The sequence below is a fragment of the Molossus molossus genome, unplaced genomic scaffold (assembly GCF_014108415.1).
Source record: "Molossus molossus isolate mMolMol1 unplaced genomic scaffold, mMolMol1.p scaffold_m16_p_11, whole genome shotgun sequence".
Lineage (NCBI taxonomy): Eukaryota > Metazoa > Chordata > Mammalia > Chiroptera > Molossidae > Molossus > Molossus molossus.
Window position 1 is genome coordinate 1605688 of NW_023425346.1, and position 107770 is coordinate 1713457.

The window sequence follows — 107770 nt, forward strand, 5'->3', positions numbered from 1 at the left end:
ACCATGATTACACAGCCAGGATAGCCTGGCTTCCTGCACGCAGCTGGGAATCACTGTGCCTGTTCACCTAGTCCCAGAGGCCAGGGAGTGTAGCGATGAGTCACCTAACCCATTGCAACAGGAGACCCCACCTCCCCAGCCACAGGCAGGCTGAGACCTGGTTGCCAAGCAATAAGACAAAACACGTATAAACAAGCAGTCTCTTGCTATGATGGCTAGGCCTGCTTGTTGGGCTGCTGTTTTCCCCTGCTTCTCCCCTCCAGCCTCAGCATTCCCCCAGCTTCTTCAGGGCAGAGGGTGCGCTCTCCTCCTTGTGCTAGGAGCTTCCAGAGCAGAGTGACTGTGAGCCTGGCTCCTAGGCTGGGGGAGGTTCTGCCTGGTGAGGTCTGGGACAAGGCTGCGGGGCAAGGTGGGAGGTTCTGCAGGCCTTGTGGGCAGCAGCAGATGGCATGGGCTTTTTCCATTCAGGCTGGGGGCAGGCCTCTCTGAGTCAGAATCAGGAGCAAGGCTCTGCAGAAGAGTGCATTCCTGTTTCCTAGCACAGCAGGGCTTCTGCTGCCCTGGGTGCCCAGGTCTCTGCAGCAGCTCTCCTTGGCCCTGTGTGTCTCTTATTCCACCACAAAGTACCTGGCTACTCCATTCAGCTGCAGAACATCTCAGAGGGCAGCCCCCTGTGTAGGCCTCTTGCCTGCACACTTGCTCGGCTCATGCCAAAGACTGTGCACAGTGATATTATTGTAGGACTTTGTGTGGTCAGGCAGTGAACTTGGGACTGCTTATGTATCATCCCATTAATCCTCAAAATGACACTGTAATGTAGGTTTTTTTTTTTTAAATCTACTTCAATAGGCTTAATTTACAGGCAATAAAATTCACCAGTCTTAGGTGTACAACTTTATGAGTTTTGACAAAAGTCTAGCCTTAAAACCACCACCCCAATGTTCATGACATGGAACAGTTCCTATACCCGTGGAAGCTCCTGTCTGCCTCTCTGTGGGCAACCCTGTACCCGTGGGCCCTGGTCACATACTCTTACCTTTTCTAGACTCTCATACCTATGGAATCATATTTTATGTAGACTTTTCTCTGGCTTTTCAAATTCACTCATATTATCATTAATGTGTTGATTTCTTTGCTAACCAGCTGATGACTATTTGGGTTGTTTCCAGTTTGGGACGTGTATGAAAAAAAGCAGCTATGGACAGATGTGTACAAGTCTTTGTATGGATATGTTTTCGTTTCTCTTGAGGAAATACCTAGGAGCGCAGCTGCTGGTTCGTGAAATTGGTGTCATTGTCTCCATTTTATAGATGAAGGATGAAGCAGCTTGCCTGAGGTTACACCGCTTGGCGGACATTCGAGCCAAGTCTGATCTTTATGCCAGGGGGTCCCAGAGCGGACAGGTATTTTTTGATTTAAGAGTCCTTCTTTGGTTGGTCATTACTGTAGAAACATGTACATGGACAGAATTCAGCAGTATCAGGTGGAGCTCGTCTCGGGAGACTGACACTCAGCACCAGCTGCTGAGCAGAGCATGTGCCCAGGACATGTACCAGGACACAGGTCGCTCTCTGCGCACTCAGCAGGTGACTTCTGGAAGTCTGGGCAGCAGGGCTGGAGGGTTTTTGTTTCCTTTTGTAAAAGTGGTGTTTGCCAGGTTTTCCCCTTCAGGACCAGTACTTGGAGAGCAGAGATTTTGAAATTAAGTATCTAGTTCCCCATCAAGCTTTCACCCACTGGTCCCCCGTTGTCAATATCCTAACTTCACTATTCTTTCACATGTGTTAATTGGCATTCTTCCATTAGGAAGAGCGTTCTCGTTTATATCCGTATGCCTCATGGGTTCGTTTATTATATTAGATATCCATCTGGGATTATTTTATTATAGACTATTCACCATGGATTATTTTATTATATGATATCCATATTATTTTATTATATGAGTTAGCCATCACTGCTTTTTTTTTTTTTTTATCTTCACCCAAGGACATTTTTTTGCATTTATTTTCAGATAGAGTGGGAGGGAGAGAGGGAGAGAGAAGCATCGATGTGAGAGAGACACATCGACTGGTTGCCACCAGTACAACCCAATCAGGGCTGGAGACAAACTGCAACCGAGGTATGTGCCTGATCCGTGGGCCGACACTCTAACCACTGAGCCAAACTGGCCAGGGCCATCACTGCTTTAATAGCCAGTGTGTTGCAGATCTGGCCAGAAGCAGTCTCCTTCAGCTGTTGTATTCCTTTAACATGCCTCCATGGTTTCCAGAGCATTTCCTTCCTCTGTGGTGTGAGATGTTCCAGGCTCTGGTGCTTCTGCAGCAGCCCTGGTCCCTTTTACTGGGGAACAGAATTCAGAAACCAAGATTGGGGTGCCAGATGTACTCCTTGTTCCTGGGCCGTGTCCTGGCTTCCAGGCTTCTGCAGGCTACAGGGGTTTAAGGCGCGAAACAACCGAGACACCACCAGAGTCAAATTAAAGCCAAACAGAGAGCAAAGCTGGCCGGTGACTGATCCTCAGCTTTCGGAGACCAGCCCTGGGGCCTCCGAATGTTGTGGCGCAACAGAGTCAAAGAAAGAGCACTAGAGAATTGAAGTCCAAATAAGAGCCGTTCATTAGCCGGCCGAAGTCTGATTCCGAACACCCCTGTGACAGAGTCTTCGGAATTAGCCTGGATATGCTTTATTATATGCCTTTTATACCTTACAGAAAATAGGATTTTCTTGATATAATGCCCAGGGCCACACCAATGCTGTATAGAATTAGTTTGCCTTACGGATAACAGGAATGCTCAGGTACACCCAGGAACTCCCAGGTGCACCCAGGAACACCTAGGTGCACCCAAGAACACCCAGGAGCACCCAGGAATGCCCAGGTATTTCAAGGTACATTGGGTCATACTTAGCCCCGAGCTGCACAAACACAGTGCAAGCCTAATTCCTTGAGATTGTGGGGGAGGTCGAGTCTCTGACTCAAGACCTCCAGGCTCTGTGAACTCTGTCAGACACATGGCCGGCTCCCAACAATTTCTTGGTTCAGGGAGTATTCCAATCTACTGAGGTTATTTTAACTAAACAGGTTCAGCTAGAGGGCACACAGTGACTTTCCCAATCATCAATTATGGAGCAGCACAATAATTTACCAATCATCAATTCTGGGCTATAAACATGGCAGCACACTGGGAGTCCCCCTCTGAGACTGGCCTGAGCTGTCTGTAGGGGCTGAGGCATCAGCGGCATTGCTCCCTGACAGGATACTGAACTCTGCCCGGCTCAGCTTCAGGCAGACTGACCCATGATGAGGAAAGGACACTAATCCTTAAGACTGGACTTATAAGAACCGGCAGTGAAAGGTGCTAGCTGCACTGAGGGTAGGATGAGTCATAAGTATGAAAATGACTTAACTCTTCACTCTTCTCAGCTGGTATTAACTCCTTGATGGGGTTACTTGATGCTGAGGGGACTTAGGGGCCTGCAAGCCAGCTCTAGAGGGGATGGGAGGGCTTGAGAGAAGAAAGCCAATGGTTTCAAGGAAGGCAAGGCTTACCCTGGAGGAGAGAGCCCCAGGTACTCAGAGGGGCAGCTGGAGGGGCCAGACAGGGAGTGGCACCCTGGGGCCTGAGGCAGTCAGGGAGGAGCTGTGGGACCTGGCATTAGGGAAAAACCCAGACTTCAGGCACTAAGGAGGGCCAGACAGATGGACTCCCTTCAAGGCTGCTTCACGAGGTGTCCTGGGGCCTGGTGACAGACACCCCAGCCTTTCTCTGCCAAGTTCTTCTCATATACAGTGAGAATAATAATTCTGCTGACTTACTTTTCAGGATATTTGTGAAAACAAACAAAAGATGGTAAATTAAAGAGAGTGGAGAAGAGATAGAGCAAGAAGGAAAAAGAGGAACAGGAAGAGAATAGAGAGACAATATAAACAGGAGAGACAAGACACAGAAATCAGAAGTGAGGGTTTGACCAGCAGGGTGATGCTGTGGTGGTGGAGACCACCAGGAGGTCCCAAGCTAACAGCCAACTTCTAAAAACAACAGGTTATTAAAATAATAATAATAATAAACCAGGTTATTGCTAGCAATTTGATGTTTTAAAAGCGTATCTTTTAGTATAAAGTCTTAGAATGCACTAACTTATATAACCCATAGGATTTAAGTACTTTTGAATCCTTTTTCAAAATAGGAAATTATAACCAATGATAATCCATAATATCCCTTCTGCACTGTATCATGCAAGTGAGAAAATTAGCTAACACTGGGACAAGTGCTAAGGAAGGTGAAAGGGACAGTCATCGCATATAGTATCAACTTTGGTTAATAATAACGTATCAATATTGGTTCCCGAATTGTGACAAATGTACCATGCTAATTTAAGATATGAATAATAGGGGAAACCAGGTATGAGGTACATGGGAACTCTCTGTACTAGCTTCTCAATTTTTTTTTAATCCTCATCCTTCAGACGGAGTGGGAGGGAGAGGGAGGGAGAAAGGGAAAGAGAGAAAAATATCGATGTGAGAGGGAGACAACGAAGGTTGCCTCCTGAATGACCGACCAGGGCTGGGGATATATATGCCCTTGACCAGAATCGAACCTGCGACTCATTGGTCCGTGGGCTGATGCTCTAACCGCTGAGCAAAACTGGCCAAGGCAACTTCTCAATTTTTTTATAAATCTAAAACTTCTAAAATTAAAAGTTTATGAGAGAGGGAGAGGGAGAGCGAGAATGAATGAGAATGAATGGACCTTTCCCCTTTCCTGTGTGGGAGGTCATAGTGTTTGGAGTGGAGGTAGCCATCTTCTGAATGCAGAGGTGACAATTCACAACCCTAACCAACTTTAAAGCCATGTATTGGATTTTTGTTATTTGAGAAAGTAAAGTTCACCATTTAAGCCATTTTGGGACAGGTGTCTTATTCCTTGCAGCTGAATGCATCCCAACTGACACTCCATCACTTCCCTGGCCAGTACGGTTGTGTAGATCTTCATCTCTTAACCAAGCTCTTCTGCCACCTCCAACATCCTCTTCTTCCTACTCTGGTTGCTGTCTTCCTTCTCTGGCTTTACCCACTGCCTGTATCTCTTCCAATACCCAGAAGCCAGCAATTCTTGTCATTTCCAGGACTGGAAATATTCTCTCACACCTCAAGCTTGTGCACACTTAATTCCCTTTTCCTGGAATGTCCTTATTTCTCCCAGTAAATAACTACATCTGATTCAAGTTTCAGCTTACCATGTGTGGTACATCCCTGGAGAGCCTTGCCCACTGTTGAACATAGTCTGCATAACTGTGGATACTGTAAATAGAATAAGTTGTTCTCAATAATTACATTATGTTGTACAACACAGTTGACTTTAAGAACAGATTATCTGGGTGGGTCTAGTTTAATCATACGAATTCCTTAAAAGCAGCAAGTATTCTCTGGCTGGTAGTAAAAGAGGAAGTCAGAGATTCAGTGCAAGAAATGTCTGTAGGTGGCTTTGAAGAGGGTGGGCTCTAGAAGTCAACTCCTGACTACCTGCAAAAGAATGGGGACCTCAACCCTACAAACACAAGGAACAAATTCTGCCAATAACGAGAATATGGCTGGAAGCAGATCTTTCCCTGGGCCTCCAGGTGAGAGCACAGCCCAGCTGACGTCTTGATTTCTTGGTAACAAATGGAGAACTCAGCCGTGATGCCATGCAAACTTCTGATCTACAGAACTGTGAGCTGACAGACAGTTGTTTTAAGCCACCAAGTCTGTGGCAGTTCCTCAAGCAGCAATAGGAAACAAACAGCTGCCTCTTGATGTCTTCCCTGTTTTCCCAGGCACACCTGTGACATCATCCTCTCTACTTCTATAGCACCGCATACACATCCCTGCTACAGGGCAAGTCACAACCCATTTATTTACCAGTCTCCTCTCGTTGCCCATTCCGAGTTCCTGGGAGGTAGCAGGGACAACCACTTCATCCTTGCAATCCAGGCACAGAGCAGGAAGGTGAAAAATATTTGTTGATTGAAAGTTTCATCAAGAAAAAAAATTCCCAAGATCATTCATTTGTAACTATAGATACTAAAATAACTAAGGATGATGGACATTATGTCTAACAAAGAGGAAAAGCCACCAATATAAAGAGGGAATGAAAAAAAAAAAAGAGAGAATATACACATGGGGTGTTTCTAATGAACTAGTAGTGAATGAAGTCCCCAAATGTGGTACGCAAGGGAAGGAGTTAGCAGAGGTAGAAGGAAAACTCCATTTCTAGATTATTTAATAAACGAGTAATTACTGAATGCCTGCTATATGGGTCAGGCCAGGAACTGTGGAAAACAAGGTAGAAGTTTAATTCAAACCCCACCCTCCGATACTGAGATCCTTTCTGTGGTATCCCAGGCTTAGACTGTCCGAAGCCAAAGGAATCTTAAAAACCTTGATTTTATGTGTACATAACTTTAAAATTCCTCCACTTTAAAAATTTTTATTTTTACCAGAGGATTTTTTTCCATTTTGTTCAGTTAGAGTGAGAGGGAGGGAGGGAGGGAGAGAGAGAGAGAGAGAAACATAGACGTGAAAGGGACACATGCAGAGGCTGCCTGCCAACACCCAAACCAGGGCTGGGGGACAAACTGCAACCAAGTTACATGCCCTTAGTGGAACCAAACCCGGTCTCTCTGAACCGCGGGGGCTGATGCTCTCACCGCTGAGCCAAACCGGCCAGGGCTTTTTTTTTTTTTCAAAGAGAGTTAAAAAACATTTTTTATTGGTGTTAGAGTGAGAGGAAGGTAGAGGGAGAGAGAGATTGAAACATCGATTGGCTGCCTCCTGCATGCCCCCCACTGGGGACTGGCCCACAACCTGGGCATGTGCCCTGACCAGGAATCGATCAGGTGCCCTCTTGGTGCAGGGTCGACGCTCCACCACTGAGCCACACCGGGCAAAATTCCTCCACTCTTTAAACACTGGGAGAAAACTACTTTTCTATTTAGCTCTGTCATCTCGAGATCCTCCAGTATCCGTGTCTGTCCTTTGTGCTGGTTGCCTAATTCTCCGCCGAGCTCCCAGACCCTTCTTCAGCAGCTCAGTCCGACCGACATTTGGGCTGCTTCCACTGTGCCAAACACCTGCCAACCGACGTCCCTGTTCCTGCGCCTGGCACCTCTGCGACCGTGTCTGTGATGTTTCAGGAAGGAGACCTCGAGCTTCTGACACTCCCAGCACCCCTGCCCGGCGCGGCTCCACGGACGCCCGCGCCAGCTCCGCCGAGGCCGGCGGGAAGGGGTCCGCCACGCGCTGCGAAGAGGACGCTCCCGGAAGGTGCAGGGGGGTTTTAGGGCAGGAGGCCCGGAGGGAAGGGCGCCTTCCGGACCAGACAAGATGCAGGTCGGTCACATCAAGAGCACCTGCTGTGGGCGGCGGGAGGGTTCGCGGAGAGGTTCGGGTTTCAAGTCCGCGTAGCCCGGGGGTGGGCGCCACTCCCGTCCGCGGACCGCGATCTCCGCATCCCCACCCAGGACGGTGACGAGAACCGCACAGAACCACCTGACAACGTGGGCCGACCTCAAGGGCGGTGGTTCGCGGTTACACGTCAAGCCGGCAAAAATTTCTTAACTCTTTAGAAAAAAATTCTGAAAGAGATCCCAACGTTACGAGACCGGCGGCTTTTCGCCGGCAAACCGCTCGCCATCCATTCGGAGTCGGAAGCGGGATCTCCCGGTTCCATGACGCCCGGCCGGGACCCAGGACCCTCCGCGGGATTTGCTCCGGGTGCACGCGCCCGGGGATGCCGAAGACGCTAGCGGACGTAAGTGCGGCTGCGCGTGCGTAAACGTGCGCGCGCGCGCCGCGCTCCGGGCCGGAAGGGGCAGCCGCGAGCCCTGCCCAGCGCCGGGGCTAAGCCCGAGCGCGGCTGAGACTCCCCGCCCCCGGCGAGCGGCTAAGACGGGTGTGCGCAAGCGCGACTCGCTCCCCTCGGCCTCGGCTCGGCGCTCCCGGTCAGCGCGCGCCCGCGGCGGGTCGCTCCGGGCGGGAGGAGGGCTGCGTGCGCACGAGCAAGCCGGTCGTGACGTGGGCCGCGCTACGCCCGACGTCACGGGTCCGTGTGTAGTGGCGGCCGGGCTGCCCTCCGCCGCGGCGCCTGACTAGGGCGGTGTGGCCGCGGAGTGCGGCGTTCCGGGGGCGCTGGGTTCCTGCGGCGACAGCGAGGAAGACGACCCTGAGGTGCGGCACCCCGCGCCGAGGAGTCGACGCTCCCGCCCCTTCTCCGGCATCTGGCGGCGCCCGGCCCGCTGCTTCCTTCTTTCCTGCCCAGCTGCCGCGGGTCCCACCTCCCGCGACGGTCTGCGCTCCCTCCGCCGGGCTCGGCCCCGGCTCCATGTGAAGGAGGGACGGGCCCGGCCCCTCGGCCCGCGCCGGACTCCTCGCGCGCCCCTCCGGCCCCCAGGGCCCGCGGCCTCCCTCGGCCGGGGGGCGCGGTGACAGGCCGCGCGGGGCGGAGGGGCGGGATAAGCGGCCGGCGGAGGCCACTCTTCGGGCGTGCGGCTCTCGGTGTCCCGCGGAGCGGCCGGTAGGTGCGTGTGTGCGTGTGCGTGTGCGTGCGCACGGTCAGCAGGCTGCTGGGCTGTGGAGCTGCTGGGCACGTCCTCTGCAGGGGTTTTCTAAGGAGATTGCAGTCGGTCCCTGGAAGAAACAAAAGTGTTGCATGCAGCAAGCAGAGAAGTGCTCGCTTTGCGCTGCTGCGGGGCTGATTCCGCCGCCTCTCTGCGGAACGTTTAGCTAGCACTTACCTTTACTGTGCCCAGGGAGCCGTGTGCATGGTCTCACGTCGTCGTCTCGGCCCAGTGCGTGGGTAGGTGTTTCCCATTGCACAGATTAACAGGTCGAGGCTCCAGCCCCGGAATTCGACCAAGGTCATGCAGCTGATGATCTGGGAATCCTTGATTCGAATGTGATGACTCTTCTGTAGAACTGTATTTCTGCGTCTTGCAAAAATAAATATTTACGGAAAAGGAGAATAGCTGGAGTTTCTTCCTGGGAGTAAATTCTGAATATATAGGCAGATGTAGCTTATTTGTCCCTGTCATAGACTGATGTGTTTTGGTTCACCCTAGCCAAATCATTTTCTTGCCCCCGCCCCCCCCCCCCCATGCCTTGGCTGGTGTGGCTCAGTTGGTTGGAGCATCGGGCACCGAAGGGTCTCGGGTTCGATTCCCGGCCAGGGCACATGTTGGGCGCTTACCGGAGGCAACCAATCGATATTTCTCGCTCACATCGACTTTTCTGTCTCTCATTCACACTTCCTCTTTCTCTAAAATCAATAAAAAACATCCTCTGAAGATTTTTAAAAATGATTATTTTAAAAGGTGGCTCTGGCACCTTTATCTTTTTTGCAGTAGGACTGAAGAGAAAAAATGTCCCCTCTTATCAAAAAGAAGAAATATATTTGGCAAAACTGCATATTTCTTGAAAAGTTACAGTTTTAGTTGTGCAGTTTATTCTTGATGCATACAGGGAACTTGCAGTTGGGTTCTTCACTTGATATTATTGCAAAATTTGTTGCTGGATTATGTGGCAATGGCAACACACTTAGTAATTTGTGTAGTCTTATGCAATATTTCTGAGTTGTGTGTCAAAAATTTAAAGTGTAGAATATTGCAGAAAGTTATATTTTAATGGTGTGATTTTTTTCTTTCATTTGTGTGTAACCACCAATCAATTTTTATAAACTATCTACCAATTCTCATTTTAGCATTGGCCTGTATTATTTATTATGGTTAGTGAAAAAGCAGAGCCTTTATGTTTCTTTTTACAGAAGAAAATGTTGATAAATTTCTTTGAGTAATAGAAGCTTTATACATAGTTGCAAATGTTTAAGAAATCTATGCACAATTATAGTACTGTATAATTTTGAGCATATTACCAGGTTTAAGACAATTTGCAGTTGAATGGAATATCACATTACAGTTTATAAGTGGATGGTTCACGGATCGACTTGTTTGGTTAAAATATAAACATGTTGAGCTCTGTTGAATTAAGTTGAGTATGATACCATCAAGGAATGGTTTTCTAGTCATGCTCTCCATGCGTCTCTACTGAGAGAACTAGTAGTTAAAGGCTTATGTCAAATAATTGGATTACATTGTAGACTGAATCTTTCAAGCAGTGTTTTACTTGGAGCTTTCATTCCTAGTTAACCTTATTGCTACCAAAGGGGTATAAACTATATTTAACAGACGCTGTAAATGAAGACATGTTTGGTTCTTTACAGTTCCCACAGCTTTGGTTTCATGTTTTGTTTTGTTTGGGTTTTCCTTCCCGTTTAAAAATTGGTGCTCTCTGGCCTCCAACCCCTTTTATTATGAAACAGTTTTAGGCACACAGAAAATTGGTAATAGTGAACATCCATATGATGACCCTTTAGTGTCTCAACATTTGTAGACATCTTGCTGTATTTGCTTTATCTATAAATATGTGTGTATTATTTTTGACTGAACCATTTGAAACTAAGAAGTAGACATCATGATACTTCATGCCTAAAGATGTCAGCATGCATCTCCAAAAATAAGGACATTTTCTTACGTGTACAAAATACTGTTGTTATTAATTTTCTTAGTTACTATTATTGATAGTTAATAATTCCTTTATGTAATCTAATATTCATCCATATTTAAATCTCCCCATTTGTACTGAAAAGTCTTTTATGGCTTTTTCACTCAACCCCACCAAACCAGGATCCCAATAAAGGTTTATTCACTGCATTTGGTTGTTAACTCTCTGATCTCTTCTAATCTAGAACAGCCTCACCTACCCTCTTTTTAAAATATGAGTTTTTAAAGAGATAAAGCCAGTTGTCTTATAAAATAAATCACATTCTTGATTTGTCTGCCCCCCTCCCCCCCCCCTTCATGGTATCATGGAGAGTGTTCCTCTCTTCCCCCTTTATCAGCTGACTGTAAGCTGCTGGGGTGGGGGGAGGGGGGGCGGGGAGCCTTTTTTATGCCAAGGGCCATTTGGATATTTATCACATCATTGTCGAGCCATACAAAATTATCAACTTAAAAATTAGCCTGTGCCCTGGGCGGTTTGGCTCAGCAATTAGAGCTTCAGTTCGCAAACTGAAGAGTTGAGGGTTCGATTCTGGTCAAGGGCATGTACTTCGGTTGTAGTTCAGTCCCTGGTCCTGGTAAGGGTAAGAGTTGTGGGGGAGGCAACCACTTGATGTCTCTCTCTCACGTCAGTGTTTCTCTCTCTCTCACGTCAGTGTTTCTCTCTCTCTCTTTCCCCTTCCCTCCCACTTTATCTGAAGATAAATGGAAAAATATCCTCAGGTAAGGATTAAAAAAATGTCAGTCTGCTTATATTTGGTCAGACTAATGTGGTGATGAGGTGTGTGATGTTAGCTGGTATTGATTTCTCGGGCCTTATATATGGAGTGGGCCGGACTTTCCCCACCCCTGAACGAGTTGATTAGTTTCAAATTAAATAGTTTTGGGCAAGAATAACTACTAAGTGATGCTGTCTGCTTCATATTGCTTCTCATCAGGAGACATACACTATGGAGTCCTATTATTTGTAATGCTGAATTTTATCACTTGGCTCTGGGAGTAAGGTATTTTTTCTCCACTGCAATTAGGATGTCATCTGTAGCATGATAAATCAGCACTGAAGTGCTAGCCTCTTCTCTTTTAATCATTCACCTGATAGTTGTAGAACCTATTACTGATCCTTGCAAGGCTAACTTTTGAATTTCGGTGTTAACAATAGTTTGTTGGTCTATATAGATAGAAACAAAATAACAGGATTTTGTAAAATATCCAGCATAGCTATATGTATTAGCAGATTCTGATTTGTGTGAATTTTTAAGATTTCTAATTATGAATTTAAGGTGTTTCCTGTTATGCATAAATAAAAAAAAACTTGGCTTGAGAAAAGTGGGAAAAATTCAGTGCTGTTTTTTTTCCCTATATTCTCACACATGGAGTATGTTTCTTTTAAGTTTTTCTTAGCCAGTATTTGTTGCACAGGAATAGCCAGAAATATAATAAAGGAAAAGTGGATTTACTAAAAAACATTTTGAGAAAACTGCCCATTTTCTGGTGTCATGGAAGGAGCACTGGATTAAAAATAAGATCTAAATTGTTGTCCTAATTCCACCACTGTGTGAAGTTTAAGAATTATATGTGTTTTGTTTTTTTTTTATCTTCACTCTGTTCTCATTTAATAATGATTAACTTAGTAAACATGATCAGACTTATAATTATTAGAACTTCTAATAATGAAATATGTTTAGAGGTGAACATCATTTTAATTAAGCCAGATAGAAATAAATCAAATACATGTAATATAAAGTTGAATTTATTTCTGAACTAATTAACTGACATTTGGTAGGCGATTGTTTTAAAGAAAGGTTCATAATAGGATTAACTTATCTAACACATTCTCTCATTAACAATATGATTTCATTAATGAAACATGAAGTTTTTCCGCACATCTTTTGTAAATCAACATGAACTGTACATGTGGAAATAAAAAACTTTTTTTCTTATCCTCAAGTGTTATGTGAGGTATATCTCTATATCTACATACACACACAGTTACAAGAAATGTGTCTATATACTTTATCTTTTGTCTTGGATATCCCTGAGATTTGTTGTAAAATAGAGATAATAGTACCTAACTCATAGATTTTTATGAAGTTTAAATGAGATAATATGATTAGTATGTGCCTCGCATATAACAAGAGTTAAAAAAACATCAGTTATTGTAGAAATTTCTATAATCTCCACAAGTGTAAACCAAAATTAATTTTAGACTGTAATGAAAATAAAAAGCATGTATTTGACCAAAAGGATCTGCAGCCCATGATACAAATTCAAGTAGAAACCTAAATTGTGTTCCAGTGAAACACAGGGGAGGCTACCTTCTTTGTTGTTGCAATTTTTATTAATTTATTTTTGTCACAGATGTTTCTCCTTTTTCCCCCATTGACAACCTCCTCCCGATCTCCCCTCCCCCAGTATTGTTGTCTGTGTCCATTGGTTACACATACATATATACATGCATATAAATTCTTTGGTCTATCTCTTCCCTGGCCGCCCCCCCCCCCACACACACACACTGGCAAATAGCATTGATAATTGGTCAGGTTTGTTCATCTTAGGTGTGTGTTGTTCCATGTTACCTGCTATAGGTTTATTTAGTCCCTTGGTGGTACTCCTGAGGTTGGGCTATAGCTATTTGAGCAACTAGGGCCACCTACCTTTAAGGGGTTCCTCAGGCACTTGTTAAACCTGGAAGGTTTTTGAGGCAGATTTTGCCATGAGGCATTGAATTAGTGAGGCTTTATCGAGCCCTTTCAGCATTCTCCTGTAAATCTGTGTAATAAACAGTGTAAAAGGAGTTGAAAAATAGGGACAGGCATTAATTCTGCAAACATTAGGTAAATCAAGAGCAATTGGAAAAAGAGTCTAGTTAGCCTGTATCTTTTTTCCCCCTCATCTGAGGATATGTTTATTGATTTCAGAGAGAGAGAGAGAACGAACGAGTTGCCTCCCATACACTCTTGACTGAGAATTGAATCTGCATCTTTGGTATGTGCCCTGACCTGGAATCGAACCTGCAACCTTTTTGGTTCACAGGATGGCACTCCAACCAACTGAACCACCCAGCTTGGGCTAGCTTGTATTCTTTTTTTTTTTAATCCTCAACCGAGGACATTTTTCCATTTTTTGTACAGATAGAGTGGGAGGAAGGGAGAGAGAGTGAGAAACATCGATGTGAAGGGACACATTGAGTGGCTGCCACCCGCACGACCAACCAGGGCCGGGGACAAACTGCAACTGAAGTACGTGCCCTTAGCGGGAACCAAACCCGGGTCTCTCCGGACCGCAGGCTGACGCTCTAACCGCTGAGCCAAACTGGCCAGGGCTAGCTTGTATTCTTGATCCAGATATATATTCAAGCAATTTATAGCAAGAAAAGAGTTCAAATCATTCTAAATTAAAGGAGGTAGTGACTTGGTGTATCATTTCTATTCTTAGTGCAGCCATTACCTTGAGTCCTTTTTTTTTAATCCTCACCCGACAACATTTTTTTTTTTTTTTCATTTATCTTCAGATAGAGCGGGAGGGAGAGAGGGAGGAAGAGGGAGAAACATCGATGCAAGAGAGACACATCGACTGGTTGCCACCCACATGACCCCAACCAGGGCTGGGGACAAACTGCAACCTAGGTACGTGCCTTTAGTGGGAACTGAACCCGGTCTCTCTGGTCCACGGGCTGACGCTCTTAACTGCTGGCCAGGGCTACCTTGAGTCTTTATAGGGAATTTTAGACACCTGGTTATACAGAACAACAGCTTGACAATGAGGTACATTAAACAAATTGGGACTGCAGTGAGTAGTAGACTTTGCAATCCAGACTTTAAAATAACCCTTAGCCCAGTTGGGAGCTAACTGAAAAATATCAGAAAAATAAGCCCTAACCTAACTCATTATAAAGTGATATGTTCCATAAGAGTTTTTATGAGTTTAAGAAGCTTGATTGTTTTTAATTCTACTCGGAAGGAAATATTTATCCAGGTACAGCAAGGAGTATTATCTATGGCACAAAACTCCTCTTTGGGCTGCAAGCAAATAATCCAAGGCCACTCTGGTGGAGAACTGCTCAGGCCAGGAAGTCTGAAGATCTTTGAGCTCCGATGGCTCCAGCAGCTGAGTGGCTCTTCTGTTAATGGTTAGGTTTCCCATTATATCTAACTGAGCAGTGCAAAGCCAGTCCATTAGCCTACAGTTCTAATGAAGTGGTTGCTCTCATATCAATATCAGAATTCTACCTGCCGTCATCTTAGAATTATCAAAACCAGCTACGTCTGAGAAGGGTTGAAAGAAATGGGGCTGATGGAAACCAGGAGCTAAAAAAACCGTGTCTTTTTTTTTTTTTTAAACCTTGTGTTACGTGCTTTCAATTGATATTTAAAACTATACAACTGGATTTATTTGCTATATACATAAACTAATATTGGAATTAAAAAGTGCTGATATCTATAGAAACACTGGAATCATACTCAAATTTACAAAGAGACATAATAATTTGCTTATATAAAGGTTTGTGAAATTTGTAATGGTTAATAGAACAAAGTCCTTATAGTAATGATGTGTGATAGATTATGTCAGTTAGTGAACAGCCCAGATTTATAAGGGTGAATACCCATACTTTAAGAGGCAGAAAGGGAACAATTCAATTTCTCTTATCATTTTCACCCATTCTCATAAATCTGGTATTAGTTTCATTTCAGTATTTAGGCTAAGGTAGGCCAAAGGATCCAATGAATTGAATTTTCTAGGTTCCAGAATGTTTCTGGTTTGTACAAGAATTCTGTTTACCAGAAAGCCATGTCTCTGGTTGAAATAGTTTCTGGATCAACAATTAAGAAGTTAAGGCCAATTGTCAATGAAGACAGACTCTTTCCTAATTGTCAGATAACACCAGTTTGATCTTTTCTATCAAATTAAAATTTCTTAGTGAATAGGACCAGGCCTCGTTTCTTTCCTGTGTCCTCTGTAGCAACTACTGAAGTGTGGGCACATGAGCACCATTTGGTGGGTGGTAGCTGAAAGCATTGCTTTTCCCTTTGTGCCTCAAAAACCCAGCTCCATTCTACCATATGCTCACGTTGACTCCAGTAACACAATTTGTAGACGCCTTCACTTTAAAAATTACATTAAATGTTATCCGTACTGATAGTTAAAAAAAAAAAAATATATATATATATATATATATAAGGCTTATTCTCTGTTACATTACTGAAAATGCATTTCACTTGAAAACATTGGCATGAGGCAGAAGACAAGGAACTCACAAGGGAAGTAATCCTCAAAATACTGAACTATTCAATACATTCAGCCCTGAGAGTGAAGTTAGAAACTGCTGTTGAGATTGTTACTTCTATCTGAAAGAAATTTTATTGTATTTTAAATTACTTCTTTTCAGTTTAAAGTATTGGAAAAAAGACGGTACACATTCTGAAACACACATGAAGATTGCATATAGCAGTTTTTCTTGGCCATCCGTTTCCTGTTGCCATGTCGCTCTAACTCATCTCAGTTTAAGTACAGGTATTTTCCACCTGAATAACTGATCAGATATCAGTGTATGAGTTAAATTTTTTTCTAGCAAGATAAAATAAATAATTCGTATTAAAAACCTACCTTTCATAAACTAGCAGCACTTTATTCTACCAGGACATACAAATTTGGTTTTATGGACTCATCAGAACCAAAGGAAAACACATATGGGTCCAAAATGGTTCCCTGTACAAGGGAAATGCAAGGAGAAGTTCTTTAAAATAAGTCACAGAGCCTGGTCAAGCATTGACCCATGCACCAAGAGGTCCCCAGTTTGATTCCTGGTCAGGGCACATTCCCAGGTTGTGGGCCTGATCCCCAGTGAGGGGCATGCAGGAGGTGGCTAGTCTATGTTCTCTCTCATCAATGTTTCCATCTCTCTTCCCCTCTCTTTTTAAAATCAATCAATCAATCAATCAATCAATCAATCAATAAAATAAGTCACAGAGTCTCAATTAAGGCAGGTTTGTGTACTTCCTGATCTAGTCTTACAGTCCAGCTTCGCCACACGAGTTTTACAGAGCCAGAGGATGGGGAGGACAGGTGCAATGGGAATGCTGTGGTATTGGCCCACATTTGCATATCTTGTGTAGAATTTGTCTTGTAAAGTGAGTCTCTCAGTTTCTGTGGGGCTCTGCAGGTATTTTTCAAGCAGGAAATTCTTTTTCCAGGTATTTTAGTAACTGCTGAAGCTGTGGCCCTTCAACATGGGGACGCCTCTCAATGAGAATACATGCAAAACATCGCTATCTTTGCAAAGGGGGCAGGGCAGGTGGATTAAAACCCACTTTCCAAACCTTGGGTAAGCCAATAGTTTCATTTCTCCCTTTTGTAAAGAGAGTCACTTACGTTTGTTAACAATTAAATGGTTAACAAAGACTTTACAAGCAATTACAGAAATTTAAATGGTTAGAAGCAAAATTTAGCTCTTCTAAAATTAAGGAGATCTGGTTTACCCAAGCAATAAAAAACCTGATGATCCAGATCAAAAGAAATAATTTTAGTAAGACAAAAACCTTTTCTTTTATAGTTTCTTATTAAGAACATACCAATAGTACAGGAAAACTTAGCCATTTTAAGAGAGAAAGAACCAAACTTTTTTTTTTGTTTTTATTTACTTATTTTTAAATTATTTTTGTTATAGATGTTTCTCCTCCCCCCCCCACTGATTCACCCCTTCCACTCCCTCCCCACCCTGTCCCCAGCTTTGTTGTCCATGTCCATTGTCATACATACATGCATATAAGTTCTGTCGTTTATCCCCCCCTCCCTCTTCAGGGGATTGTCAGTCTGTACCCCACTTCCATGTCTCTGGGACTACCCCGTTCCCCAGACTGTTATGTACATTATATTCCACAAATAAGTGAGATCATGTTATTTGTTCTCTGCTTGGCTTGTTTTGCTTAGGATAATACTTTCCAGGTCCCTCCACGTCGTCTCAAAGGATAAGAGATCTTTCTTTCTTACAGCTGTGTAGTACTCCATTGTGTATACATACCAAAGATTTTTTATCCATTTGTCTACTGATGGACATTTGGGCTGTTTCCAGATCTTAGTTATTGAAAATAGTGCTGCTAAGAACATGGGGGTACATATATTCTTTTTAATTGGTGTGTCAGGCTTCTTAGGGTATATTCCTAGAAATGGGATCACTGGGTCAAATGGCAGTTCAATTTTTTTTTTTTTTTTTTTTTAATCCTCACCCGAGGACATTTTTCCATTTTTTGTACAGATAGAGTGGGAGGGAGAGAGAGGAAGAGAGAGAGAGAGAGAGAGAGAAACATCGACGTGAAAGGGACACATCAAGTGGCTGCCACCTGCACGACCAACCAGGGCCGGGGACAAACTGCAACCGAAGTACGCGCCCTTAGCGGAAACCGAACCCAGGTCTCTCCGGACCGCAGACCAACGCTCTAACTGCTGAGCCAAACCGGCCAGCGCAGGCAGTTAAATTTTTAATTTTTTGAGGTAACACCATATTGTTTTCCATAGTGGCTGCACCAGTCTGCATTCCCACCAGCAGTGTACTAGAGTCCCCTTTTCTCCACACCCTCACCAGCACTTGTTGTTTGATGATTTGTTGATGGCAGCAATTCTGACAGGTGTGAGGTGATACCTCATTGTTGTTTTAATTTGCATCTCTTTGATAATTAGTGATGTTGAACATTTTTTCATATGTCTCTTAGCCATTTGTATGTCCTGTTTGGAGAGGTGTCTATTTAGTTCCTCTGTCCATTTTTTAATTGGGTTCTTTGTCTTCCTTTTGTTGAGTTGTATGAGCAGTCTATATGTATTGGAAATTAACCCCTTATCTGATATATCATTGGCAATTATGCTCTCCCACACAGTGGGTTGCCTTTCCATTTTGAAGATTGTATCTTTTGCTGTGCAGAAGTCGGAGTTTGATGTAGTCCCATGTGCTCATTTTTTCCTTTGTTTCTGTTGCCTTAGGTGACGTATCAGTGAAAATTCTGCTGCGTATGATGTCTGAACTTTTGTTGCCTACAGTTTCTTCTAGGATTTTTTTGGATTCATGAGTCACATTTAAGTCTTTTATCCATTTTGAGTTTATTCTTGTGTATGGTGTAAGTTGATGGTCTAGTTTCATTTTTTTGCATGTAGCTGTCCAGTTTTCCCAACACCATTTATTAAAGAGGCTGTCTTGCCCTGGCCGGTTTGGCTCAGCGGTTAGAGCGTCGGCCTGCGGTCCCGAGAGACCCGGGTTCGGTTCCCGCTAAGGGCATGTATCTCGGTTGCAGTTTGTCCCCGGCTCTGGTCAGTCGTGCGGGTGGCAGCCACTCGATGTGTCCCTTCACGTCGATGTTTCTCTCTCTCTCTGTTCCTCTCTCCCCCTCCTACTCTGCCTGAACAAAGGATGGAAAAATGTCCTCGGGTGAGGATGAAAAAAAAAAAAAAAGAGGCTGTCTTTACTCCACTGTATGCTCTTGCCACCTTTGTCAAATATTAATTGAGCATATTGCCTTGGGTCCATTTCCGGGTTCTCTGAAGAACCAAGCTCTTAAGTTTACATCAGCTTTTGATATTTAAATTCACTTAATTAACTTTATTTTTATCATATTTTGCTTGACCACCATAAAGTTTCTCAAGATTTCTTTTCCTGCCCTGGCCAGGTAGCTTGGTTGGTTAGAGCATTGTCCCAATACATCAAGGTTGCAGGTTGATCCCCAGTCAGGGCACCTATAAAAATCAACCAATGAATGCATAAAAAAGTGGAACAACAAATCTCTCTCTCTCTCTCTGTCTCCTTTTTTCCCTTTCTAAAAAAACAAAAATCAGTAAATAAAAGATTCCCCCCACAGACTTTACAACTTTTCTTGTCTCTTAGTTTGTCATTTAGTTTGTCATTTAGTTATATCATTTAGAAATAACCAAGTTAATTAGGATAAACCGTTTTCTTATAATTCTTTAAAAAATGTATTTCTATGCCTTATACCTTCTTTTACTGAAAGCACATATTATTTCTTGCCACATGAATTAGAATTCTTAACCCTTAGACACCTTAATTTCTACTGATAACTGAAAAAGTAAGCAGTCAGCATTCTTAGATTGTCAAATTTATGAATACATTTTATAGCCTCTAGGAATAGTTTTTTTTTACTGGCAAATATATTTTATAATTTTTAGAAACATGCTTCTTCAACAAAGTACAAAACATTTTAATTAACAGACTAATTTATCTTTTAGTTTTTCTGTGATAAGTCAATAGTAGATTTATTTAACAAGTAATTTTTTCAGTATTTTACCTTTTTGGAAATGATTTAGATATTCAATGAATTTAACTTGACTCATCATTTAACTTGGCAATACTCAAAGGTCTAAAGTTACCAAAAGATTTTGGGAAACTACTTTTAAGTCCGTATGCCATACCTATAACATACATAGGTAAACATACATAAACAGATCTAGGTTTCATTTTAAAATGCTAGTTTTTGTCTCTGACGTAAAACAATATGACACTCAAAAACTGGATGTTATCTGTGGAAGTGGGGTGCCGTGGGGAAAGACTTTTCCGAGTCCCCAGTGGGAGGGTGGGGTTTCATGGAAAGCTTTACTGATGTAAAATTAAGGGGATTTCCCTCCAAGGTCCCATCTCACTGTGGAAGAAGTCCGATCATGTCTTCAGCAGGACTGGAATCAAGGCCACTGCCCAGAATTTCCATTCCATATTCAAGTCCCGTCCAGCCCAGCGTCTGGCCAGCTCAGCTGGTGTTTCCAGAGGCAGCCCACTGTATGTGGGTATGGCCATGCAGTTGCTTCAGGCCACATGGCAGGCCAGTGGGGGTCATGGAGCAAGAGAGTTAGGGGAACCAGAAGGCAGGAGAGGGAACTCTGGAGATTTTACCCTTCCACAACTTTGCGTACTTGCAGTGGCTCCACTCTGCTGGCCAGCCCATTGTTTCCCAGGCTAGAGTGACAGGCAAGTACCTTTCTTGTTCACCTCGGCTTCTGTGCACCCTCGCCCAGCTACCTCTTTGTTCGATCCCTTTCGCCAGTGATCTGTAGGGAATGGACCCATGGTTCCCTGGGGAGCACGAAGCTGTCACTTCCTGGTGCAGCTGTCCAGATGACCATACTTAAATTTCTGGCCTCCCCTTTGCTCTCTTCCTGTTATTGATATTAATAAGCTAGCTAATTATGATGATAACTGATCCAAACTCTGTTTCTCATGGACTAAGTGTTTTGCTCAGATAACTGAAGCTTTGCATGCTGTAAACATTTCTTAAAGGTGTTTAAAAATCAGTTTATAATCAGTCACAGAAAGCATTCTATTGTCTATGAGAGGTTTGAGATCCTCTCTTTCAAGGTGTCCCTTAAGTTGGACTTACAGACAAACACACACAGAAAGAAACAGACAGCTAATGTGTACATAAAGGCCAGAACACAGAGAATGCAAGGAGACTTCTCGGAAGGCCTGGTTTCAAAGGAGCCAACTTTCCTGGAGGAAGTCGGAGCAGGGCTGTGCTTGAGCACACGCTGGCTGCTGCCACATGTCTGGAGATGAAGAAGGGGGCAGGGAGGAATCCTCAATGCCATTCTTAATTTTTATGCCCCTTGGTTAGAGTCCTGAATGTGTTCGGAAGCCTCAAAGTGTAACTTAAAATAGGTATGACATTCAGTTTTATAGTTTCAATTTTTTAACTTAGTTTAGAGAAAAGCAAGTTAGAGAGGTCTAAAATCCCCTATAATGGCCCATTTAGCTGTAAATTCCACTAATTTTTCTCAAAAACCCTAGCCAGTTACAGTGTATTGTGGGTTACCCGTTTGCACTCACCTGATGGAGGTGTCCCCTTGAGTGCACCTCTGGTAGCGTGAGTATCCTCATAAAAGATATGCACAGGGCTGAGTCTGAGCCTTGTGGCTGGGGTCTGTCATAGTGGACCAAGCCCAATGCTGGATGAGGGTCCCTTACTTGATCAGAAAAAAACCTTCTGGACTAAGCCCTCACCCGGATGAAGGGTCCCTTCCTTGGCCAGTAAAACCTTATGGACTAAGCCCTCATCTGGATGAAGTGTCCCTTCCTTGGCCAGTAAAACCTTATGGACTAAGCCCTCATCTGGATGAAGTGTCCCTTCCTTGGCCAGTTAAACCTTATGGACTAAGCCCTCACCCAGATGAAGGTCCCTCCTCTGAGGCTCTTCTGAGGACAAGTGGAGATGGAAAACTCGGAACCTGGTCTCCGGCTTGAAGACGAGAGATGGAAATCTTGAATCTGAATCTCCCACTCCAATGAATGGAATCTGGCAAACAGAAAAAGAAAGAAAAAAGAAAATGATCAAGTAAAGGCCAGGATCCTGACTGAGGACAGTATTTCGATCCAGGAGGACTCCTCTCGACAGCTGGAACTGCTGGAGGAGACGTCAGAGAGCAGTGGCTTCTTGCCAGCACCTTGCATGAATCCACAGTGGCACGGGGGTCAGAGGACAGCCCCTGGATCCCACCACTCCACTGTTCCTATAAACCAAAACTGATTTTGTGTTGTAATAAAGAAGAGAAAACACTTGAGCAGAAGGAGCTGCAGCTGGAAGAAACACGGATTCAGGTAGCAACCTAAATTGTGTTCCATCCAGACAAGGGGGGGGGGTCCCTTTCTTTTCCCTTGGAATGTATACCCTGCAGGGGGGAGGCACTCTAGTATTAATATTTTTTATCAAGCATTCACATAGAAACGTCTGTACATTTATGTTGGGAACTTAGAAATTTGAGCTATCAGGCCTGTAATTTCCCTGGAATACACAGGCTTCTGTGAGCCATCTGTGTACATGTACATGATAGTCTAACATCCCTTCCACTGGGTTTCCAGGTTACCATATTCCCTCTGTGAGTTGGTTTGGGACCTGAGGAAGAGTCAGTGAGTTTATTCTCCATACCACAGAAGATGAATATTGGTTCAGAAGTAGATAAATTATATTACATGAATGAAGGAAAAGGCAGCTCCCTTATTTGAAGGGCTTTGTTTTCCCTTTGCTTCAAAAAATTCAACTGGGACCATCTCCTCATAACAGTTGAATCCACACAATACTAAAGCTCTGACCCCCTTTCCTCTGACGTAAACCTCATTACCTATGTCTTTCAAAGCTTTAAAAAACTTCCAGATGCAAAAAGGAGATGGCCTGGCTTTTTTAAAACCAAAAGTTTCCACTGAGATTTCCCAATTAAGTCTGTCTGATGTAAATGAGGTACCAAATTTGCGGTTATTGGGACAGGTCTCAGGATAGTGGTAGAAAGAGGAAACCAGGGTTTCTGCCTTGGCTGACTCAGGTGGCGTAAACAAACCAGCATCTGTGGGGAGCGGATGGTTCAGTCTGAGGTTCTTCCCAAATGGTTGCTAGGCTCTCACTATTTATAACATGTGGGCCCTTGGTTGACCCTAGGGAGTCCATCTCAGCAGATACATTCCTTCTTGGGGTTCACATCAAATTAATCTCAGGGTACACACAAGTCATATCTATTTTTATGTACTTGGAAGCCCCCTTATTTAATGTGATAAGGATTAGTGGTGTTCAGTTCAACCGAAAAATTAAGGGGAATAAAAATAACATTTTGCTCAGCTGGAGCTGCTCAGTTTTTGAGTGTTGACCCACAGACCAAGAGCTTGCTGGTTCAATTCCTGGTTAGGGCACAAGCTCGGGTTACAGGCTCGATCTCCAGTGGGTGGCATGTAGGAGGTGGCCAATTGATGTTTCTCTCTCTCCCTCTCTCCCTTCTTCTATCTCTCTAATAAAAATCAATAAAACATTAAAAAAAAAAGACACATTTTTACTTTATTTATTTTGTTTATCCTCACCCGAGGACATCTTTCCATTTTTTTTGTTCAGATAGAGTGGCAGGGAGAGAGAGGAAGAGAGAGAGAGAGAAACATCAACGTGAAAGGGACACATCGAGTGGCTGCCACCCGCACCACCAGTCAGGGCTGGGGACAAACTGCAACCGAGTTACGCGCTCTTAGCGGGAACTGAACCCGGGTCTCTCCGGACTGCAGGCCAATGCTCTAACTGCTGACCCAAACTGGCCAGGGCCTTAATTTTGTTTTTTAAAAAACAAAAACAAATCTAAAGCAGTCTAAATTTATGATCCATCTAGAGTTGCATGATTTGTCCCCTCGACTTTTACAGTTTATTCCCCTATACCTACTTTAACAACAATTTTGATTTTGTTTTGTTTTGTTTTCAGATAGAGTGGGGGGGGGGGAGTAGGAGGAATTGAGGGGGGAGGAGAGACAGACATCAATGTGAGAGAGACACATCATTTGTTTGCCTCCTGCATGACCTTGACCAGGGCCGGGACAAACTGCAATCGAGATACGTGCCCTTGACCAGAATCAAACCCGCGACTCATTGTTCCATGGGCCGATGCTCTAACCACTGAGTAAAACTGGCTAGGACACAATTTTGATTTTGTAATTAGCCTTTGAGTTTTTTTAAACACTCAACTTTATTTTCATAGAAACCGCTTCCCTTTCACTTTCATAATTTTATTGTTTTACATAATATTAAATATGTAATTACTATGGTAAGTACACAAACATACCTAATTCTTGGTACGTTGATAGGCGCAGAAATGTACTGGTTTGTTAAAAAAAATAAGCTTAGCTCTGGTTAGGTGGCTCAGTTGGTTGGAGCATCATCCTGTGCACTGAAAGATTGTGGGTTCAATTCCCAGTCAGAATACATACCCACATTTCTAAGTCAATCCCCGGTTGGGGTGTATATGGGAAGCAACTGATGGATGTTTTTCTCTCACATCGATGCCCCCCCCACACATACTTTCTCTCTAAAAATCAATGAAAACGTATTCTTAGGTGAGGATTTTTTAAAAAGCTTAATTAGTGATGAATGTTCAGCAGTTTATCAGAAGACTACATAAAGAGAATGGAGATATTGGTTAATTTGACAAATTGGTTTGAGGAGGTTGGATATTGTTTCTTGCCTTCTGTGTCAGTATGTGAATTGTGTGTATTAAACATGTATTTAGATGAAGGATTCAGATCTACGTAGTCATAATATCTCCATTTCATTCAGCCCCTCCGGTTGTTGTTGTTTGTGCGCGTGTGTGTGTGTATGTGCACTGGAGGCCCAGGGGTACGGATGGCAGCGTATACCCCCACTGTAGGGACCAACTAACCTGTTCTCATGAGTATTTTAATTCTGTAAATGAATCTTTATTATGTTGGCAATCCTTGATCTCACCCATTTCCTTTTTCCTCTCATCCTCGTTTTGCACTTTGGGTTGGTGTCTCTTTTAGCTTTCCATTTTTGCATGTCTTCTGCATTGAGCATATCACACAATTTTCTATAAATTTCAAACTATCTTGGGAGGAAGAAGTAATATTTGTCTATTATGTGCTAGAAACTTCATATGTTAACTTCACAGAAACTATAGTAGATCATAGCCTAATTTCATATGTGAAGAAACTGAGGCTCACAGGTCTTAAGAATCTTGCTCAAGACCTGGCCAGTTTGCCCTGGCCGATTTGGCCCAGCAGTTGGAGTGTCAGCCTGTGGACCAGAGAGTCCCGGGTTCGGTTCCTGTTAGGGGCATGTGCCAAAAAAAAAAAAAAAAGACCTGGCCAGTTTGGCTCAGTTGGTTGAGTGTTGACCCATGCATGTACCAAAAGATCAAAGGTTTGATTCCCAGTTGGGGCACATGGCTGGATTGCAGGCTCGATTCTCAGTATGGGGCATGCAGGAGGCAGCCGATTGATATTTCTTTCTCACATCAATGCTTCTCTCTTTCTTCATCTCCTTTCCCCTCTCTCTAAAATTAGAAAAAGTATGTTTAAGAAAGAGAGTCTTGCTCAAAGTCACATAGTAGAGTTGGAGATTTTTGTTTGTTTGTTTCATAACATCTTTATAATTTATGCAGTGAATACATCATTTACTACAACAAAAAGCCTATAAAAACAATATATTTACTTTTTTTTATTGTTGAAAGTATTACAGATGTCCCCTTTTCTCCCGTTGACCCCCCTCCTCCCTGCTCCCACCCCGCTCCTGCTTTCCCCACACTATTATCTGTGTTGATTGGTTATGCATATGTGCATAGAAGTTTTTTGGTTTATCTCTTCCCACCCCCTTCCCTCTGAGGTTTGTTAGTCTGTTCTCTACTTCCATGTCTCTGGATCTATTTTGATTGTTAGCTTATTTTGTTCGTCATGTTCCATAAATAAGTGAGATCATGTGGTACTTGTCTTTCTCTAACTGGCTTATTTTGCTTAGCGTAATACTCTCCAGGTCCTTCCATGCCATCTCAAAGGATAAGAGATGTTTCTTTCTTACAGCTACTTAGTGTTCCATTGTGTATATGTACCACAGCTTTTTTTATCCACTCATCTACTGATGGACACTTGGGCTGTTTCCAGATCTTAGCGATTACAAATAGTGCTGCTATGAACATGGGGGTACATATATTCTTTCTGATTGGTGTTTCAGGCTTCTTCGGATATATTCCTGAAAGTGGGATCACTGGGTCAAATGGCAGTTCAATTTTTAATTTTTTGGGAAAACCATATTGTTTTCCATAGTGGCTGCACCAGTCTGCATTCCCACCAGCAGTGTGCTAGAGTCCCCTTTTCTCCACATCCTCGCCAGCTTTTGTTGTTTGACAATTTGTTGATGGCAGCCATTCTGACAGGTGTGAGGTGATACCTCATAGTCATTTTAATTGGCATCTCTCTGATGATTAGTGACATCTGCAAATAATGAGTTTTAATTTCTCCTTTCCAATTTCGATGCCTTTTATTTATTTACTTTTTTGTCTGATCTCTCTGGCTAAGACTTCCATCACTATATTGAGTAAGGGTGGTGAAAGTAGACATTCCTGTTCTTAAGACAAGTGCTTTTAGTTTTCGCCCATTGAATATGATGTTGGCTGTAGGTTTTTCATATATGACCTTTATTATGTTGAGATATGATCCCTCTATTCATACTTTGCTAAGTGTTTTTATTAGCAATGGGTGCTGGATTTTGTCAAATGCTTTTTCAGCATCTGTTGATATGATTTTTATCTTTCATTGTGTTTTTGTGATATATCACATTTGTTGATTTGTGAGTATTGCAACATTTTCTTTTCTTTTTTAAATATTTTTTCTTTCTTTATTTTTTTTTAGAGAAAGGAAGGGAGAGATAGAAACATTGATGAGAGAGAACATCGATTGACCGCCTCCTGCATGCCTCCCACTGGGAATTTGGCCCACAATCTGGGCATGTGCCCTGACTGGGAATCGAACTGGCAACTTCTTGGTGCATGGATCGATGCTTACCCAGGGAGCCAAACCAGCCAGACTGCAGCACTTTCTTATAATGGCCATTCTTTTTTTTTTTTTTTTTTTTTTAAATCCTCACCCGAGGATATTTTTTCATTTATCTTCAGATAGTGAGAGGGAGGGAGATAGAGAGACACTTAGACTGGTTGTGTCCTGCTTGACCCCGACCAGGGCCGGGACTGAACTGCAGCCGATGTGCATGCCCTTGACCAGAATCGAACCTGCAACTCTTTGGTCTGTGGGCTAACACTCTTTTTTTTTTTTTTTTCTTATCATCCTCACCCGTGGACATCTTTCCATTTTTTGTTCAGGTAGAGTGGGAGAGAGAGAGAGAGAAACATCGATGTGAAAGGGACACATTTAACCAACCAGGGCCGGGGACAAACTGCAACTGAGGTACATGCCCTTAGCGGAAACCGAATCCGGGTCTCTCCGGACCGCAGGCCGATGCTCTAACTGCTGAGCCAAACCGGCCAGGGCATGGGCCAACACTCTTAACTGCTGAGCCAAACTGGCCAGGGTTTGAGTGTTTTTTGTTTGTTTGTTTGTTTGTTTTTATCCTCACCCGAGGACATTTTTTCATATTTTGTCAGATAGAGTTGGGGTGGGGGGAGAAACATCGATGTGAGAGAGACACATCCAGTGGCTGCCACCCGCACAACCAACCAGGGCCAGGGACAAACTGCAACCGAGGTACGTGCCGTTAGTGGGAACTGAACCCGGGTGTCTCTGGACTGCAGGCCAGTGCTCTAACTGTTGAGCCAAACTGGCCAGGGCTGTTTGTTTTTTTATTCTCACGCAGGGACATTTGCATTTATCTTCAGATAGAACGGGAGGGGGAGAGGGAGGAAGAGAGAGAGAGAAACATTGATGTGAGAAAGACGCATCGACTGGTTGCCACCCACCCGACCCTAACTGGGGCCAGGGACAAACTGCAACCAAGGTATGTGCACTTAGTGGGAACCGAACCCAGGTCTCTATTGTCCACAGGCCAATGCTCTAACCACTGAGCCAAACTGACCAGGGCTGAGTGTTTTTATTATAATTAATTTCTAGTTTTGTGCCATTGTGATGTGAGAAGATACTTGATATGATTTCAGTTGTCTTATACTTGTAGAGACTTAGTTTGTGTACTACTAACATGTGGTCTGTCTTTAAAACTATCCCATGTGCACTTGGGAAGAATGTATGTTCTGCAGTTTTGGGGTATAATTTAAAGTTGGGGGTTTTGTATGGCTCTTCTAGTTAAGCAAGGGTTCCCTGTATGCTCTTGTAACATGAGCATTCTCCACGGGAATATGGGCACTGAAATCTTCTGGGGGTAGAGCCGCCATGATTTAAAAAACATAGTTGCCCGGCCAGTGTGGCTCAGTGGATTGAGAGTCGTCCCATGGACTGAGAGGTCCTGGTTTGATTTCCGGTCAGGGTACATGACCAGGTTGTGGGCTCGGTCCTCAGTGGCGGGCATGCAGGAGGCAGCCAATTGATGTATCTCTCACATTGATGTTTCTGTCTCTCTCTCCCTTCTCGCTCTCTAAAAAATCAATAAAAACACATTAAAAAGATATATATTAAAAATATGTATATGAAAACATACTTAAATTCAGATATTTTTCATCTCTCATCCATTATAATCGCTGTCAGAGTTTCGATAAATACTCGGGTAAACCTGAGTAATTTCTTTATTTGTATTATATACACTTTTCAGTGGGGTGAGAATAAACTGAGTACACTGAAAATAAATCGTGTGGGAAGGTCTTCATTTGTCTTTTGTCTAGAAGAGGTAGTATGGGGAGTTTAACGTACTGCATCAGAGAACTGACTTTTTTCTAAATGATCAGAATGGGGATTAGGAATTTTCAGTGTGATTTTAAAGTAAGTTTCAGACTCTATCATTCTGAACCAGCTTTGAACCATACTCCCCAAGTCTCGGTGGCTTATAACAACAATGGTTTATTATTGTTTGTTTTTTCATTCTGTGTGTTCATTGAGGATCAGCTTGGGGGTTTTCACTAATATTGTCATTTTTACTTTGGGTTCCACTTTGGGACCTCACCTTGAAGCAGCCACTGTTTGGAACATTACTGGTTGAGAGCTAAAGAAAAAAGTTTTTTTATTGCACTCCATACTTCTCACACCCTGGGTCACCAACTGTGTGTGTGTGGTTTTCCATACACGAGACATTCTGCGACACTGGCTGGTGTGATGCAGTCCAACTCATTTTTTTTCACTAGCTGCCTGGAGGCAGCGTCTGATCACACTGCTGACGAGTCTTTGTTTTTAGACCTAGTTGTGAGGTCGGGTAATTGAGGTTCCCGTCACCCTTTTCTCAGGTTTGATTCATGTCCTGGAATGGCTCACAGAATTCAGGAAGCACTTTACTTACTAGATCCCAGTTTATTGTGAAAGGATGTAACTGAGGAGAAGCCAGAGGAAAAGACACTAGGGTAAGACGTGGGTGTGAGTGCCCACGCTCTCTCTGAGTGTGCCCTCTCCAACCCAGGAGCTCTCCACACCCATTCCTTTGGGTTAAAAACCCCACCTGGCCAGTATGGCTCAGTTGGTTGGAGCATCGTCTCGTACACCAAAAGGTTGCGGGTTCGATCCATGATCAGGGCACACATGGGAAGGCAACTGATCCTTGTTTCTCTCTCAGATTGATGATTCTCTCTCCCTTCCTCTCTTTAAAAAAAGAAAAAAAAAAACCATTGAAATTGAGGCCTCATTACCTAGGCCTTTGGTACTTAAACTTAATTTCCAGTCTCTCTCCTTCCCAGAGGACAGGGATGGGGTTCTAGTCATCTAATCACCTGGTTGGTGCCCCGGCTACCAGCCTCTGTCTCCAGTGCTTGTCAATAGTCATCTCGTTAATATAAACTCAGGTGTGGTCTAAAGGGATTTATTTTGAGTATTAGGAGATTCCTATATTGTTCTTACTGCTTAGGAAATTTTGAGGTTTTAGGAGTTCTGTGCAGAAATGGGGATGAAGACCAAATCTCTCTCTCTTGTACATCACAGTATCATACCAGGGCAGGGGGAGGAGAGTGTGTCATAGCACATTGTGGCCCTCAGAGCTTTTACCTGGAGGAAATGCTCACTACAGTCACTCACATGTACTGGCCAGAGGAAGTCTGATGGTTGTATCTAGTTGAACAGCATGGGCCTTCAGTGTTTCTGTCCTCTGAGAAGGAGAAAGTTAAGTACAGTTGACCCTGGAACAACTTGAGTGTTAGGGGTGCTAACCCTGTGCAGTCGAAAATGCATGTATAACTTGACCCCCCCCCAAACAGTTGTCCCTCAGTATCTGCAGGGGATTGGTTCCAGTACCCCCTGGGATACCATAATCTTCAGACGCTTAAGTACCCCAGAGAACATGGTGCACGCAGCAGGGTGCATGCTGTCGGCCCTCCACATCTGCAGTCCCAGCTGCGGATCTAAAACAGTGCAGGTGTTTATTAAAACAATTCCTGTATGTGGACCTGCACAGTTCAAACCCACGTGCACGGTCAAGGGCCACTGTATTTGTGAACAACCCTACCACAGATGTAATGCTGTGGAAACGTTTTTGAAAATTACTTTTGAAAGCTCATAGGAGCCAGTGACAAAAATGTGAGTTGATGCTTACTATTTTTTATAAGCCTTTGGGAACAGAGCTGCAGGCCAAGATAAGGTCAGTTTTTAATTGTTTCTGTGTTAATAGTAAATGTTCCCATGTTCTATTTTATTTTCGATTTGTGACTTAAAGAGGCTTCATTATCATTATTTGATGTTTGTGATTACCTTTGGCTAACTTGGCTACATTTTAATGGTATTTGTGCATTTTTCATCCAAAATATTTTGTTTGTTTTAATATAAGGAAATGAGACAAGTGTCCTCTGATTTCTGTGGTGGCTTTAATGTATTTTAAAGTCAGTTTAGGTATTGTGTAATATATGTATAAGAGCAGTATGTCAAACAGTGTTTACAAAATATATATCCTGCTCAGACACTAAGGAAACAAAAGAGGTAGAAGGTAGCCTCAGTGTAGATGTAAATGTACTTTGAGACACAAAGTATGTTACTGTCCAGTCTGTGAGCAGTACATGGTTCACTGTAATGACTTCACCACAGACCGCCACGGCCCTGCATGTAGAAATCTTGCCCATGACTTGGGGAAAGGTAGATTAGTCATGTGTTCTAAGATCATGTAATGTGTATTCATCAGCGTCAGGAAGTTATGTCTTCTTGCCTGGAGTTTCGCTGCAGAGAGCACCACAGACTGCATCACGTTCTGTTTGTGGCACACTGGTGGGAGGCAGGAAGCTGAGTTCAGTCTTCAATCTGCCATTAACTAGAAATAGACTGTGCCAGTGTGACTTCAACATTTCTGAATTTGCCGTAGGTGATTTCTTAAAGACCTTCTAGCCTGTGATTCTGTGAGACCCACCACTTAATAGAAAATAATAGAGTCAAAAAAGATTTAAGTTTTCTTGATTGAGAGGTTGTTAAAATAACAGCAGTCCAGGAAAGATTTGTGATAGGGTTGCACTGGGAAGATAAATAGCTCTGTGTAAATGTGATTGATTTGTCAGGTTGAGATCTCTTAATTAAAGGTATTTTATAATCAGATGCCTTGCATTGAACTGTGTGTGACATGTAGTAGGCTGTCAGTAAATACTTGTCAAGGAGTGAATGAATAATTTTAGGACTGATGTGACAAGAATCAGAATCACCTATGGGACAGTTTAGGGATAAAATCCAGGACAGCAAGCATTGACCTTTAGAAAACACACGGAAGAACCAAATTATTCTCAGAGTGTGCAAGGGGAACCGAGACTAGTGAAATATGTTTTTTGAAATACTTTAGCCAAAAACGGATGGAAGATCTTTCTGAGAAAGAAAATAAATTACTGGAAAAATTGTACCCACAGTCTTTTATGCCCACTAGACTTTTTTTTTTTTTTTAAATATGGAACACTTCACGCCCTGGCCAGTTTGGCTCAGTGGTTAGAGCGTCGGCCTGCGGTCCGGAGAGACCCGGGTTCGGTTCCCGCTAAGGGCACGTACTTCGGTTGCAGTTTGTCCCCAGCCCTGGTTGGTCGTGCGGGTGGCAGCCACTCGATATGTCCCTTCACGTCGATGTTTCTCTCTCTCTCCCTTCCTCTCTCTCCCTCCCACTCTATCTGTACAAAAAATGGAAAAATATCCTCAAGTGAGGATAAAAAAATAAAAAAATAAAAATAAATAAATAAATAAATATGGAACACTTCACGAATTTGCATGTCATCCTTTGCACAGGGGCCTGCTAATCTTCTCTGTATTGTTCTAATTGTAGTGTATGTGCTGCCAAAGTGAGCACCTCACTAGACATTTTTCTTTATTTTTAATCTTTATTGTTGAATGTAGAATGTATTACAGATGTTCCTTATTTTTCCCCCATTGACCCCCTCCTCCCCCCTCCCGCCCCCCTCCTGCCTTTTTCCACACTATTGTGTGTCCATTGGTTATGCAGATAAGATCTTTGGTTTATTTCTTCCCACCCCCCAACCCCTTTCCCTTTGAGGTTTGTCAGTCTAGCAACCAATTTGTACTTCTTAATCCCTTCACCTTTTTCACCCATTCCCCCAACCCCCCTCCCATCTGGCAACCAATAAAATGTTCTCTGTATCTATGAGAATGTTTCTGTTCTGCCTGTTCATTTTGTTTGTAGATTCAATTGTTGATAGATATGTATTCATTGCCATTTTGTTTGTTTATATATTTTATCTTTTTCTTCAAAAAGACCCTTCATCATTTCATATAATAACGGTTTGGTGGTGATGAACTCCTTTAACTTTTTCTTGTCTGGGAAAGTCTTTATATGGCCATCGATTCTAAATGACAGCTTTGCAGGATAGAGTAAATTTGGTTGTAGGTTCTTGCTTTTCATCTCTTTAAATATTTCTTGCCACTGCCTTCTGGCCTGCAAAGTTTCTTTTGAGAAATTAGCTGATAGTTTTATGGGAGCTCCGTTGTGGGTAACAAATTGCTTTTCTCTTGCTGCGTTTAAGATTCTCTCTTTGCACAGAAATCAGACTGGAAGAAAAAACAAAAGGGATTCAAATTGGAAAGGAGGAAGTGAAACCGTCATTATTTGCAGATGACATGATACTATACGTAGGAAACCCCAAAGACTCCATCAGAACTTTACTAGTCTTAATAAATGAATTTGGCAAAGTAGCAGGATACAAAATTAACATCAAGAAATCGACGGCCCTGGCCGGTTTGGCTCAGCGGTTAGAGCGTCGGCCTGCGGTCCTGAGAGGCCTGGGTTCGGTTCCCGCTAAGGGCACGTACCTCGGTTGCAGTTTGTCCCCGGCCCTGGTCGGACGTGTGGGTGGCAGCCACTCGATGTGTCCCTTTCACATCGATGTTTCTCTCTCTCTCTCTTCCTCTCTCTCCCTCCCACTCTACCTGAACAAAAAACAAAAAAATGTCCTCGGGTGAGGATTAAAAAAAAAAAAAGAAATCGACAGCATTCTTATACACCAATGATGAACTCACAGAAAGAGAAACTAAGAAAACAATCCCATTTACCATTGCAGCAAAAACATTAAGATACCTAGGAATAAACTTAACCATAGAAATAAAGGACCTATTTGCAGAAAACTCTAGGTCATTGAAAAAAGAAATAGAGGAAGATGTAAAAAGTGGAAGCACATACCTTGTTCATGGATTAGAATAATTAACATCATTAAAATGTCCATACTACCCAAAGCAATCTATAGATTCAATGCAATCCCCATCAAAATACCAACGACATACTTCACAGAACTAGAACAAATACTTCAAAAGTTCATAGGGAACCAAAAAAGACCCCGAATTAGCCACAGCAGTCTTGAAAAAGAAGAACAAAGTTGGTGGGATCACATTACCAGATTTCAGGTTAGACTACAAAGCGACTAATCAAAACAGCCCAGTACTGGCACAAGAACAGACATATAGACCAGTGGAACAGAACGGAGAATCCAGAAATGGACCCAAGACATTATGCTCAATTAATATTTGACAAAGGTGGCAAGAGCGTACAGTGGAGTAAAGACAGCCTCTTTAATAAATGGTGTTGGGAAAATTGGACAGCTACATGCAAAAATATGAAACTAGACCACCAACTTATACCATACACAAGAATAAACTCAAAATGGATAAAAGACTTAAATGTGACTCATGAATTCATTAAAATCCTAGAAGAAAATGTAGGCAACAAAATTTCAGACATCATACGGAGCAGAATTTTCACTGATACATCACCTAAGGCCACAAAAACAAAGGAGAAAATGAACACATGGGATTACATCAAACTCAAAAGCTTCTGCACAGCAAAAGAAACAACCACCAAAATGGAAAGGCAACGCACTCTATGGGAGAACATAATTGCCAATGATACATCAGATAATGGGTTAATTTCCAGTATCTATATAGAGTGCTCATACAGCTCAACAAAAGGAAGACAAAGAACCCAATTAAAAAATGGACAGAGGAACTAAATAGACACCTCTCCAAACAGGATATACAAATGGCTAAGAGACATATGAAGAAATGTTCAACATCACTAATTATCAAAGAGATGCAAATTAAAACAATAATGAGGTATCACCTCACACCTGTCAGAATGGCTGCCATCAACAAATCATCAAACAACAAGTGCTGGTGAGAGTGTGGAGAAAAGGGAACTCTAGCACACTGCTGGTGGGAATGCAGACTGGTATAGCCACTATGGAAAACAATATGGTGTTACCTCAAAAAATTAAAAATTGAACTGCCATTTGACCCAGTGATTCCACTTTCAGGAATATACAGTGATACCTCTGTTCTCGAACATAATTCGTTCCAGGAGGACGGTCGAGAACCAAATTGTTCGAGAACCGAAGCAATGAAACCCAATAGGAAATAATGGAAACTGGATTAATTCGTTCCAAGCCCCAGAAAATGCCTATTTACTGGCCTAATTTGTATATAATATGTAGAAAAACATAAGTCTCAACAAGAAATAAAAGTGTACAGTATGTCTAAGGGTTAAATTCAGTGTAAAGCGTGACTCTCTCCACAAAGCGTGACTCTCTCCACAAAGCGTGACTCTCTCTCTGCACTCACACTGATGACGCGAGCAAGGCGCGCTGGGCCGAATGAACGCCATTCGGCTCAACTCGGCTCATCTCGGAAGTTCGAGTTCCAAATATTTGTTCGGATTCCAAGACAAAAGTTTCTCGAATCTCCTGGTCGAATACCGATTTGGTCGAAATCCGAGGTGTTCGAGAACCCAGGTATCACTGTATTCGAAGAAGCCTGAAACACCAATCAGAAAGAATATATGTACCCTCATGTTCATAACATCACTATTTCCAATAGCTAAGATTTGGAAACAGCCCAAATGTCCATCAGTAGACAACTGGATAAAAAAATTTTGGTACATATACACAGTGGAGTACTATGCAGCTGTAAGAAAGAAACATCTCTTATCCTTTGAGATGACATGGAAGGACCTGGAGAGTATTATCCTAAGCGAAACAAGCCAAACAAAGACAAATATCACATGATCTCACTTATTTGTGGAATACAATGAACATAACAGTCTGAGGAACGGGGTAGTCCCAGAGACGTGGAAGTGGGGTACAGACTGACAATCCCCAGAAGAGGGAATTGGGGGGAGAGGTGAACCACAGAACTTATATGTATGTATGCATGAACAATGGACATGGACAACAAAGCTGGGTACAGGGCGGGAAGGGTGGGGGAGGGGGTATCTGTGGGGGGAAAAGGAGAAATGTGTAACAAAAATAAATAAATTAAACATAGTACTAGAAGTCTTTTTTCTTTTTCTTTTTTTTTTTTTTTTTTATCCTCACCCGAGGATATTTTTTTGTTTCTTGTACAGATAGAGTGGGAGGGAGAGAGAGGAAGGGAGAGAGAGAGAGGAACAGCGACGTGAAGGGACACATCGAGTGGCTGCCACCCGCACAACCAACCAGGGCTGGGGACAAACTGCAACTGAAGTACGTGCCCTTAGCGGGAACCGAACCCAGGTCTCTCAGGACCGCAGGCTGACGCTCTAACCGCTTAGCCAAACTGGCCAGGGCTCTTTTTTTTTTTTTTTTTTTTTTTTTTTTTTATCCTCACTCGAGGACATTTTTCCATTTTTTGTTCAGGTAGAGTGGGAGGGTGAGAGAGGAAAAGAGAGAGAGAGAAACATCGATGTGAAAGGAACACATCGAGTGGCTGCCACCCGCACAACCGACCAGGGCTGGGGGCAAACTGCAACTGAGGTACGGGCCCTTAGCGGGAACCGAATCCGGGTCTCTCAGGACCGCAGGCCGACGATCTAACCGCTGAACCAAACCGGCCAGGGCTCTTTTTTTTAAAATCATCCTCACCCGAGGACATTTTGCCATTCTTTGTTCAGGTAGAGTGGGAGGGAGAGAGAGGAACAGAGAGAGAGAGAAAAATCGATGTGAAAGGGACACATTGAGTGGTCGCCACCCGCACAACCAACCAGGGCTGGGGACAAACTGCAACCGAGGTACGTGCCCTTAGCGGGAACCGAACCTGGGTCTCTCTGGACCGCAGGCTGATGCTCTAACCGCTGAGCCAAACCAGCCAGGGCAGTACTAGAAGTCTTAGCCACAGCAATTAGACAAGAAGTAAAAATAAAAAGGATGTATATTGGGGGGAAAAAAGATTCTTTGTCTTTACCCTTTGGCATTTTGATGATGTGTCTTGGGGTTAACCTCTTTGGGTTCATCTTCTTTGGCACTTTCTGTGCTTCCTGGACTTGTGTGTCTGTTTCCTTCACCTAGTTAGGGAAGTTTTCTGTCGTTATTGTTTCAAATAGGTTTTCGATTTCTTGCTCGCTCTCTTCTCCTTCTGGCACCCCCATGATGCGAATGTTGGTACACTTGAAGTTGTCCCAAAGGCTCTTTATACTATCCTCATTTTTTTTTTATTCTTTTTTCTTTTTGCTGTTCTGATTGGATGTTTTTTGCTTCCTTATATTTCAAATCGATGGTTTGCTTCTTGGCTTCACCTACTCTACTATTGATCCCCTGTAAATTATTCTTTATTTCAGTTAGTGCATCCTTTATTTCTGATTGGTCCTTTTTTTATGCTCTTGAGGTCCTCACTAAATGCCTTGAGCATCCTTAAAACCAGTACGTATTTTGAATTCTGCATCTAGTATATTGCTTATCTCCATTTTGTTTAGTTCTTTTTCTGGAGTTTTGTTCTTTTATTTGGGGCATGTTTCATGACCCCTCATTTTGCCTGCCTCCCTGTGTTTGTTTCTGTGTATTAGGTAGAGTTGCTGTGTCTCCTAGACTTGATAGGGTGGCCTGTTGTTGTAGGTGTCTTGTAGGGTCCAGTGGCACAGCCTCTCTGGTCACCTCAGCTGGGCTCTCGAGGTGCACCCCTCATGTGGACTTCACACTCTTCTGTTGTAATTGAGTCTTGCTTGTTATTGGCACACCAGTGGGAGGGATTTACTCAGGCTGGTCAGCTGCAAGGATTGGCTGTGCCCACTGACCACCGACCTCTGACTACCTTGCAGGATCAGCTGTGCAGGGGCCCACCACACAGAGCAAGACTTACTTCAGCAGGGTTCTGGTACCCACTGAGTCCATTCCTTGAATGTGTCACTTGTGGAGGTAGTTGGGTGGTGATGCTTTGACGTGGTCTGAAGCTGTCCACGGGGTGTGCTGGCTCTGTGGCAAGATCAGCCTCTGCCTGTGTTCTACCCGGGGTCACTAGGCATAAGCTATAAATTGATCTGCAGACAGCTGCTTCTTGTGCTGGGCTTGGAGGTACCCAGGCCAAGCCAAGTTGTAAACCAAGGCTGGCTGCTCCTAGTGCCGGGCCTGGGGCCACTTAATCAGAGGTATGGGGCTTGCTGTGGCCAGATGCTACTTGTTTGTGAGAATTTAGGAAAATCTGAAGACAAGCCAATCCAATAGTAAAGCCACTGGAAGCAGCTTGGGTGGGTCTGAAAGTTGGGTGGGGCAGGGCCTCAGGGAATCACCTGTACGTGGCAAACAGTGTGAGACAGGTTGCTGGAGTCCCAGATATGGTGGCCATCTGCTGATTATATATAGAGGCATCATCATGGGCCCAAAATTTTTAGTTTATTGCTTTGCCATCCTTAGCATGTGGACATAAATGGAATCATCAGACAGATTGTTTTCTCTAATTTGAAGTGTGAAGGTTATCAGTTAGCTACAGGTAGTGATGGTGGTATCATAGAACATGATCATGTTGTGCCAGCGGACCACTGGAATGAAAAGAGCAACAGTGTGAGAGTGGAGCCTCAGGTATAGCCAACACCTAACAGGCAGTGAGTGGGGGGAGGGATTCCCAAGCAGACTGAGGGGAGTGTGGGGTGAGAGGGAGGGAATGGAGTAGTAGGAGAATGCGTTCCCTTGGGTATTTATGTTTTCAGGTACCAGCATCTAAATAGCTTTCTTTTTTGAGGGGAGTCATCCATTGTCTTAGGTCTTTTTTTTTTTTGTGGTACGTGCCCCTAGCAGGAACCGAACCCAAGACTCTCTGGTCCGCAGGCTGACACTCAACCACTGAGCCAAACTGGCCAGGGCCATTGTCTTAGATATTGGTGGAAGCATTTAGTATGACCTTTAATGTAGTAGGACATAATGGCAAGAATGACAGTGGCTCGGGGCGCCAGAGACATACAGGGAGAAACTAAACTGTGTGGCTTCAGAGTGGGGGCTGGAGCAGTGGCCAGCACTGGCGCTTTTCCTGCACACTGACAGGCGTTGTCTCTTTTGTGTTGAGCCTCCCCCCACGCGGCACATCTGGGTCTGCATTAGCCTAGTGAACCCTCCTGGCTCCACCCTCTTAACTCCTGGAATCCAGCCCTACCCAACTCCACGCTGCCTGAGGTTCTTTGGGCAGCAGCCAGCCTGGGCCCATGTTATAGTTTTTCTTAAAAAACTACAGGAGTTTTGTCAAGCTTGGGGGACACCAGAGACATACAGGAAGAAACTGAGTTGTGCAGCTTCAGGGTGAGGTATAGAGGGATCTGCCAGAGACAGAGTTCAAAATATTGCCATATTCCCTGTGTTGAAACCTCCCCCAACGAGACCACATCTGAATGTACATTAGCCTTGTGAACTTGACTAGCTGTACCCTGATGACTCCCTGAGAGCCCACCCGACTGCAAAGGTCCACAGGCACCAGGCAGGTGGCTGCTACCTCAGTGTACCCCAAGACTTCTGTTGAGTGGCTTCAGGACCAGCCCTGGCACCACATCTGAATCTGTGTTAACCTGGTGAACACCACTCATTCCACTCTTTTGACTCCCTAAGACCTACCTAACCTAACTTGGTACTGCCTGTGGTTCTTTCAGCAGCTGAGCCTTATGGGCAGCCAGTAGTTGGCAGTGGGTGCCTTGGGCTTTTTGTTGAACTGCCTGAGGCCCAGTGGTGGTGGCAGCCAGCCTTGGCTTACAGTATGGCCCTTGCCATGAGCATCCAGGCCCAGCACAGGCAGCTACCAACAGCAGATCACTTTGTAGCTAATAACAGGTAGCCCCAGGCCAGTCACAGGCAGCATCTCACATTGACCTGCAGTAGAGACCCTCCCAAGGCCCCAGAACCAACACTCCCAGTGGTTGGCTTCAGACCACAACAGTGCACCACCCAGTTAGCTCCACAAGTGGCACACCCAAAGGGTTGGTCTCAGTAGGCACGAGACCCTACTGGGATGAATCCTGCTTCATGGGGTCAGCTCCTGCAGAGCAGCTCATATGCTATGGTTGTCGTCAATCCTCACCCAGCCAGCCGCAGGGTCATTCTCTCCCACTGATGTGCCAACAGTAATCAAGGCACAAATGAAACAGGAGTGCGCATACAGTCCATACAAAGGATACTTCTGGAGCACCCAGGTCAGGTGATCAGGGAGACTGTGCCACTGGACCCCATAGGACACCTACTACATAAGGACACTCTGCCAAGACTAGATGAGGTAGCAGATCTACCTAATACATAGAAACAAACACACAGAGACCGCCAACTTGGAGAGATAAGCATGTCTAAATGAAAAATCTCCAGAAAAAGAATTAAAGAGAAATGATGGCAAGCAGTCGATCAGAGTTCAAAACACTGGCTGTAAGGGTGCTTAAGGAACTTAAGGGGAGAATAGATGAACTCAGTGAGAACCTAAAGAGATGGTAAGAATAAAAAGGACAAAGAAATCGTAAAAAGAGCCAGTCAGAAGTGAATAAAAGAATTGAAATGAATACTCTGGGCCCTGGCCGGTTTGGCTCAGCGGTTAGAGCGTTGGCCTGCGGTCCAGAGAGACCCGGGTTCGGTTCCCGCTAAGGGCATGTACCTCGGTTGCAGTTTGTCCCCGGCCCTGGTTGGGCGGGTGGCAGCCACTCGATGTGTCCCTTCACGTCGATGTTTCTCTCTCTCTCTCTTCCTCTCTCTCCCTCCCGCTCTGTCTGAACAAAAAATGCAAAAAAAAAAAAAAAAAAAAAAGAAATGAATACTCTGGGAGGAATCAACATTACATTAGATGAAGCAAAGGATCGAATCAGTGATTTGGAAGACAAGGTAGCAGAAAATACCCAACCAGAAGAGCAAAAAGCAAAAATGTTGAAAAATGAGGATATCAGGCATAACAACATTTACATCAGAGGAGTACCAGAAGAAGAAGAGAAGAGAGCAAAGGATTGTGAATCTATCTGAAGACTTCCCTAACCTGACAAAGGAAAAACACATACACGTCCAGGAATAGTAGAGAGTCTCAAACAGGTTGAACCCCAAAAGGACCCAGGACATATAATTAAAATGGCAAAGGTTAAAGACAAAGTGAGAACCTTAAAAGCAGCAAAAGAAAGACAGTTACCTACAAGGGAGCTCCCTTAAGAAAGACAACAACTGATTTCTCAACAGGAATGTTGCAGGCCAGAAGGGATTGGAGTGGGTGATTGAAAAGCAAGGGTCTACAACTGGAACTGCTCGATGAGAAAGGGTGTCATGTAAAACTGAAAGACAGAGCTTCCAGACAAGAAAAGGCTAAAGGAGTTCATAATCACCAGACCAGTATAGAAATGTTTAAGAAGAAGAAAGGAGCCCTGGCCGGTTTGGCTCAGCGGTTGGAGCGTCGGCCTGCGGTACAGAGAGACCCGGGTTCGGTTCCCGCTAAGGGCGTGTACCTCGGTTGCAGTTTGTCCCCGGCCCTGGTTGGTCGTGCGGGTGGCAGCCACTCGATGTGTCCCTTCACATCGCTGTTTCTCTCTCTCTCTCTTCCTCTCTCTCCCTCCCACTCTATCTGTACAAAAAATGGAAAAATGTCCTCGGGTGAGGATAAAAAAAAAGAAGAGGAAAGGAAGGAAAAGGAACATAAAGATAAATAATAAAATGACAATAACTACATACCTATCGATAATCACTTTAAATGTAAATGAATTAACTTTAGTCAAAAGATGTAGGGTAGCTTAATGGATAAGAAAACAAGACCCATGTATGTGCTGTTTACAAGAGACCCACCTCAGAATGAAAGACACACAAATTGAAAGTAAAAAGATGTTCAAAGATGTTTCATGCAAATGCAAACAAACAAAATCTTGGGTAGAGTACTTATATCAGACAAAATAGACTTCACAACAAAGGCTAGAATGAGAGACAAAGAAGGTCGTTACTAACAACAACAAAGGGATCAGTTCAAGTGATGTAACCCTTGTAAACATTTATGCACTCAATATAGGAGCACCTAAATATAAATGTGGATGGAGATAAAGGGAGCGATTGACAGTAATACAATCATAGAATGGGATTTTATTATTATTTTTAATTGAATTTATTGGGGTGATATTGGTTAATAAATATATGTTTCAGGTATACAGTAGTATGTGTTCACCCCAAGTTAAGTCTCCTTCTGTGACCATTTATCCCCCCTTTACCTTCTTCTACCTCCCCAACACCCCATAAAAGGGGACTTGAATACTTCATTGACATCAATAGATTTTTCAGACAGAAAATTAGCAAGGAAACAGTAATCTTAAATTACACATCAGAGCAGATGGATTTAATTGATATATTTAGAACCCTTTACCCCAAAGCAGCAGAATAGGCATTTTTTTCAAGTACACATGGAACATTTTCCAGGATTGACCACGTTAGGCCACAAGACAAGTCTCAAACTTAAGAAGATTGAAATCATGTAGCATCATCTCCAACCACAATGCTATGAAATTAGAAATCAATTACAACTACCACCACCACAGCAGAAACAATGGAAAAATACACAAACACACAGAGGGAAAATAACAGGTTAGTAAACAATGAATGAGTTAACAGTGTGATCAAGGAAGAAATCAAAGGGTACAAATGAAAATGAGAACACTATTGGATATCGCAATCCTAAGAGGGAAAGTCATAGCAATAGAAGCCTCAAGAAACAAGAAAAATCTTAATCTGATTTTACACCCCATGGGACGAAGGAAATAGCAGAGCGCCAGGTGTCAATAAAGCACGTCATTGATTGTGTGTTTGCAGGTGAGTATCCCCTGGCAGTGAGTTTAGAAGTATAATATGTCCACGTGTATAGCACTTAGCTGTTTACTCAGACATTTGACAAAAAAGTTAAAATACTTTGTGGATAGAACCTTTCAGGTATAGATGTGATTCACCTTTGCTTAGGTTTTTCCTATTAATTTGTTGTGCTCTTAGTTTTGTAGTTTCTTCATGTTTTTCCAATTTTAGCCTCATAACATTGGTTTAAAAAAAGTATCAACACATAAATGCAGTGTTGAGTTAATTTTCAGTGATTCATGCTTTCATTTAGCTATTTGTGGTTTGGGGAATTTCTGTTGCTTTTCCTGAAAGAGTGATTAATGATTTGTTTAGTTTTCACGGTGCTTTATTTCTGAGGTTAGTCAAGATTTGTCTTAAACATTTTATTTATTTATTTTTATTTTTCCATATTTTGTTCAGATAGAGTGAGAGGAAGAGAGAAACATCGATGTGAAAGGGAAACATCGATGTGAAAGGGACACATCGAGTGGCTGCCACCCACATGACCAACAAGGGCCTGGGACAAACTGCAACCGAGGTATGTGCCCTTAGCGGGAACTGAACCCGGGTCTCTCTGGACTGTAGGCCGACACTCTAACTAACCGCTGAGCCAAACCAGCCAGGGCTGTCTTAAATATTTTAAGTTTAAAACTGAAAAATTCAGTTAAAACTTTAAATTTGTAGAAGGAGCGTGCACTCAGGAAAACCTCATCAACACTGGTGCTCGCTATGTGTTGATGCCTGGCAGGAGAATGCCCATGCTAGCCTTTCCCAGAGGAACTTGAGGGACATGGTCTTCCACAACGTTTGCTTGCATGAGCAATGAGAAGTGGGTGCTCACATCCTCATTTTGACCAGCTCTGTGACCTTGAGTAAGTTATATTATCTTTTGGTCCTCAGACTTTTCATTTATAAAATGATGCTTAAACTAACCTTTATTTCTCAGCTACTTAAAACTTAGCCCTATGCTTGCCTTGATTCAAAGGCCCTAAAACCTGAGGTAGCATAGTGGTTGCCCTTGGATACAATATTGATAAGGTGATGAAAGGAGCATATTCCATGTATTAATATATTTAAAATGTTTCACTGATAATTTTGTAATGTTATTTGATATTTCACAATAATTTTATAACTAAAAAGAAATTCGAACAGTTGCAGCGTTTTTTTCCAAACTGTGTGTGTGTCTCTCCTAGGAGAGAATTCCTAGAGTATGTCAGTGATTGCAAAGGGCAACATGAAAGGAAAATACACACGGTGGTGTTTTTAAAAATTGAATTAGTTGCTAAAATTTGAAAATGAGGAGATCGCACATTAAAATTCGGAGTTTTTGGGAAAAAACAAAACCCCAGCATATTTGATAAAAACTGACCCTGAATTCCTGTAAGAAACTATTGCTCCTCTAGATGGGCAAATGATCTCTAATTCACAGAAATCATTTCTGTGATCTCTTCCCTTCCTTCTTACTTTTCTTTCCTGTTCCCTTTTTTTCTTCCAAGATAGAGTTCATATACCATGAAATTTACTTTTAAAAGTATACAACTTAGCAGTTTTAAGTGTATTCACAGAGCTGTGCAATCATTATCATTGAATTCCAGACATTCCATCACCCTCTTTGCACCTGTTTTCAGCCGTCCCCATCCCCCCACCCCCATCCTGGCCCACGAAGCTGCTCATCTGCTTCCTGGTATGTGTAGATGTGCCTGCACTTGGTGGTCTATGTAAATGCAGTCGTGCAATAGGTGGCCTCTGTGCCTCTGCTTATTTCACTCAGCACAGTGTTTCCAAGGTCTGCCTGTGCTGGAGCAGGTTTCATTTTTTTCGAATAACCATTGCATCGCACTGTTATATACACTCGTTCATCTGTCTCCAGTTGATGGACATTTCAGTTTCTACTTTTTGGCTTTTACAAATAATGCCACGTGCAGTATTAGTGCACATGTTTTTGTGTGTTTATATGTTTTCAGTTCCCTTGGGTGTATACCTAGGCATGGAAACAGTGATTTAGATGGTACTAATTTCTCCACATCTTCACTCACATTTCTCATCATCTGTCATTTGGATGAGCCATCCTAGTGGGTGTGCAGTGGTATATCATTGTGGTTTTGATTCGCAGTTCCCTGATGATTTCAAACATCTTATCAGGTGTTAATTGGCCATTTTTAAATCTTCTTTGGAGAAATGTCTCTTGAAATCCTTTGCCCATTTTATAGTTGGGATAGTTGTCTTGTTATTGTTGGGTTATAATAGTTCTTTATGTATTCTGTATACTAGAACCTTATCAGATGTATGATTTGTAAATATTTTTCCCATTCTGTATGTTGTCTTTTTACTATTTTTGTTTAATTCTGATGAAATCCAGCTTTCATTTGTGTGTCAACTGATGGCCATTGGTGTCCATTCAGTGCTAATAGGAATCACCAATTTGGGTTGTGGTGATGAAGGAAATTTTATTCAGTGCAGACAGCTGAAGGGCAACACAGAACAGCTGTTCAGTTGTGTTACAGTTCAATTATGAGCACTGCCGTGGAACAGCAGGGCCCTGGCGCAGTGCTGGGGCAAGGCCCCTCAGTGGCTGGACTGCTCTGTTCTGCTCTGGTCCGCTCCAGTCTGCCCTGCCCTGTGCAGGTTTGCTTCTCTGCTTCTCTGCTCTGGAGAGATGTCTTCGGTGTCTTGGCTCCATCTCCATCCTGGGAAACAGTCTTCAGTGGTCAGGGAAAGGGAAGGTGGCTCCTGGAGCCAGAGGGGAGTTGACTTAAGTAGAAGTCTCCACTCCTGGCCCCTGATCGCAGTCCTCATGCAGATAACACCAAATCCTTGCAGTTTGATTGGTCCAAAAAGCACTCTCCTAATTGGTTGGCATGGAGCCATGAAGATGCTGATTGGGGGTTGGGGGGTACCTACAGCTTTTATTGGACGAGGAAGGCCTCAGTCCTATTGGCTGAAATACAGCTCCAGGAACTCCAACAAGGGCTGACTCAGAGCCAGGAACACAGTGCAGGCGGGCAGTGCATTGCAGGCTTCTGCCTGAAGTGGGGTTTGTGTGAGAGGCCCTGTGTAGAAATGGCTGCTGGGCTCTTCTTAAAATTTGAGCTTGGTTAGCCATGAGGAGCCCTTGGCATCGTCTTTCTCAGGGTCCACAGTTGGCTGTGCTTATGGTGTCATGTTTAAGTCCAAGGTCATAAAGATTTATACCTCTGTTCCCTTCTAAGAGTTCTATAAATTTAGCTTTTCCATTTAGGTCTTTGATCCATTTTGAATTAGTTCTTATATATTTTGTGGGATCAGGGTCCAGCTGCATATTTGACATGTGAATATCTAGTGGTCCAGCACTATTGAAGACTTCTTTCTCCATTGTCTTGGCACCTTTGTGAAAAATCATTTGACCATAGATGTTTGGGTTTATCTTTGGACTCTATTCCACCAGTCTCTGTCCTTATGTCAGTATCCACTGTTTTGATTGCTGTAGCTTTGTAGTAATTAGGAAATGTAGTAATTAGGAAGTGTGAATCCTTTTTCTCCCCCTCTTATATTGTTTTTGCTTTTCAGGCCCTTTATATTTCCACATATATTAAGGATTAACTTTTCTGCAAAAAAAGGCCATTGGAATTTTTACAGAGATTGTATTGAATCTGTGGATCCCTTTGAGAGTATGGCCATCTGAAATACTGTCGTTCAATTCATGAGCATGGGATGTCTTTCCATGTATCTAGATCTGTTTTAAAATAGGAGTGGCAAGACTGGACATCCTTGTCTGTTTCTGATACTAAGTGGCATGCCTTCAGTCTTTCACCATTAAGTACAATATTAACTGGTTGGATGCCCTTCACCAACTTGAGGACATTTCTTCTATTCATAGTATTTTGAGTATTAGAGTCAGTTGGATTTTGCATTTTCTGTGTCTATTGATGATCGTATGGTTTTTGTCCTTTATTTTATCAATGTGGTTTATTACATTGATTGATTTTTTATGCTAAACCTACCTTGCTTTTGTGGGATATATCCCACATGCATTGTGTATAATCGCCTATTTTTATGTTCTGAATTAGGTTTGTTAGTATTTTGTTGAGGATTTTTGTATCTATATTCACAACGTTATCAAACTGTAGTTTTTCTCTTGTAATGTCTGTTTGGTTGGGCTGTCAGTATAATACTGGCTTCAGTGTTCACTAAATTTCACTCTTTTATATCAATTATTTCACTCTTTTTAAAAAAATAATTGGTGGGCCTGGATGGTGTGGCTCAGCGGTTGATCGTTGACCCATGCACCAAGAGGGTCATTGGTTTGATTCCCGGTCAGGGCACATGCCCAGGTTGTGGGCCCGATCCCCAGTGGGGGGCATGCTGGAGGCAGCCAGCTGATGTTCTCTCTCATAGATGTTTCTGTTTCTTTCCCTCTTCCTATCTCTCTAAAATTAATAATGAAAAAAAATTTAAATAAAAATAATTGGTGGTAATTCTTTAATATTTGAAATCATCTGGTCAGTGACTTATTTGTGGAAACTTTAAAAAATACTTTCATTGGCCCTGGCCAGTTTGGCTTAGTGGTTAGAGCGTCAGCCTGTGGTCTAGAGAGACCCGGGTTCGGTTCCCGCTAAGGGTCGTGTACCTCGGTTGCAGTTTGTCCCCTGCCCTGGATGAGTCACACGAGTAGTAACCACTCGATGTGTCCCTTTCACATCGATGTTTCTCTCTCTCTCTCTTTTCCTCTCTCTCCCTCCCCCTCTATCTGAACTAAAAATGCAAAAATGTCCTCGGGTGAGGATAAAAAAAAAATGTTTTAATTGAATCTCTTTGCTTTTAGTAGTTCTGTAGTTTCTTTCTAGTAATTTGTCTATTTTATCTAATTTGTTGACATAATTATTCCTACTATTCTCTTATACATTTTATTTATGTAAGGTTAGTAGTACAGTAATGCTCCTTTAATTCCTGAGTTGTGTGTCTTTTTTCTTTATTAGTCTAGCTAAAAGTTTGTTGATGTTATTGACTTTTTTTCAAAAAACAAATTTTTTTGTTTCATTGATCTTTAAGAATTTCTGTTGTGCCCTGGCCAGTCTGGTTCAGCGGTTAGAGTGTTGGCTAGCAGACCTTGAGAGTCCCGGGTTCGGTTCCTGCTAAGGGCACGTACCTTGGTTGCAGTTTGTCCCTGGCCCCGGTTGGAGTTGTGTGGGTGGCAACCAGTCGATGTGTCCCTCTCACATTGATGTTCCCCACCCCAATAATGCAAAAAAAAAAAAAGAAAAAAGAACTTCTTTTGTGTTTTTATTTTATAGTTTATTTATTTCTACTCTAATCCTTATTGCTTCCTACCTTCTGTTTGCTTTGGATTCAAAATGTTCTTCTTTGTTCAGTGTATTCAGATAGAAGGTTAGGTTACCTATTTGAGATCTTACGTGTTTTTCAATATAAGCATTTACAGTTATAAATTTCTCTCTAAATTATACTTTAGGTACATCTAATAAGTTTCAGTATGTTTTGTTTTTATTTATCACAAAGTGTTTTCTAGTTTCCCTCTTAACTTGTTTTTGACTCATTGGTTCTTTAGGAGTGTGTGTGTGTTTTTCCACATCTCTCTCTCTCTTTTTTAAAAATATTAAACTATTTTTTTTCTTTATTGATTTTTAGAGGGAGAGGGAGAGAGAGAAACATTGATGAGAGATACATCAATTGGCTGCCTCCTGCATACCGCCCACTGGGGATTGAACTCAAAACCTGGGCATGTGCCCTGACGAAGAATTGAACTGGCGACCTCTTAGTGGATGGTTCATGCTCAACCACTGAGCCACACTGGCTGGGCTAGGAGTGTGTTTTTAATTTTCACATATTTGTGAATTTCCCAAATTTCCTTTTGTTATTAATTTATAATTTTATTACATTGTTGTCAGGGGACATAACTTAATATGACTTCAGTACATTTATACTTACTGTGATTAGTTTTATTGCCTTAACATATGGTCTGTCTGGGAAAAATGTTCTATTTGTATTTGAGAAGAATGTATATTCTGTTGTTTTGGGCTTGAGTGTTCTATAGATGTCTATTAAGTCTAATAGTTTTATAGTGTTATTCAAGTCTTCTGTATTCTCATTGGTTTTCTGCCTACTTGTTTTTTTTTTTATTTATTTTTTTAATTTTAATTTTAATTTTTTTTATCCTTGCCCGAGGACATTTTTCGATATTTTGTTCAGATAGAGTGGGAGGGAGAGAGAGAGAGAAACATCGATGTGAAAGGGACACATCGAGTGGTCGCCACCCACACGACCCAACCAGGGCTGGGGACAAACGGCAACCGAGGTATGTGCCCTTAGCGGGAATGGAACCCGGGTCTCTCCAGACTGCAGGCCAACGCTCTAACTGCTGAGCCAAACCGGCCCGGGCTGCCTACTTGTTTTATTCAATATTGAAAAGAAGCATTGAGATCTCCAACTGTTATTTTTAAATTTTCTACTTCTTTAAAGTCTATCACTTTTTTTTTTGCATTTGTCTTCCGATAGAGCAGGAGAGAGAGAGGGGGGAAAGAGAGAGAGAAACTTTCATGTGAGAGGAACACATTGAGTGGCTGCCAGCCACATGACCCCAACCGGGGCCGGGGACAAACTGCAACCGTGGTACATGCCCTTAGCAGGAACCAAACCCGCGACTCTCTGGTCCATAGGCCGACGCTCTAACCACTGAGCCAAACCAGCCAGGGCTCAAGTCTGTCACTTTTTTCTTTATGTATTTTGACAGTTTGCTGTTATGTGCATACGTCACTATGTCTTGTTGATGAGTTGGCCTTTTTAATTTTAAATATTTATAAATATCCTTTGTCTCTGATAATAATTTTTTTTTTCCTATATTCTTTTATTTTTTAGATAGAGTGGAAGGGAGGAAGGATGAGAAAGAGAGAGAGAAACATTGATGTGAGAGAGAAACATTGATTGGTTGCCTTTAGTATGTGCCTGGATTGAGGATCGCACCTGCAACCTAGGTATGTGCCCTGACTAGGAATGTAACCCACAACTTTTTGGTATTTGGGACAGTGCTCCAACTAACAGAACCACCTGGCCAGGAATACTATATTCTGTTGTGTCTGCTATTAGTATAGCAACTCCAGGTATCTTCTGGCACTATTTGTGTGGTTTATCTTTTTGCATCCTTTTACTTTTAACCTGTTTTATCTTTGAATCTAAAGTGTTTCTGTTGTAGAGAACATACAGTTGGATCGTGTTTGTTTTTTTGTTTTTTTTAATTCTGCTAATGTCTGCCTTTTAACTGTTTATTCCATTTATATTTAATGTAATTATACATAGTGTAGGATTACATCTGCCATTTTATATTTATGTTTTATGTGTATCATGTCTTTTTTGTTCCTCATTTCTTTATTACTGCCTTTCGTGATAAATATTTTAGTGTGCTATTTTAATTCTCTTGTTTCTTGTACTATTAAAAAAATTATTTTATAATGGTTGACCTGGGGATTAAAATTAACACCTCAACTAAAACAATGTAGTTTGATTTAATATCAACCTAATTGCAGTGGTATACAAATATTTTTCTTTTTTTTTTTTTTTAATCCTCACCCGAGGACACTTTTTCATTCTTTGTTCAGATAGAGCGGGAGGGAGAGAGAGGAAGAGAGAGAGAGAAACATCGATGTGAAAGGGACACACCGAGTGGCTGCCACCCGCATGACCAACCAGGGCCGGGGACAAACTGCAACCGAGGTACATGCCCTTAGCGGGAACCGAACCCTGGTCTCTCGGGACCGCAGGCCGACACTCTAACCGCTGAGCCAAACCGGCCAGGGCAAACATTTTTCTTTTTATATAACTTTGTGCTACTATTGTTGTACAAATTGTGTCTTTATATATTTATTGTATGCCCAACAACACACTTAGGATTTTTGCTTTATGTAGTTTCTTTAAATTTTGTCTATTAGTTTCCTGTTGCTAAAGTCCACCCTTGTCTGGCATCTGAGAACTTGGGTTTTTCAAAACGGTTCCCACCTGCCTAACTGATAAGAATGGCTTGCTTACTCTGCCTAAGTTGCTTACAAACAATATAGTTTATGCTGAATATCTGCTTTTCTTCTGGGAGTCTGAAATTCTGGTATGTGCTAGGTAGAGAGTGTCTGTATGATCAGCTTCTATATTGTTGAGTTCTGTGAGTCCTTCTGGCAATTCATTGAACCTGGGGTTGTCTTGAACACTCCCTATATACTGCTGTAACAGATACCCGAAAATTTGGTAGCTTAAACCATTATCTTACAGTTTTGGAAGTAAGACATCTGAAATGAGTTTCACTGGGCTAAAATCAAAGTGTCAGCATTGCTGTGTTCCTTCTGAAGGTTTAGAGGAGAATCCATTTTCTTGCCTTTTCCACTTTCTAGAAGCTTCCTGCATTACTTTACTCAGTGGCCACCCCATTCCATCTGCAAAGCCAGCAAGTCACATTTTTTTAATGCAGCATCACTCTGACACCCACTTTTCTGCGTGTTCCTGTCATTTATAAGGACCGCTAGGGTTATGTGGAATCCAACCAAATAATCCAGGATAATCTTCGCATCTAAAATTTCTTAATTTATCATATCTTTAAAGTCCTCTGTCATGTAAAGTGATAGATATGCAGACATTCTAGGAATTGGGGCATGGATATCTTTGGAGTGGACCAGTTTTGTACCTACCACAGTCAGGAGAAATGAGGAGTTAGAAACAAAAGGTGTGCCTTTTCTGCCTTTTATGTTTACTTAATATAATTATCCTTATAGTTATGGATTGGATTTGCTATCTAGTGTCCTTTCAGTTTAGCCTTAAGGATTTCTTCTATATTTCTTGCAAGGCAAGTCTGGTTATAAGAATTCTCTGTGCTTGTTTATCTTGGAATGTCTTTTAATATTGGCTTCAGTTTTGCAGGATGGTTTTGCTGGATATAGAATTCTTGATTGACAGTCTTTTTCTTTTAGCACTTCAGATGGCATTCTCTTGCTTTCTGGTCTCCTAGGTTACCAGTGAGAAATTAGTTGAGTGTCTCTTGTACATGGTGATTTCTTTCTCTGTTGCTGCACTTAAGATTCTTTGTTTTTCTTGCCCTGGCTGATTTGGCTCAGTGGTTGGAGTGTTGGCCCACAGACCAAAGAGTCGTGGGTTCGAGTCTGGTCAAAGGCATGTACCTTGGTTATGGTCCCTGGCCTTGGTCGGGGTCGTGAGGGAGGCAACCAGTCGATGTGTCTCTTTCGCATCGATATTTCTCTCTCTCTCTCTCTCGCTCCCTCCCACTCTGAAAATAAATGGAAGAATATCTTTGGGTGAGGATGAAGAAAAAAAGATTTTGTTTTTCTTAAAAAAATTGTTTTTAATTGATTTTTTAGAAAGAGGAAGAGAGAAGGAAAGAGAGCAACATTGATGAGAGAAGCATCAACATCGATTGGCTGCCTTCTACATGTTCCCTTCTAGGGATCCAGGCATGTGCCCTCACTGGGAATCAAACCAGTGACCTCTTGGTGCATAGGTCAGCACTCAACCACTGAGCCACACCAGCTGGGCAAGAGTTGTTGTCTTTCAGTGGTTTGATTATGACGTTTCTAGGTGTGGATCACTTTTATTTTTTTTTCCGGAGTTTGTTGAGCTTCTGACATACACATCATTTTTCATTAAATTTGGGAAATTTGTGGCTATTATTTCTTAAATATTCTTTCTGCCCTTTTCTTTTTCTCCTCTCCTTTTGGTATTCCTATTATGCATTTGTTGGCATGCATGATGGTTTCCGTTATTGTGCTTTTCAACTCCAAAATTTCTCTGTTCCCTTTTTTATTTTTATTTATTTATTTATTATTATTATTTTTTTAATTAAAAATTTTTTTTTATTAATTTATTTTTGTTACAGATATTCCCTCCCCCATTGACACCCTCCTCCCAATCGCCCCACCCTGTCCTGTCCCCAGCATTGTCTGTGTCCATTGGTTATACATACATGCATATAAGTTCTGTGGTTTATCTCCCCCCACATTTAAAAATAGGTTAAATTTCTCGCTCATTCTAGGTCTAAAGCCACGTACACAGGACTTAGTCTCAATGGAAACAGAGAGTGAAACTGACTACTTTGGTTCCCCTTTTAAGATACATGATTTAGCTTCCCGATCAGACATTGCATTTATTTAGATGTTAATATGAATATTTAAAAATTATTGAAATTTTAGTAAAGTACATCGAAAGGATCAACATTTTGTGGTAGTACAATGAATGCTGAACAGTATTTTAAAAACCCACATATTATTCCAGGGTCTTTTATTTTTTTTTCATGTTCCATTTCTTCTTTTTTTTTTTAATTAAATATTTAATTTTTGTTACAGATATTTCTCCTTTTCCCCCCAGATTCCCCCTCCCCCTCCCTCCCCACCCTGTCCTCAGATTGGTGGCCATGTCCATTGGTCATGCATACATGCATATAAGTTCTGTGGTTTATTTCTTCCCACCTCCTCAACCCCCATCCCCTCTTCTGAGGGATGTCAGTCTGTGCCCTACTTCCATGTGTCGGGGTCTACTGTATTCCTCAGACTGTTATGTTCATTATATTCTGTATATAAGTGAGATCATGTGGTATTTGTCTTTTTCTGCTTGGCTTCTTTCACTTAGTATAATACTTTCCAGGTCCCTCCAGGTCGTCTCAAAGGATAAGAGATCTTTCTTTCTTACTGCTGCATAGTACTCCATTGTGTATATGTACCACAGCTTTTTTATCCATTCTTCTACTGATGAACACTTGGGCTGTTTCCAGATCTTAGCTATTGTAAATAGTGCTGCTATGAACATGGGGGTACAAATATTCTTCCTGATTGGTGTTTCAGGCTTCTTAGGGTATATTCCCAGCAGTGGGATCACTGGGTCAAATGGAAGTTCAATTTTTAATTTTTTGAGGTAGCACCATATTGTTTTCCATAGCGGCTGCACCAGTCTGCATTCCCACCAGCAGTGTATTAGAGTCCCCTTTTCTCCACACCCTCGCCAACACTTGTTGTTTGATGATTTGTTGATGGCAGCCATTCTGACAGGTGTGAGGTGATATCTCATTGTTGTTTTAATTTGCATCTCTCTGATGATTAGTGATGGTGAGCATTTTTTCATATGTCTCTTGGCCATTTGTATGTCCTTTTTGGAGAGGTGTCTATTCAGCTCCTCTGCCCATTTTTTAATTGGGTTCTTTGTCTTCCTTTTGTGGAGTTGTATGAGCACTCTCTATATATTGGAAATTAACCCCTTATCTGATACATCATTGGCAATGATGTTCTCCCATACAGTGGGTTGCTTTTGCATTTTGATGATTGTTTCTTTTGCTGTGCAGAAGCTTTTTAGTTTGATGTAAGTCCCATGTGTTCATTTTCTCCTTTATTTCTGTTGCCTTAGGTGATGTATCAGTGAAAATTCTGCTCCGTATGATGTCCGAAATTTTGTTGCCTACATTTTCTTCTAGAGTTTTTATGGATTCACGGGTCACATTTAAGTCTTTTATCCATTTTGAGTTTCTTTTTGTGTATGGTGTAAGTTGATGGTCTAGTTTCATTTTTTTGCATGTAGCTGTCCAATTTTCCCAACACCATTTATTAAAGAGGCTGTCTTTACTCCACTGTATGCTCTTGCCACCTTTGTCAAATATTAATTGAGCGTATTGCCTTGGGTCCATTTCTGGGTTTTCAGTTCTGTTCCACTGGTCTATATGCCTGTTCTTGTGCCAGTACCAGGCTGTTTTGGTTACAGTCGCTTTGTAGTATAACCTGATATCTGGTATTGTGATCCCACCTACTTTGTTCTTCTTTTTCAAGATTGCTGTGGCTATTCGGGGTCTTTTTTGGTTCCATATGAACTTTTGAAGTATTTGTTCTAGTTCTATGAAATATGTCGTTGGTATTTTGATGGAGATTGCATTGAATCTATAGATTGCTTTGGGTAGTATGGACATTTTAATGATGTTAATTCTTCCAATCCATGAACAGGGTATGTGCTTCCACTTTTTTATATCTTCCTCTATCTCTTTTTTCAATGACCTGTAGTTTTCTGCAAATAGGTCCTTTACTTCTTTGGTTAAGTTTATTCCTAGGTATCGTAATTTTTTTGGAGCGATGGTAAATGGGATTGTTTTTTCAGTTTCTCTTTCTGTGAGTTCATCATTGATGTACAAGAATGTTGTCGATTTCTTGACGTTAATTTTGTATCCTGCTACTTTGCCAAATTCATTTATTAAGTCTAATAGATTTTTGATGGGGTCTTTAGGGTTTTCTATGTACAATATCATGTCATCTGCAAATAATGACAGTTTCACTTCCTCCTTTCCAATTTGGATCCCTTTTATTTTTTCTTCCTGTCTGATTGCTGTGGCTAAGACTTCCAGTACAATGTTAAATAAGAGTGGCGAAAGTGGACATCCCTGTCTTGTTCCTGTTCTTAATGGAAATGTTTTTAGTTTCTGTCCATTGAGTATGATGTTGGCTGTAGGTCTTTCATATATGCCCTTTATTATGTCGAGATATGATCCCTCTATTCCTACATTGCTGAGCGTTTTTATCAGAAATGGATGCTGGATTTTGTCGAATGCTTTTTCAGCATCTATTGATATGATCATGTGGTTTTTATTCTTCATTTTGTTTATGTGGTGTATCACGTTTATTGATTTGCGAATATTGTACCAGCCTTGCATTCCTGGAATGAATCCCACTTGGTCATGGTGAATAATTTTTTTGATGTATTTCTGGATCCGATTTGCTAATATTTTGTTCAGGATTTTGGCATCTATGTTCATCAGGGATATTGGCCTGTAGTTTTCTTTCTTCGTAGTGTCTTTTTCTGGTTTTGGAATTACTGTAGAATTATGCTGGCGTCATAGAACGTGTTTGGAAGTCTTCCTTCTTCTTGAATTTTTTGAAATAGTTTGAGGAGAATGGGTGTTAGTTCTTTTTTGAATGTTCGGTAAAACTCCCCCGTGAAACCATCTGGGCCTGGGCTTTTGTTTGCTGGGAGAGTCTTGATTACCTCTTCAATTTCCTTAGTTGTTATTGGTCTGTTCAAGTTTTCTATCTCTTCCGGGAATAGTTTTAGGAGACTGTGTGTTTCTAGAAATTTGTCCATTTCGCTTAGATTGTCGAATTTGTCTGTTCCCTTTTTTATAATTTGTGTTTCTTTATGGAATTCTCATGCATTCCTTAGTTCCTTAGACATGGTTTCCTTAGTTCTTTGAACATAGCTGATTTAATGTCTTTGTTTTGTTGGTCTATCTTTAAATAGGCTTCCTAAAGGTCGGTTTCTGTTGATTTCCTTTTTTCCTGTATATAGAGCTATGCCGTCCTCGTGTCTCATGACTTTTTCTTGAAAACTGGACATTTTAAATATTATACTGTGCCACTTCTGGAAATCATATTCTCCTCCCTCCTCGATTTTTTTGTTTGTTTTTTCTTGTTTATTCATTTAGCGACTAAGGATGTAATTTTTTAAAGTCCATGATCCTTGTTGTGTGTGGTGACTGAAGATTGCTCAGTCAGTTCCTCCGATGCCTGGAACCAGTAGTTGCACAGTCCTTTCTGAGAGGGTCTCTGCATACTGAGGCTGGCCTTCAGGTCCTTCCGGGCACTCACAATCCCCTTTTGTCTTAACTTTCTGCACTGCTGCACCGTGCCTCCAGTTAGTCCCAGGTGAAGCCTTGGGGCTTTCTTAGACCTGTCTTCAGTTTGCAGCAGCCTCAGACATGTGTGTGTGACTTCCAGAGTCCCTGGAGTCTGTTGGAGCTTCTGCAAGCTTTCTATTGACATCTCATTTCCTAGCTTTTCTGAAAGAAGTTATTTTCCTTAAACTATTGTTTTGCCCCAATTGTTTGCCTCTTCCTCAGACAGTTGAGATAATGTGGTAATTGCCTGATTGGTTTTAACAAACACCCCAAGCTTTTTGCACTGCAAGAACTTTGAGTCAGGTTAAATAAAGACAGCCTTTCAAGTGGGGTCTACCATCTAACTTAGATAGGTCAGATAGTGTCAATTTTGGGAGACTCAGACTTTGAAGGCATTCCTGCCCATTCAGTCCTCTTCTGTGGCTGTTCATTTTCATGGTGACTGGCTGCTGGTTTATGCTGCTGCCTTGGGGATGGGAGTAGAGGGCAGGGAGACGGGAACAGGCAGAACACTGCAAGGCTGCGCTCTGTGTATTTAAATTTTATTGATTGATTTGAGAGAGAGAGAGAGAGAGAGAGAGAGAGAGAGAGAGAAACAGCAGTTTGTTCTTCCCCTTATTTATGCATTCATTGGTTGCTTCTTATATGTGCCCTGACCAGGGACAACCCGCAACCTTGGTGCATGGGAATGACGCTCCAGCAAACTGAGTGTCTGGGAAAAATAAACGACCTGTCTTCAGCAGAGTGTATGACGGATTAATACTGTATGTTTCTCATTAGTGTCTTTTACACTGATTTTTTTGTGTGTGTGTCTGCCTCTCCTGTTTCTTCTTATTGATGTTTGTTTTTTACCTCTGAAGGCACTGAAGAATGCTGATGGGAGAATCATTTCCCTAATTTTCAGATTGTTGAGCTGGTTGTCATGATGGGTAAGTTCAAACTAAAATAATTTTTTTGTCTATAATTAAAGGATAAAATGGGGAGAAAATTTTTTTTTCTGTGTGCATGATAAACCTTGTAGCCATTCTAGAAAACAGTGTGGAGATTCCTCAAAAAATTAAAAATGGAATTGCTTTATAACCCAGCAATTCCACTTCTGGGTATATATCCAAAGAAATCTGAAACACTAATTTGAACGAATATATGCACCACTATGTACGTTGCAGCATTTTACAACAGCCAAGCTGTGAAAGCAACCCTAGTGCCTATTATCTGATGAGTGGGTAAAAAAGCTGTGGTACATTTACACGATGAAATATTACTTGGCCATAAAAAAGGAACGAAATCTTACATGTGTGACAGTGTGGATGGACCTAGAGGGTATTATGTTAGTGAAATACGTCAAAGAAAGACAAATACTATATGATTTCAGTTATATGTGAAATCTAAAGAACAGTATAAACAAATGAACAGAAACAGACTCACAGATATAGAAAACACACTGATGGTTGCCAGAGCAGAAGGGGGGTTGGGGGACTGGATGAAAATGGTGAGGAATTACATACAAATTAGTAGTTACAAAATAGCAATGGGATGTAAAGTACAGCATAAGAAATACAGTCACTAATATGGCATTAACTATGTATGGTCTGGTAGGGTACTAGAAATGTCGGGGGGGACACTTGGTAAGATATGTGACCATCTAGCACTATGCTCTACCCTGAAGCTACTACAAAATAATATTGAATGTAAACTGTAATGGAAAAAAATAAAAAAGGGAAAATAGAAATTTTATGATATACTAACTTTATGTAATGTTTTATATTTATTTACTTAATACGTTTTCAGTTAAAGAACTTACATTAATTGCTACAGTTTGGGAATGACCATTTTATGGAGGATATTGACGGGACATTCAGAACAAATTGTTAAGGTGGATTTTGTTAGAGTCTGATGGCCATAAAGAGTATTTGATAAATAAACCTGACTTCTAAAGATTAAATAAATGCTCAGGTCCAGGCCAGTTTGGCTCAGCGGTTCGAGCATCAGCCCTAGGACCAAAGAGTCTCGGGTTCGATTCCCATCAAGGACATGTACCTCGGTTGTGGTTTATCCCCAGCCCTGGTCAGGGGAGGCAACCAGTTGATGTGTCCTTCTCATATCGATGTCTCTCTCTCCCTCATCCCCTCCCACTCTACCTGAAGAAAAATGGAAAAATATTATCGGATAAGGATTAAAAAAATAATAAATGCTCAGAAATTAATTGTTGTAATCACCCAACAATGTAATAATATAGACTAGAGAAAATAGCATAGAAGTAATAAATCATGAAATTAACAGAGTAGAGCAGCAGATCATAGACACCCAGAGAGGGTGTACTTATGGCTCTTGCGAGTCTTCTGTGGGATCCCGTGTAACGGAGAGGTGGCTGGAGAACGGGAATAGGTGGGGGGTGTTCAGTTTACTTGTCAACTTTTCTTCTTCACTTCCTCTTTTCTTTTCTCCTTGGGGTTGAGGGTTCCATGGTGAGTCAGGGATTGGACAGGGAAATACTGGAAAGATAGGGAGTGAATGGCCCACCCAAGCTAAGTTTCTAAACTTAGATTGATGCCCATATCTTAGCTCTGACGTATACTTCCTCTGTCTGTCTGAGTCACATTTGTTCTACTACTCACTTAACAAATGTGTTTTTCACTCTTATGTGTGTATATGACATTATAGGCCAAAGGGCATAAGTGTGGCCTTGCGGGTGCTAGCACACTTTCAGTGATTCCACAGTGAAGTGTGCAAGCTGGAGGGCCATGTCCTACTTGTTAAATTTGTCTCTGTAACCATGAGTGTGGCGCCATCACATGGTCCAGATCCCCCACTTTGTCAGCTTCCAGTTGGACATCCTGTCACTGAACTGTCCGCTTTCATTTTGAGTGTTCTTACTTGCAGTCTGAACTGCATGTTGATTGAAGTGATTTCTGCCATACTTCCCAAATAATACTGCGCTATGATAAGCAACAAAACAAACATCAGCCATTGCTTAAAAACATATCCAATGTAGTCATAGGGAAACATGAATATTTTAAAGTGTGAATTACAGATATTTGAATTTTTTATTGAGGATGTTCTCCTGTAATTATGTTTTAAGTATAATGAATAAGCATATAAGGTATCTAATTAAGCATGTCTAGTCCTGGCTGGTTTGGCTCAACGGTTAGAGCGTGGGCCCTCGGACCAATGAGTTGGGGGTTCGATTCCAGTCAAGGGCATGTACCTCTGTTGTGGTTCTTCCCCAGCCCTGTTTGGATCGTGCAGGAGGCAACTAGTCGATGTGCCTCTCTCACATCAATGTTTCTGTCTCTCCTTCCCCCTCTCTTCCTCTCTTCCACTCTATCTGAAGATAAATGGAAAAATTCCTCGGGTGAGGATTAAAAACAACAAACAAAACATGTCTAATAAAAGATTTCATTTGAAATTACTTCCCAAATATTTTCTGGTTTTGTGCTCAACTAAATGTCCTTTCAGCATGTGTTAGAAACCCACCGCTTCTTCTGGTGGCTCTTGGTTAGACTGTGGGACCCTCTGGGCATCCTTACTGCTTATTGGATTGACTTATGATCTTGACAATGTTTATAACCTGTCTTACCTGTCTAGGACCTGTGACCACCATAGAGATTTGTGAGAGATTTGCACTAAGAATTGTTAGAATATTGCTCATAGGGTATCTCAGCTCACACTTTGCATGAGCTTTTGTGGATTTTTAAGTTTCCTATTGGGTTTTCATCTACCATGTGATTCTTCTTTAAGCCAGAAAAAAGGAGCTCAGTTAAATTGCTCCTTATCAATATGTCATCTCTAAGAAGTGACTTTATTCAGATGGTCCTCTTGTTTGTGTGTGTGATAGAAAACAGTACTCTTTCCACGAGGAAGTGAGTGCATGACTGTGATAAGAGACTCAAGCCAAAGCCTTCCCAGGCATTTGTTTATTTTGAGATTGTGATATTAAACATGTGAAAATGCCTAAATTCAAGTGTTTTAAGTTTTTTTTTAATGAAAATAATTAAAACATAGATACATTTAAGTATTAGAATTCCCCTCACCCATGCAGAATTAAAGATCTTACCTTTTTCAAGCCTACGTCAGATGATTTTATTCCAGTTGAGATCATTCTCAGTTATTTTTTTTCTAGGGGAAGATTTATTTTTATCAATAAGGGACATAGTCTGGCTTTAACCCATGGACAGTACGGATGTTGTGATATCGTACCCACTGGCTCAGTTACTCTGGGGCTAAGCTAACATTTTGATGAAATTTTACTTTACAAAGTTTACTTATAAAATTTTCTCTAGCCCTGGCCAGTTTGGCTCAGTGGTTAGAGCATTGGCCGCAGACCAGAGAGTCCCTGGTTCGGTTCCTGCTAAGGGCATGTACCTCTATTGCAGTTTGTCCCCGACCCCACTTGGGGTCGTGTGGGTGGCAGCCAGTCGATGTATCTCTCACACGTCGATGTTTCGCTCTCTCTCTCTCTTCCTCCCTCTCTCCTGCTCTATCTGGAGATAAATGTAAAAATGTCTTTGGGTTAGGATAAAAAGATAAATAAAATAAAATTTTCTCTAAACCTGGAATTTATTAGTAAAACCCTTGGAGCCATTAATTTTCATTTTATTTTTTATTTATTTTTTGTCCTCACCTGAGGACAATTTTCCATTTTTTGTTGAGATAGAGTAGGAGGGAGAGAGAGAGAGAGAGAGAAACATCGACATGAAAGGGACACATCGAGTGGCTGCCTACCCATGACCCAACCAGGGCCAGGGACAAACTGCAACAGAGGTACATGTGCTTAGTGGGAACCGAACCTGGGTCTCTCTAACTGCTGAGCCAAACCGGCCAGGGCCCATTAATTTTCATTTTAATAGGCAAATAATTTTACTACAAAACAGAATATATTAAGTGTTACAAAAAATTAATACATTATAGAAGTCAGGTATTTGTATGTTTGAAAGACTGAGGAAGCCATTGAATTGCCACATTCTTTTAAATGATTTTTTATTACAAGATAAAGCATTTTTTTTTTTTTATCCTCACCCGAGGACCTTTTTCCATTTTTTGTTCAGATAGAGTGGGAGGGAGAGAGAGGAAGAGAGAAAGAGAAACATCGGCGTGAAAGGGACGCATCGAGTGGCTGCCACCTGCAGGACCCAACCAGGGCCGGGGACAAACTGCAACCAAGATACGTGCCCTTAGTGGGAACCGAACCCGGGTCTCTCTGGACCGCAGGCCGACGCTCTAACCGCTGAGCAAAACCGGTCAGGCCCACGATAAAGCATGTTTTAATTATTGCTGTTCTGGAACATAAGTTATTACTCACCAAAATGGTTACATTTTAAAATGTAAGCTGTAAAGTCCCTCAATTCCTTTATTTACCAATTGTTGATTGTGATTAGTGGAATTGATTTACTAGTGAAAAATCAGTTACATTGTCCTGAGAGCATATGATGGGCATTGCTAGAAGCTCATGCTAACAGTCTTTGGAAGAAATCTTTGATATGTTTGGAAAAAATTAAAAATTTATGGTTCATGATTCTTTCACTCAGTTTTATGTGTTCAGTATTTTTTTCCCTTAAGAATGGTTTTTTCTTATATTGTTACCTTTTGAATTGTTCCTGGCTGAGATCATTAGAGTCTTAAATGTTTCTACAGAACCTTATGGGGAACAAGTTCAAGAAAACACTTCATAAAATCAGTAGGCAAAGCTTTTATTGTTTCTGACTTGAAGTCTGATGAAAGAAAAAACTCTAAAAGGAATTCTGTACTTTGAACATAAATACTAAATAATGATGGTATTTATAGAAAGTTATTTCCCCCCACTTGTTTTAATTAGGATTTTAGATGTCTTGTTTAGGTGTCACGGACAAGAACTTGTCATAACAGGGCTGTTTACTTGCATTCTAGAATGTTACATCATTAGAAGAAGCAGAATGACCTTATTTTTCCCATAAACGTCTCGTGTAGACACCTAGTGTGATGCTAGTGCTTGTGTCCAGTGCTGTGTTAATGTTACTGACCTTCAGTTTTTAAATAATTAGATTTTTGTTAATCCTCATCCGAGAATACGTTTTCTATTGATATTTTTTTTAGAGGGGGTAAGGGGGTGGTGGGGTGGGGGAAGAGTGATAGAAAGAGAAACAGTTACGTGAGACACATTGTTTAGTTGCCTCCCGCATGTATGTGCCTCAGCTGGGGCTGGGGATCGAACCTGAAACCCAGTTACGTGCCCTTGACTGGTAATCGAACCCTTCATTGCACAGGATGACACTCTAACCATCGAGCAACACTGGCCAGGGCTAATTAAAATTTTATTTCACCAAAATAACAGAAGTGTCATCATTGAAAATGTTCTAGATGCATTTTTTAATTAAATTTCATTATACATTTTGTGGTTGATGTCAATAGTAAATACATATTGAAATTACAATTCTGAATGTGATGTTTCACAAACACCCAGATGACCAGCAAGCCTTGAACTCCATCATGCAGGATCTGGCCGTTCTTCACAAGGCCAGTCGACCAGCACTGTCCCTGCAGGAAGCCAGGAAAGCAAAGTCTTTATCACCAAAAAAGCAGGTATTTGTGTCAGTGATATTTTAATAAATGTATATTGTTCTATGAATAATTTTTCTTGAATACCTTGATCGTATAGAGGTTTTGCTTCAAGTGTTTAGCTTTTATACTTTTGAATCAAATATTTTGTTAAACCGTTTTTTTATAAGGGTGTGTGTTTTTAAAAAATGGTAGAGTTACATTTAATGTAACTGCTTGCTGAAGCTATTTCATCCATTCTTAAAGTACTTAAGATAAGCAGATTTTTTTCATTCAAAGTAGTCTACTCTATATATTTACAAATGAGGATCATTTTGATTCTTCTAGATAAAATTTGTTCGGGGTGTCGACATGAAAAGTGGAAACAGAGTGTCCTGTATTTGCCTTGTAACAGGGTTAACACATGGCTCATATCCTGATGCCATCACTAACAGAGCTTGAAGGTCTTTTCTGTTGGGCCCGGATGCAGTCATGTAATTCTCAACCTGCTCTTTGGCAGACCCTGTCAATTGACTGGAGTTGATACTGAAATGAAACCTCCTTCCCCCTCTGCTCTGTTTTAAATGAGTGATTAAGAAAATATTGATTTAGAAATTCTAGAAATTGTATCTGATTTCTAAGATGACTTATCATTTCATTATAGAATGATGTCCGAGTCAAATTTGAACATAGAGGAGAGAAAAGGTAAGGAAAGAAACATGACATTTCAGATTATTGATTTAATTAAATATGTGTTCTAGGTAAAGTCTTTAGAAGTTCTGTCTATATTTTAATGAAAGCTCATGGCTTACAAATTGAGAATAGAATATTCCTTGGTAATATGTAACATATATTTAGACTTAAGATAGAAGCTGTCAAAATTCAGACTAAACATTAGAAAGGATTAATGTTTTCACTTTGCAGTATTAGGAAGTAAATAAGATCATTACATAATGCGGCCATTGAATATTACCATTTCCTGTTATTTTTACATATCATAATTATATCAGTGCTTCAGATACTATACAGAATTATGTATGTGGGCTTAACATGCACAATTTTGATTATTCTCAAGACCTTCAGTCATATGACATGCACTTAATTGGTGAAATGATTCTGGAATGAGGGAACTGATTCGGAACGGTGGCTGTAAATTGTTTAGCAGAGGTGTAAGCCTAGTCTTCTTCCAGGCATCTGTGTCTCAGGACAGTAGTGGAGGTGGTGGTGATGGTTAACAACACAATTACTAAGAATCCTAATAGGAGTTGGAGAATATGGGATTTCATTTTTGTTATTCATGTCTCATTAAATTAATTTAATGAAAAGATCTATCCATTTTAAGGACTTTAAAGAGGCTCACAAATCATATATCCTGAGATATAAAAATGTAACACAGAGATACAATTTTTTTAAATGGGATATACCAGATACACCATACACATAGTGTTTATTCTACTTTTTTTCCTATTTAAAAATTTTTTATGGATATTTTCAGAGGTTTTTTTTTGTTTTTTTTCCCCATTCCTGGAACACTGTTTATTGTTTGCTTACTATGTGCTGGGCCATGAAGGAATGAAGCCAGTGAAGCAGACCATCCCCTGCAGGGCTGCAGGCTGTGCAGCTGTCTCCACGCCTGGGTGCGTGCTCCCCGGGGCAGCACAGGCCTGCATTGCAACATAGGAAGAAAATACGAGAGTTAAAATACATTTATATTTTAACGCTGAGTTGATAATGGTACAGAAATCAAAATCTGAATCCCCAAAAAACAACTTTATTCTTTCTGACAGTTCTGGTCCATTCCATTGTGTGGATGTTGTCTAGTTACGTTTAACTATTTTCTTCTGTGAACATCTCACATTTCTTTTTAATATTCACGTAAGTGTCAGTGCAAATTACAAACTGTGGAACATTCTGAGAACTCCTTTTTATAACTTTATTAGAATGGGACAGACTATAGAGTTCTTGAACTTTTTGTTGAGAGTGAATGCACTTGATCAGAAATAAGCCATTGTAGTGTTCACATAAAGTGGGTGTTTACATCTTTACTTGATTTTAATGTCTCTGTTCAAGAGATACCCGATGAAGGATGTTATTTAACTCTGCCTAAGAAAATAAAACATTTTAAAATCTGGTTTGCACAGAATCCTTCAGTTCCCCAGACCAGTCAAACTGGATGACCTGAGGTCCAAAGCCAAGGTTGCCTTCGGACAGGCCATGGAGCTGCATTACACCAACAACGAGGTACAGGGGTCCGCGGAAGCTGCTGCTCCTGCGGAGAGCCGTGCGCATCTCAGAGGCCACGTGAGGGCTGCGCTGTCAGCCGGGGTTGAGAAGGGTACAGTGTGCTAGGGGGACTGGCTCAGTTCATTTTGTAAATTTAACTAATTAAAGTGGATATTTTCCAGTGTCAAAGATACTAAAAGGTGCTGCTGTGAAAATAATTGAATGAGAGTCTGTTGAAGGAGGAAATACATATATCCTAGGTGTTTGCTACTTATTTGTATTTTATATTTACTCTGTACTTTATTTATTTTTTAAAAATCCTCACCCCGAGGATATTTCTCCATTTATCTTCAGACAGAGTGTGAAGGAGGGAGGGAGAGAGAGAGAAACATTGATGTGACAGGGACACATTGATTGGTTTCTTCCTGCACGACCCCAACCAGGGCCGGGGATCAAACAGCAACCGAGGTGCCTGCCCTTGACTGAAATTGAACCTGCAACTCTTTGGTCTGTGGGCTGATGCTCTAACCACTGAGCAAAACCTGCCAGGGCTCTGTGTACTTTATTGATAAACTATCTTTTCTTATACTCCATGCTTGGCTACAGAGACAATAGAGCTTTGGTAGTGAAACAGTTTAGTTGAAACTTACAGGATGATTTCCGTGTTGGTTAAGACGTGATTAGATCATGTTTATATTTGGGAGTCAGTCTATGATGACCTTAAGGGCTGGCTGTGTTTCTGAGGAGCTCTGTGTTCTGGGGAATCCTCTTTTGAAACTTCTGTATAATTTGGATTGGATTCTATGATCTTTGGGGTTTCTTTCAGATCCTATGGGATCTCAAGATGTTGAGATCTGGAAAGTTTCAGGGACAATGCAGTTAACTGGCCAGTTTGTACTGGTGTTTTTAGTTTTTGTTTTTTTTACCTCCTCAGAAGTTACTTATTGAATTTGCCAGGTATAGTGCTACAAGTTAGGAATTGCAGCCCTTATGGAATTCGTAGACTTGTAACAGAAGCAGTTAGTAAATAAATTGTTCAAATATATTATGTTCTTTGAAGGAAATGCTAAAAGTATCGAGATAAGAATAAAGGCAAGGGCGGTAGGTGTTCCATTCGGATGGTACGAAGGAAGACGGACTGAGGCTTATACGAACAGCCAGCCCTGCAAAGAGTGTGAGAGAAGGAACACTGTTGGTGGGAGAGCAGCTCGAGAGCAGTGGGGGGCCTGACATGGACGAGACTTCTTTGTTGTAGGAACAGGAAAAGCACCAGTGGAAATGGAGTGACAGTGGAAAGCTTAGTAAAAAGTTAATTTTAGAAAATGTGAAATTGCTTTGCAAATGTTAAAGCATTATGCAAATGGAAACATTTGAAAATACAAGATTTTCAAAGGAATTATTAATTTGAAGCAAGAGAACATGAAAATATAGCTCATTTAAGAAACAGCTGAAAATGAAAGATGTTCTGATTGAAAATCCATTTTTAAAGAAATAGTATACCTGAACTAAGTGATGAGTACTGTAATATTGTAATACCTTAAATTTTTATTTTTCAAGTAAGTTGTTGGCTTTTTTATTAGCCATGAACACCTTGTTGCCCCGCTCCGTCTTGGCACTTATTATTTCTTTTTGTGCCGGCCTGATTTCCCACTGCTAGCCCCTGAGATTCTGGTGGCTTTTCAGGAACATTGTTCTAGGGTCCAGGCTGAAGTACCTACCAAGAATAGGTGGGGAGGGACAGGCTCCACTTGCCCACAGGGGTAACTTGCTGGACAATGCATCCTTCATGAGTTTCCTCCTCCCCACCTCCTTATTTCTCTGCCAGTGTTTCCTAGTGTCTCTTACCATGTAAACATCTTGAACTTGAATTGTAATCTCATGCTGTGATTCTAGGGGAACCCAGAAGCATCTTTGTTTTTGTTTGGTCTAAAGTTGTATCATAGAACATTTTCAAATGTCAGATATGTTAAGACTACAGTATTGTCTTGATCTACCAGGCAAGGTCTAGCAAGAAAAATGATGTTTGTTTGAAATTTTTTCATGCTATACCTGTTCTTGTTCCTAGACTTACTGTTTCTTTTCTGAGTTCTCCCAATTTGTGTATATAAATTTTGTAGCATTTTATTGAGGGCTGACATCAGGCTAATTGAGCTATTGTTTTAGGAACCCTCCTCCATTTTCTAAAAATAGGAACGTTTCTCCATTTTCAGATTTTTCCCCTTTGGCTCTCTGAAGGGTTTCTGGGAGTGGCTCTGCCCTTACAACTGGGCGGCCTTGGGCAGGAGGACGTAGAGGAGGCATTAGGGTGACAGGACCTCGTTTAAAATTCCTTGTGTGAGAATCTGTGGTCTGGGAATCTGTGTGATGACTGCTTCAGTGCGTGCCCTTGAACTTTCAGAGTCTTAGGAAAGAACTTACAGGGGATGTTATTTTTGTTGGCCTGTGGACAAGCAAAAAACTCATTTATACTGTTTGTTATTCCAATTCTAGAAATATTGTTTTCTAGTGTAATATAAAATATGTTCCAAAAAATCACTATTCTGTAAACTTCTAGCTTGCCAACATTGAAACAAGTACATTTAAGCCACAATTGATTGGATTTTAGTTGGGCTCCTGTTTATGTAAAAAGTATCAGGGGTGTGTGTGTGGGGGGGATGTGTGTGTGTGCATTGTCATGAGCAATAGATGTGGGGTGTGCATAGGAAGTAGGTGGGTTTTCTGCCCTGGCTGGTGGCTCAGTTGATTGGAGCATCCTCCCTTACACCAAAAGGTTGCAGGTTTGATTCTCGGTCAGGACACATACCTAGGTTGTGGGTTTGATTCTCGGTCAGGACACGTACCTAGGTTGCGGGTTTGATTCTCGGTCAGGACACGTACCTAGGTTGCGGGTTTGATTCTTGGTCAGGACACGTACCTAGGTTGCGGGTTTGATTCTCGGTCAGGACATGTACCTAGGTTGTGGGTTTGATTCTTGGTCAGGACATGTACCTAGGTTGTGGGTTTGATTCTCGGTCAGGACACGTACCTAGGTTGCGGGTTTGATTCTTGGTCAGGACATGTACCTAGGTTGTGGGTTTGATTCTTGGTCAGGACATGTACCTAGGTTGCAGGTTTGATTCTGAGTCAGGACATGTACCTAGGTTGCAGGTTTGATTCTCGGTCAGGACACGTACCTAGGTTGTGGGTTTGATTCTTGGTCAGGACATGTACCTAGGTTGCGGGTTTGATTCTCGGTCAGGACATGTACCTAGGTTGTGGGTTTGATTCTCGGTCAGGACACGTACCTAGGTTGTGGGTTTGATTCTTGGTCAGGACATGTACCTAGGTTGCGGGTTTGATTCTCGGTCAGGACACATACCTAGGTTGTGAATTTAACCCCCAATCGGAGCACCTATGGACAGCAACCAATCAGTGTTTTTCTCTTACCTCAATGTTTCTCTCTCTCTCTCTCTCTCTCTCTCCCTCCCTTCCTCTCTCTTTAAAAATTAATGAAAAAATCTTCAGGTGAGGATCAAAAGGGGGGGGGATAAAGAAAGTGGATTTTTAAGATGGTTTCCATTTTCGATGGGTAGAGGAGGAAAAACTTTTTTTTTTTTTTTAATCCTCACCCGAGGATATTTTTCCATGTTTTGTTCAGATAGAGGGAGAGGGAGAGAGAGACGCATCGGAGTGGTTGCCACCCGCACGACCCAACCATGACCGGGGAAAAACTGCAATCGAGGTACGTGCCCTTAGTGGGAACCGAACCCGGGCCTCTCTGGACCACAGGCCGACGCTCTAACCGCTGAGCCATACCGGCCAGGGCGAGGAAGAAAAACTTTTTATGGACTGTTTAATGTTTCACTATGTAAAGTCAGGAAAACTATTTTTTAAAAATTTATTTAGTGGGTTTTCTGACTCAATTTTTAGTGTTTCTTCTAGGTTTTATATTAACACACAACTGATTTATCAGTAATAAGTCAGGCGGAAATTGATTTCACGAATGAGACTAAAATGAATTAATGAAGCAGGAAAACATTGTGTGATTTACTCAGTACAGTTTAGGCAAGCAGGGACTGACACAGTTTGTAACAGGTGACCTCAGAACATCCAGGGGATTGCATCAGAACCACGGAGTAGTCCAGGCTCCCGCTCTGGCCCCCCAGCGCCCACAGTTCATGTGTGCAAGCTGAGAAGAGGATCCCTTTCCTTCATGTTTGCTATGGGATTTAAACTAGTGTTTCCCCCAAACCAACAGTATCTTGGAGAAGTAAATATTCCAATTATAATTAAATGTGTAATATAAGTAAATACATAGGTTTTGCCCTCAAATGAAAAATTGGTAAAACAGTCTTCATCATTTCTTTAAAATGTTTTCCAGTGCTTAAATTATAATATAAAAGACTATTAATGATAGGAACAAAGTGTACCATTATGGTTCATAATTGACACGATAATGAAAGGAATGTAATTAAGTAGATCAGGCTTGTTCTGTGATACCAAACAGTTAATTTTTTTTTTTTTTGGTATGTGCCCCTAGCGGGAACCGAACCCGAGATCTCTAGTTCCCGGGCGACACTCCAACTGCTGAGCCAAACCGGCCAAGGCAATTTTTTGTTATTAGAAAAAATTCTCAGAAAAAAAAGTGTCTGGTTGATAAGTTGTAATGTATAGAAACTGGGGATATGATTTCAGGCACTGGGCAGGGAGCAAGCAGAGTGTGTGATGGAATTCTTCTTCATTAGTCCTGCTTTACACAGCACGTCCTCCCTTAGCAGCGTGATGGCTCCTGGCTGAGGTGCAACAGCTCATGAAACCAGTTTTATTGAAGGCTGATTGAGAAACCAGAGCTCGCCTCCTGCAGGGTCTGCTGTGCTACAGTCTGGCAGACTTTCTTGTATTTACTTATTTACTTGTTTATTTGGAACTACTCCTCACCCAAGGATATTTTTTTCCATTGATTTTTAGAGAGAGTGGAAGGGAGAGGTGGGGGCAGGGAGAGAGAGAAACATCCTCAAGAGAGACACAGTGATTGGCTGCCTCATTCACCCGCCCTGACCAGGGTCAGGGATGGAGCCTGCAGCCAGGTTTGTGCCCTTGACTGGGAATCAAACTCGAGACTCTTTGGTGTGCAGGCTGATGCTCTGACCAGGGCCTGGTAGCTTTTCTTAAAACAAGAAATTTTTTTCTAAATCTTTTTTTTTTTTTTTTAAATCATCACCTGAGGATATTTTTCCATTTATCTTCAGATAGGGTGAGAGGGAGGGAGGGAGGGAGACAGGTTGCAACCGAGGTACGTGCCCTTGACCGGAATTGAACCTGCGACTCTTTGGTTTGCAGGCCCGCACTCTAACTGCTGAGCCAGACCAGCCGAGTGTGAATTTTTTCCATAAAGAAGTCTCTGGAGCCCTGGTCAGTTTGGCTCAGCGGTTAGAGCGTCGGCCTGTGGTCCAGAGAGACCTGGGTTCGGTTCCCGCTAAGGGCACGTACCTCGGTTGCAGTTTGTCCCCGGCCCTGGTTGGTTGTGTGGGTGGCAGCCACTCGATGTGTCCCTTTCATGTCGATGTTTCTCTCTCTCTCCCTCCCTCCCACTCTATTTGAACAAAAAATGGAAAAATGTCCTCGGGTGAGGATAAAAAAAAAAAAGTCGTCTCTGGACCAGGAGTGCACACCATGTTGCCCAGTGGGTTTGGGTCAGGTGATGCTTCACCTGTGTGGTGCTCATTAAACAGCATTTAGCGAGTGTTTGCTCTTTTTGCTCTGTGTTGATTGCTGGTATGTGTGTGGGGGGGCAGGGTGTCCTTGCCTTCAAGGAATTTATACTGTAGAGGACCAAAGACTGACCAGGTCTTTACACTTGAATGGCTAAGTGTGGGGTACTTTCACTAGTTTTCATTCTGTCCTCCTTCTAATGAAACGGGGTAGACTTTGAAGGTTATTGAAGGTCGTGTAATGCTATTAAGTTTCCATTTTTTTTTCCAGAAAGAAAAGGGTTATTTTGATTTTGTTTAATTGTATGAATCATGCTTGTTCTCATATACCCCCCCCTTATAACGTCTGATCCATTAGGGGACTGGTGAAAGCGGATTTCTACCTTCAGGATTCACTATGGGATGGCTAACTTATGTAGCTGGTATTTATTGAGTGTAGGGGTCCAGTCACCAGGGTTAGGATACGAGCCTTCCACCATAGCTGTCTCAGGTGTCCATTGTATGTGGTGTGTCGGTCAGCACACCCAGTGAGAATGCAGATTTGTGGTTACTGTTTAAAAGAAGAAAAAAAGCTAAGTTTCATCAGTGCAGACGAAAGATGATAGCGCCTTTTATTTTATAGTGTCTGTGTGTACTCTAATGCTCTTTTGGAGTGAAGATAGTATAACTTAAGTTTAGCAATATTATGGGAATATTCTAGATAATTTTAAAATGTTTCTGGAAGAATTTAATAATTCATAAAGCAAGACGAAGTGTTCATATTCTGTGATTTTAGGGGTGGCAGGATGGAAAGAGCAAAACAGTGGGACACGTGTTCATTCAGAATTTCATTACACTGACAAATCCAAGAGGCAGGTATTCTGAAAGCTACCGTGTGTGACTTCATAGGAGTGGAGAGGGTCCTGGGAGGACTTGACCTGGGGAGGTGGGTGGTGATTCCTAATGTTTCTTTCTGTTTAGTTGGTAATTCCACTGACTACGCAAGATGACTTAGACAAAGCCGTGGAACTGCTGGATCGTAGTATTCATATGAAGAGCCTCAAGATACTACTTGTGATAGATGGAAGTACACAGGTATGAACTGGGGTGCTTTTCAGTAAGGATTTTCGGATCTGTGCCTGTAAAAGTCAATATATGAAACATAGTTACTTCTATAATTGATGTATTTTCAATATGATTAAATGAAAATTTACAAATTGTAACTACTGTAGTTTAATATCCTTGCTCCTCAAAACTGTGTAGCCAAAATTACAAGTATAATATATTGTACATGTGAAACTAGCAGAAATTGAGAACTTGGGAAGAATTATATTAAAATTTCAAAGAGTATATTTGGTAAGACTCACAAACAATATGGACCATCTAGGATGTTTTTAGTGGGGAGAGGGTTCTGTTAAAGCCTTAAAGGGGAAGAATAGTATTAATCATCCTTTTTCCTCTATAGGCTACTAATGTGGAACCAATGCCATCGCTAGATGACTTGGATAACACAGTGTTTGAAGCAGAGAGGAAAAAACGGCTTTCTATAATAGGTAAGAAAGCCAGTGTCTGAATCCTGAAATGGGTGATTTCTGTTTTTTCTCTATCCTTTTATGCAACCTAAGCATAACCCTGATAAATAGCAGCTTATCTCTATACTCTGTGATTTATCTCAGTGAACTGTGGTCTAGTATTTCATATTTCTTGAAAATTATGTCAATTATTACAGGGTTAGCAGTCTCCAACTTACACATTCTCTTTCTTTATATACCCCGGGGTATTTTATGTTGAACAAATTGAAATTACTCAAAGAAATTTTAATTGTGCAAATAAACTGGAGGGAAGAAAATTAAAAGAAGTATTTTAATATATTAAAATGAATGGATGGTCCAGCTGGAGTGGCTCAGTTGGTTGAGCATCGTCCCCATCACGGAAAGGTTGCCAGTTTGATTCCAAAGCAGGGCACATACCTGAGTTGTGGGGAGCATACAGGAGGCAACTGATTGATGCTTCTCTCTCCCTCTCTCTCCCTTTTTTAACCATGTCCTCAGGTGAGGATTTAAAAAAAACTTAATGAATGGACTATGTTCATAAACTTTTCTCATAAGTTTTAGTTAATGCCATGAATGTTATCAGAATAAACATTGCTAAGAGTTTCAAGGTTATGCTTTATTATTACTTCATTAGTATTCAATTTTTATTTCTCATTAATAATATACTGTTATAGTTAAGTTTGTGGTATGAAGTGACATGGATGATGGATGCTGTGTGCCTTTTTAAATTTAAAATTTTAAATATGTTTTTTATTGATTTTTTTTTTAAGAGAGGAAGGGAGAGAGAGATGGAAACATCAGTGTGAGAGAGAAACATTCATCAGCTGCCTCCTGCACGCCCCCTCCTGGGGATCAAGCCTGCAACCCAGGCATGTGCCCTGACCTGGAATCGAACCAGGACCTCTCAGTCCGTGGGATGATGTTCAGTCCACTGATCCACACCGGCCAGGCTGTGCGTTTGTTTTAAAGGAAGCCTGTTAAGAGGCATGGGTTGGGCAGAACTGCTCTTAATTCCCCAGTTTTCCATTTGTATAAAGCACTGATAATCTACATTTTTATATTGTAAGAGTATCACATTGCTCAAAAACCACTGGTATACATGTTTTTTTTTTGTCCTCACCCGAGGACATTTTTCCATTTTTTTTGTTCAGATAGAGTGGGAGGGAGAGAGAGAGAAACATCGACGTGAAAGGGACACATCAAGTGGCCGCCACCCGCACGACCATCCAGGGCCGGGGACAAACTGCAACCGAGGTACACGCCCTTAGTGGGAACCGAACCCAGGTCTCTCTGGACGGCAGGCCGATGCTCTAACCGCTGAACCAAACTGGCCAGGGCTGGTATACATGTTTTTAACAGACCGGGCAGTGAATAGAGTCTAAAGGGGGCAGAAGGAGAACGTATTTGAGTGATGGTGTAAAGGGAAGAAACAGAGGAGCAGCAAATGCACAGGGAAGAAGCCAGAGAGGGAGACAGAAAAGGGGTGTGACTGGGAGTCCAAGACCGGTGGCAGGGGAGGGTTGTCAGTGATCCAAGGAAAAATTAGATTAGCACGCGAACTACCAAAAGTACCAGTTATTTATTACCTGTTTTGGTCTCTAGAAAAAGTTATTTTATGGCTATTTCCTTCTGAGGGTCAGTCTTACATAAGTCCCTTTGTTCTCAGAAATGCTGGAAATGTGGAGCAGTGGAGAGAATCTGCAAGTAAACACTGCTTGTCTTCATTTGGATGTATTTCTGTATAACTCACGGTGGAAGGACATTGGGGCCACTGGAATATCAGTTCCAGCTCTCTGATTAGCCTGATCAGTCACTGCGCCCGCATCTCTCAGTCATGGGATTGTGTGGCAGTACATTGAGAGAACACTTGTAAAGCAGTTTGCTTTTCAAACTAGAAAGCACGAGTATTATTAGTTATACATTTCTTTATTCCCTTTTCTCATCACATTATGGTACCTATCATTTCAAAGTAAAAAATTCTCAATTTATTTTTATTTATTATTATTTTTTAATGGATTTGACAGAGAGGAAGGAAGAGAAAGAGAAACATTGATTAGTTGCCTCCCCCACATGCCCCAACCAGGGATCAAACCCACAACCTGGGTATGTGCCCTGACCTGGAATTGAACCAACGACCTTTTAGTGTACAGGATGACACACCAACCAACTGTGCCACTCTGGCCAGGGCAAACGTTGCCAATTTATTTTAGTTGCATTAGACAGAACAAACTTAAATGCACTAGTTAAGTTGACATATTAAATTCATTTTGAGTTAAAATCGTACTGAACGTTTCAGTCTTGTTCTGCTGATAAATATTATTGTCTGATCCCACTGCCAGCACAAGAAGACAGTGGGAATTATAGAGTGTCGAGTACTGGTCTTCCATTGGTACTCCTTTAAGTACCTTTTTCAGCTCGGAGTGCTTTGATAGATATGATCATTATCTTTTTTCCTTATTTACTAACAGTTATTCCCTTCAACTAGTTTCATAATGGATAGCTGGAGAAAAGACTCGCTTCGGGATGGGAACCTGTGCTGGGGTGAAGGCCCTGACCAGGAGTGCACTGGCACACCCATTACCAGCACAAGTCATTAAGTCAGGAGGCGACACTTCCATAGTCTTTTTTTCTTCCCTGTCTCCTTTTAGTTATGAGTATATTGGTCTTCTTTTATAATCCATGATATATGGAAGGAATAAAAATATTAGGGACAGTGCGGTCATAGTTGTTACAAAGCCTAAATCAGCCCCGGCTTAGAGTTCAGCTCCCCCTCATCATAGAGTCAAGTGTAGACAGTCATCTCGTACACACATCTCTTGGTAACCATTTTATTCTCTCTTCCCCTGCCATCCCTGGTATAGACTTAAAATCACCCCTTTACATAAGGGAAAACATTTTTTGTTGTTGTTTGAAATCTGACCAGAGTTTTAATGTTCATATAACTTACCCATATGTTGTTTATTGTTTAATTTTAAAAAATTAGGAGCAAAGGAGAGAAACTGTTAATAAACAGCATTATTTCTGTACAACCAGGTAAAAATAAAGTGGATTCTTGTTTAATAAGAAATTAGGTGATTAATTAGATGACCTATATTAGATTCTCTGATTTTCTAAACTATGAAAAAATGTGCATTTCAGGAACATGGCTTGCCACAACAAAAGCCTTATTTTAAGTCCCCAAAAATGGAGCTCAGGGCTCCAAATTGAAAGCATTCTTATGTGACCTAAGTGGGTAAGAAGTCATCTAGCTTTAGGTTTCTAAAGATCAAAGAGGGAGTAGACAGGGGGTGTTGGAGATAGATGTGCATAGCATGTGTTCATTATGGATGACTTGGTAGTCACAGTACTCTTGCAGAGAAGGGATTTAGTCCTATGTTACAGGGGAGGAAACAGATTTTTGGAGATTGGCTGACTTTCCCAAAGACATATAGCTGATAGATAACTAGAACTGGGATTTATGCACAGGTCTGCCTCTAAAGCCCACGTTCTCTCCACTACATTCTGATGCCTTCCGTAAGTCACACTGAGGCTAGCCCTGGACACAGGTGCCTTCCGGAAATTCTGAAGCAGTGGCACTCATCTAAAAGACTTTCTTGTGTTATCAACCCCACAATGCATTTGTCAGCAGCCAGAAGAGGGCACCCACCTAATACATGTAAATGAATGTCACAGTGAGGTAATCGTTACACTGAGGTGGGAGTTTAGAAAGGCATAAAAATATTTAAAGTTCTAAATACATGGATGTTTTGATAAATTTTGATAACTGGGTTTTAGTTGCTAAAATTATTTGTAAGATAGTCCAGAAATTCTGGGTATATTCAATTAAAACAAAAATTGATTCCATGCTGATACTGATAAAATCATATACTTTTCTTCTTTGAGGTCCCACCAGTCGCGATCAAAGCTCCCCTCCCCCAGGATACATTCCAGACGAGTTGCATCAGGTGGCCCGCAATGGGTCCTTCACCAGCATCAACAGTGAAGGAGAGTTCATCCCCGAGAGCATGGACCAGGTGAGCGGAAGCTAGATATGGTTTCACTTTGTCTAAAGGGGTGTTGTCAAGGTCATTGTGGTTTGGCAGGTGTGTGGGTGTGTGTTGACTCCTCTTTTCCAACCCCATATCTTCCTTAAGTGAACAAAATAGTAAAAAATGTAGGAAAATGCCCACTGATTTACATGTACCTCTGTGCGTTCATGCATAAAGACAGCTGGGGTGAGGCAGACTGTTTTATATTGCCCAGCTATAAATAAATGAATGCAGGTATTTGTAATCCTGGGGTTAATATTCAGATTTTAAAATTAATATTTGAAAGACACAGTAAAACAAATATTTAACTTTGTGAAGGTGAGGTTTGTCAACTTTTAAAACGTCACTAAGGGCTCACTGTAGCAGCACACACACTGAAATTGAAACCATGCAGAGAGGGTTAGCATGGCCCCTGTGCACATCTGTGAAGTTCTGTATTTTTGTGGAATCTAATGAACAAAATAGAAAAAAATTGTTATTAAAAGTTTTGCAGCATTGAAATATCTCCATGGAGTTCTCGTTGTTTCCTTAACTGACATTGGCTGCTCACGATGGCAGTTTCATTTTCTGACAAGGACCAGTCACAGCATCATCAGTCTCCCTTGGGCGGGGCCTTTGTGCCGTTACAGTGAGCAACATTACGTGACATTTCCAGCTTTTAATTATGTAGCTAATAATCTGTAGAGAAACAATGTTTTTCTCTTAGGAAATTTTGAAGTTGTAGCCTGCCTATAAGGGAAAGCTACACACATTAAACATGTAAGTGAGTAGCTCTTTGGGTGACTGCTGTTGGCTTTGGGGTTTTGTTGTTGGGTACCGAAAATGTTCCAAGATTGTTGTGAAGGTTGCACAACCCTTAATATACTGAAAATCATTAAATTGTACACTTTAAATGAGTAAATGTTATGTTACATTATTTATATCTCAATGAAGCTGTTTTTTTAAAAAAAAACAAAACATCAGATGGTGGAACTCTATATTTTTCTAGATGCTGGACCCGTTATTTTTAAGCAGCCCTGAAAATTCTGGCTCAGGAAGTTGTCCATCACTTGATAGTCCTTTGGATGGGTAATGTTGATTGTAATTTTTGTTTTTTAACATGTGTGGATACATATGCGCGCACACACACGTATGTATAAAATGTTGAATTATGCTTTTGTGCTACATTCAGAGGACTGTAACTGATATTTGTCTATATTTTTGGCAAATGAATTTATTTAATCCTCATCCATGAATATTTTTCTATTTATCTTCAGATAGAGTGGGAGGGGGAGAGAGGGAAAAAAGTGAGAGAAAGGGAGAGAGAGAGAAACATTGACGTAAAAGGGACACATCGACTGGGTGCCTCCCACATGGGACACCAACCAAGGCTGGGGATGAACTTCAACTGAAGTATGTGTCCTTGACCGGAATCGAACCTGCAACTCTTTGGTCCGCGGGCTGACGCTCTAACCACTGAGCCAAACTGGCAAGGGCACAAATGAATTTTTAAAATATTTTGTACAAATCCCTTAACCCCATGGGGCTCAGTATCATTATTAGTTAAAAATGATACCTTATGCCTGGCCGGTGTGGCTTAGTGGTTGAGCATCAACCCATGCACCAAGAGGTTGCTGGTTCAATTCCTGGTAGGGGGAAAGTAGGAGGTGGCCCAATTGACGTTCTCTCTCATCGATGTTTCCTCTCTCCCTCTCCCTTTCTCTCTCAAAATTAATAAAGACAAAAAAATGATACCTTATTACAATATTTTGAGTATTCCTGCTTGCCAAAATTGTGTTTGGAAGCTAAATGCAAGCTTAGAATTCATGTAAGTTTACTTTTAAAACTGTGTTGGCAAAGCTACTATCATATTTTTTATGAATGTTTTGGAGAGTTTGTGAGTTGTCTCACCTGTTCAGGATTGTGTTCATTCTGGCACCAAATCCTAAATCACTCAACATTCTTGGCAGTTGTGATTTCAAATTTAAGTACTTTTGTGAAGTAGCTGTTCAGGGTCAAGTTGCAGCTGACTGTTTGGTTACAGGTGCTCCCTCTCTGCTGGTCTCAGGATGCACAGAATCGGTGACTTTATTAACACTTTACCTGTTCAGTCTCCTCTGGGATTGACCTGTGAAAGTAAATTGTAAAAATATAACTCATATTGTGTGGGAATGTACATTTGATTTTCTGTTACCTGTGTACAGGAAGCCTTTGTTTTTGCCTCCACATCAAGATAACCATTTGAAACATTTAAGAAATTCAGGGAAATAGTAATGTGAAATACACACACATACACACATGATGAGTTAGAAATCATCTCCTCTTTATAGATGTGGAAACAGTCTCAGGAAGGTCATTCCCCGCTACAACCGCTAGTTCAGTGGCAGAGCTAGGATTAAAACAGGAATTCCCAGCACCTGTAATTCCAAAGCCTGCCATGCGTACCACTGTGCTCTTCGGGCTCATTGTAAAGGCCAGCGCTTTGCCTGTGTGCACCAAAGACGAGTTTCAGAAGAAATTTCTTCTTTCAGTGATGCTAACGTTTTACAGTGAGCTCCTTTATGTATACATATGGTCTCCACACATACACACAGACATCAGCATCGCGTGAAGTTTTCTAATGTCTTATTTACATTCTTTAATTTAATGTGACATTTTCTACTTTTAGAGAGAGCTATCCCAAGTCACGAATGCCTAGGGCACAGAGCTACCCAGATAATCATCAGGAACTTTCAGGTCAGACGATCTGCGTTCTGAATGTTTAATGCTATGTCATTGAAGAATGTTTTAGCTGGGAGGGAGAGGGGGATGTTTTTCTAAGTCAAATAAAAATGTGTAAGTGTGTTTTTCATTATTTGAAAGAAATATTTGGCTTTTTAATAACTGAAGTTTCTTGTGTGTTCTACTAGACTATGAGAACCCTATCTTTGAGAAATTTGGAAAGGGGGGAACATACCCACGGAGGTACCATGTCTCATATCACCATCAAGACTATAATGATGGTAAGTTGCTGGCAGTTGGACCACAAGAACAGTTTGTGAAACTTCTCAAAAATAATAAATATAAAAAAAATATTTAAGTTATACTGTTAAAAATAAACTTGTTTTGCCCTGGCCGGTTTGGCTCAGTGTTTGGAGCGTCGGCCTGCGGACCAGAGAGTCCTAGATTCGGTTCCCGCTAGGGGCACGTACCCAAAAATAAATAAACAGACTTGTTTCTTAGACATTGTTTCCTGCCTAAATTTTTTTTAAAAAATTGGGTCATAACCAAAACTATAACATCTTAGCTTTATGCAAACTTACCTCATAGTATTTATCTTTCCCTTAGAAGAATAAGGACAATTAAAAATGATATTTAGAAGTTACTCCTTTATAAAATTCGTACTTGCATGGCCCTTTTAAGGAAAAAAAATATTTCTACCTATAAACTTTCCAATTTTGATTTATATTTTAAATTATGGTTAGAAATGAGACTAATTTTTTTCTACTTTTTATCCTAAAGTGAAGGAGTTCTCTTCCTTGATTTTATGAATGTGTGTATATATGTGTTAACATAAGAGATTATTTTAATTTGTATTCAGATCCGGTTTGTTTGTCCCTACTTTTCATTTATTTTTCTTGGATTTTCATTGTTGACTTTATGATTTACTATTAACAAAGATTTTTCCTTGTTAATAGGGAGCTCTTTAAAAATACTAATTTTAGGTTTAAAACATCATCAAATAATCATTGCTATTTCAGTTTCTTAGCTTAGTCTCAAGATAGATTTCTGTTCCTTACATTACAAAATTTAAAAACATTCAGTGACAAATTAATACAAGTTTTAAGGTGATTATATTTTTGTTCTGTAGGTCGTAAAACTTTCCCTAGAGCTCGGAGGACCCAGGGGACCAGCTTCCGGTCCCCGGTGAGCTTCAGCCCCACAGACCACTCCCTGAGCACCAGCAGTGGCAGCAGCATCTTCACCCCGGAGCATGATGACGGTCGAGCAAGGAGGCGGGGGAGTGACATTGAGAACCCCACGCTGACCGTGATGGATGTCAGCCCGCCCAGCCGATGTAAGTGGTAGAAAGTGGCATCGTGAGATGTGTAACAGCCTTTGCAGAGTTTTATGTATTAAAAGGAATAAATACCAAAACAGTCCTTAGAGGGAGACCAACTTCTCAAAAGAGAGAAAAGTGGTTCTTCTAAAGGTGATGGGAATGTCAGGTGTCAGCATGGTATCTCTGCTGAATGACTTCAGATGATTCTGTCCTCTGTCATTGGGAAGATTGTCACCGATCGGTCCTCCATTTGTTCACCTCACATTTCTCTTTTGGGTTCCTGCACTGGGATTTCTTTCTTTTTTAAACTGTATTTTATTTATTTATTTATTTTTTAATCCCCACCCGAGGACATTTTTCCATTTTTTGTTCAGATAGAATGGGAGGGAGGGAGAGGGGAAGAGAGAGAGAGAAACATCACCGTGTGAAAGGGACACATCGAGTGGTTGCCACCCACATGACCAACCAGGGCTGGAAACAAACTGCAACTGAGGTATGTGCCCTTAGCGTGAACTGAACCCGAGTCTCTCTGGACCACAGGCTGACGCTCTAACCGCTGAGCCAAACCGGCCAGGGCTGCACTGGGTTTTCAGACACACCCTCGGAGGTGCAGTTTGTAGGGAGAGTGCTGTGTGGGAGTGTGTGAACGAGATCTCAGATGCCAGGAGGGTTCCCAGCTGTGGAGGTGGCATGTGCAAGAGGCCATGGCATGTTTTGCAGGTCAAGAGTAGTTTATTTTAACCTGAAATGGAGGATATCTTACTTGGAAGAGTAGGAACAGGACTGGAATGGTAACTAAGGCCAGACTGGGAAGTGCTTGGACTTTGTCACTAAGCAGCGCGTCCAGAGATCTGAGCACAGAGGGCGGTGACACCTGTGTACTGAGTCCTGCTCGGGCCAGCGCCTTCGTGTCTCACTTTGCATCTCGGCCCTCACACTGACTACTGTTGTTCTTGCTTAGACAGCTGTCTTTTATTTATTTATAATTATTTTTTTTATCCTTACCTGAGGACATTTTTGCATTTATCTTCAGGTAGAGTGGGAGGGAGAGTGAGAGAGAGAAACATTGGCATGAGAGAGACACGTCGACTGGCCGCCACCCACATGACCTCAGCCGGGGCCGGGGACAAACCACAACCCAGGTACATGCCCGTAGTGGGAACCGAACCCGACCTCTCTGGTTTGTGGGCCCACGCTCTAATCGCTGAGCCAAACCGGCCAGGGCAAGAGCATGCCTTTTATATAGACTCTCATTTTATTTCTCTAGCTCTTTCTGTAGACCCGTGGTTCTGTCAGGTGTCCCATTTCTTGTGCCTGAATCATTACTTTGGCCTTCTTTGTAATACAAGTCTGCTGGTAATAAATGCTTTCAGCTTTTGTTTGTGTGAAAAAGGTCTTTATTTCTCCTTTATTTTTGGGAGATTTTATTTTCCAGTGTAGAATTCTGGGCAGATTTTTTTTTTCTTCTTCCAGCACTTGAAAACTATTTCTCTATTGTTTTTTTGGCTTTTATACTGAGAAGTGTTCTGTACTTTGTATCTTTGTTTCTGTCCCTATAGTCTGCTTCTCCCTCTGGCTGTTTTCAGAACTTTGTTCCATTAGATTAGAGTGGTGCTCTTCCAGCTTCCTGCATCATAGGCAGATGGAAAACTACGAATATTGCTGCAGTGAAGATGAGAAACAGGGTGTCTCACAGCCAGTGGCATCCTAGATTGAGTGAACAGGACTGTTACATTTATAACCAAGAAAAAGAATAATCTCATTGGAGAAAACGAGTTACGGGATTATGAACCTTGTTTGGGTTTAGAATTCTTAAAAATTGACTGAAGAGAAAAATTTTCGAAGATGATGATCATGCCCTGGCCAATGTGGCTCAGTTTGCTGAGCGATGTCCCATGCACAGAGAGGTCGCTGGTTTCACTCCTGGTCAGGGCACAGGCCCAGGTTGCAGGCACGATCCCCAGTGGGGGGCATGCAGGAGGCAGCCAGTCAGTGTTTATCTCTATCAACAATGTTTCTCTCTCTCTCTCTCTCTCTCTCAATATCATTTAAAAAATGTTTAAAAAGAAAAGATGATCATTATAAACTCGGATGATTATGATTTTCCCTTTCACTCAGACATACTCAGTTAAGAATATTACTAATATATATGCTCATCTAGTCTTGAACCGTCTTGTGCTGTCTGTGATCCCATTTTAAGGAAGTGTTCTTTTTTAGCACCTCGTGCTCCCACAAACTGGAGGTTGGGCAAGCTGCTTGGCCAGGGCGCCTTTGGCAGGGTCTACCTCTGCTACGACGTTGACACGGGAAGAGAGCTGGCCGTGAAGCAGGTTCAGTTTGACCCTGACCGGCCTGAGACCAGTAAGGTGAGGATCTCTGCACCCTGGAAACAAGCATTTCAAGTAAAATAAATATAGCACACTGGAATTTCTATTTTTCCTTATTAGAAATTATTTGCAAAACAGATATGTTTATCTTTGTACTGTGAATTTTTCTCTTATGATGCTCAATCACATTCATAATCTGACTTAGTGTTGCATTGGTATACCTTCAAGGACTGTAACGAAGGTTATTGTTAAGGGACTTTAAATGTTTATTCCTTAGGAAGTAAAAATTTCAGAATTAAGTCACCTTGATGGTCAATGAAATTAGAACCTCTACTTTTACGGACAATGCTGGACAGGTTAACAGTGAGTTCTGTCTTTCAGGAAGTAAATGCACTTGAGTGTGAAATTCAGTTGTTGAAAAACTTACTGCATGAACGCATTGTTCAGTACTACGGCTGCCTGAGGGACCCCCAGGAGAAAGCCCTCTCCATATTTATGGAGTACATGCCGGGGGTAAGTAGTGTGTCCTTTGAAAACAGACATGCTTTATTTAAAAACTGAGTTGAGGAACGACAAACAGTAAAACTTTGATTATAAAAAGTTATACCTAGTTAATGACATTTTGGAGGAGTTCTAAATCAGTAATACAATTTTATTTTTTATATCTTCTTCATCTATCTTTGTCTTTTTTCATTTTTAAAAATGCTGACATACACTAACATAGGTTGCAAACGTCACAGCAGTCCTAACAGATTTCTCTGGGAGCCCCGGAAGTGTCGTCGTCGCCGCTGTGTCCAACTAGGACCCAGTCAGGCCCACACGGCACCTGGGGTTCTATGCCCCTCCTCCTACTTTAATCTAGAGCAGCCTTCATGACACAGACCTGGCAGGTAGACCAGGCTGTTGTTCTGTTGACGGTCTCATCTCATGGCATTGTATAATTTGTTTCTTTTTTAAAAATATGTTTTTTAGTGAGAGAGGAAGGGAGAGAGAGAGTGAAACATGGATCGGCTGCCTCCTGCACGCCCCCCACTAAGGGATCAAGCCTGCAACCCTGGCATGTGCCCTGACCAGGAATCGAACTGGGACCTCTCCGTCCATGGGACCACGCTCCATCCACTGAGCCATGCCGGCTGGACTGATTTGTTTCTTTATCCCCTTATTTTCTGTAGACTCCAAGTTAGATCTAAAGTGTAAATTAGATTCAAATTCAACATTTTTATTAGAATACATCACAGACAATGTTGTGGATTTTATGTTGCATCCCTTTAAGAGATACATAGTGTTTGGTTATTCCATCGTTAGTGATGCTGAGATTGACAGCTAGTTCAGGGTGCTTCACACCCTGATTCTTCCATTGTCAAGCTTTGTTTTTTCCTGAAGACCAGAAAGTAGCACTTAGCTGGAGCAATGCACACACTCCCTTCCTTTTGGCCACCGCAATGTCTTTACACAGATGGGTGGTCACTGTCTCGGTCAGGAATTCCGTCAGGAGCTACAGAATGTGACTGGCAATCTCTGTCATTCCTTCTGTTGTTTTTATAACATGTAGGGTATGTTCTAATACTGATGATTTTCACGATGGCGGTATATCTACTCATTTGAAAATGCATGCGTTCTCATGACGTAATAGGCAGTATATGATAGAAAAGAGGTTTGCTGTACAGTCTTCAAGGAAATAGCTTGTTAGAATTCTACGTAGCATGTGCAGACTTGCAGGTGAGCCTGTAGAGTGTACAACGGGCCTGGCATCTGGTGTGATGGTACTCACCACGCACAGTCTCCATGAGCAGCAGTGAGCTTCCGTCATTTCTGTCGTCATGAATTATTGTCTGTAGCGATGCCATTACTACTCATTATTGCTATGCTTTATTTTCAGATATTCTGTTGGTGATATAAAATATTTGTTTTCAAGTCCTCATTTGGAAAACAAATTGGTGTTACAGGCCATGAGAATATTGAAACCTTTTGATCTGGTAATCACATAGAAATTTATTCTACAGAAGTAATCCAAAAGAAGGAAAAAGCTGCATACATTTATTTTATTTATTTTAGTATTATCTGTGATTGGAAAAGAAAAAGGATATTCATTGCCCATGGTGGAAATAAGTTATGATGACATTGTCCAAGAGAATGTATGTTAAAAATTAAAATTGTGGCCTGGCCGGTGTGGCTCAGTGGTTGAACACCAACCGACCTGTGCACCAAGAGCTCGCCAATTCAATTCCCGGTCAGGGCACATGCCCAGGTTGTGGGCTCGATCCCCAGCCCACAGGAGGCGGCCAGTCGATGTTCTCTCTCATTGATGTTTCTATCTTTCCCTCTCCCTTTCTCTCTCTCTAAAATCAATAAAGAAAAAAAAAATTAATACTGTAAAGACTAGCAAAGTTGGAGGAAGTACTTACATAAGAGAGGGAAAAATATAAAATGCTTTTTAATAGTGATTATGATATTTAAAAAATATCTGTTTTTGGACAAGGACAGAAGAAATGAAGAAAAATTAAAATATATTGAGATTATGATTTTTTTCCTTCAGTTTTCATTACTGTTTGTGCAGTACGTATTTACATTAAGAGAAAATTATGAATAGGGACCCAGATTGTTGAAGATAAGATTAATTAAAATGGTTAATTGGTTAAAACTGATTTATGTCTCAAGTGGAGATGGGTAATCTTTATCTAGTTAGCAGTCTTAGGACTAAACCAGGGCTATTCAGGAAGAGGTGTTAGATCATGTTTCTGATTAGCTACACTTGATTTTGTAGAAGCAGCTATCTTTTTTGAAAAGCTCGTTACCAATTAGTTACAGTTTGTTGACGATCTAAATGAATTGTGCAAATCGTAATAAGCCCATGGCATGTATGGGTGGGACATACATGTTCCTAGACTTCCCCACCTGTCCTGCTAATGAGGCTGTGCATCCCTCTCAGTGAATGCGGTACACCGGCCTCCACAGTGGCCCAACTGTGGTGCTGCAGCTCAGCTTCTCAGCACAGCATTCCATCTTCCATTTATCTGGAGCGAAGTTCAGACTGGAATTGGAACTTCCTTCTATTTTCAGTACCCGGCCAGCCGCTGATTTATCTGTTCCTTTTACACACACAGTGTTTAGCTGGCACAGTGCTCCCCTCCCATTCCACGGATTCGCACTGTAGAAAGTATGTCTAAGGTGCACATTGGCAGGAGGACCCTCGGTGCTGGCCCGGCTGCCTGGGGTCAGAGGGTCCTCCCGTCCGTCACTCGCAGCCTCTGAGCACTGGGGACTTATTGTTTGGAGGGCTCAGCTCTTGCCAGGCTGTGCAGTGAGTCACTGCGGGTAGAGGCCTGAGGGAACTAGCCATAGGGAATGGTAGGTGTGAGCGGGCAGCGGTCACTCACTGCCTGAGGCTTTTAATGAGTGTTTGCAAGTTTAGGCTAGCAGACATCATCTTTCTGTCCCTCAGGGATTGCTCATGAATAGTGGAAGCAACAAACAGTTCCACCTGTAAAATCCAAGGATCTACTTGTATTTGACAAAGTATAGTTTACCAAAATTCAAGGAAAGGCAGAAACATTTGAATATATTCTTTGTTTAAAAGAAAAGATTTGTCCCCCAGGAAGCATTTCATTTCCATCTTTTAAAGTGGTTTATCAGCCCAGCTATTTTTGTATACTATATGGTGTGGCTCTATGGACTGAGAGGTCCTGGTTCAATTCCTGGTGAGGGTACATGCCTGGGGTTGTGGGCTCAATTTCCAGTGGGGGCATGCAGGGGGCAGCTAATTGGTGTTTCTCTCTCTCTTCCTTTTCTCTCTCTAAAAAGGCAATAAAAACATATTTAAGAAATAAAGTGGTTTATTATTCATCAGATTTGCACATTGGAATTAGTAGGGGAACTTCTGTGAAATTCGGGTGTCTGTGTCTCGCCTCAGACTGACTCGGTGTTCTCAGAGGTGGCGCCTTGTCGTGCCGTCAGAACACCCAGGAAATGGGAGGTGCCTCTGTAACTCATTTCTCCTGTTCTAAGTAGGATGTCGAGTCTGTGAAGGAAAACCCTAAAAGCCTCATGCGGTCTGGCTTTCTGACCCTGCCCTTCTTTCTCCTGACAAGTAAATGACCAGATATCAGTGAAACAGGAAGAAAATATAGTTAGGTAGGACATATGTAGAAGAGCAAGTAGGAAAAACAAAAATATATTCTGGGCAAAAAAGCAATATAAAGTTCTGGAGAATTTTTAAAAACATAGTCGTGAGGAATAGGAGACAATTTAGAACCAACATAGCCATAGAGACGAGGGTCAGGAGCTGTTTCAGAGGCTTCCTGTAGCTGCGCCCCATACTTCCCGCTCTAGACGGAGGACGCAGAGCTGTGTAGGTTAGGTGCAACTGCTCTTCCTGAGCATCTCCTGCTCTCCAGCTGAGCCTCCTGGGATACACGCGGATTCTTTTAAAAATTAAAGATTTAACATAGTGGTTTTCATTTCCAACCATGTCATAGTTTTCTGTTGTTTTCTTTCAGGGTTCAATTAAGGACCAATTAAAAGCATATGGAGCTCTGACTGAAAATGTGACCAGGAAATACACCCGTCAGATTCTGGAGGGTGTCCACTATTTGCACAGCAATATGATTGTTCATAGAGACATCAAAGGTAAGGGATGAGGTGTTTATCTTTAAGTGCAGTTTGCACGTGTGTGAATGTGAATGACAAGCAGTATGGTTAAGAAGTTTGACATGTAAATGGATACACCTGCCTTTAAAACACCACAGGACAACAGTCTGCTTTCTCCTGGACTCAGCCAGTGCTCCTGCCAGTGCTGATGTTCAGTTCTCCACAGTGGGCAGCTCCCTGGGGGCTCCCAGTATCTGTCAAGTCCAGGTGATCGTGAAGACAAAAGCACGTGTCCATGCACAGAGCATAGGTGTTCAGCAGCACAGGTGAGGGGCTCTGCACGCACAGCTGCCTCACGTTCTGGCTGTGTCCGTTGTTCCTCTGTGCCTCAGTTCCTCGTACTTGCCGAGGGTGGTGATCATGTCCAACTCATTAGATTCTTGTAAGGATTGCAGTAGTTATCCATATCATATGCTTAAAATAGTGTCTGGTATCTAGAAAGCATTCAGGTAGCTCTGCTGACAATGTACTCTACATTAAGATTATATTTGATGAATGGGTGTTACTACCTAGGGAGAGAAGAGGAGGGGAGGAGAGAGCCTAAGACTGAGCTTTGGTGAATTTCAACTCAGTTAAGCCTCCTTTTTAAAACTCAGCTTGTTTTCAGGGACCAGGTGTGTAAGGTATATGCATGAAGTGAGGCGAAAGGGAGTGGTGATGTGCAGGATTTGGGGGTGCCTAAAGTTCCTCACTGCAGGGCATACTGGAGGCTTGGGTCTATAAAAACAAGTTTGGGTCTCCAAAAATTGGGTTGTGACCCCAAATTAAAAGATGACTATTCACTCAACCGGTAACATTAATAAATACACACACATAAATAATAAATAAAAAATACATTTTTTTGTTGGTGTTCTGAGGGCCCTTATGAGCGACCGGGTATTTACTGCCTTCCTGTGGTGAGCCACATCCTGAACATGGCCATGTCCAGGCCAAAGAGAACATTCCTCACAGTGTCCAGTGACAGTAGGTTCCGTGCAGAGTGCAGGGCCAGCTCGTGTGTGCCAGAGTGGTGCTCACTGGTGAGTCTCAGAGAATGAGGACATGGCTCATGATCTAAGAGAGATGGTGCCTTCCGGTCCTGGATCTGCTCAGCCTAGGCAGACCTCAGCTGTTAAGTATAAAGGCTGCTTTGAGAACTACGTAGGGAAATAATTCGATTGTGAATGATTCCATGTGAATTACTCTATTAGAAACAATCTGACTCCCAGTCAGTCTCTCCTTCACACTCGCAGTGAGACACAGTGAAGGAACCAAGGGGAGCTACCCCACGAGGACCTTGCCAGATGGTCCAATGAGGAGTTGGAGACGAGCTGACTTGAAAGTATTATAGGGCAGATATATTGATAGGAGAAAAGTAAGATACAAAATTAGATATGCAATGTGATCACAAGTTTGTAAAATTAAAGTATGACCTAGAAGAAAAGTTTTCATATGATTAACAGTGGTTATTTCCAAATGGCAGGATGAGTGATCATAGTTTTCTTGGGCATAGTTTTTACACCCCCCCCCCTTTATTGATTTTAGAGAGACAGGGAGGGAGAGGGGGAGAGAGATAGAAACATCAATGAGAGGGGACATCAATTGGCTGCCTCCTGCATGCCCCCCACTGGGGATCAGGTCCACAACCTGGGCGTGTTCCCTGACTGGGAATCGAACCGGTGACCTCTTGGTGCAGGGTCCACGCTCAACCACTGAGCCACACCGTATATTTCGCACATGAGAAATTTTTAAATTGTGAGGGAAAAAGAAAGACAGTTGATGACGTTTAAGTTTAAACTATGAGTTCATAATGAAACTTAGGATAAAAACTAACTGGTCATTGTTGCTAAGGAATCAACTCATTATTTCATAACAGGATTCCTTTATTCTGCCTTTCTTTTATCACATAGTGGATGAAAGGAAACTTATCTTCATACTAGTATTTTGACTCACCAATGAAGAACGATGGGAGAGTGCCATTTTACAGCCACTAATGAGGTAGCAGGTGTCAGCATTGAACGTTCACAGGTGTTGACATCGACACAGACAGCTGAGCATGAAACGCTTCCTATCTTTACACATCATCATATCTATGAAGTAGTTTTGCAAAAAAAAGAAGAAGAGTAATCTGAGCCTGATCAGGCTTCTAGATTCAGCTACCACATTTTAGAATCATAGAACATAAGTGTCAGAGAGACGAGCATGTTAATACAGCCCCTTGGGATGGAGTCACAGAACCTGGATGGGAGGAAACTGTAGGCAAATGACTTAGATGCGAGGGAACTTGAGATCAGGAAAGACTTAAAGGGTGTGTGATTGAGTCTCAGTGTATGGAACTTATTTGCATGTGATTTTTAAAAAACAAAAAACCCCACTGAGTATATATTTAACATTATAAGGAGTTATTTTCCATCCTATTAGGTGTAATAGATATTATCTTATAAAGCTATGTACTGAACTATTGATCATGATGTCATTGATCAAATAATGAAAGGGGAAGAGTGGCTGGCACCATGGTCAGGGAAGATTTCCAGGTGACTGTCGGGGCTGGGGATGGGTACATACTATTCTACCTGCTTTTGTGTATGTTTGAAAAATCTCTTCACTAGTTTGCTTTTAAGGTATTCAAAGTAAGTTTGAGAACTTAGGAGACGATACTGGGAACCTGATTACACATTTTCTACATGGTCCTTCGTATGAATGGGCATTGGTTCAGCATCGGTGATTACTCCCCAGAGATAGCTCTCCCTGTCTGTGACCTGCCTGGGACTGTTCCTTCCCAGCTTGTAGCCAGAACAGCCTGGCTTGTTTGTTCTCCTTTCCCTGGTTACATACTTTAGAGAGCGTGGCTTTTCTTGGCAGAGTCCTCTTTATGGGACGGCAGTGAGACGTGAGACAGGGCAGGCAGTGCTATTCTCCGGGGTCCCTGGGATGTGTCTCCTTGGGGCTCGTGGCTGCAGAGAGCACCCTGTGCCCTGCAGAGAGGCTGCGGAGAGCCATCAGCCACTAGGCTGAGAGTGCTGGGAGAACCGAAAGGGCAAGGGAAGCTCACCCCGGGGTGGGGGTAGGGGTGGCCGTATATGCACTCTCCCATCTGGAATGTAGCTCTTCTGCACGATTGACTCTTCTTAGAGGCCATTGGGGAAAAAAAAAAAAGAAAATAAGGATTTTAAAAAATACAAAAGATGACTAAGCCCTGGCCAGTGTGGCTCAGTTGGTTGAGTGCCATCCTATGCACTGATAGGTCGCTGGTTTGATTCTGGGTCAGGGCACATACCCAGGTTGTGAGTTCGATTCATATGGGAGGCACCCGATTAATGTTTCTCTTTCTCTAAAATCAATTAAAAAATATTTAAAAGACCTTTCATCATTTCTACCCCCTTTAAAAAAATATGGTTGAGGTTGTAGGAGACCTAAAAATAATAAAAGTAGTAGCCCTGGCCTCTGTGATTCAGTTGGTTGGGCGTCGTCCTGTGCACCAAAGGATTGTTGGTTCGATTTTAGTCAGAGCACATGCCCAGGTTGTAGGCTTGTTCCCTGGTAGGGGGTGTGTAGGAGGCAGCCAATCCATGTTCTGCTTTCACATCGATGTTTTCTTTCTCCCTCACCCATCCTCTCTCTCTTAAAGTAAATATAAAATGTTAAAAAATAATGAAGTAAAGTTTAAAAATTAGGTAAGTTAAAATGAATTATTTAAAAATAGGTAGTTTATAGAAAAAGCTAAAAGTGAGACTTGAAGTAATTTATATAAGACAGAAACAAGACTTATAATCCTAGAAAAAAAAATACTTCAAAATGATAAAGGGGAAAAATAGAGAATAAAAAATAAATGAACTTAGCACCTGGATCTTGGTTTCTGATACCATGGAAAGTAACTGGGGCCCTTGGACAGACGGCTGAGCCTAGGCCTGGGGCGGGAATCTGCAGGTGAGGCCTGGAGCACCTGCCAGTGCCTGAGAATAAGAAGGTACTGAAACTATCCCCAGACAGAAGCAGACAAGAGCACAGCGACGGAGGGTGGCCCAGGATGCAGGGTCCGAGGGGAAGCATCTCAATGGCCAGACCTGGAACAGTATGAGCAGAAAAAGTCACGGTGGTTTTAACCCAAAGTATAAAATAAATATTCATGTGTTCATACTGGTACAAAATAAATAAATGGGGGAGAGGAGATATCTCCTGTGCAGAATAATTCCCAGTAATTTATTTATCTACACAGCCTGGGGCACAACCCCAGACTCTCACTGTGGACTGCACATGGGGGGCCCCTTGCAGAGGACAGTTGGGAGAGGACGCACTTGATAGTGGAGAATTCAACAAATTATCTCGCCAGGCAATCAGAGTCAGTTTATAACAAATTAAGTGTATTACAAAAGTAAATGACATTTTCAAACAGAAAACTCAAAGCTTGCTTAGAAGAGATTTAAAATATATAGGAATTGGGAAGTGAAATTAATATAAAGCAAAACCCAATATTTAGTTAAGTTACAGCAGGGAAAAGTGCTAGAAGTGTTGGTAGAGAGTGCCCCAAGTCATCCCTGCGTGGGGAGAAGCTCAGCCCTGAGCCTGTGCTCTGTGACAGGCCCCAGAGCCTGCTGTGCTTCGAGGCCCCATCTTGTCCCACCCCGCTTCTCCACCTCCCCGCCCCCCTTCATCCTCCTGGCCTCAGGCTCTCAGTGGGGGGACCCCTCGCTTTAAGTCTGTGTTTGTGCTGAGCACCCAGAGACAGGCTGAAGAGCGGCCGAGTGCGATCTCGCCTGCACTCAGATTCCGTCCTGAACTGCCCGTAACAGCGATGAAATAATGAGCGTGGTCTTCTTCTAGGTGCGAATATTCTGCGGGATTCAACAGGCAACGTCAAACTCGGAGATTTCGGGGCCAGCAAACGGCTTCAGACCATCTGCCTGTCAGGGACAGGCATGAAGTCGGTCACGGGCACCCCATACTGGATGAGCCCAGAGGTGATCAGCGGGGAGGGCTACGGCCGGAAGGCTGACGTCTGGTAGGTGCGGCCTGGCTGGCTGGGATGGAGCCCGTGAGCCAGCTGTCAGGGTTGTGCTGACCTCTGTTTCAATCATGCCCCTTTGAGACCTAATCACTGACATTTATAAATAGAGTTCTTGAACCCGTGCTTCGTTCTTTAGGAAGGTTGATATCTTAAGCAACTTCAGCATCAGAAAACTGTTTCTCATCTCTCTCATCTCCCTGAAGAACTTTAAAAGTAATTAATTTTTACTGTTAGTCTCTTATCATTCAGTTATTCTTTAATGGCTTAATAATTTTAAGCTAGAACATACAATGGCCATTTTCTACTTCCCCTCAGAAAAGTGTTGAATGGATACTCATTTTGGGTGCCCTAAAGGCAGACAAGGAATTTTTAATATTTGTAAGATAAAGACAAAAATGGTATTTAATGTTAGGTTATGTAATTATATAAAGCAAAAGTTATAAAATGAGTAATGCTTTTTGCTTAACTATTTGAGTCAGTCCTTAAATTGTGCTTTATTTTCATGTTTAAATTACATGATACATAGTTACAATCTTTTAAGAAACTAATTTGAAGTCAAGTCACACTTGAGTGTACATGGACCTCACTCTGTCACAGTGTGCAGCCGACTTTCATTCATGCTGATGTTGTTTGTGTTCCAGGAGCGTGGGCTGCACGGTGGTGGAGATGCTGACGGAAAAGCCCCCGTGGGCGGAGTATGAGGCCATGGCTGCCATCTTTAAGATTGCCACGCAGCCCACGAACCCAAAGCTGCCGCCCCATGTCTCTGACTACACCCGCGATTTCCTCAAGCGCATCTTTACGGAGGCTAAGCTCAGGCCCGCGGCCGATGAGCTCCTGCGGCACATGTTTGTGCACTGCCACTAGCCAGGCTGGGCCCCCGCCCACGAGCTCCCGTGGCACGTGTCCGTGCACTGCCACTAGCCGGGCTGGGCCCCTGCCCACGAGCTCCTGCGGCACGTGTCCGTGCACTGCCACTAGCCAGGCTGGTCCCCTGCCCACGAGCTCCTGCGGCACGTGTCCGTGCACTGCCACTAGCCAGGCTGGGCCCCCGCCCACGAGCTCCCGTGGCACGTGTCCGTGCACTGCCACTAGCCAGGCTGGTCCCCTGCCCACGAGCTCCTGCGGCACGTGTCCGTGCACTGCCACTAGCCGGGCTGGGCCCCTGCCGGCCGCTGCTCTGACTGCACTTTCGTTTTTTACACAACAGAGGTGGGGGAAGGAAAAAGACAAGAGGGAAATGTTTCTCTTGATTCTTGGTTAAATTTGTTTAATAATAGGAACCTAAATTTTTTATATTTAATCTTTTTCCCTTACAAAAACTTGAAACTTTTTAAAAAAATTTTTTTATAATGTACTGATGTGGTTCAGAGATATAAAGCACTTTAGTACATGGTCACTCTTTCTAGTGCAAACAAATCATTTCGGATACCTAAAGATTATAGAGTCTTTCTTTGGGTCACTGACAATTGGTGGTGATGGGAGACATGGAAAACAAGGAGAAGAAAATAATGTATAATTTGTGGTTTTTAATGATAGTATTTAAAATAGATTCTCATGTGTGGGTTTAAGCCCTAAACTTGAGTTTAGAGTGGGTACTCAACTTAAGGAAGATAGGTTCCCTCTTATCTCTGTGTTCTTCAGATCCTTACCTCTATGTACCAAGCTTTTTGCTCAGTAGGAATCTTGATAGAAACTATGAATTTCAAAGAGGTGTATTTATTTGTTCATCCTAACCAGTACAATAAGCAAACACACCACAAAAGATCCATGTGACTGGAATCTGTGAACCTTGTGGGATAGCTTTCTGTTTAAAAAAAAAAAAGAGAGAGAGACTATTTTATTTTAAAGCAGTATGGGAAGTCAATGAGCAAATCCAAATTAAAAGACAAAAGGAGGTTGCTTTAACTAAGGTGTAAGCAGCAGGAGAGACCACGTTTGCCAAACAGCAGAAATGATGAAACGCAGAACCAAGTGTTTTTTAGTGTATTTTAAACTGTTCTTTACCTGAGGGAGAAAGTCCCAAAATTAAGAGAAAGAAGAAATATTCACAACAATGTGTATTGTATCTTCCTGTTTCTAGCTCCCGGTTCCCTATGGGTAACATTTCTTAGGAACTAAGAGTTTAACCTGGAGTGTCATGAGATAAAACCCTTGTTCTTGGGATCACAGACACCAAAACACCTGACAAACCCCATTCAGACCATGGGTTTCAAGGGTAGACGGGGCTGACTTCCCCCACGTGTGGCAGGGCCTGGAGACAGTGTTGGCCGTCCCCACTCAGGAGGACACTGGTGGCTCCCAGTGAGCGGAGGCCGGGGCTGCTGCTTACAAACTGCAGAGCACAGGACAGCACCTCTCTCCCTCCACGAAGAAGCGCCTGCTCCAAGTGTCAAAAGTGCCGGAGTTAAGAAGCTTGTGGAGATCAGCCTGTCACGTGCTGACAGCCACCACTTACTAAGCAGGTTCCGCATGAAGGGAATTCAGAGAAAGGGATTTGTGCAGTGTGCGTTGGACCGGAGCGGACCCGCCACTTGGCCTGGCGCTGGGCGAGCTGGGCAGCAGCAGCCCGGCCCTCCCGTGCGCGCTGCCCCAGTCAGCAGCCCGTAGACAGAGTGCGTTCAAACAGCTCACTGAACTCACTGTCTGTGCGTACTCTTGCCTCACTCATGTACGGTTGGGGGAAAGAAGAGCTTATCAACACAAGTATTAGCTACTTTGTAGGAAGGTAAAAACTGCCAGGTATTTCTAGTATAATTATCCACCCAGCACGGACGTTGAATGGAAGGAGACAGCTAGGAGCATCCCACTATCTCTGATGGACTCGGCTGCTGAAAATATGGATGGAATCAGAGATGCGGCTACTTGACAGTGTTGCTCAGTATATTAAAGCAAGTGCTAAGTACGTTCTGTTGAAAGATCTAGAAATAGTAGTCTTCCCGGAACCCCAATGATGCCTTTTGTGGGACGCATAGGGGACTTCGGTGTTTCACCCTCTGCTAAAAAGTATAATTGTTAGGGACTCAACTGTTCAGAAGTTAGACCTAGTAGGAAGTTTGAAATTCCACCAGCTAGTCTGAGAAGGCAAAGCACAAAGCTCCCACACCCTCTCCATCGGAGGGAGCGCGCAGCAGGAAGAGTATGCCTTCGCCCCCCGCCTGCCAAGTCATGGTGGGACCTGCGCTGTGAACTCGGCCCCCACGGATACCGTCTGCTGTGTTGCTTATCTTTTATGAGGGAGAGCATCTCCTGTACTTGAGCAAGATCGGGTGTCTGGACCAATGGGCGTTTCCTTGGTTTCTTTGTCTTGTGCAGGTGTGATTTCCTCCTGGCCCGTTCGGGTCTGTCAGGGTGACCAGCAGTGCAGAAGACGGACAGACGCTCTAAGGAGAGACCTTGAGAGACCGAAACCCAGAGCAAGGTGGTTTGCTTTTTCCAGTCTCTTATTTTTAAATGCTATCAAAAATAAATCACCTGCAAAGAAACTGCTCCTTTAACACTGCTGCAGAAGACCTTTGTTTTATAGGGAAAATATTATTAGCTATGGGAAAATACTGTTCTTTATGTAAAGACTTAAACATAGATAATCGTTTACAGAGTTATTATATAAAATGGGATGTGAATTTATTTTAAACAAGTTGTAAAGGTACCAAAACCACAAGAGAAGTATATATATATATATATGTGTGTGTATATATATATATGAGCTACTAGAACAAAAAAGCTTGAAGTGGGATGGGGTTTGGAAGACCAAAAGTAAATTCAAAAAGGAACATTTTGAAACAAAACACCGTTATCGGGGGCAGTTAGATATAACACTCCATCTCCCCCTTCCCAATAATGGTATGGATCAACAAATGAAATTTGAACTTTTTAAGATGACTCTAAATGTCTTTTGTTTTTTAAATGCACAACTGATTCTTCTATACTGTAATGTTTCTTCGCTGAGGCTGGAAAATGGCCAGACTGCTGACTTTGTGCCTTTACAATGCGTTCTGCTTTGACTAGGGCAGATTTTTGGTGCTGGAGAAGATTCACTAGCAGTCTTACTTGTGCTTTTCAGGAAGTATCTTTCTCCTTAGGCCTTGAGAGATTCAAAATGGCATGACTTACATTTGGGCCAAATATAAGATCTTTTGCATTGCAAACTAAGTGTATTGGATAAGAGGGTTTATAAATGTAATGACTAATGGAAATTCTGATGGTTGGTAAATCTTTAAAATGTATTTAAAAGTAAACAGACTTTGAAATTTCCAGTATGAATATCTTGAAAATCTTTCAATTTTCCTCATTTACAAAACATGTTTCCAACTTGAAAAAAAATGGTTCAAGACTTTGCCATAGACAGTGTTCACAGGCATCGTCTACCTTACACAGTTAGATGAGATTAGAATGCACCGGCTGAACTACAGAAAAAATTAAAACTTATTTCAGAGTAAATTGAATTTACTTTCACTTTAGAGTCTTTATCTTAGTCTCAATCGGAACTATTTAAAAAGTGAGATTACTTGTTTGGAGTGGCTTTCCGCTCTTTGACCTCTCATGTGTCAGATCTGGTCCTTAGTAATTCTGAGACGGAGCTGTGATGAGATGCATGAAGTCACGAAGAAAATAAAATCCGAACAGTTTACAGGGATGACCAAGCTTGGGTTCAAAAGCCGAAGTGTTTGCCCCATGCAGACTTTGTGGCCTGTGGCAGAGTTCTGATTTCATTGGGGTCTAGGGACCAGTGGCTTGAATTAAAATCACCTAGTGTCAATCAAGTATAGTAATATATCAATTTTTTTAAACAGGTTGAACCTTTTTTTATTTGCTTATTCAATAATTGTGGCTTATTGTGTCAGGTGCTAGAGTAACTTACTCTTCAGGGTGTCGCAGCCTAGGAGGAGACATGGGCAAACCATACCCTAACCCTTAAAGTTCAGCAACGATGTTTTAAAACCTTACTATTTTTTTGTGATATAAGGGGAAGGCAATTTTAGGTAATTATTGGCTGTTATAAACTAAAATGTCATTAACAACATGGATTAAAAAGTATTTCCTCATTAGAGGGACCTCCGTAGGTCAGGCAGCCTCTCTCAGGACTCCCTCCTACAGAACCAGCCCCTGCTCAAACAGCGCCAGTGAGGGAGGGCATTTATTCCACAACTTAGTGTTGTTTTCTTCATTTCTTTAAAGAAAAAAAACAAACTTTCTTTTGGTTTAAATTGTTAAAACTCCTAAAACATTTGATAGAAATTGAATTCTGCCAATTCTGTTATGTACATTAAGATCAGGACAGTATCTTGAGAACATGCTCTTTTCTATTAAGTTTGATCTTTGTTACAAATGTAATGTTCATATTTACTTGAATTTTAAGATTGGTTAAATGTTAATGAAAAGCAATTTAATTGTTAATTTTTGGTCGTGCCTTTTTCTCTGTATGCCTTAATTTTATTTTATATCAATAATTCACATTACCCACCAAAATGAAGTTTTGCCCTGAAGTACTTCTTAATGCTTGCTCCCCTCTCCTACCCTTTTCTACCTCTTTTTTTTTTTTTATTGTTAGAAGACAAACATTAGCATTAGTCTGTGCTAGACACTGCAGTCTCCGCTAGACGTGGACTGCTGAGAGGAGGATAGAGGTATCTAATTTTAAGAGACACGTAGGACATTGTATTCCAGGCCAATTACTTGATTTTCAATCACATTGACACTGTCCAGATTCGTTGTCTATCATGGTTCAGTTATGAATTCCATAGCAGAGGTAGAATGGTTGTTTTTGCCCTAATGAGGTTGTTTAAGTGGTTTAAGGCAATGAGACTTAGGGCAACGAGCAAGAAATCCAGGGGCAGCACATTCTAATCTAATGTTGTGATCAAAACGCTAACTTACTTTCCTGTGAAGTGTGTGTGTGTGTGTGTGTGTGTGTGTGTGTGTGTGTGTGTAGCAGGGAGGGAAAGCCAGGGAAGGTGTGACTGTTCAGTTAGAGGAGTTTCTGTTCTTGGAGGAATGTGTGTGTGACCTACTGATGATGGACGAGTGGACTCGTCCGCGGGCAGGCACGCAGCACGTCTTCCCCAGGAACTGGTCCACATGACTGGTTCATAGAGGTATTTATTGTGTATTGCCACGCTCTTGGGTGTTAAAGTAGCTTAAAATGGAATTTGTATGTGTGTATAATAGCTTATATATAATCCTTAAATAGAAAGTAGTTGATTTTGCAGAGTTCTTCATGAATTCTTTGGAATAGCAATTCTGCCAGACAGTGTCAAAACGAGCTTCCTTAGCTTATGAAATGTGCAAAAGGAGACTTTCTTATACCTCTCTCTGGTTGGCTGGGAATGCATGCCGGGAACGTATGCCGAGACGCCACTGCCCCTCCTTCACAGTTGTCTTCAGCTTGGCTGTGGTTCCTGCCCTCTGAACAGGATGCCGAACAGGTGTGGGAAATGTCAAGCCAACCTTTCCTGCTCCTTTCAGAGCTGGGAGTGGTAATGAGCTCTCAGGAGAGTCTAGTGACAGTGACTTAGCTTTAGAAAGCTGATGGGGGAGTCAGTGATAGTAAAGAAAAGAACACATTTTATCTGTTGTCTACATACAGTCTTTTATGTAATTTTTTGTGTTTTTCATACTTCTGCATTTTTTGACAGTAATAAATGTTTGTTAATAATATAGCAACAGCATTAAATCAGTGAGTACTATTATTTCCTATGCCTGATGACTCTCGTTTGCATTCACAATCTGTATGATCAGAATCACTGTAAGCCAAAGCTTGCCAAAACGATTAGTACTGTCACTTTGCCCACATGCAAGCTAATAGGTAAAATGATAAAGTAGATACTAGCAGAATCTGTATCTCACTCTGTCCTTCAGGTGAAAGGAGAGGTGCTCAGTGTTCAGACATGCAGGGTTTACTCCGACTAGCACCGAGCCACGGAGACATTACAGCTTGAGCTTGTGCACGTGCCAATCTTAACTAACACCAGGTGACCACAGATGCATTGACATGATGCCTCAGACTGGAAGTGTAGGAACTTAGGAGGGACTAAAGCGGCATTTCAGGAGAGCTGTGAGGAAATTATAGACTGATCTCTGCCTTGTGCCATAGACATTCTGGAACATACGGAAGAGTGCATTCCAGTATACATGCAGAATTTGTCCACAAATAAGGATGCTGAGTCCCTTAATGACTGTCGAGAACAGTAAAGTTTGTGACTATACTGAAAAGCACTTTTATGTTCATTTATTTATTTTTTTAGAATTTATTTTTTAAAAGCATATATAACTAGCGGTGGTTTTAGCATTAGCATTACTTGGAGGAGAGAAAACAAGTAACAAAATTATATCTTAAACTTTAGTAGATACTTAGACTCCAAAATGGATTTGACATATTCTTATCTTTCCAAAGAGTTTTTCCACCTGGAGTGAGGAAGGAGGACCAGTGGGATCACTGAGCGGGAGGCTTTTGGGCAAAGGAAAGGGGGAAGGTGGGCCAAACCCTTGCAATAGCCCCTATTCAAGCGGAAGTACAGTGACTAAGGGTAAGAATACTTCTTTAAAAACAAATGATTGTTTTTAATACAATGTTAATTAGTAAAAGGTTTACATTTTTTCTATTGCTGTTGGTTTTAAAATTTGCTACCCTGCATTCAGAAATAGTATAAAAGAGTTAATACCAAAAATACTTTTAATGTCTGACATCTCTTACATTTCACACGGTTCTTTTTATTCAAATATTGTAAATAAAGGTAAACTTGTATAAATTTGAGAATAAACTTTAATTGTTGCCAACTATGATTATCAATTTGTAAATTTACCTTTTGGCCTAATGTGCATTTTTTAATGTAGCCATTAAATTCTTTCTATTTAACCTATTTGTTTCTCTCTGTAAACATTTTTAATCTCAGTTGAATGCTGGGCAGTTTATAATTATGTACAAATGTGTTTTTTTTTCTATCAAGGTTGACTTTTTTGCACATTTTTGGAAGTGTTTAATTTGTACACTGATGTACTACTTTGACCAATAATTGTTGATGTGTGTGTGATCACCGTGAATGTGTGCATTGAACTACTGTCTGTGTCTGTGTTCCAACTTCTTTCCAGATGTAGCCATCGTAACTGCACTGCTATTACAGACTTACATGGACCTTATTGCTTTTACAAAGTATACTTACCTATGGTTCTATCTTTGTTGGAGAACTCAGGAGTTCAACATCACTTTCTGATTTTATATGTATTGTAAAACTCATGAATAAGTTGAGAGTAAGCTTGTAGCTCTGTATCAGGGGATGTGTGTGTGGGGATTCTTTTTCTGTCTGTAGGCACATTTATATATTCCAGTAATTTCTTATTTTCATTTTATTTCTTCATTTTTAGAACTTATTTTACATAAAGGTACTGTTTAGTTAGAACTAAATATATATAAAAGCTTTCTGAGAGATTATTTACTATATGAATATATTTTCAGCTGGCTGATCAAAAATGTTTTTAAAATTTTGTTTTTAACCATTCAAAATATGGTGTATTTCTAGAATTAGGTACAATTTTACTTAGATATCAGTTAAAATACTCTTGCAAGGAAACGCATTGAATTCTCTTGAGAATTCTCAAATGCAAGTTGAGGAAAAAATGGGTTTTAAGCTGTAGCAAAAACACACTGTCCACTAAAATGGCCTTTGAATTCTCAGAGCTATCAAAAAATGTGAGAAGCTAAATTATTGCGAAAAGATGCCAAGATTTTTATATCTCCAGTTTCTCTAGGTGGGCCCTACTGTTGCTTTTGAATGTTTCCTTTATTCTGCCCTAAAGATTTCACCTTCGTTTTCTTTTCTTACTGGATAAGGTCAGACCTCGTTTTTGATTCTCTGCAATTGATTATAAATTGATTTAGAAATGTCCAAAACATACATTGAGTGTCTTTATACTATATTGTGTATGTTAAGTAACTGGCAGAAAAAGAATCGGAAATTAAATTTCCTATCTGACAATGTTATTGTACTTAAGGAAATCCCTGTTTCTAATACGCGGTACCATGTAAAATTACTTGTGTTAGGAATCAAGTCCACTGTTGAAGTTGAATGTCACTAAGCTTATATTATGTTACAAGGAGCCAGTATGATTAAAAACCTCCCAGAAGCCAGATACAGTGGCATATGCCTCATTTCATGCATATTTTGACTTTGTGTTGTTCATTGAAAGTTGTGCTTGTAAAAATGTATAAAATTTCTGAGTTTTACAGTTTTTATGTATTTGTTTTTCTTGCTGGTAAATAGCTTTTAAACAACCTAATGTGAAAGAAACCATGTTTATATTTTGTTTTTGATCATTGACTTTGTTTATATGGAAATTTGTATATTGTTGGCACACATCTTTATTTAGATTTATCATGCATGAAGGCTTGCAATAATTAGCACAATAAAATTGCTTTTTTTTTTACATGTTCATTTTTTTTTTTAAAGATTGTGGTGCAAAGGGTTACTCTAAGTAACCTGGATTATGGAATATAAATGAATGGCACTTTGAGTGTTAATAAAGCTAATATTTATTTCCACTGTGATTGGTTTGTCCAGATCTGTTCTTGGACACCGTACGTTCGCAGTTGTCCCTTCTTTGCCTACGTTGATCACTTTCTAGGAGACCAAGCACAGACTAATCTAGAATGTCCTACCCAACAGGCTCTGGCACAGCTTTTCCTGGACACTGATTACTCAAGTCAGAAATTAACAGTGATTAAAGATAGCATAAAGCACTGCCTTCGAACTGATCTGTCTTGTTTGTAGCTTCTCGGCCAAGCAGCAGTGCCAGAGCATCAGGACTTGTTGTAACAGCTCGCTCCTGAACTCTTAAAAACAAGCTACTAAGCTACTTTTTTTACATAGCATGAACAAAGCCTACTTAGTCAAAATGTAAGGAATGGATGAACCCACAGTATTGGAGATCATTTAAATTAATACTTTCACATAGAGGACAACTTAGCAATGCAAATTAAAAGCCTCAGAATCTTGTTATTTTCTGATCAGCAATTCTGTAGGAACTATTTCTGTGGCAATGATTGCAGATGTGCTGAGATACAGCTACAAAAGCCCCAGATCGTGGCTATGTCTGACAATGGGGGATACCGTAACCAAGTACCACAAACGGGGTGCCTTGTAACGTCAGACATTTGTCTCAACTCGAGGCTAGGAGTTTGAAATCAAGGAGTCGGTTTGGCCTATACTGCCTCTGAAACCCACAGGGAATCTCCCTGCTTCCTGGCTTCTGGTAGCCCCAGGTTTTCCTCGGTTCATGGCAACAGCTGCTGTCTTTGCCATTGGTCTTCACGTGGTGTGCTCCCTCTTTGTGGCTATCCCTCTGTGGGTGTCTTCTGTTTTTATAGGGACACCACAGTCTTACTGGATTAGGGCACACCCTGATGACCTCATTTTAACTTGATTACCTCTAAAAACCATTTACAAATAAGGTCATATTCTCAGGTGCTGGAGGTTAGGACATCAAAGTATCTCTTTGGGGGGAATGCAAACCCATTATAGTCTGTTCTGTGGCCCCTAAAAATTCATATTCCACCCACATGCAAAAGACATTCACTCCATCCCACCATATTTATCCCAGTCTTAATCATTCCGGCAAGTCCAGTATTTTGCCTTAAACACCATCAACTCAAATATCATCTAAATCATTCAAATCAACAATGGGTTAGACTTGGTGTATGATCCATTCTGGGGCCAAACTCTTTTTCATCTGTGAACCTATCAACCCAGATTGCTTACCTGCTTTCAGGTGGGACAGGTGAAGGATAGACATTCTGTTTTAGAAGGGAGAAAGCAACAGGAAAAATGCCTGGGTCCCAAGCAGGTCTGAACCCTAACAGGGCTAACAGACTCCACTCGATTTTAAGATTTGAGGAGAGTCCTCACTGGCCCATGCTTTGTCCTGAGGAGCCCACTAGGGTAGTGGCATTGTTCCCTCAGAACCAAGGGGGTGTCCCGGAATCATTCAACCTGCACTTGTGCCTATGCCTTCCTGGCAGCTGCAGCCCTGCTGGCCTCTGATCTGTCTTCAGGTCGCTCTTTCCTTTCCTTTTCCTTTATTGCTTTGAGAGAGAGAGGGGGAGACAGAAACATTGACGAGGGAGAATATTGATTGGGCACCTCCTGCATAAACCCCACTGGGGATTGGGCCTACAACCTGGGCATGTGCCCCGACTGGGGATTGAACCAGTGACCTCTTGGTGCATGGGTCAACAATCAACCACTGAGCCACACTGGCTGGGCTCTTTCCTTTTCTTGAAGTAGAACATGTTTGTATCCAAACAGCTCTATCCCATTCCTGCCCTAGAATTCCATAAGTCTGACAGCCTTCCTTCATTTGGTCCCATCCCTGTCCCTTTCCAAGCTAGCAGGGTTTCTGCTGACAGTTGACCCATAAATCACAAGCCTAATCTCTTTAGCAAATAGTTGTCCAGCCACACACCCTGGTGTTCTCTCCAGAGCATATTTTCTCATTATTTGTAGAATGATTAGGATGAGAATTTTCTAAATCTTCCATTTCTGGGTGTTCTATTTTTGTTTTTTGCTTAACAATTCCTTCTTCAATTTATCTCTCTCCTCACATTACTATTAGTAGCAAGGAGAATCCACGTTGAACCTTCAACTTGCATTTGGAAGTTTTTTCAGCTAAATAACCAGTGTCATCACTTTACAAGTTCTCTACCACTTTGTAACAAGGACCACCTTCCCTCTAGTTTCTAATGACATTCCTCCCCGAGCACTCCGCAGTCTCCTTTAATATCCATGTTTCTAGCAACAGTCTCTTCAAGGCAATCCTGGCTTTTCCCATTATGCATCTCAAAATTCGTCCACCGTCTATCCGTCACCCAATTTCAAAGCAACTCCCACATTTTCAGTCATGCGTTACAGCAGCATCTCACTTCATTTAACAAAATTTGTGTTAGCATTCTCCAGGGAGGCAGGACTTCTGAATTTCCCTCTAGAGACAGAATTTTTGTTTTCCTTGGGAAACTTGTCTTTGCTCTTAGGGCTTTCAACTGAGTGGACGGGGCCCACTCGTGCGGAAGGCATTCTGGCTTACTTAATGTCTACTGATTGTAAATTGTTCATTGTATCTAAAAAAGTACCTTACTAGTGACATTATGATTGGTGTTTGACAAAACAACTGAACTCCACAGCCTAGCCAAGTTGATCATCACAGGGATTAAGCAAATGTATTGCAGGAGATCCTGGAACTCTTACATTATCGATTAAGAGAGAGTAAGTTACATGGGATGTATACTAGGATCACAATATTATTTAAAAATAGAAAAATATTGGAGTATCACTCAAGTGGTTGGTGGAATTATAAGTGATTTTTTTGCTTATCCGTAATTTTATTTTTTAAGAAATTTTATTGATTTTAGAGAGAGAGGAAGGGCGAGGGAGAGAGAGATAGAACATCGATTGGCCGCCGCCTGCATGTCCCCCACTGGGGATCAGGCCCACAACCTAGGCATGTGCCCTGACTGGGAATTGAACCAGCGACCTCCTGGTGCATGGGTCAACACTCAACCACTGAGCTACACCAGCTGGGCTGCTTATCCATAATTTTAAACTTTTGTGATAAAAGTGGATATTTTCTCTTAGCACAAAACATTTTTTTTCTTTTTCTCAGCTTTATTGAAATATAATTGACATATAACATTGTGTAAGTTCAAGGTATACAGTGTGTCGATTTGATACACATATACTATAATATGATTACTACCACAGCATTATCCATCATACCACATAATTACTATTTCTTTTTTTGTGGTGAGAACATTAAGATGTACATACTGTCTTAGCAACTTTCAAGTATAATACAGCATTATAACTATTACCACCATCCTCTAAGTTAGATCCCCAGAACTCACTCTTTTCAATGGAAGTTTTACTCTTTCACTTCTTCCCATTTCCCCCACCCCTCAGACCCAGGTAAATACCACGTGACTCTGTTTCTGTAAGTTTAGTTTTTATTTTAGATTTCACATATAAATGAGATCATACAGTATTGTCTTTCTCTGCCTGAATTATTTCTTTTATGCATAATGCCCTCAAAGTCCATTCATGTCATCACAAACATCAGGATTTCCTTCTTTCTCATGGCTGAATACTGTTCCATTGTGTGTGTGTGTGTGTGTGTGTGTGTGTGTGTGTGTGTGTGTTGCTTCCACATCTTGGCTATTGTGAATAATGCTGCAATTAACATGTGAGTGCAGCTCTCTCTTCAAGATTTTGTTTTCATTTCCTGTGGGTACCCAGAAGTGGAAACCCTGGATCGTATGCTAGTTCTATTTTTAAATATTTTGAGGACCCTCTGCACTGTTTTCTATGGTGGCTGAACCAATTTACATTCCCACAAACTGTGCACAAGTATTCCCTTTTCTCCTCATCACTTATGAATTAACATTTTTTTATCTCTTGTCTTTTTGATGATAGCCATTCTAACAGGTATGAGGGGGTATCTCATTGTGGTTTTGATTTGCAGTTCCCTGGTGATTTGTGATGTTGAGCATCTTCTCATGTACCTGTTGGCCATTTGTATTCTTCTTTGGAAACATGTCCATTCAGTTCCTCTGCCCAATTTTTAGTTAGATTGTTTTTTTTTTATTGAGTTATATGAATTTTTAATATATTTTGGGTATTAACTCCTTATCAGATATATGGTTTGAAGATATTTTACCCCATCCTATAGGATTTTTCATTTCGTTAATTTTCTGTTGTTGTGCAGAACTTTTTAATTTTCATGTAGTCCCACTTATATATTTTTGCCTTTGTTGTTTGTGTTTTTGTTTTCATATCCAAAAATGCTGCAAAGACCAATGTCAGAGAGACTTTTTTCTATATTTTCTTTTAGGAGTTATATGGTTTCAGGTCTTATATTTAAGTCTTTAATCCATTTTGAGTTAATTTTTGTGAGTGGTGTAAGATATGGGTCTAATTTCATCCTTCTGCATGTGGTTATCCAGTTTTCTTAACATATTTATTGAAACGACTGTCTTTTCCCGATTGAGTATTTTTGTTAAGTATTAGTTCACAAATTTTTTCTTAATTATAAAAATGTTAGTCATTTTTTAAAAATTTACCTTTATTGTTGAAAGTATTATAGATGTCCTTTCTTTTATCCCCATTGACCCCCTCAACCCTCGGACTATTCTGCAATAACCAATTTGTACTTCTTGACCCCTTCACCTTTTTCACCCATCCCCTCTTCCCCCCTCCCATTTGTCAACCAACAAAAAATCCTCTGAACCTATGAGTCTGTTTCTGTTCTGCTTGTTCATTTTGTTTGTAGATTGTTGATAGATATGTACTTATTGCCATTATACTGTTTATATTTCTCTTCCTCTTCCTTTTCCCTCTCCTCTTCTTCTTCTAGAAGACCTTTTAACATGTCATATAATACTGGTTTGGTGATGATGAAGTCCTTTAGCTTTTTCTTGTCTGGGAAGCTCTTTATATGTCCACTGATTCTAAATGACAGCCTTGCAGGATAGAGTAATCTTGGTTGTAGGTCCTTGCTGTTCATCATCTTGAATATCTCTTGCCACTCCCTTCTGGCCTGCAAAGTTTCTTTTGAGAAATCAGCTGACAGTCTTATGGGAGCTCCCTTGTAGGTAACTAACTGCTTTTCTCTCGCTGCTTTTAAGATTCTCTCGTTGTCTTTAACCTTTGGCATTTTGATGATAATGTGTCTTGGTGTGGGCCTCCTTGGGTTTATCTTATTTGGCACTCTCTTTGCTTCCTGGATTTGTATGTTTCCTTCTCCAAGTTAGGGAAGTTTTCTGTTACTATTTTTTCAAATAGGTTTTCTATTTCTTGCTCTCTCTTCTCCCTCTGGCACCCCCATGATGCAAACATTGGTACACTTGAAGTTGTCCCAGAGACTACTTACACTATCCTTTTTTTTTTTCTGATTGGGTGTTTTTCGCTCTCTTATATTCCAAATTGATGGTCTGCTTCTTGGCTTCACCTACCTTACTGTTGATTCCCTGTAAAGTATTCTTTTTTTTTTTTCCTCACCCGAGGACATTTTTCTTTTTGTTCTGGTGGAGTGGGAGGGAGAGACAGGAACAGAGAGAGAGAGAGAAACATCGATGTGAAAGGGACACATCGAGTGGCTGCCACCCGCACGACCAACCAGGGCCGGGGACAAACTGCAACCGAGGCAAGCGCCCTTAGCAGGAACCAAACCCGGGCCTCTCGGGACCGCAGGTCGACGCTCTAACTGCTGAGCCAAACTGGCCAGGGCCTTGTAAATTATTCTTTATTTCAGTTAGTGCATCCTTCATTTCTGACTTGTTCTTTTTTATGCTCTTGAGGTCCTCACTAAGTTCCTTGAGCATCCTTAAAACCAGTATTTTGAATTCTGTATCTAGTAGATTACTTGTCTCCATTTTTAGTTCTTTTTCTGGAGTTTTGTTCAGTTCTTTCATTTGGGGCATGTTTCTTTGTCTCCTCATTTTGGCTGCTTCCCTGTGTTTGTTTTTATGTATTAGATAGAGTTGCTATGTCTCCTAGGCTTCCTAGGGTGGCCTATTATAGTAGGTGTCCTGTGGGTCCAGTGGCACAGTGGCCTTCCTGATCACTCCAGCTGGGCCCTCAAGGTGCACCCCTTGAATGGACTGTACATCCTTCTGTTGTAATTGAGTCTTGACTGCTGTTGGTACATCAGTGGGAGGGATTTACTCAGGCTGATCAGCTGCAAGGACTGGCTGTGGTCACTACCACTGA

At 41.6% G+C, this 107770-nt stretch overlaps 1 protein-coding gene, 1 non-coding gene and 1 pseudogene across 13 annotated transcripts; 2 read left to right on the plus strand and 1 right to left on the minus strand.

Moving 5' to 3' along the window:
• The first annotated feature begins 8166 nt into the window (after positions 1-8166).
• On the plus strand, positions 8167-92935 carry MAP3K2 (mitogen-activated protein kinase kinase kinase 2). Of its 12 annotated transcripts, none has more exons than XM_036253976.1 (18): positions 15977-16101; positions 16782-16912; positions 56920-56988; positions 62496-62614; positions 63234-63274; positions 64711-64810; positions 71443-71556; positions 71927-72014; positions 75897-76027; positions 77031-77110; positions 78690-78757; positions 78931-79023; positions 79872-80078; positions 82281-82429; positions 82772-82903; positions 86887-87016; positions 91838-92015; positions 92663-92934. In XM_036253976.1, the coding sequence occupies exons 3-18, from the start codon at positions 56982-56984 to the stop codon at positions 92886-92888; spliced, it is 1863 nt and encodes a 620-aa protein (XP_036109869.1). In that variant the 5' UTR covers positions 15977-16101; positions 16782-16912; positions 56920-56981; the 3' UTR covers positions 92889-92934. The 12 variants fall into 12 exon arrangements, with proteins under 12 accessions (XP_036109876.1, XP_036109875.1, XP_036109871.1 ...); XM_036253989.1 differs by lacking the exons at positions 15977-16101; positions 16782-16912 and adding exons at positions 43048-43307; positions 49285-49400 and having other exon boundaries at positions 92663-92935; XM_036253983.1 differs by lacking the exons at positions 15977-16101; positions 16782-16912 and adding an exon at positions 8167-8206.
• Positions 32125-32231, minus strand: LOC118625883. The gene has a single exon (XR_004958743.1). It is a non-coding gene; the product is annotated as a U6 spliceosomal RNA (small nuclear RNA).
• LOC118625909 lies at positions 76393-76486 on the plus strand (annotated as a pseudogene).
• Positions 92936-107770: the final 14835 nt, after the last annotated feature.

Coding starts and splice junctions, on each gene's coding strand:
- MAP3K2 (XM_036253983.1), top strand. Junction 82,904..86,886: donor TTATGGAGTACATGCCGGGG/GTAAGTAGTGTG, acceptor GTTTTCTTTCAG/GGTTCAATTAAGGACCAATT. Junction 87,017..91,837: donor TGTTCATAGAGACATCAAAG/GTAAGGGATGAG, acceptor GTCTTCTTCTAG/GTGCGAATATTCTGCGGGAT.